Source organism: Emys orbicularis, chromosome 7 (assembly GCF_028017835.1).
Source record: "Emys orbicularis isolate rEmyOrb1 chromosome 7, rEmyOrb1.hap1, whole genome shotgun sequence".
NCBI classification, from domain to species: Eukaryota; Metazoa; Chordata; order Testudines; family Emydidae; genus Emys; species Emys orbicularis.
In genome coordinates, this window is record NC_088689.1 from 45,402,414 (window position 1) to 45,514,084 (window position 111,671).

The 111,671-nt window shown below is 45.0% G+C and overlaps 2 protein-coding genes across 2 annotated transcripts; both read right to left on the bottom strand.

The window, feature by feature from the left end:
- Positions 1–9,526: 9,526 nt before the first annotated feature.
- LOC135881199 (nucleolar RNA helicase 2-like) lies at positions 9,527–52,094 on the bottom strand. The gene is made up of 15 exons (XM_065407752.1): positions 51,969–52,094; positions 50,459–50,728; positions 48,467–48,542; positions 42,140–42,318; positions 39,897–40,014; positions 38,556–38,741; positions 33,535–33,680; positions 32,254–32,403; positions 24,973–25,134; positions 24,009–24,128; positions 21,729–21,802; positions 21,340–21,499; positions 14,087–14,221; positions 10,981–11,025; positions 9,527–9,703 (listed from the first exon to the last, which is right to left on the bottom strand). Exons 1-15 carry the CDS (start codon positions 52,068–52,070, stop codon positions 9,527–9,529), a joined length of 2,100 nt encoding a protein of 699 aa, XP_065263824.1. The 5' UTR covers positions 52,071–52,094.
- Positions 52,095–61,229: 9,135 nt separating this feature from the next.
- On the bottom strand, positions 61,230–108,402 carry STOX1 (storkhead box 1). Its single transcript, XM_065408588.1, has 4 exons — positions 108,087–108,402; positions 81,628–81,780; positions 62,523–64,899; positions 61,230–61,389 (listed from the first exon to the last, which is right to left on the bottom strand). Exons 1-4 carry the CDS (start codon positions 108,400–108,402, stop codon positions 61,230–61,232), a joined length of 3,006 nt encoding a protein of 1,001 aa, XP_065264660.1.
- Positions 108,403–111,671: the final 3,269 nt, after the last annotated feature.

Consider the following 111,671-nt stretch of genomic DNA (forward strand, 5'->3'; position numbering starts at 1 on the left):
CTGGCAGAGCTTCCACGAGGCGCTGGTGGACATTTCAGCGGCGTTTTCTGCCCCACCGAAGGTACCTGACTAATTTCCTGATGGATCTGCAGGAAGAGGAGGAGGAAGAGGAGGCAGAAGAGGAAGAGTACCCTGGCATCACAGACTCTCAGTGGCAGATGTTGCTCAGTATAATTGGCATAACCGCTGATGTCCCCTGTGTAAACCGCCGCATTTGGTGCAGGGTCACAAGCACAGACTGGTGGGACCACATTGTCATGCAGACTTGGGATGACCAGCACTGGGTCCAGTACTTTCACATGAAGAAAGCCACATTTCTGGAGCTTTGTGAGCAGCTTACCCCCATCCTCCAGCGTAAAGAGACACACATGAGGTCACCCTTGCCAGTCCAGAAGCGGGTTGCTATAACTGTGTGGAAGCTGGCTACCCCAGACTGCTACAGGTCTGTTGCCAAACAGTTTGGGGTTGGAAAGTCAACTGTGGGTAAAGTGGTGGCAGAGGTAACTGAGGCAATCAGGCGTGTGGTTTACCCCGAAGTGGCGGGCCTTAAAGATATTCCTGAAGTAATTGCTGGCTTTGAGAGAATGGGGTTTCCTAACTGCGCCGGGGCCATTGATGGGAGTCATGTGCCCATAGCTTGCCCTCCACAAGGAGCACATGAGTACCTAAATCGCAAAGGGTACTACTCCATTGTTATGCAGGCACTAATGGATCACAGAGGCAGATTTATGAATGTCAATGTGGGCTGTACAGGAAAAGTTCACAATGCCAGAGTTTTTCGCCACTCTGGAGTCTACATCCATGGACAGGCTAGGACACTATTCCCACCCAATGACATTGACATAAATGGTGTTACTGTCCCCACAGTTATTCTGGGGAACCCTGCATACCCTCTTTTGCCTTGGTTAATGAAACCATACCCTGATGTCAAAGACCCTGGCCAAAAAAGGTTTAATTACACTGTAAGCAGGTGTAGAATGGTTGTTGAATGCGCTTTTGGCAGATTAAAATCACGTTGGAGGTGTTTACAAACCCGTTTGGATGTCAGTGTCATCAATGCAGTCCGCATTACTGTGGCTTGCTGTGCTCTTCACAACCTTTGTGAAGCCAGAGGTGAGCCATTTCCCCCTGAATGGACCTCTGACAGCAAGGGAACACAGAATTGGTACCCTCAGCCAGAAAGTGCAGCTGTCAATGCAGGAGCTGATTGCACCCAAGCAGCAAATGTAAGGGATGCTTTGTGTGCTCACATTATGGACTTGCATGGCCCAGTGGAAGAGGGGGAATAGCACCTGTACAAATGTGCTGGGTGGGAAAACTGGCTCATTCTTGGGAGGGAGATGGTCTTGATCATCATGCTTGATCAACATGAAAAATAAATTTGTGTTGGGGGGGAGGGCAGCAAATAGAGGAATACTGTTTGTTTTATCATGCTTAATTGCTCCATAACATGTTTTTACCTTCATCGCAAATCCTGACTGTATGATGTGATGCACTGATAGCAATAAACTTTCTTGAAAGCATATTCTTTATTTGTTAACAGGTATGTAAACAGTACATAAGAACGGCCATACTGGGTCAGACCAAAGGTCCATCAAGCCCATTATGCTGTCTTCTGACAGTGGCCAATGACGGGTGCCCCAAAGGGAATGAACAGACAGGTTATCATCAAGTAATCCCTGCCCTGTCACCCAATCCCACTCACACAATTTTGGGCAGGCCAACTGCCATTACAAAACCAACCCCCCCTCCTCCCCAAAATGGGCAGGAAATAGTTTACTCAACACAATCCCCCTATCACTGCATGTCTCCTGGCCCCCAAGTTCTCCTTTCCCTTCTTTACAGGTTTAGCCCTCACTTTGTGGTGGGGGAGAAGGAGGTTTTCACCAGAGAGAGTTGTAAGAAGGAAAACTGCACAGGGGTTAGTTGCCCTGCCCAGTCCTCTTGCAGCCATTACAGACAGGAGTTGCTGGAACAGTTCTCTCTGTTGGGCTCTGTATTCCTCCCTTCTTTTACTGCTGTGCAAGTGCCTGCTCCTTCAACTTACAACATAAACACTAACCCAGGAAGCTATCCTTGCAACAAAGCCTGATGCCAGCTCTGTCCACATATCTATTCAAGTGACACCATCATAGAACCTAACCACATCAGCCACAACATCAGGGGCTGGTTCATCTGCACATCTACCAACGTGATATATGCCATCATGTGACAGCAATGCCCCTCTGCCATGTACATTGGCCAAACCGGACAATCTCTACGCAAAAGAATAAATGGACACAAATCTGACATCAGGAATCATAACATTCAAAAACCAGTGGGAGAACACTTTAACCTCTCTAACCACTCAGTGACAGACTTGAAGGTGACAATTTTGCAACAAAAAAACTTCAAAAACCGACTCCAAAGAGAGACTGCTGAACTCGAATTAATATGCAAATTAGATACAATTAACTTAGGTTTAAACAGAGACTGGGAATGGTTGGATCATTACACTAATTGAATCTTTTCCCCCATGTTAAGTTCTCCTCACACCTTCTATGGGTCATCTCGATTATCACTTCAAAGGTTTTTTTTCTTCTGCTGCTGATAGCTCATTTCAATTGATTGGCCTCTTACAGTTGGTATGCGTACTTCCACCTTTTCATGTTCTCTGTATGTATAAATATCTTCTGTGTGTGAGTTCCATTCTATGCATCCGAAGAAGTGAGCTGTAGCCCACGAAAGCTTATGCTGAAATAAATTTGTTAGTCTCTAAGGTACCACAAGTACTCCTGTTCTTTTTGCTCCTTCACTGAAACACTCGCCTCCAGCTGGGCTTCAGCCTCTCTGCCTGCCTGTCAGCATACTGTTTTTCCAGTCTTTCATCCCTCTTCTTCTGGGTCCTTGAACAGCTGGTCTGCCCTGCAAGAACATCAATCATGAGTTCTTCAAGGAAACGCCTCCTTTTGGAATGGTCTATGAGGGTATGTTGGCCCAAGGATGGAGTTCCTGAAGAATACAGGCAGTGTAGGTTGAGGATCCTGAAACAGGACAAGAAACAGAGAGGATTTGTTTAAAGTAGGTCTGTGGAGGAGCACAGAATTAATAACTGTAGAATGTCAAGTACATACAACATAACAGTTCTAAAGTGAACCTACACATATTCTGAAGGGGATGCTTCAGTCCTCACACTGTCTCTGGTGGACGCAGACTTATTAATTGTAGTTACAGAAGTGCAGAGGCAATGGTAAATTTAAAATTAAAACCTTTACTCAGCTTCATAAAAATGTGCTAATTGCCATGTGGGTGGGTGGATGGGTGGGGAGGGTTATATAAACAGCAAAATGTTTTCTGTCATTTCAGTCCTTTCATATTTTGGAAGACATGACAGGTCTTGTGGTGCTGTAGTAAGAGGAGGCCCTGAAACATAAACCCTTATCAGAGGCCCAGTATGAGGCCTGAGGCCTGAACTAAAGTAATGGTCAGGACTTTGCTAACATAAAGCAAAGTTAAGCTGTGAGCCAGAGGCAGGCCCTGCTCACAGAAGTTGGCAAGGAAAGGGCTGATGCTGCAAAAAGATACATACCTAAAAGGTACTGAACACTAGATATCAGAACACTCCAATACTTGTACATTCCACACATAACAAGGAACAAGCTGACCCATCCCAATGACAGGGCCAAAGGGGGAATATGATGGATAGAGTTGTTTTGTTCGAACCAACATGTACAAGGTGAGAGGCGGCACCTTACTACGTAGAGGGGTTGCACCTCAATATGTCAGGAGTGATGTGTAACTTGTTTGTACCTGTGTATAAGAATGCATCCCTGAGTGGATGTCTTTGTCCAGCCTAGGGGGCAGTGGAAAGTCCCGCCACTGACTGAGCTGAGTCCATTGCCAGGGGGCACATATTCGTAGTATGTCCTCTAGAGTAAAGTCTAGAGGGAACTATTACTGTGCTTCGTTTGACAATAAACCTGGTACCTTACTAGAGTCTGTGGTCATTGGGAGCAGGGCCGGCTTTAGGCCAATTCCACCAATTCCCCCGAATCGGGCCCCGCGCCTAAGAGGGCCCCGCGCCCAGTGGCAGGGCTATGGGGGTGGGGGCAAGTGGCCAAGAATCCCTTCCCTGGCTAGAGGCTCCTTTTTAATTTTTACTCACCCGGCGATGCTCCGGGTCTTTGGCGGCACTTCGGCGGCGGGTCCTTCACTCACTCCGGGTCTTCGGCAGCACTTCGGCAGCAGGTCCTTCAGTGCCGCCGAAGACCCAGAGCGAGTGAAGGACCCACCGCCGAAGACTAGGAGCGCCGCCCGGTGAGTACAAGCCCCACGTGTTTTTTTACGTGGTTTTTTTTTTTTAGTCATCCCTGCCGGGGCCCCGTCGAAACTGTTCGAATTGGGCCCCGCACTTCCTAAAGCCGGCCCTGATTGGGGGTTCTCTTGGGGTCTGCTGTGTCAGCTATCTGCGCAGAGCTGGGGCAGCACACAGAGGGAACATACACATGCAGCTGATTGATATCAACATTGAATAGAGCAGAGCACCACACCAGGAGCATCTGACAACAGGTGCCCTAGTAGCAGAGAGAGGTTATTTCAGGCTGCTGGAGGGAAACTTGCAATGTATGCAGCAGAAGTATTCAAATTAATAGTGATTGAACAGCACATTCGTGAGTGGAGTGGACTAATCAGCTATATGGGGAGCCTGGAAAATACACTCTTCTCCACAATGTGACAAACCATCTGGAGTTCCTGTTTCAGGGAAAATTTGCAGCTATCAACAGTCAGGATTGGGTCCTAATCCATGATGGAATCAACGTGATGCTCTATTAGAGCACCCATGGCTTACCCTGATATTGCTGCACAGAAAACTCTCTGAAAGCTGCAGCTTTAATCCTCCCCTGCATGCATTACCTCTAACTGAAATGGATAGATTTGGAAACAGAATATTGTTTCCCCAACACACACACTTAGTTCACTGTTCACAGGCAGCTGCATAGACCCAGGAAGAGTGATTGCAGAGTGGCATATTTCCAAATACTCAAAGGAAAACAAGAATGACCATAGCAAACCTCTATGACTTAACAGTTAAAATAACCTTTACAGCTCTGTATGGAAGTTTGAAATTCCAGTTCACCATTTTGAACTCCACTTGGTGGGAGGCAGGGGAGGGGGGGGATGCCTGGATGCTGTGATACAATCTGCTATTACTGGTCAACCACTAATAGTTGGGGCTTCGTGTTTTTTCATTACATCTTAAAAGTAGAAATCCCTCCTCTTATTGTACTAATTTTTTAATTTGAATCATACACTTTACTGGGCTCTGGGGCAGCTTCTGTCTCCAGCAGGTTCACAACAGGGTCCACGGCAGGTTCTTCCTGGGGGGGGGAGGGGGTCGAGGGATCAGACAGCTTTTCCAAGTTGGAACTGAGATTCTGTTGCTGCTCTGGGACTGGTTTCATTAAGAGAGTCACTTTATGAGCCTGGTTGGGAGCCTGCTGCTGGCTGCACTCAATCCTCAAGCTGGATTCAGGGGCCAGCAGGACATTATCCTGGCTCACCAGGTCATCATGAAGCATAGATTCACCAATATGTGACTGTGCTCCTGTGCCCAGGAAGCAGCTCACTTTTCAAAAGGCTTTATCAGATCAGTCTCCACTGAAAACCCTACAGGCTCTCTGACAGTGTGCTTGCAAATCAGAGTTCAGAAGACAAAGAGTTAATGCAGACCTCAAAGGGAGGTGTGGCTTCCATTTACAATAGAGCACATTGCAGATTGTCAGCATAGAGGACTAAGAAAGTTGCCCCAAGGAACTGTGGGATACATCCAGACGACTTCCAGGACCCAGGGGCTGTATGTACACAGGAAAGCAATAGAGCTTGGATCCTAAGTCCCAGCTTAACATGGGCTCAGACCCTCCAGACCCTGAGTCCAAGCCCAATTGCAATGTGGACATGGGGGAGGGTTGGCTTGAGCCCGGGCTCAGACCCATGTTTAAATTGCTATGTAGATATACCCTTACTGGCCAGAGAAAGACTTACTCCCTGTCTGTAGTTAGGATCCCACCATCCTTCTCACACTTCCCTGGATTCTAGCATAGAGCAACTCTGAAGGGTTGAGGGAAGCGGAATGCTACAGTGTGAAGCCTAGATCCACAAAGTCATTAGGGCTCCTAACTTTCACTGATTTCAGTGGCCATTAGGAGCCTAAATACCATTGTGGCACTGAGACTTTGTCAAATACTATGCTAAACAAAATCATCTCTCAATTATTTTTATTGCAGCTGCACTCCATCAAGAAAAGTGGAGCTGTACTGTGCTAGGCATGGTGCATGTATGAAATCAAGCTCTTTGCCAGACAGCAAACTAATACATCTAGTTCTATAAAATTAAATGCTCAAAAACTTCATTAAATTGAGGCTGCAGAGTGGTGCCATGTGTCATTCCAAAACACAGAGAGAGGCTATACTTAACCCTTTGAGAAGCTGGCAATACAGTGATAAGGTACCCCCCCCCCAACACCACAATCCCTTAACTCTGCCCTCTGAAGAGGACAGGAGCCAGTGGGAGTGGTAAATCATAATAAGTAGACTGAGTTAGGTCTAAGAGAATGTGCCATTATTTGTGTTTGGTCCCCAGCAAGGGTGTGATAATGTCAGATCAGTCAAGAACATTGCTCTGGTACCAAAGATCCTTGGCACAGCAGCACGTAGCACACAGGGTTGCAACACCACTGAAACTTGGCCCCTTGCCCCATCCTAATGCCAGATGGATGGGCAGCTAGGCTAAATTTCAGTAGTATTGTGACCCTCTGTGCCAGGTCACACCACCAATCAAGTCTGGCCCACTCACCAATGCTTGCTTTACACCAAGTGCACATGATGACACAGCAGGAACTACGTCACAAGACTGAGACCCAGATCCAGCTCGGCACCCCTACTGGCACCCACTGCTGCTCCTCTGAATCACAGGAAGCCTTCAGCTAAGAGGTATGGAGAGGAGCAGTGTGGGGGAGGTATGGGCTCCTGCTAGAAGGGAGCACAGGTAGGCCCTGCTCTGCCTGCCAGAACCTGGGGCAGCTCCTCTCAGCACTGGTGACAGGTGGGAAGCCACAAGCCAGCAGGGAAGGGTAAGGAAGGCAGGGGCCAGGAATGAGGCTGTCCATGGTGCCACCCTGGAGTACATAAAGCCGGCTGTGGAGAGGCTGGTCCCTGGTACTGGCAGCAGCATCCAGAGTCTGTGGTGCAATGAGCCCTCAGCAGCCTGGCAAGGTGCTGTGGCACACTGGGTAGAAAGCCTATGCCATGAGTGGGGCAGGGGTGCATGGCCCATGCATTCCTGCCTACACCAGGCTGTAATGGCAATTCCCTCCCAGGGACCTGGAGTGTGAGGGGGAGGAATAGGGCTGGATGTGAGAGACAGAGAGGAAAGAATAAGGAGTGGACCAGCTATAGAGATTCAGTGCTTGATGCCCCATTGCATTACTCCCTTTTTACTGTATTCCCAAGGCATCAACCTCTATAGCAGGGTTTGATCCAGAGATTGACAATCATTCCTGTAAAGTAGTAGATAAAGTTCCTGCCCCCCCAAAAAACCCTCTCTTAATGTAAGTATTCCAGTAGTACACAGGAAGCACCAATCAGGATTGAGCCACTACTGGCTCAGTTGCTGTACAGATAGTTGGCAAATTTTTCAAGGTTGTCTTATACTCTAAGACTAGCTACAAATGGCTGTAACAAACAATTAGAAGGGACGGGGAGGGAGGAAAACTAACAAAAATGTACATTGATATAAGCCAGCTATACATGCAGATACATGGTTCCAAGTTGGTCCATTTACTTTATTATAAAAATACAAAAAAATATAAGATAGGTAAAACTCATCTACCTAGTCATTAGTATTTGGCGGTTTCCCATAAGTATCACAAGATAACCAGATCTTGAAGAAGGATTTGAAGAACAGGGTCTTGGGTTTACTGACAAGTTCAGAAAGGGTGTTCCACGTAAAAGGAAGTCATTTGGAAAAAGCAGACAAGTAACGATTGGAGAACAGCATTATTGGCAGAGCAGACTGAAAGTAGAAAAGAAGGGCTGGACTGAGTTAGAAAGGGCCTTACAGGTATGGACCAGACACTTATATTTGATGTGATAAAGAAGTGGAAGCTAGTGGAGGGATTTAAGGAAGGGGGTAATATGGTCAGGATGACAGGGCAGAAACTATTCTGTTCTAAACCCTACTCACTAGATGTGAGGGAAATGAGATGAGCATCAAGAAGGCTACCACAGAGGCTACCACCTGAGGCCTATGACTAGGGATAAAATTTCTCCACTGTCCATGCACAGGTACATACACACCTACAGTTAACTAGGCATATGCAAGAACTCAAAAAATATTCCTTTCTTCATGGGCATTTCTATAGTGCTCATATAGTATCAAAGTACTTCACAAACAATTAATTTGTTCTTCACAACACATCTGTGAAAGCAGGTGATGGTATTTACCACCATTTTACAGATGGGAAACTGAGGAGAGAATAAGGCCAAAATTATCAAGTGCCCACTAAGTTTGGGTGGCTAACTTAAGATAGCAGGGCCTGATTTTTTCATAGTTCTTAGCACTTTTACAACACTAATTGACTTTAGTTACAGCTGTGAGCTCTCAGCACTTCTGCAAATCTGGCCCCATGCCTCTCATCAAAACCCAGAACACGAGGAACACAATCAGTGACCAGCTGTGAAAATGTAAACGACTTGCCCATCATAGATGAATTCTATAGCAGAGAATAAAATACAGTTAGCCAGAGCAGCATTCAACTGTCTCAATCATGAGACACTCCTCTTTTCCTGCAATCCCTTGCTTCATTTACTATGTATATTTTGACTTCTGCCATAAATGAGGCAAGAGGCCTACAGACAACAGCTTCACTCACTACATAACCCTGATTCATGTCCAGTGGAGCAACAATTTTTTATACTGATTGAGACAGGGGCCCTGTGGAAAAAAATAGTATTTAGTTACATGATTGCATTCTATCATAGTGCATGTGTACGGGAACTGAATCAAGGTTACATCCCACACTCTCTCCAACTGAAGCAACATATACCATTCATCCAACAATCACTTCACTATGTACAAATGACCATGTAGAAATAGTATTTTAATTATTTTGGAAAATGGACAGGTTTCAGTCTCCACTGGAGACCAATTCAAATGGAGATTTTGATATATACGGTGTAGTAAGCCCAAGCCAGATTTCTGATTGCAAAAGACTCATCCTGAAACAAGGCTCTGTGGAGGTGGCTGATGAATATTCTTTAGACGTAGCTGTGGAGAAGATAATAAGGCATATTTTTTTATACATTAAACTGTTGTTCTCTGAATTGGTCCTGTATACAGCCATCCCTAGCAATACTGGAAAAACAAATTTTGAATGACAGATTTTGTAAGTGGCACAAACATATAATGAACATGACATTTTTTTAATGTGGATAAAAATATTTTAGTCCCATTTCTGCAAATTTTATTGTTAGAGCTAGCAATCAAATGCTCAGTCAAAACTTCGTTTCTGGTCTCTATTTCTGAATCGGTTTCTATTAAAGCTGCCACCTCGCCTCCCATTCCTGGAGTCGTAGAAGCCTCTGCCTCCTTCTCGCTGGGTTTCTGCCAACTCAGGTAATTGAGTTGCCACAGTCAGATGCCAGTGTTTTGAATCCTGCCATTTTCCCTGGTAAAAACAAAATTAAATACTGTATGTATTTGAACTTTATACATGTAAGAACTTGACATGCAGACAAAACTTGCAAGAAAGCAAACACAGTACATTTTACAGCTTTATAAAATTGTGCAACTGCAAAATTGAGCACAAACAAGGAAAAACTACTTATTTTTAAATACTAGTTTGTATTTGCTACTAACTAAAAAGTTTGGACTGGAATTAAAAATAAAATATGAAGCATAGGAAACATCTGATTCCAGATTTTGTGAAAACAAACAGTTCTGAGTTAAACAAATCACAAACCTCTAGGTCTCAATTATAGAAATGAAAGTGTACATAAAGACAACCACTTAATGTACACATGAAATAAATAGTACAAGTACATGGCATCAAGGAACCCTTGGGGTCCTACAAAGTAGAGGTTCCCATTTTGAGGACTCTGGACCACTACTAGTCAGGCACTGGAGAAACCGGAGATAGTTCTATTGCCTTGAGTGTAGATCCAGCCAGGAATGGATGCCTCAGCATGAAGTGGGAGCTGCTAGTAAGGAGTTATAGAGCAGCCTCAAAAGTAGAGGCGGCATCTCTTCCCCCTCTCCTGAAACAGGAGTGAAGCTATAAAAGGAGCTGGAAGAGCCACCAACACCCTCAAGACCCACCTCTGGACCAGGACCTGCCACCACTTTAGGACTCTAGTCTGAGTCAATGCTGGGGTTGGGAGTAGGAAAGCACTGGGGGCGCAATCCTGAATGAAGGTAGGAAGACTGGGGGACCTCTGCATGGGGCAAGAAATGGCTGGAGTGGGAACCCTAAAAATTGGAAAACCAGGCCCCCAAAGGAGCAATAATTACAGTAGATTTGATTGTCAGGAATTTGTTTTTGGAGAAGAGCAAGAAAAACCTGAGTTGCAATTAGGGAAAATTGTCTAAGTTGTTGATCTGGAAGGATTGAGAGAATTCCATTTTAGTTTGTGAAAAACATTGTGGGGCAATAGGTAGAAGTGGGAAGGAAATGAATATAAGTTCAAGTGATGAGAACCAATTCTGACAAAAGGAAAACTGGATTTAGAAATCATTTGTGGAGGAAATCCATTTTGATTTGGGGCAAAATGAAGTTATGACAGGGAACTGCTTTTGATGTAATGGTGAGAACTGGTTCTGGCTACGGAGTTCAGTCCGCCAGCAGTGACAGGGAGGGTGGGGAGGGGATCCACAAGATGGTCCACACTATGAAAATGTTTGGGAACCCCTACCATAAATTAAGAATTACTGAAATAAAGAGAATACCTGTATTTGTCTAAGATCCACTGCAGGAATATCAAAACACACACCCTAAAAAAAAAAAAAGTTTCAAGTGGATACCAGAAAATCTAGACCTTGTAATCCATAGTTTCAGGTAACACTGAAGTATTTGTTAAGGTACACAACCTTTAGGGAATAGAGACAGTTTAATGAAAGGGATCTGTGAACTTTTACTTTCTGAAGTCAAGTTTAACTTGCTTAATATTTGGGAGCTAAAGCAATTTTACCGTTGGAAAAAACCTGACACATGGAGCAGCACAATGTTTTGCACACCTACAGTGCCTTTCATACAAGATCTCAAACTATTTCACAGGCATTAAGCAGTTCAGCACACCTGCTTTTACATCATGTTCTTCACCAATTCTTCCCTAGATAACATTTTCTCTTTCCTGCAGAGCCACTTCTTTCCATACATATTTTCTTACTTCTCACCAATATTATTCTTCCTTTCCTAAATTGTTGTCCACTGTCTCTTGTGGCTCAGATTGTCAATTCTTTTCAACAAGGAACATTTGATCTAAGCAGACAGATGTATACGTTTACTGTGGATTTAAATAATCAAATATAGAATGTAAACTTCATTAAATGTTTATTTCAGTCAGGGAAGAAAGGATCCTAAAACAGTAGGTCACAAGATCAGTGAAGGCAACACCACAAATACTATCACAAAAATTCACACTTTACAAAGACAAAGAACTAGAGCAGAGGTCCCCAAACTGTGGGGTGCGCCCCCCGTAGGGGGGGCACATGGAGAACTGTTGGGTGGGGGCATGGCTGGGGCACAGGCCAGCCCCCACGCAGGGCAGGGAGGGAGCACCACCCAGCTCTGCTCCCGGCCGCGCCCTCACCTGTGGCCCCAGTATCCTTACCCATCAGCATCCGTCCCATTCCCCCCCCCCTTTCCCCAGAGTCGCAGCTCCACTCTTGCCCTGGCTTGGGGGGGGGGGGGGAGAGGGAGGGGGAACGGATGAAGTAAGGGGGGGTGACCCTGAAAAGTTTGGGGACACTGAACTAGAGCAATCCAGTTTAGAATTGACAGTAGAAAGGTCTAGTGCCATAAGTGTCCTGAAAAGGGATTTTAGAACTGGAAATTACTTACCAAGAAAAAATAGTTGGTGAACTACGTATGAAATTCTGACAATATTCAGAAGCCCTGCCTTCTGAAAGTTAATATTTCCTTCAAAATATGACTCCATACTTATCTCAGGAGTCAGTAGGAGAGGATTTTTCTTTAAAAACAGTTTCTAAATGCCAATGCATTATCATACAACTGTATTCTAAAGGCTGAATGGAAAGGTGAAGTTAAGCCAAGAAAGACTTATGAAAATGAAAAAAATATAGTGATTTGGTCTATAATTTTATTCTTCCTTGAAGTCAATCTTTATAAATGGATCAGCCTACAAAAAGTTGGTTCTATACCTACTGTGACAAAGTTCCTCCTCTACCTTGGTGGGTCCTGCGCTTATTGGCGGATTTGCTCGCTTCACAGATTCACCCTGTGGGTCAGGAAACAGTCCAGAGACCTTCCCCTCTGATAGAAGCTACAGTCCAGGTCAATTCCTCTGTGTTTGATCAGGAGTTGGGAGGTTTGGGGGGGAACCCGGGCCCGCCTCTACTCCGGGTTCCAGCCCAGGGCCCTGTGTACTGCAGCTGTCTAGAGTGCCTCCTGGTACAGTTGCACAACAGCTACAACTCCCTGGGCTATTTCCCCATGGCCTCCTCCCAACACCTTCTTTGTCCTCACCACTGGACCTTCCTCCTGATGTCTGATAATGCTGGTACTTCTCAGTCCTCCAGCAGTACGCCTACTCACTCTCAGCTTCTTGCACACCTCTTGCTCCCAGTTCCTCACACACACTTCCTCTCCTCTGGCTCCTCCTGGCTTGACTGGAGTGAGCCCTTTTATAGCATCAGAGAGGCCTTAATTAGAGTCAGGTGCTTAACTGCCTCACCTGACTCTTAGCAGGTTAATTGGAGTCAGGTGGTCTATTAGCCTGGAGCAGCCCCTGCTCTGGTCACTCAGGGAACAGAAAACTGCTTATCCAGTGGCCAGTATATCTCCCTTCTACTACTCTGCTGTTCCCAACTGGTCTGGGTCTATCACACTACCCAAGTCGTCCTCACAATTTGTGGCTTTACAATATTTTCCTTTCAAAAAAGTGCTTCTCCCCTATTGCTGTGTGACCCATACACATAGGGAAAATTGTTTATAAAGATGAAATGGTAAAAATGCCTACTTGCTCTACAGCGTTATCAAGCACACAAAGTAAACCTGAAGAGATTAAAAAAAGTTTCTCTAGTCTTTCAATTTTAGGTGTTACTTTTAATAAAAGATTGACAGAAGCGTGATATCAAAATTGACAGCATCCCTTCAATAAAAGCCATTTATCTGACATTTACTATGAGCACTAAGCACAATGCCAGTGTCCATAGGCACTGACTTCCTCTCTACCTGGGGGGTTCTTTATCCTGCCCTCTGCCCAAGCCCACCCCACCCCTTCCTCCAAGCCCCCACCCCAGGCTCCACCCCCACTCTGCCCTTCCCCATCTCTTCCCCCGAGCACGCCCCATCCCTGCTCCTCTGCCTCCCTCCTGTGCCTCCTGCATTCCCCGGAACAGCTACTCTGTGGAGTACAGGAGGCGCTTGGAGGGAGGAGTTGATCAGCGGGGCTGCCGGTGGACAGGAGGCGCGGAGCTTGGCTACCTGTGCGTGCTAAGCACGCGCTAATTTTTTTCCATGGGTGCTCCAGCCCTGAAGCACCCATGGAGTCTGCACCTATGCCAGTGTCCACTACATTTAGTGGTTTACCTGTTTGGATATTTACATTAAAAAATAAATTAAGCCCCTCCCTCAACATTTCAGTTCAACAGAGTATCTTGTTCCACTATAGTGACCCCACTGACCATAAACTGCTGCATTATTAGATCAAAGATTACTATGTCCAGCCCCTCCTCAACCAGAGAAAGGGTGACTTGACAATCAGGCCTCGAACTGTAGAGGGAATAAGTCTCTCCTGCCTTTTAAGAAGACACATCTACAAACTTAAGACTATAATAAGCAAAACTATAAAGACTGATCGTTGCATCTTACCATTTTTCCCTTGAGAAGACACATTCTGTTCACTTTCCTATCAATTTCATCACCCAGCTGTTCTCTTAGTCCTCGCCAGGCATAGCTTATGTTGTTTATCTCTTCTGAGCATTGCAATGTCATTGTTACAAATCCCTGAAGGATAAAAAGGCAGTACATGCTCACAGTAAAAAAGAATAACCTCAATACATTCCCTGAATACTGATCAGCATGCATCCAATGAATTTGCATATTTAGAATTTATAAAAGGTTATTAGATGGCAAATATGTAGATTTGAAGACAAACAGACAGTGGATAGACATGACATTTTGGCGCATTAATACATATGTAATACTTCCAGCTTCACTATCACGTCTGTAAAGTTTGTATTGCCAGAAGCAATGCAAAGAGGCTGTTGAATGTAAGGAAAGTGAAAGATTATGTATAAAAAAACCTGCAATGGTAATATCTTTTGTATATTTTATACTGAAATAAAAAAAAAAACACCACCACACACTCAATGAGCAGCTCAAGGCACCTCTGACAGAATTAAATACACAGTCCAATTAAAATGGCAGATGATCCACACCTTAACAGAGTCAATACAACCCCACTAAACATCCCCTTCTCACAAAGCCTTAGGGTATGTCTACACTACGAGGGTATTTCGATTTCACTTAAATCGAATATGTGGAATCGATATTGCAAAGTCGAACTTGTGTGTCCACACTAAGGACAGTAATTCGACTTTGTGAGTCCACACTAACGGGGAAAGCGTCGACATTGGAAGCGGTGCACTGTGGGCAGCTATCCCACAGTTCCCGCAGTCCCCGCTGCCCATTGGAATTCTGGGTCGAGCCGCCAATGCCTTCTGGGTAAAAAAAAGGGTCGAGGGTGCTTTTGGGTAATTGTCGTCATCCGTCTGTCACTACCGCCCTCCCTCTCTCCCTGAAAGCGCCGGCGGGAAATCAGTTCGCGCACTTTTCGGGTCAGTGACAGCGCGGACGCCACAGCACTGCGAGCATGGATCCCGCTGCGACCATCGCTGCAGTTGTGGCACTTGTCAACGCCTCGCAGGTTATCATCCACCTTTCCCAGAGGCAGATGCAGATGAACCAGGCGAGGAGGCTACGGCACCGCGGTGAGGGCCTGAACTCTGAGAGGGGCACAGACCTCTCACAAAGCACGGGACCCAGCTCCGAGGACATCACGGTGACAATGGGCCATCTGGATGTTGTGGAACGGCGATTCTGGGCACGGGAAACAAGCACTGACTGGTGGGACCGCATAGTGCTGCAGGTCTGGGACGAATCCCAGTGGCTGCGAAACTTTCGCATGCGGAAGGGGACTTTCATGGAACTTTGTGAGTTGCTGTCCCCTGCCCTGAAGCGCAAGGACACCCGGATGCGAGCAGCCCTGACTGTCCAGAAGCGAGTGGCCATAGCCCTCTGGAAGCTTGCAACGCCGGACAGCTACCGGTCTGTCGCGAACCAGTTTGGCGTGGGCAAATCTACCGTGGGGGTTGTTGTGATGCAAGTAGCCAACGCAATCGTCAAGGTACTGCTCTCAAAGGTAGTGACCCTGGGAAACGTGGAGGTCATCATAGATGGCTTCGCCGCGATGGGATTCCCAAACTGCGGTGGGGCTATAGATGGAACTCACATCCCTATCCTGGGACCGGACCACCAGGCCAGCCAGTACATCAACCGAAAGGGCTACTTTTCAATGGTGCTGCAAGCACTGGTGGGCCACAGGGGACGTTTTACCAACATCAACGTTGGATGGCCGGGCAAGGTTCATGACGCTCGCGTCTTCAGGAACTCTGGTCTGTTTAGACGGCTGCAGGAAGGTATTTACTTCCCGGACCACAAAGTAACTCTTGGGGATGTGGAGATGCCTACAGTGATCCTTGGGGACCCAGCCTACCAGCTAATGCCCTGGCTCATGAAGCCCTACACTGGCGCCCTGGACTCTGAAAAAGAACTCTTCAACTACCGTCTGAGCAAGTGCAGAATGGTGGTGGAGTGTGCTTTTGGACGTCTCAAGGGGAGATGGAGAAGCTTACTCACTCGCTGTGATCTCAGCGAAACCAATATCCCCATTGTTATAGCTGCTTGCTGTGTGCTCCACAATCTGTGTGAGAGCAAGGGGGAGACCTTTATGGCGGGGTGGGAGGTTGAGGCAAATAGCCTGGCATCTGATTACGCCCAGCCAGACAGCCGGGTGATTAGAAGAGCCCAGCGGGACGCCCTGTGCATCCGGGAGGCTTTGAAAGCCAGGTTCCACAGTGAGCAGGGTAACCAGTGACTTAAGTTTCTGTACAGAGAAGCTGAACCTGCCCCCGTTTCTTTACCCAGTTAAGGATGACTATCCTCTCCAGTTACAGACCCCCTCCACCCCCTTCCAAAAAAATAAAATCAGTTTTACTTTTGTTATTGAACACCGTTGTCTTTAGTACTGTTTTCGCGGGAATCTTTGAAACCGGGGACGCAGACTGTGGTGGGGAGCGGGTGTAGTGTACTGATGCAAATGATCCTTCTAAACTCCAGGAATGACAGGATTCACAGTGGCGGACTGGTTGTTTCAACGGAGCCTGCCAGCCCTCCTGAGTGGGACTGCGTATATGTGGGGGCTATGTGACTTTATGGCAGGGGGAGGAGGGTTACAGATCCCCTGCTGCGTGGCTCTGTGATCCAGGACAAGGACCGCTGCATACGATCTGTAACTGCCCTCTCCCGCCACAAAGTCACAGAGCAACTAACCCCCCCCGCCCCCCACAGAACATGAAAACCACCTCCCAGACTGACCAGGGTAACTAGTCACTGCACTGTGTATGTGCCCTGCTGCTGGACCTGCCCCCGCCTCTGTAGCCTGCTAAAGGTGACTGTCCTGTCCAATTACCAAGCCCCTTCCCCCCCTTCAGACAGACTCTCCCTCAAAACAGCCTGACTGAAACAGTAATGAACAGAAACGTATTTTTTATTAACAACCACACATGAAACTGGGGGGTGAAACTTGGACGGGGGCTTGGGTGAGGTGGCCAGGAAAGGACTTTTCAAATTTTGGGGAATGACAGCCTTCTGGTGCTTGAGCAGTCTGCAGGGGTGGAGTGAGAGTTTTCACGGACTCTTCCGCCCCTCCTTCTTTGGACTTTGGGCGAGGGGGATATGGGACTTGGTGGCGGGGGAGTACGGTTACTCATAGACTGCAGCGGGGCTCTGTCCTCCTGCCTCCGTTCCTGCAGAACATCAACAAGGCGCCGGAGCGTGTCCGTTTGCTCCCTCAGAAGTCCAAGCAGCGTTTGAGTCGCCTGCTGGTCTTCCTGCCGCCACCTCTCCTCCCGTTCCATGTGTGTCCGGTGCATTTGGGACAAATTCTCCCTCCACTGGTTCTGCTGTGCTGCCTGGGCTCGGGAGCAGCCCATTAGTTCTGAGAACATGTCCTCTCGCGTCTTCTTCTTCCTCCGCCTAATGTGCGCTAGCCTCTGGGAGTGTGATTCCAGGCTGGGTTGGGAGACAGTTGCAGATGTGGCTGTGGGAATGAGGAAAAGGCAGTGAATTCCTCCGAAAGATAAATGTAGTTGTGAATCAAGAACCTTGATTCACAAGAACATAGACTTTCTCCGTGAACAAGACCATGAACCACACCTATCACATGCGCACTGAGGACAAGGTCGAATTTTCAAACCTCGCCTTCAGTGCCTGGGCTTTTGCACTGCCGAACTGGGAACCGGGGCAGGACACGGTACTCTCTGTAGCAGGCAAACATGGTAAGCCGTAGACTTGTGGCAAATTAAAACTTTAGGAGTACCACTGGCCTCCTTTCACATTGAAAGCACTGCCAGTCTGTGCTGCCAGCAATCGGCCAAGCAGGAACTCTGGCCCTGTCCCACCCCCTCGCGGATGTGCCAGGGAAAGATCCCTGGATGCTGGCCCTCTCCTGCCCCCACCGCGTGGCTGTAAACCAGCGGTCACAGTTCTGTAAAGGAACTTGTTGCAAGCAGTCCCAATACTAACAGTCCCCTACCTAATTCAAAGCAGGTTGTCATGAGCGACATTACTCTCATGAGGATCCCGGAGACCGAGATCCAAAGGATGCTTCGAGAAAGCCTGCAGAGACCGGGGCCCTATGCCGCCATGCTGTGCAAGGCACTGATACCAGAGTACCTGCTTGTCTCCTGGCGCGGGAACGTCTCGTACTTCGGAGGACCAAGTAAAGCCGCTCTCCCCAGGAACCTGATGAACAGGCTATCCCATTACTTGCAGGAGAGCTTTGTGGAGATGTCCGTGGAGGACTACTGCTCTATCCCCGGACATATAGACAGGATTTTCATCTAGCTGCAGTAGCAGGGACTAAAGAGTGGAGCAGCTTGGGCAGCACAATCATGCACAACCGGACACTGTTTGATTTTTTTTAAATAGTTGTTACTGATTACTTAAGCGCCCAGGGGGAAGAAATCATGAATCACAGATTGTTATTAGTCTTAATATTCAAGTTTTGTAAAAAATAAAGGTTTATATGTTTAAAGCACTTACCGCTTGATCCTTCCCCTGAATCTGTGTCCGGGTTACATGCTGGGGAGGGTTGGTAGGGGATCTCTGTAAGGGTGATGAAGAGCTCCTGGCTGTCGGGGAAATCAGCTTGGTAAGCGCTGTCGACTGCCTCGTCCTCCTCATCTCCTTCCTCATCTTCCCCGTCCGCTAACATGTCCGAGGAACCGGCCGTGGACAATATCCCATCCTCAGAGTCCACGGTCAGTGGTGGGGTAGTGGTGGCGGCCGCACCAAGGATGGAATGCAGTGCCTCGTAGAAACGGGATGTGGGGGGCTGGGATCCGGAGCGTCCGTTTGCCTCTTTGGTCTTCTGGTAGCCTTGTCTCAGCTCCTTGATTTTCACGCGGCACTGCGTTGCATCCCGGCTGTATCCTCTCTCTGCCATGGCTTTAGAGATCTTCTCATAGATCTTTGCGTTCCGTCTTTTGGAGCGCAGCTCGGAAAGCACGGACTCATCGCCCCACACAGCGATGAGATCCAAGACTTCCCGATCAGTCCATGCTGGGGCCCTCTTTCTATTCTGGGATTGCACGGCCATCTTGGCTGGAGAGCTCTGCATCGTTGCCACTGCTGCTGAGCTCGCCACGCTGTCCAAACAGGAAATGAGATTCAAACTGGCCAGACAGGAAAAGGAATTCAAATTTTCCCGGGCCTTTTCCTGTGTGGCTGGTCAGAGCATCCGAGCTCGGACTGTTGTCCAGAGCGTCAACAGAGTGGTGCACTGTGGGATAGCTCCCGGAGCTATTAGCGTCGATTTCCATCCACACCAAGCCTAATTCGATATGGCCATGTCGAATTTAGCGCTACTCCCCTCGTTGGGGAGGCGTACAGAAGTCGAATTTAAGAGCCCTCTATGTCGAACTAAATAGCCTCGTGGTGTGGACGGGTGCAGGGTTAATTCGATTTAACGGTGCTAAATTCGACAAACTCCTAGTGTAGACCAGGCCTTAATTTCCCCAAATAATTCCACACTTGAATCAAGCAAGCCTCAAATGTCCACTCAAGTCAGTTTTGTAGCATGTCCCCAAAGATATAGCATGTGCTATTTTGGGCCAAAGAGGGATGTGAACTCCAAAGTCAAGGGACAGTCAGCAGCTACCAGGAGCTGACTCAAATGCCAGGATAGCTCAATTAGGTGATGGCAATTGTGGTAGTATTGCATAGGGAGATAGATGGTTCCCAAGTAGGCAGATGAGGTATTTAGGGCTTTATAGTCACAACCAATATCTGAAATTCCAGCTGGACACTAAGTCAGCCAATGCAGATTCCAGAGCATTAGAACTATGTGCTCACAGCAAGACACTCACTTAAGTGTGTGGCTGCCTTTTACCCCAGTTTCAGGCTATGTTTATACTAGCAGCGCTTTATTGGAATGCTATACCAATCAAGCACTCCTAATGCGGACACAGCTATACTGGCAAACTTGTGTTTTGTACCATAGCTTTTCTGGTAAAAGTCCAGCTTTGCAAGTATAGCTGCATTTACACTAGGGACTTCTGATGGCACAGCTATGTCTGTCAGGGATCACACCTATTCACACCCCTGACCAACACAGCTATGCCAGCAGAAGTCTGTAGTATAGACATAGCCTTAGTTTGAGTTGTTTAAGGTGTAGCCCTACAAAGCACAGTGCTGCAGTATCATCAGTAGTAAGATGTGCATCCGAGTAAAAGCATCAACCTCCCGATTAGACCCAGATGGTCCCAGCCACTGCTATTGTAGGCTCATGTAATAGCAGCTGGAAGTGTAAGACGACCTTCATAGCAAACTTGATTTGCCAATCAATATAATCTGCACCATAACCCCTGGTTACTTCCCCCAACCTCGGATTACCTCAAATTTCGGATTACCACTTTCATCCAGGCCCTAATCACTACTATATATATAAAAAAAAAACCTAACTGCACCCCTTGGGTTAGATGACAGAGTGAGAAAGAGCACACATGTGTGCTGAAAGCACTTACATCCAGGCCCCCTTCCATGACCTTTTAACACCAATAAACAGGAAGGTAGTAAGATGGGATCTCTGCAGCAGAAGTTACAGGAAACTATGCTGGGATCTATGAAGAAAGAATGAAGCCACCTCATGGCAGCCCTGTGTCTGCAATCAAGTCTACACCTCAATTAAAATATCTAATGCAGCTGATCTAGTAAGTCAGCAGATACCTGATCTTTGTCCATGGCTAGGAGGAACACCACCACTGAAATTTCAACGCTATGACCAAGTTCAAAACCAGGACAATGACAAGAATCCAGAAGATCTAAGCTATCTAGATTCAGAGTTCTCACCAAAGTATTTTCCATAATAAAAGTTTAGAAAAGGGATTGTAATTGGGTCAGATAGTTACCATTAAATAATGGTTGGAACAAAGCTTGTGCACATAATGTGAGTGTTCAGCATTCTACCTTTCTTAGAGGAAATTACAGTCTCTACTGACAAAGGACCCCAAACTTCCTCTATATGTAAACTACCTGTACTAATCAGCTATTTCTATTCCATGAATGGGGAATTACAAGCAGTTCATGCTAGTGTCAAAAGTCAGACTTACTATGGGAGAACAAGCTTGTCTATAACCACCAAATGTGTTCATGAAATTATATTTCTTCTAGTTAGACTGTAGCTTCATGTAAATTGAGAGACATGTAAATTATACCAAACATGCTCACATTCAGATATTTGAAATCCAAGATTTCGACAAAAATAAACTAAATATTCTTACCACATCTGAGTTGAGCAAGGAACGCTGTTCAATGGAAGTAGCCCCAGAAATATGGGCTAGTGCTGCAGCCAGAGCTTCAACTGCCCCCTTTTCCTCTATTAGCCGCTGAGCTGATTGTTTGAAATAGTCAATGGCAGTTTGAGGAACAGAATCCAAACACCTAAGTATTTAAAAGCAAGAACGTTACTTGGCAAAAGGCAAATTTAGACACTGGAATCTGGGAGCTATGGGATAGATGAGAAATTGCAAGAGACCCAAACTTGATCAACTGATATCCGTGAACAATTTATTTCATGGTCATCTGAGACAAATGGATGGCAGGAGACAATCCAAAGAGTTATTATAAATGAGAATGATGTGATGACAAGATCAAGGGTCACTGAACATACCTGATGGCATCTTTGCTGGAAGCCTTTATTATATCTGTTGCAGTAGGAACACCTACACGCTTAAATGTAATTCCCTGCAATTAAGAGAAAATGGAAGAGTAGGAAGTTTACAGACTGTTCAGAACTGTATTATAGCCAACTAATGCTGGAATTCAGTTCAATAAGCATTTACCCTTAAATTTCCTTTGCCTATAGTTGAAAAAACTATATATTGCGCACATTTTCTATAAAGCACTCTGACACAGAGGTTAGCCTGGCCTTAAGTTTCCTATGTGAATTCCTTGGACTAAACATGCTTAGAACCTAATTGAGGAGACACTTGGGTTAAAATTCATATTTAGAGAGACAGGATGTCCTACTGTACTAGTAACAATTTAGATTGCCAAAATGAGTATTTTAATTATTTGTCACTATTTCTATAGCTTCCCCTCCCCCCATTTCACTCAGCTTACCCACGAAAATTGGCTAGTCTATTTCACTTTTTTTCCAGTCAATTTAATTTATTTCACTCATTTTCAAGGATGCTGCAATGTTTGGTTAGCGTGACTATAGGGAAATGATGTTCCTTGAAAAGAAGGAAACTATTTCCCCTGGAAGCTTTTTAAAAACGTGTGTTTCTGTTGAATCTAAACTGAGCAGGCACCCTCCTTTGAACATAATTTCATCTAGTGGCACTGACATACAAAAATTCTCAAGTCCATCACTATTAGGGTGATTTAATCAAATGTTCTCTTTACTTAAACACGGTTAAAGGAAAAATGGTATTCAAGAGCTGGGTTTTTATTTTTAAAAGGGCAAATAGAATAGTTATTAACACCATATTCTAGCTTTATTTTAAAAAGTTTGTCTTAACTACATATCTCAGGTTCTGTTAGCTGTTTAAGGAAGGTAATCACCTCACATTGTCAGTATGCAAGAACTAAAAGCAATGCCAAGTGTTTCTTGCATGAGCACACAAATATAAATTTCTTTACCAGTCAATAAAGACTGATTTTGATATCAAAATCACCTATTTCATCTCTAACTACTCGCTTTGTCTATTTTGAAATCCTCATAAAAAGATTCCCCATGAACAAAAACAGAAGTTCTAAACAAAATTGTAAATTAAAATAAGTCAAACTTAAAATTTACTTTAGTGAAGTATATGCTATTACACAGCCTTTATGTCAAGGAGTTTCACCCTTAACTCAGCAGATATGTCTGCACTGAAGAAAAAAAAAAAAAAAGTCAGTTCTTCACTTAGAAGCCAACTTAGGTTAGCCAAACCTGGGTTTAAATTTCAGTGAAGACACAACAGGATGGCATTTAACTTGGGTTGGCAGCTTGAGTTCAATCCCAGGCTCTCATATTGTCTTGAACCCAAGCTGCTACCTCAATTAAAAGCCAAGTTGTTGTGTTTTCACTACAATTTAAACTCAAGTTAGCTAATTCGGGCCAGATAACCTGAATTAAGAACACATGTTTTTTGCAATGTAGACGTAAACTAAGTGCTCAGAATCTTGTGAAACTTGAAACAAAAGCATAACATTTACCGTATATACTCGTTCATTAGTCCGTTCATTTATAAGCCAACCCTCCAAGATGGTTAGGTAAAAATAGCAAAAACGTATGACCCTTTCATAAGCTGACCCTATATTTCAGGGGTTGGCAAACTTTGGGTCCTGGCCCGTTAGGGTAAGCCGCTAGTGGGCCTGGACGTTTTGTTTACCTGGAGCATTCACAGGCACGGAGCCCCTCAGCTCCCAGTGTCAGCGGTTTGCCGTTCCCAGCCAATGGGAGCTGCGGGAAGTGGTGCGCCACTTCCCGCAGCTCCCATTGGCTGGGAACGGCGAACCGCGGACACAGGGAGCTGAGGGGCTCCGTGCCTGCAGACGCTCCAGGTAAACAAAACGACAATGTATTAGATATTCAATTCAATGATTCCATAGAGTTTAAAATCATCAAATTTTGGTGTAGACACGTTTATAAGCCGACCCCCGCTCTTTGATCCATCACTTTTTTACCAAAAATATTCGGCTTATGAACGAGTATATACGGTAAATATTTATCATCAAAGAGAAAGATACCATGTGGAACAGCATATACCAATTACACATGTGGGTGACAAGTGATTATCCAGTAAGAGGAAAAAGGGGAAACCAGCTAAACTTCAGTTAGAGGGTAGTGCTCACTGTATGCTTCATAACAATCTGATTATCAAATAGTGTATGGATTGCAGGATTTTGAGCTATCCTAACACACTACATACATAAAGTGTACATGACTAAAATGATACTGTACTGCTTTTTGTTCCACATGTCTTAGCTGACTTTCTTCCTTTCGCTGATAAAAACAGATACACATCCCAGTCTGTCCAGCTCGGCCTGTGCGTCCAGAACGATGAATATACGACTCCACATCCTTCAAGAAAAATACCTTTATTACTTTTGTAGTCAGTCAATTTAGTGTACACACAAAGGTCCATGGAAGCTATTACATTAGTGTTTGGAGATATATTATAATAAATTGTATCTGAGAAATTAATTTTTTTTTTAATGAATTAAGTCAAACTAGGTAAAAAAGATCCCCATAAACCTAGGTTAAATATTGCTCAGAGCTTAAGTTACAAGCCCGGGCCAACTATGTGCCACTATGCTTCTATCATCATAGGGAATTCAAGCAAAGGTTTCAATTTGCTCTTGTGCAATTCCACGTATAGCTAAATACCACACATATCACATTTACCACAGTGTACAGGATGAGAAGTCAGCATGTCCCCAGCTACGTTGAATAAACCTAGGTTTTGTCTGTATTCGCCTAACTTCATTCAGAGTTCTCTCTCTCCACTGGGCTCTTCTTCCCACCCAATTGTGTTGCTCTTGCTAGCCATTCTATTCTACTGCCTCTCCAAATTCTTTTCAAATTTTCAAAGCACCATACACTGCTTTGGAGGGCAGGATTTTAGTCAACTTTACTCAACAGTTAATACATTAAACAGAGCTAGAGCCTTGCCAGAGCTCATCAGAGGGCATTTTAAAAGGAAACACCCCTAAAGGTACCTTGGACTCTACAACTGATGCATCCTAAGTAGTATTCTGATCAGGAGACTACCTCTGGTTACTATAAGCTTCCTTACTGCAAAACTATAATAAGAATTGTGTGTGTGGTGAATACCACAATTCAATGCTACTTTATCAATCACATGAAAACAAATAGAGGACTACTGTATACATTACAAAAGACACACAACATACCCATTTCCTACCTTCGGTGGTGAACTTTGTACAACTAGGTCAACTTCAGGGATATCTAAACCACGGGCAGCTACATTAGTTGCAACCAGAACTTTAAACACTCCATTTCTAAAACCTTTCAATGTTATCTCCCTTTGTTTCTGAGGAATGTCACCATGCAGCGACTGGCAATCCTGTAAAACAAGATTATTATGACAGTGTATAAAAGGCACCACGCTATAGGAAGGATACTGAAAAACTGAAATATTTTAGTTTACATAGCAAAAAATTATGTCAATACTTAGCTTTTATACAGTGCTTTTTACCCTTATAGCCCAAAGTGCTTTACAAAAGGTAGGAAAGCATTATTCCCATTTTACAGATTAGGAAATGGAAGCAACAGGTATCTTGCCACAACCACACAGAGTCAGTGTCAGAGCTAGATCTAGAACTCTGTCCCAGCTTCCAATCCAGTGCCCTAGCCAACAGACTTTGTTGACGTCCCAAAATAAAACATAAGAGCTACCTCTAATGCAGTTCTATTCACACTATTGTGCCACTATATCATCAATGTCATTTAGCTGTCTTTAGCTAGAAAGACACACAACCTATGCTCCCTTCAAAAGCAGCAAGGGCAAAAGTACCAGTAATTCTTAAAATATAAAAATGATTTTTAAAAAAATGAGTAAAAAAAGAGTTTAAAAATAATCATCTTTTAGACACCCACACATCTGCCTGAAAGTTTCTTTACCTATTATTACAAACACCCAAAATTAACATAACTGAAAGATTAGAGACTATTGTTTCTTTATTTTGTGCACTTGACAGCATTTTATGTATAGTCAGGGCTGGTCTACACCAGAAAGTTACACTGATCCAGCTACATCACTCAGGGGTGTGAAAAATCCACACTGCTGAGCAACAGTCAACTAAGTCCCCACACAGACAGCACTAGGTCAATGGAAGAATCTTCCACCAAACTAGCTACCACCTCTTAGGGGGACAGATTTACTACGTTGACTGAAGAACCCTCTCATCACTGTAGTAAGTTATCTACACTGAAGCACGACAGTGACACAGCTGCAATGCTGTGCTGCTTCCATGTTTTTAAGTGTAGACGTAGCCTCAGTTTTCTTTTTGTCTTCCACACAGGAACAGAGAAGGATTATAAACCACAAATTGGATAAGGACTTAGGGGCCGCTATAGGACCTAAATTCTTTTAAAATGATTACATTTCAGATTAATGCTGCTTTGTAGAGGGTATGGGTATGTATTCCTCCAGCAAGCTGATATATTAAGATACTAAAACAAAAACAGCTGGAAATATTTTTTTCTCTTACCTGCCAAGATCAGAGTTCTGCATTTCCCATGCAACAGGTGATATCACTAACACCAACAGAATGCAGGAAAAGGCTCCATGCTCAGGTTTAGCTGTTAGTGAGATCATCTAATAGTGCAGGAGAAAAACACTCCTGAACACAGGTGTGGCAGGTAAAAGCTTCTCAGTTCCCCCCAAAAAGTAGAATGCCATACTACTTTCTATTCATGCTGTAATGGATCTGATTGCATGGTATTGATTTTAATAATTGATTCAGATTGGAGTTGTACTAGGATGATATTTACCACCAAGGGATTTACTGCAATACCAGCACTCATCACTAATGTCAGGGTGATTTGCTGATGCACCAGTATCTCAAATGCTAGTATTAGCACTAAAATCAACTATCTTCATTTCTCTGCAGACTTAGCAAGTGCTGTGGCTTGAGTCTCAGAAATAAGAACTGAAGACCTCTATTCTGTGACGCTAGAAAGTCTGAGAACCCCCCTTTTTTCATGCCCCAATACAGATTTAAATTAAGTTTATTTCAAATTCCTCATGAAACAGTTAATAAATAATGAATGTAATAAAACAAATTAACCCCTAGTAATTAATAACTAAAGTAACAAAACAGAAGTAACCCCTAGTAACTGACACTTCTTACAAGAGGTGCATCCCAGTCAGTCACTGAAACCAGTATTCTGTGCTAGGGTCATAGTACGTTAACCACACTACGAACTGCCGTCAGAGTAACTCCCATGACTACAAATCACCTTCCAAAAGATGCATCAGAACCTTCACTGTTGTCATAAAAGAGGTTACTCATCTTCTTCAAAATGTGTTGCAGATGTACGTATGTGCATGGCCTGTGCACCGGTGTCAGAGTTTTCCTTACTGGTATGCATAGTGGCAGCCCCATCCACTGCCAAGTTCCTCATACCCTGACTTCAGAGCATAACCTGCAGAACTCCTCTTTCAGCTTCTTCACACTAGAAGCCATTGGTAGACTCCAATGCAGGGAAGAATATAATGTATAATGAATATATGTGACATCTCGAACAACAGTTACAAGGTGAGTAACTGTTTTTAATTCAAGTACTTGCATATGTCCATTACACTGTAGGTGACTCCCAAGTGTTATCCCAGGCAGTGGAGCTCGGAGTCTAATTGAAAAAGCGACTTGACTGCAGGACCACTGTCCCTACAGTTGCATCTTCTCTCAATGTGGCAGACAGCACATAATATCTGATGAATATATGAACAGAAGACCACTTTGCCACCCTACGTATGCCTATAATCAGGACATGTGCCACAATTGCTGCCAAGGCCAAAATGTGCTCTGGTTGAGCATGCCATGAGTTCACCAGGAGGCTCCCTCTAAAAGCATAATACTGAGATGCAGCTGGTTGAGAGTCTGAATAGTGACTGATTGAACTTTCATACACTGCATAAGAAACTCAAAAGGGCTTTGTCCTATCCAAGTGAAAAGCCAGATCTCAATGAACATCCAGGGGGGTGAAGCCGTCACTAATCCTTGTGAGTATGTGGCTTTGGGAAGAAAACTGGCAGCTATACAGTCTGCTTCAGATGGAAATTAGATACTACTTTCAAGAGAAATTTAGATGTGGTCTAAGTTGAACATTGTCCTTGTAGAAGGTGAGTATGGCAGATCAGTGACCAATGCACTCAGTTATCCCACTCTCCTAGTAGAAACAATGGCTACTAAGAAAACTACCTACCAGGTGTAGAAGCGTGCACGATGCTAAAGGTTCAAAAGGAGTGTCCAACCGAGCAGATAATGCTAAACTGTAATCTCAAGAAGGAGTTAGGTTCCTGGCAGGTAGAAACAATCTATCTAGACCTTTCAGAAATCTGGTTGTGATAGTAAGACTAATTTCACTCACTCTGTCTATGCGAGGCTGGATCGCTCAAATAGCCACCAGATGCACTCACTGACTCAAGGACCTCTTGATGCCAGCTGGGAGAGGGTACAGGGATGCATAATGGTTAGAGGGGCCCCTGGGTCTGGTATTTACATTCTAGTTCACCAAGGACTGTCACATGAGGTTTGTACTGAAAGTCTATGTCACACTGGTCATCATAATCTTTGAAAAACGTACGCACAGATAATATATAAAGACATATGCACATATACACTGGAAATTATGCATATAAGGCAGGGATGGGCAAACTTTTGGGCCTGAAGGTCACATCAGCATTGTGAAACTGTATGGAGGGCTGGGTAGGGAAGGCTGTGCCTCCCCAAACAGCCTGGCTCCTGCCCCCTATCCGCCCCTTCCCACTTCCCCCCCGATCCATCCAACCCCCCCTGCTCCTTGTCCCCTGACCGCCCCCTCCTGGGACCCCACCCCCTATTCAACCCCTTCTCCCTGTCCCCTGACTGCCCCCACCCCTGAACCTCCGCCCCATTCAACCGCCCCCTGCTCGCTGATGCCCCGGGGACCTCCTGCCCCTTATCTAACCCCCCACCCTTACCATGCTGCTCAGAGCAGCAAAAGCTTGCAGCCCCGCTGTAGCCAGCCATGCTGCCCAGGAGGAGCAGCGGGCCAGAGCGCTGGCGGCGAGGTGAGGCGGCGGGGGAGGGGGGAAGCGGAGGAGGGGCCGGGGGCTAGCTTCTGCGGGCCGTAGTTTGCCCACCTCTGGTATAAAGCCTTGTAGTTAAAGGCAGGTCACCCAGTGGAGACAGACTCCTTCAGACAGGAGATGGGAGACACCTATCTCCCTAGGTTACCACTGTGTATCTTACAATAGAAGTCTATTAGCATACTAGTCAAATGCTAATGAAGGAAAATTAACAGGAATGAGATAAACAGCAGGGTAACTGGCAATACAGAGTTGCACACTTGCCATAGGATAAGTTTTTCCTACCAGAAAGGATGAGCTTTTTGGCACCTGTGTTTTCGGGGGGGGGGGTAGCCTTAGCCCAGCTCTACTGGCTCCTCTCATTCATCATGGCCACAACTAAAGAGCCACATGTAGGATGTAAATAAAAAACCATTCAAACTGCTGGGATGAAACCTGGCATTTATGTTCCATTTGTTTGGCCACAAATAGAATGGAGAAATGGGTTTGCCAGAATGTTTCAGCTGCCTGTAAAATGGCTTCATTGACAGGCGGGGCTGCCTTTCCTGCCACAGTTAATAGAGAATGTTGATCAGCTCGTACGTGTTCTCCTCCACTAGCTCAGCTTGGATGCCCAGGGAAGCTGCTGCTCTCCTGGGAAGCTCCTGATGTCAAAGTCACAGCAGGGATGATGCCTCTGGTACCAGAGCCTCTTCAGATGAGGAGGAGGATGCCTAAAGGGGAGACAATGGAGATTGCTCCCAAGGTTGATCCTGTAGTACTGGGGCAGGCTCCAGCTCTGAAGCAAGGTGAGGAAAGTCCTGAGCTTGAACATACCAACCATGTCAGGGGTCTCAGTACCAGTACGAGAAGTGAGTGTGAGCGTGAGTGAAATCTAGAAGCTGGAAGCACCGGGCCCTAGGCATGACTGGCCCAAACGTCCCAATCTGTGGTTGAAGTCTTCTTGAACCCATGCCAGTGAGTGCAGGAATGAGATCAGGAAGAAAGATCTGAACTCTGTGTCAATACCCAGAAAGCCTACCTCAAAACTTGACGGAGAATCTGGGAATTCCAAAAGGCAGCATGGCATGGTACCGGGAAGGGTCTTCTGTGACCTCAATTTATATTTGCATCAGGGGCATGGTATCAGGTGAACCATGGATGGCTTCCTAGCTGCTGGTAATATGCGGTGTGGAGGATCTGGCACCAAACCAGGAGGAAAGAGCCAATACCAAAAACAGCGCATTCTAGTACAAAGGGTCTTGACAACTGCACTAGTCCTCAACAGGGAACTTTGCCCTGAAGCAACAGTGACTGCAGTACCGACAGGCATAAGAAGTCCCTGGCTGTGGCACATAGGCGCCGACTCCGTGGGTGCTCTGGGGCTGGAGCACCCACAGGGAAAAATTAGTGGGTGCTCTGCACCCACCAGCAGCCTAGCTGCCTACCTCCCAGCGCTTCCTGCTTAGGACTTTCCAGGAGGAAGGGGGGGAGGAGTGGGGATGCGGCACGCTCAGGGGAGGAGGCGAAGAAAAGGTGGGGCAGGGACTTGGGGGAAGGGGGTGGGATGGGGGCAGGGCGATGGTGGGGCCAGGGGGTGCCGAGCACCCACTGGGAACAGTGTAAGTCAGCACCTATGCAACGGCATTAACCTCTGGTTTAGTCAGTAGGGACATAGGCTGCTGTCCCACTGCGAACAGGAACGACTGCTCTGTTGCAACCAAGGGAGCCAGTCTCGATGGTCTCTGGGAGGGCACCAGAGTAGATGGCTCAAGTCTCTCTGTATGAGCCAGTATTGGGCAGTAGGGAGCCAAAGGGCACACTCCACCATTGGTACCAGAACATAGTCTGTAGAGAAGTCCCAGGCACCGGACTTTGAAGAGCCCGACGCCAACTTTTTCTTGCGTTTCTGGAGACCAGGAAGTCTTGGGCCTCAAAGACGACAGCACCACAGACAGGTATCTCCTAGGGCTCCTGTCTGTAGGACAAACCAAGGAAGCACTGCAAGAGAGAGTAGAAGAACTTCACTTGACGATCAATAGGGTTCCAATACCGGTCTAAGGCCAGCCACCTTCATAATGTAATGGAGATACCCAACCATTAGTTTCTTTGTCCTGATCTTGAAACCACAATGAATAGAGCACCTATCGCTAATGTGAGTCTCACCTAAGCACTTGAGACTGCACAAATAAAGGTCACTGACAAGCACAAGCTTTCTGCAACCTGAGCAAGTTTTAAAATCTGGGAACCTTGGCATATGCTCCCTCAGTACCAGGCGGGGCATGGATGCCCTGCTGACTGGAAAAAAAGGTTAAGAACTAAAAAATTTTATTTAAAATACAACAAAGCCAAATAAAGATTTTAAGCATCAAGTGACAAAAAGGAGTGCCACTAGGTACAAAAGTTTTTGTTGACAAGGAACACAAATGCTCTGACCTCAGAGGTTAAGAAGGAACCAAAGGAGGGTTCTTCCCTTTATACTCTCACTTTGGAGCTCAGCTGTGGATGGTGCCACCCCTACGGAACCTCTAAGGAAGACTCTTCAGCACCATAGGGGAATCCAACATTTAAGTCTACAATGCTGTAGACTAGGGGTGGGTAAACTTTTTGGCCCGAGGGCCACATTGGGGACTAGAAATTGTATGGCGGGCCATGAATGCTCACAAAATTGGGGTTGGGGTGCAGGCTCTCGGGTAAGGCTGGGGATGAGGAGTCTGGGGTGTAGGAGGGTGCTCTGGGCTGGGACCGAGGGGTTTGGAGAGGATCAGGGCTGGGGCAGGAGTGCGGGAAGGGGTGCAGATGGGTTCAGGCTCTGGGGTGGGGCTGAGGATGAGGAGTTTGGGGTGCAGGAGGGTGCCCCAGGCTGGGATCAAGGGGCTTGGAGAGCGGGGGGGGGAGATCAGGGCTGGGGCAAGGGTGCGGGGAGAGGCTCAGGGGTGCAGGCTCCAAGCGGCGCTTACTTCAAGCGGCTCCCAGAAACAGTGGCACGTCCCTTCTCCAGCTCCTACATGAAGTCGTGGCCAGGCGGCTCTGCACGCAGCACCACACCATTGGAGTGCCGGAACAGGGGCGAGCTGCATGGTGTGGCCTCCAACCCAGCACCCTGGCCGGAGCGGGGTGGGGCGGCCTCCAATCCAGCGCCCCGGCTGAAGCGCCAGAGCGGGGCTGAGCCGCTAGTGCGGCCCCCGACCCACGGGGCCATAGTTTGCCCACCCCTGCTGTAGACTCTGGGCTGATCTTGTTATATCAAAATTCTGAAACCACGTGATAGTTCAGTTACCTCCTGCCCAAGTTTGCCTTGTCCCCATAGAAAGAACGTTACACTCTTGCAGATTTAGTTAGCGTGGGTCTGATGCCAGCCCCATGTTGATAAACAACAGACTATCTTGCAAAATAACTAAGCTGTCATACCTGTTTAAAAGAAGTATTCAGGGCCAGTTCATTTGCCTCCTTTTTGGTCTCACAAAAGACTATGGTCCGTCCATGACTGCCACTGTAAACCTGAATGACATCTCCAATAACTGCTGCTTTTTGAGACCAGTGACACTCTATAGCCAAATGCTGTTGAAGAAATATTCTACCATTTAGCTGGCATAAAAAAACTTAAATAAAGTCAGGTTTTAAAAATATTTAGTATATATTTGAAAATGTAGACTCCAATATAAGTACAAAGATGTTATCCTTTGAGGAATGTGTTCAGATTAGACAGAATTAGATTAGACATACTATTAAAATATGTCAAAGCAATCAAATATATGGATTTTTTTGCCCACTATGATTAGACTAAAACGGAATAAAAAGGTGTGGTTGTAGGATGAAAAATTAGATATGTTGCAAACAAGTTTCCCCACATAGAGAGAAACCAACAATGAGCTGATCTTCCACAAAGTAGAGTCAGGTATACATAATTCCACCCCCTCGCCCATATTTTATTTAGATATAGATATTTACTAGAGCTTTATGGAAAATTACATAAAAACAATCCATATTTTGAAGATAATGGTTTAATTAAAGTCAATTCTTTGTGACAATGGATTTTGGCATTTTTCAGTCCTACTGAAGCAACCATATTGTGCCGTACTGACCAGTCAAAAATAAGTTTTAGGATAAACTGTTTAAATGGAAGTGTCTACTTCGTCAGGTAAAGAACATTTTAACTAGTTTGTGTTTTTAATATTTAAGTGTTTATACTGTGTCCAGCACTGTAGTAACTGAATGCATATCAAAGAGTGTCTTCAATAGGGTGGCACACCTTGCAGTGTTTGAAGTGGCACTGTGAAAGCAGATACTTCCAGCCAGAAGACTAGGTGATTTCTAATTAAATAAAAAGCCTACTGCTTCAAAGGGGAAGGAGGGGGGAGGTTAAAAGTAAAGGAACATGCTAAGACCAGAAATAGCCAATGTAACAACAGAGAATGATGTTCAATAACTAACTTTGCTTTAGTCATGAGTAAGATCACCAGCTATTTCAGGAGAAAATATAGACATTCCACTTTTACAACAAATAGTTTGAGTAGTTGTAACAAGTTCTGTACCAAAAGAGTATTACATTTCAAACTATATTTCCAAGTTACACCAATAAGAAAGATATATTTGTGATGTATTTTCAAATTCATACCATAATAAAGTATACATAACATGGAAAAAAGGAAAAGGGAACTAAAAATATGCCACACTAGCCAAGTTACTTACTTCTACAGTCACAGCAGCTTTTTGAGTCCTCTTCCCGATGAGGTCAACCTGTTCGTATCTCGATTTCATGTATTTCTTAGCCACATCATATACCCAATGTGGGCAAGTTGCAGAAAACAACAATGTCTGGGGATTGTCTTCAGAATCTTAAAAACACAATGATCTGTTTTATGATCTTGGTATCTAAAATCCTAAAGTGGCATGTTGATTCAGGCCAAATTTGCCCCACGTACTCTTGTGATAGCTTCAGATATATAAAATATGGACAACATTCTATTCGTGTTGTTTTCATGATGAGAAGTACTCTAAACTGCTGTACTCTTTTCCAACCATTCTGGGAAAGTGCTCACTTTTGAGCCAACTTCCAGATGAGTAGAGTTAAACGTACCTCCCTTGGGTATTAACACTGATCCATGTCAGTAAAGTAGAAGAAGGTTTTTCTTTTGAGCAACATAAGATGTTTTTGCCTCCACCCTCATAGTAAGTGTGCAGCCATCCTGTTCAAGAAGGGAGGTAAAAACTCCATGTATTTATGCAGACTATAGCTTACCAGGCCATCATACCAACCCATAAAACATCATTAGCACCACTTTTTCTTTTAAGTTAAAAAACAAAACCCAAACCTACTTTAGCAAGATCCAACTACTAGTACCATTCAGAAAGCTGCTGTGACACCCACACAAGACAAAAGTAACGTTTGTGACACTGGCAGACTAGGTGCCTGCTCATGCCAAGGAGTCACTGAACACTGACAAATGCGTAACTGGAAATCAGTCTGGCTCACCTGTGTGCTAGCATTGTTAAAATAGATGTTAAGTTGATAAGAACGTGTTTGGACTTTATGAAATGCTCGTGAGTTGTTGCATGCATTAATCTCACTTATATTATCTGTTACTGTTTTATAAGACGGGGTGGCCAAACTTACTGACCCTCCAAGCTGCATATGACAATTTTCAGAAGTTCAAGAGCCGAGGCACACTTGCCAGGGCTCGGGGCTTCGGCTCTGCAGGAAGCACCTGACAGAGCTCAGGGCTTTAGCCCCACTCCTGCTGAAGCCCCAAGCCACAACAGGTCCACCCCATGGGGCTGAAGCCCCAAGACCCTCCTCCCCACTGGGCAGAAACCCCTATCTCACCACCCCACTGCAAGGCAGAGGTCCTGAGCTCTCCCACCCAATCTGGTAGATGGAGAAAAGGGGAGGAGTGGGAAGCTCTGTGAGCCACACTTTAATGGTAAAAGAACCACATGTAGCTCACGAGCCAGTTTGGCCATCCCTGTTATAAGGTAATATTTAAGTGTTTGCTTTGTAACTATAAAAGTGTTTGCTATGAAACTAGAAACCCCCTATCCCACTCAGTCAGGAGAGAAGCATTACCAAGCGTGAAATACTAGTTTACCACAAGAGGTGTCATCATCTGCCCAACAAAAGGCCTACTGAGACTAGACAAACCATTGTGGAACATCAGTGGACAAAAGATTTTGTTGATTGCTCCCCCCCACACCCATGAAGGGGGGATGTGCACAAACCCTCTGTGACCCTACAGCCCATATTCTTTATAGAGATATTATATGAATATAGCATAAGATATATTTGTGACACACTGTGCCTCGAGGGAACACCCTGCACCCCCATATTCATCCTTCTAATATGATTTTGTGGCATCCAATGCAAAGTTTGTCATGTCGGGTGTCTTCGGAAGGCTCATGATGCACTGAACATTGTTGTTACAGTAATGTTATAGGTTATAATTTCATGTATATAGTTATGAGGCTGAAAATGTATCCTCATGGCTTAAAGCAAGCCCAGACAAAAATTCTCCAAGAGCAGAGCGGCAGTTCACACCTCATCAGGGCAGGTATGGGACAAACTCAGCCTCACAGGAACAAAGGGCGCTGGCCTAGGCAGTAACAAAAGGATCTGTTAGACTCTGGAGGGAGTCACCCCCATTCCTTTGGTCAGTTTGGGACTGCAACGAGGTAATGCTCACCTGACTCTGAAGGTGGGGGGGCAAAGCCAAGGGGGAAGAAAGAATATGATAAAAGGGAGAGACATTTGCCATGCTCTCTCTCTCTTCCACCTGCATCTACAGACACCACACCAAGCAACTGAAGCGCTGATCAAAGGGGAGAGCCTGGCTGAAGAGCAACCAGCCAGCCTGTAGTAAGAAGCATCTAAGTTTGTAAGGACATTGAAAGTGTTAAGATCAGCTTAGAATGCGTTATGCTTTTATTTCATTTGACCAAATCTGACTTGTTATGTTTTGACTTATAAGCACTAAAATTTATCTTTGTAGTTAATAAATCTGTTTAGTCTACTTGAAGCAGTGCATTTGGTCTGAAGCGTGTCAGAGGCTCCCCTTGGGATAACAAGCCTGGTACATATCAATTTCTTTGTTAAATTGACAAATTCATATAAGCTTGCAGCATCCAGCAGGCATAACTGGACACTGCAAGACTGAGGTTCCTAGGGTTACGTCTGGGACTGGAGGTATTGGCTAGTGTCATTCGGTTGCACAATCCAAGGAGCAGCTTACATGCCAGAGGCTGTGCGTGAACAGCCGAGGAGTGGGGGTTCTCACAGCAGAGCAGGGTAAGGCTGGCTCCCAGAGTCAAAGATTGGAGTGACCTAGCAGATCACCGGTCCAGATAACACCAGAGGGAAACGTCACAATGTTTTATGCAAGACGCATCATGTTAGGTATCAGTGGAAAGGTTATGATTTACTGAATATGATTATCCTATTTGTATGCATGTATAACTTCTGTATCTGAAGTTAGGAATATTAACTATGTAACAATTACAACAGTGTTTACACTTGGAGAACGCCCACCAGACAGTATGCAATCAGCCCAGATGGGCCATTAGGAAGGATAATAGGACTTTGAAGATGCTAATCTCCCTCCTTCCTGAGAAGTTTCCTGGGATGCTGCTTTGACACTGCAAGGTCATGTGATGTCACCTGGTACTGGACACCATCTTGGACTGCTGGTATTTTTCCATTAGCGGGGGTGGGAGTCAAACTGGGAAACAAAGGATTCCTGCCATATGCAAATCCTATTTAAGGCTGGGGAGTAAGTTCATCTAGGTTCTTCTCCACTGCCTCCCTACCCAAGAAGGAAGACTGCTGAAAACACCTGAAGAAACAAAGTAACTAAGCTGGAGGGGGCTGGGAGAGAAACAGGGGCTGAGCCTAGGCAAGAAAGTCTAGCCTGTGAAAGGAATACCTGGAGTTTTAGCTGAAAGCAGTGCAGTTTACCTTGAAGAAACTCTGCAACCAGCATAACACAACATTTAGAGTCAGAATTTGCTACTATTAACCAGTTAGTTTAGTGTATTAAGTTTAGGTTGCATGTTTTGTTTTATTTGCTCAGTAATCTGCTTTGATTTGTTTGCTATCCCTTGTAATCACTTAATCTTTTGTCGTTAAACTTGTTTTTTGTTTATTCTAAAACACAGTTTGTGCAATTCATAACTGGGGGGGCAGGAGGAAAGCTGTGCATATCTTCCTCCACATTGAGGGAGGGAGCGAATTTCATGAGCTTATGCTGTATAGATCTTTATACAGCACAAAACAATACAATTTTGGGTTTACTTTCCAGAAGGGGTGTGCACTTGAGTGCTGGACAATTCCCTACCTGAAAGACTTCCCATGCAGCACTGATTTCAGTATTGGTGTCATTCTGCAGCTGGGTGTGTCCCTATCTGTGTGTGTGCGTGCAGCAGGACAGGGTGAGGGAGCCCAGGCTGGTGGAATGGGTGGGCCCAGTGAAACCCCAGTACATCAGGTGGCACCCTGGAAGGGGGGGAGGGGTCCAACCCGTCACACATTCCTCCCATCACAGTTTGAACTCTGGGGGTATCGGACTAAAAATCCCTGACCAGAAGGAACTGTATCATTATGCTGCTTTGAATTTGGAGAGGGAAATATTTTAAGTATAAGCAAGAGATCCCCAAGCTACTTAGCTTGGGTTAGCCCTAAAAGACATGTAGAGGCAGTACATTACAGCAGCTTCTATTACTTTTTGTAACCTAAAGCTTTAACTAATTTGTATGTATATTTACCTGCTTTAATCTTATAAATAACTAAGAAAAATTAGTAAGTTAATAAATCTTTAGTTAGTTTATTACAAGATTGGCTACAAGTGTCATCTTTTTTGTGAGATCTAAGGTAAAATTGATCTAGGGTAAGTAAGTGACTGCTAATGCTGTTATATGGCGCTTAAAGAGTTCACATTTGACACTTGGTTGGTGAAATCTAATTATAGAACACACAACCAGTTTATGCCCTGGTTTGTAAGTCTGCCTTGACGTTGGCACCCATGTTCGTGAGCCACTCCAGATGGCTTGACAGTCCTAATCCCAGATCAGTTACAGATACAGGGAGAAAAAAACTGAATCAAAAAGAAGAAGGGTTTATCTTCGAGATTAACTACACCTCTACCCAGATATAACGCTGTCCTCGGGAGCCAAAAAAATCTTACCGCGTTATAGGTGAAACCACGTTATATCGAACTTGTTTTGATCCGCCGGAGTGCGCAGCCCCATCCCCCCAGAGCACTGCTTTACCGCGTTATATCCGAATTTGTGTTATATCGGGTCACATTATATCGGGGTAGAGGTGTACTAGCCTGATGAGAGGTCAGACCCCATTAACATGCTGAAAAGGGTAAGCATAGGGAGCCTCCACTGACACTGCTTAGGAGCGCCAACTTTCCATTTCAGCCTATGGATAAGTGCCAGGGAAAGTTATCTACCTGCCATTGGCAGATGGACTTGGGCCATGCCTGGAGAGTGACATCTTATAGGTTCTGAAGATTCTATGAATGATTTCCAGATCCATAGTACACTACCTAGAGACATCCCCAGCAGGTTTCCATAGCACTCATTCGTTTTCACTGCCACTAATCTTGTCACAAGACAGTTGATTTATATGGTGTTATAACACCATATGCAACCACCTGGGTTTTAATGGTCTAATTACTAATGATATTCCTTACTATTCACTTAAATACGGAATTTACCCTTCTTGTACGCAACTCGTAAAATGTCCTCCACTTGTTCAGCAAAGCCCATGTCCAACATCTGGTCAACTTCATCCAGGACAACATGCTTGAGTTTGGAAAGATCCAGCTTGCCATTCTGAAGGTGGTCTTTGATTCGACCTGGGGTCCCAACCAAGATGTCAATACCACTTCGAATTAGATCAACTAAAAGAAAAATTAGTAAAGATACGCGTAAGAGCGGAAGAATTTAGAAAATGGCAGCAGCTTACAAGTACAGGATCACTTTCACTATATTGGCAATACTGCACTGATAAATGTTCTAGTTGAACAGAGATCAGAAAATTTATACAGCTGAGAAATACTGAAGCCACAGCTTGTGAAGTCTTATGTCAGAGTTCATTTCCCAAATAAAAGGAGAAGGGGAATGAAAAAAAATGATAAAAGGACAGACAGGAACCACAATGGTCTCAGCATTGTGAAATATTTTTTCTAATAAGAATGAGAAGGGCAATGAGAGTTTAGTGGTGAGTTAACAAGTTATTTTTTTAAGCAGTTAAGAAACAGTTGGCTCTTTCCAAATTATTTATTTTAATCAAACTGAAATGACGCTTGGGAAAACTAAACTATAATGCTGTTAGTTTACCAAAGCTCATTAGTTCAAACTGGGACAAAAAAGTTGAATTAAAAAATGTTAAAGTGTTGCCTCTGAAAATTTCTTCATGCTGCTGTCAATGTCACTTAACCACCCCGTTTCCTGAAATCCTACAGAAAAATAGGATTCCTTCTCCATCTCTGCCAAACCCAATAGCTATGCCCATGATGCATAATCCATTAACAATTAAGTGTCTTCTTCCCAGCCTAGTTATGCATTCACAACCATCCAGATATAACTAATAACATTACCGTAATATAGAATGTTTCCTCCACCCTCTTGGATGTAAGGATCCTCTCCATAAGAGATCCAGCTACTCGCACAGATGCCATCTCCATCGACAGCTTTAAGACTTAACATCTTCCACTTTTAGATTTACTTTGCTGATGTTTGTAAGACAAAGGTTATTTACAAGAAACAGGACCAAATACAATGTTTTCATATACACACAGCAGGAAATGTCCTCCTTTCTCTCAAACACCCAAGTCAATGTGGAAGAGGTCCAAGACCCCTGGAATAAGGAAGGCAGCTGTGTGTTTTACTAAGGATCCTCTTGTTTTCCTAGCACAGATGGACAGAGTAGGCTACTTAGTTTCTTTAAGAGTCTTCACTTTCTGATTAAAATTATTTATTTGGAGAGAGACAACAGTGTTTCAAATGTTACCAATCAATCTGCAGGTCAATCATTAGACAGAAGTCTTACTTACTTTGTCCATTGTATGCAGTTCCTCCATAAAAACAAGCCACTGAGAGTGTCTTTGTGATGTCTTTGAAGTCTTTGGCTACCTGGTTTGCCAACTCTCTAGTGGGAGTAAGAGCTAACACCTACACAGAAGGAAGAAAGAGTTAAAAATAGATGTTCCTTCACTTGGAGTCTGCCAAGAAGCCACATAGGTTTTCCATTTAGGTCGGTATATTTACACCTCTATTGTAATTGTTGCAGGTTTAAAGAAATGGCATTTAAGCATAGTTCAAGGTTCCTATGGCCTCATCAAATCACAAAGTCATCATTTTACATGCTTGTAAAAGACACTACTATCTCACAGAACATGACAACCTGTGTTAAGACCTAAACTTAATACAATCTACTAAAATATTTTAAATTAAAAATATTCAAGCAGTACATATTTGCTGCTGAATTTCTAAAGAAAGTCAAACCACTGAACTGGTGGAAGTCACAGGCTAAGTACGTGGAATTGCAATTTGTTAAAGCACTAAACCAGCTTTTGACAGCAGTATTCACTTCTGCAGGTGTAAAGAGAATATTTTCTTCATTTCAGTTCATTCAGCTAGTTTCATTCAAAATTAAGACACCAACTGGGAGCAGAAAGAATGGGAAAGCTAGTCTTCCTCTCCTTGGAACTCCTATGATTCTTCTTGCGCAGCAGAGAGGATGAGCGGTGCCAGGACTCTGCCAACATCGGACGTGCACTTCTCAGAGAAGCCCAAGTGTTGAACACCCTCTCCAACCGCAAAGGCTCTGAAGGTGGTCTCCCTCAAAAGAAACTTTAGCCTGACCTCTCTAACTTTCTTGGTCCTCAGCTTGAAGTCATTACAAATCTCACACCAATCACTAATGTGAGACTCACCCAGACACCTTTAAACTAGAATGTGGGTCGCGCACGGGCATCAGTTTAGATGAAATATAGGGCTTGAAGCCCAGGCACTAAGGCATTCCTCAATACTGACAAATGGAACCCCGAAATTGGGGACCCAAGAAACTAATTTTAATAAACAAAACGTTATTACTAACTAAGACTGGGAATCTTATATACAACTAGATGCTGAAAGAACTTGCTGAAGCAAGACAAATTCCAACAACTGTCAAGGGCAGTAAGAAGGAACTCAGGGGAATCAGGGGCAGCTTCACCCTTTATACCTGCACATGGTGGCACGTGGCAGCGGAGAGTGCTCGTGCTGCGCTGATAGGCACTACTAAGGGAAACATTCTGACAACAGTGCTCGAAGTAAAAACTGTGACCCAAAATTGGGCCAGCTAGTAAGCTTAGGGAGGACTAATGACCCACCAGAGTTTGGCAGAAAGCAGCACGTTTATTATACTGATAGCTAAGCTCAAAAGAAGGGGGGTGGTCACATTCACACTCGCATACTCACGCTCCCAGGACAGGCACGGCACTGGAGATGTCAGGATTCTTTAAGGTAAGTATCCCACAGCGCAGCGATAGACGGTGTGATGAAGGTAAGTCTTCCCAAGGCACGATGAAATGCAACGCCGCGAACCCCTGGCCAGGCGGTCCGGGCAAAGGGCCTTCATGGGAGGTACAAGCTTATGAGTGCACTCCTGAGCACATGGCCCCTTCCCCTTTTAAGGACCTGCTCCTCATGGCCTGCGACTAGAGATGACTTGGCTGCGTCTGGTTGGTCACACTCCACCTCAGCCAGTGTCCATGCATTGGGTGTGTGAGTGCTGCCTAATTAGAGTCCCAGACATCTTGTCTATCTAGGAGCTCTTCTGATCTTCCAGCTGTTTAAGCAGCCCATTCATCCCACAAGCATTCCAGGAGGGAGGGGTGGGGGAAAGCCACTTCACAGGTATTCAAAGGGGGGGGGGAGGAGGAGGAGGAGAGAAGTGTAACAGACCTTTTGAGCATACATGTTATACAGAGCATACAGATCACTGCTGCTCCTACAACAAAAACATACACCAAGCGTAAAATGCCCATGTGCAATCACTTGAAGAACCGAAGGATGTTTGCAGCCACTCCACCCTTTACCCCCTCACACTTGAGCATGAGGTAGCATGTGTGGCCCCAACTGACACTGCTATTCAAGAGACAGGACCTCAGGCACATACATACCTACAGCAGAATCTACATGGGCACATACTTTAAGAATCCTTTTTCACAGACGACTTAAAACCTGAACCACCATGACAAAAATACAGTAAATGTGACATCAGAATTTGTTCGCTATCGAGTAATTTAGTTACCTTTGGTGTGCGGCCTCTTTTCCTCTCCTGCATTTCTCCCTGAAGCTTTTCAATCAAGGGAATGGCAAAAGAGAATGTTTTTCCAGTTCCAGTTCGAGCTTGAGCTACAACATCTTTGCCATCATATATGTGCTTGAAGGTCTTTACTTGCACAGGAAACAGGTATGTTACACCTCGAGCTGTGAGACAGTCGAATAGGGTTTTGTTAAAAGGTCCAATGAGCTGATAAGTACATTATATTTGGTGCTTGACGTGTGTAAACTTGAACACAGCAGAACATCACAAGCAGACTAGTCACTATCCCCAGAAAAAGCAGGACTATATCACCTTCTCTAGTTTACTTAGGCCTGTTCTACACTAGGAGGTTATGTCGAATTTAACAGCGTTAAATCGAATTAACCCTGCACCCGTCCACACAACGAAGCTATTTAGTTCGACATAGAGCTCTCTTAAATTCGACTTCTGTACTCCTCCCCAACGAGGGGAGTAGCGCTAAATTCGACATGGCCATGTCGAATTAGGCTAGGTGTGGATGGAAATCGACGGTAATAGCTCCGGGAGCTATCCCACAGTGCACCACTCTGTTGACGCTCTGGATAGCAGTCCGAGCTCGGATGTTCTGACCAGCCACACAGGAAAAGCCCCGGGAAAATTTGAATTCCTTTTCCTGTCTGGGCAGTTTGAATCTCATTTCCTGTTTGGACATTGTGGCGAGCTCAGCAGCACTGGCAACGATGCAGAGCTCTCCAGCAGAGATGGCCATGCAATCTCAGAATAGAAAGAGGGCCCCAGCATGGACTGATCAGGAAGTCTTGGATCTGATCGCTGTGTGGGGCGATGAGTCCGTGCTTTCCGAGCTGCGATCGAAAAGACGGAATGCAAAAATCTACGAGAAGATCTCAAAAGCCATGACAGAGAGGATACAGCCGGGATGCAACGCAGTGCCGCGTGAAAATCAAGGAGCTGAGACACGGGTACCAGAAGACCAAAGAGGCAAACGGACGCTCCGGATCCCAGCCCCAGACATCCCGTTTCTACGAGGCACTGCATTCCATCCTAGGTGCGGCCGCCACCACTACCCCACCACTGACCGTGGACTCTGACGATGGGATATTGTCGACGTCCACTTCCTCGGAGATGTTAGCGGACGGGGAAGATGAGGAAGGAGATGAGGAGGACGAGGCAGTCGACAGCGCTTACAACGCTGATTTCCCAGACAGCCAGGATCTCTTCATCACCCTCACAGAGATCCCCTACCAACCGTCCCCAGGCGTTAACCCTGACCCAGAATCAGGGGAAGGATCAGTCGGTAAGTGTTTTAAACATGTAAACATTTATTTTGAACAGAACATTCATATTAACAGTGGATTTTTCATGATTTGTTTGCCCTAGGCGCTTAACGTTTCAGTCCTTGGCAGTGCAACTACTGCAAAAAAATCTAACAATGTCCGGTTTATCATGATTGGTTTGCCCTAGGCGCTCTACTGTTTAGTCCTTGCCAGTGCAGCTACAGTAAAATTCGGTCTATATGTCCGGGGATAGAGCTGAAATCCTCATGGGACATCTCCATGAAGCTCTCCTGGAGGTAATTGGAAAGCCTTTGCATGAGGTTCCTTGGGAGAGCGGCCTTATTGTGTCCTCCGTAGTAGGAAACGTTTCTGCGCCAGGAGATCATCAAGTACTCCGGGATCATTGCCTTGGAGAGCAGGGCGGCATACGGCCCTGGTCTTTGCAGGCTTTCCCGAAGCATCCGTTCTTTCTCCGTCTCTGAAATCCTCATCAGAGTGATGTCGCTCATGGTGACCTGCTTTGAATTAGGTAGGGGAATGTTAGTATTGGGACTGCTTGCCTGTTCCTTTACAGAACTGTAACCGGCGGTTTACAGCCACACGGTGGAGGCGGGAGAGGGGCAGCATACAGGGATCTTTCCCTGGGACAGCCGCGAGGGGGTGGAACAGGGGCAGAGTTCATGTTTGCCGGATTGCTGGCAGCAGGAACTGGCCAACGCTAGAAGCATTGCTTTGACCGTGAAAGGAGGCCAGTGCTATTATTAAAGTTTTAAGCAGCCACAAGTCTATGGCTTACCATGTCAGCCTGCTACCCAAATTCCGCTGTCCTGCCCCGCTTCTCTGATCTGCACTGCAAGACCCCAGGCACTGAATGCGAAGGCCGATAATTCGACCTTGTCCTGAGTGCGCATGTGATAGGTGCTGTGCATGGTCTTGTTCACAGAGAAAGACTATGTTCTTTGTTCACAACAAAATTTATCTTTCTGAGAAATTCACTCCCTTTTTCCCACCCCACAGCTGCGACTGTCTCCCGACCTACCCTGGCATCACACTCCCAGAGGCTGGCGCAGATTAGGCGTAGAAAGAAAAGGACACGGGACGACATGTTCTCAGAACTTATGGGCTGCTCCCGAGCCGAGGCAGCCCAGCAGACCCAGTGGAAGGAGAACTTGTCCCAAATCCACCGATCACACATGGAACGGGAGGAGAGGTAGCGGCAGGAAGACCAGCAGGCGACTCAAATGCTGCTTGGACTAATGAGGGAGCAAACGGACACGCTCCGGCGCCTTGTGGATGTTCTGCAGGACCGGAGGCAGGAGGACAGAGCCCCGCTGCAGTCTATCTGTAACCGCCCTCCCCCGCCACAAAGTCCCATACCCCCCTCACCAAAAGTACCAAGAAGGAGGGGCGGCAGAGTCTGTGAAAACTCTCACTCCACCCCTGCAGACTGCTCAAGGAGCAGAAGGCTGTCATTCCCCAAAATTTGATAAGTCCTTTCCTTCCCGCCTCACCCAAGCCCCCGTCCCAGTTTCATCCCCTAACTGTGTAGTTGCTAATAAAAAATACGTTCCTGTTAATTACTGTTTCCATCATGTTCTTTTTGAGGAGAGTCTGTTTGAAGGGGGGAAGGGGGTTGGTAATTGGACAGGACAGTCACCTTTACCAGGGTACAGACACGGGGGCAGGTTCAGCAGCAGGTCACACACACATTGCAGTCACTAGGCACCCTGGTCAGTCTGGGAGGTGGTTTTCATGTTCTGTGGGGGGGGGGGGGGGCTATGTGACTTTGTGGTGGGGGAGGGCGGTTAGAGATCTTATGCAGCGGTCCTTATCCTGGATCACAGAGCCACGCAGCAGGGGATCTGTAACCGTCCTCCCCCGCCACAAAGTCACATAGCCCCCTCACCAAAAGTACCAAGAAGGAGGGGCGGCAGAGTCTGTGAAAACTCTCACTCCACCCCTGCAGACTGCTCAAGGAGCAGAAGGCTGTCATTCCCCAAAATTTGATAAGTCCTTTCCTTCCCGCCTCACCCAAGCCCCCGTCCCAGTTTCATCCCCTAACTGTGTAGTTGCTAATAAAAAATACGTTCCTGTTAATTACTGTTTCCATCATGTTCTTTTTGAGGAGAGTCTGTTTGAAGGGGGGAAGGGGGTTGGTAATTGGACAGGACAGTCACCTTTACCAGGGTACAGACACGGGGGCAGGTTCAGCAGCAGGTCACACACACATTGCAGTCACTAGGCACCCTGGTCAGTCTGGGAGGTGGTTTTCATGTTCTGTGTGGGGGGGGGCTATGTGACTTTGTGGCGGGGGAGGGCGGTTAGAGATCTTATGCAGCGGTCCTTATCCTGGATCACAGAGCCACGCAGCAGGGGATCTGTAACCGTCCTCCCCCGCCACAAAGTCACATAGCCCCCACATACACGCAGTCCCACTCAGGAGGGCTGGCAGGCTCCGTTGAAACAACCAGTCCACCAGTGCGGAGCCTGTCATTCCTGGAGTTTAGAAGCGTCCTTTGCATCACTACACTACACCCGCTCCCCACCACAGTCTGCGTCCCAGTTTCAACACTTTACCGCGAAAACAGTAATAAAGACAACTGTGTTCATTAACAAATTTCAAGTGATTTTATTTTTAAACATGTGTTGGAAGGGGGGGAACGGGGTATGTAACTGGAGAGGATAGTGAACATTCACTGGGTAAAGAAACGGGGGCAGGTTCAGCTTCTCTGTAAACAAATTTAATAGTCACAGGTTACCCTGCTCACTCTGGAACCTAGCTTTCAAAGCCTCCCGGATGCACAGCGCGTCCCGCTGGGCTCTTCTAATCGCCCGGCTGTCTGGCTGGGCGTAATCAGCAGCCAGGCTATTTGCCTCAACCTCACACCCCGCCATAAAGGTCTCCCCCTTGCTCTCACACAGATTGTGGAGCACACAGCAAGCTGCAATAACAATGGGGATATTGGTTTCGCTGAGATCAGAGCGAGTCAGTAAGCTTCTCCATCTCCCCTTGAGACGTCCAAAAGCACACTCCACCACCATTCTGCACTTGCTCAGACGGTAGTTGAAGAGTTCTTTTTCACTGTCCAGGGCGCCTGTATAGGGCTTCATGAGCCAGGGCATTAGCGGGTAGGCTGGGCGCCTGTATAGGGCTTCATGAGCCAGGGCATTAGCGGGTAGACTGGGTCCCCGAGGATGACTATAGGCATCTCCACATCCCCAACAGTTATTTTGTGGTCCGGGAAGTAAATACCTTCCTGCAGCCGTCTAAACAGACCAGAGTTCCTGAAAACACGAGCGTCATGAACCTTGCCCGGCCATCCGACGTTGATGTTTGTAAAACGTCCCCTATGGTCCACCAGTGCTTGCAGCACCATTGAAAAGTAGCCCTTTCGGTTAATGTACTGGCTGGCCTGGAGGTCCGGTCCCAGGATAGGGATGTGAGTTCCATCTATAGCCCCACCGCAGTTTGGGAATCCCATCGCGGCGAAGCCATCTAGGATGACCTCCACGTTTCCCAGGGTCACTACCTTTGACAGCAGTACCTCAACGATTGCGTTGGCTACTTGCATCACAACAACCCCCACGGTAGATTTGCCCACGCCAAAGTGGTTCGCGACTGACCGGTAGCTGTCCGGCGTTGCAAGCTTCCAGAGGGCTATGGCCACTCGCTTCTGGACAGTCAGGGCTGCTCGCATCCGGGTGTCCTTGCGCTTCAGGGCAGGGGACAGCAACTCACAAAGTTCAAGGAAAGTTCCCTTACGCATCCGAAAGTTTCGCAGCCACTGTGATTCATCCCAGACCTGCAGCACTATGCGGTCCCACCAGTCCGTGCTTGTTTCCTGGGCCCAGAATCGCCGTTCCACAACATCAACATGACCCATTGCCACCGTGATGTCCTCGGCGCGGGGTCCCGTGCTTTGTGACAGGTCTGTGCCACTCTCAGACTTCAGGTCCTCACCGCGCTGCCGTAGCCTCCTCACCCGATTTCTCAGCATCTGCCTCTGGGAAAGGTGGATGATAAGCTGCGAGGTGTTGACAACGGCCATAACTGCAGCGATGGTCGCAGCGGGCTCCATGCTCGCAGTGCTGTGGCGTTCGGGCTGTCACTGACCAGAAAAGTGCGCGAACTGATTTCCCGCCGGCGCTTTCAGGGAGGGAGGGCGGTGGTGACGGTTGGATGACGACAGTTACCCAAAACCACCCTCGACACATTTTTTTCCCCAGAAGGCATTGGGGGCTCGACACAGAATTCCAATGGGCAGCGGGGACTGCGGGAACTGTGGGATAGCTGCCCACACTGCACCGCTTCCAATGTCGACGCTTGCCCCGTTAGTGTGGACTCACAAAGTCGAATTACTGTCCTTAGTGTGGACACACACGTTCGACTTTGTAATATCGATTCCACATATTCGATTTAAGTAAAATCGAACTACTCTCGTAGTGTAGACATACCCTTAGTCTCAGAATCCAGTTCAATAAGGCTCTTGGACTCACTTCACCCAATTTGCTAACATTGCATTGCCAGAGATACTGATTACTCTGTTCCTACCCAGCAACTTTCCCTCAAAAGAAGAATTATGCTGCCCTATTTATGCAGTAATCTCCACCCATTTCTTCAATCTCTTGAGTAGTTTGATTTAAAACAGTCGTTTATGAATTACTTGATCCTGTTATAATATTACATACAAATATTGTGTTATAAATTTGTTCATTAGTATTTTTGTAGAACTTTTAGCTCAATTTCAGTGGAATTAATTCTTATTCTGTAAATGGAATAAAGTAATTTTAAGCCACAGTATCTTGATATTGGGTTTATGTTAGTTAAAGTCCTAGCATAAAGGCTGGGCTGACTAGGACGACATATGTGGATACCATGCCATTTGGGTTCCACCAGAAGTGTGACAACAGTGTTTGCGTACACAAGGGTAGGGGACACATCTTATTACTACTTTTCCCTCACAATCAACACGAACAGAATTAAAGATGCTTCTGTTCTGTCAGTTTTACTATTAAATTATTATGCCAAGAAAGTTACCTCGAAGAAGCTCAATAGTCCCTTTGGAAATACAAAAATTGGAAAAAGCACCTTCCTTCTGCTCTACAGTCAGTTCCTGTTAGGTAAAAATAATACTTTGCACATAAGTATTGAGCATTTCAGAGGTAAGAAAATTAAGGCAGAAAGGGTTAAATGACTTATCCCAAGGTCAGCTTTTCAGTAGCAGGATCAGGACCACAACACAAGGTCCTGAAATCCAATCTCTTGTTCTAACTACTAAACACCACTGTCTTGTGTGACCTCCATGCAACGGATTTAAAACTTACATTAGGAAGTCACATTTTTTGTATCTAATGCATGTGAAATAGCAAGGTTAGTGCTCATTAGTCCTCTTGTGGAGAGAGACTGAACAGAGTCAGAAAAGTAGGCTTGTTATGTTTTACTTGATGACCTCCACAGATCCCTCAGGTCCCCCATTCTAGCTTTCTTTCCTCAGAATTCTGTGTTGTAGCCACTACAAATTCAATGGATACAAGTTACACATAACTAGGGCTTCCAGTACTCGTTCAGTTTAATTCAAGGATGTTTATTTTTAAAACAGTTACTGGTGGCCCAGTGATAGTGATTTGTACTGCAATAAGCAAAAGTCAGGTTTGATTCCAAGCCATTTCTTACTCCCTGGATTAGCCTACACTGGTGCACTGCTATGGCAACAGTTTCAAACCTTAAGCACGTGAACCACATTTCACTAATATCAATGCCTTCCACAGATTATGATGCAGTTTTAATACAGTTTTGATGATATGGTGGCTCCAACACAGAATTCTGAGGAAAGAAAGCTAGGATGGGGGACTTCAGGGCTCTGAGGGGCACCAAGTAAAACTTTACAAGCCTATTTTTCTGTGAAGGTTCAGTCTCTCTCCACAAGAGGACTAATGAGCACTAACCTTATTGCTACTTCACATCAAATGGGACTCAAGCAAGGAAAAAACTATAAAGAAATAACAGAAAAGAATATGGGAGTTACTGCTTCTCTCCATGTTTCCAAAAGAAGGTTTTCAGCAATAAGCACATTACATTTAGAAACACAAACTCTTGTTATGATTGGGTATATTTGGGGAACTAATCTGCAGTAAAGATTTTTCATTTTTAAAATCAGTCTAGTTCTTCTCATGGGATTTTGGAGGACTAAGTCAAGCACAAACATTTAGAGCAGAGCATATACATATATGCAGTAGTTTTCAACTAGAATCAACTCAAGTTTACTTTACTGTAAAAGTTAATTATATTCAAGATAGACCAATTAAAATAGACTCCTGGAAACTGCATCCATATCGAATCTTAAAGGACTACCTGGCTGCAGTTATTACCCACAGCATTGAACTGCCTCAGTCAGGAAGCCGTGTTAGTGGGTCATTAACATTAAATTAAATCCTGCTATATTCCACGCAGCATATTTAACATGTTATTACTATGTACTTTTAAACCAATATATTTCCTGTGAGGTATGACGATGCAATACAAAACTTGAACATTCAGACTTTTCAAGTTTTGCAGCTGCCCATGTTGTAATTTAAGTAAAAGCTAAATACCCTTTACATTGGTTACACAAAAACAAATGTTGACAAGTAAATCTATTAGAGAGAATTTCTTCCAAACTCAATCATGTTGTAATAGAGCAGGGGTAGGCAACTTATGGCACACGTGTCAAAGGCGGCACGCGAGCTGATTTTCAGTGGCACTCACACTGCCCGGGTCCTGGCCACCACTCCATGGGGCTCTGCATTTTAATTTAATTTTTATATGAAGCTTCTTAAACATTTTTAAAACCTTATTTACTTTACATACAACAATAGTTTAGTTATATATTATAATATTTTTAGAAGGTCTCTTTCTATAAAAATGTATTACTGGCACGCGAAACCTTAAATTAGAGTGAATAAATGAAGACTCAGCACACCACTTCTGAAAGGCTGCCGACCCCTGTAATAGAGGAACCCAACTGTAGCAAAACCCAGCGTCTAGTTGCACCTGCTCTTGTTCGCTGTCACACTCTCCACTTGATGCTTCACTGAAATTACATTGTGTTTTTTTGGGGGTGACTTCATTACTTAGGGAGGAGGATTTCTTCTTGTGCTCTAGACTTCCTTCCCCAGTATCTCCATTCACTCTCTCTCTCCCCTTCATCTTTTTGAGTTTGGGAGGTTCAAGGTCATCTTCAGACAGCCCATTTTCCTCTGTTTGGGATTTCCTCTTCTTGGATTTATCATGGTGTTTAGACTCTCTCTCTTTTTTATCTTTCTATTAAGTAATAAACAAAGAAACCACAATTAAAATAAAACTGCAGATTTTCATACCATCCCAAGGCTTTGTGAAATTGTAAAAACATGTAATTGTTCCAAGAATGAAAGGAACTGGCTGCTCTCTATCCATCTGTAAATACTTGTTTTCATATTAGTTAAAATCTGAGACAGCTTTTGCATAAGGGCATGTATGAAAACAGACTCATTCAGGTTAGGGGGGGAAATCCCATCATGCATTTTTCTGATTTTATTTGCAAAGAATTTATATTTTCCATTCATTTGGAACTCAAACCATAATACACGTGATTTTTTTACAAAGTAGTTTACAACCCATTAAGGAATTTCCAAGAGATCAATATCATGGTTTAATCCTAAAATTTTACCCTCTTTTTTAGATTACTTGTAACAGATACTATAAAATACTTCATCCTTTTTAAAAAGGTGACCATATACTTTGGTGTGAAGTAGAAACATAGGGTTACCATATCACACCTGACTTGAGTTTGGTATACTGTTTCTGGCAGTAAACAGTACCAAAATATGAGAAGTAAAAAATCTTAAGAGAGTCTGTCATAAAACAGACTACAGGATTCATACCAAAGCACAGGTTTTTGAGCTGAGAGTACGAAATGAATGGACAAAATGTGATTTTTATCCCAAATCCGGCTCTACTGTCCTAGTACTTCTAGTGATCGCTGTGCAATGCAAGCCCCGATTCCTGCACAACAATACCACCAACACACAAAAACACTGCCTGGGTATAACACTAAAAGCACTCGGGACAGCTAACGGGCTTACATACCAACATTGCTAAGGGAAAGTTACATGGGTAAGGGCAAAAGACACAAGAAGAAAAGAGTGAGCATGGGAAAGGCAAAGCCTCTCCCGTCAGCGGCAGCCAGGGACCAGCGCCGGAGGGGCCCGGGAGGGGCTGGTCAGCTGGGGCACGACCACCGGGTAACAGAAACAAGCGGGCTGTGGAGGGAACGCTGCCCAACGCCCAGCCGACGCCCCAGGGATCCCCCAGGCAAGAGGCGCCGCCACCCCACTGGGCGAGTGCGAGGCTGGGGATCCCGTGCAGGGACAGCACTGGCCGCCCCGCTCCCACACAATCTGGCCACGCTGCGCCCCACGAGTCCGGCCCGACGGCAGGCTGGCAGCCCCGGGGAAGCTGGTTCTCGCCAGAGGCAGCCGGGACCCTGCCGCACACAGCCTGACAGCGCAAAAGGCACCGGTACCTTGTGCCTCCTCCGCCTGCTGCTCTCCAGGGCGGTCCCGCTCTCCATGGGGCTCTCGGCCTCGTCCCCGCTGCTGGCTTCAAGACGGGTGGCTTCGGGCATTTCCCCCAGCTGCTCCGCGCGGACGCCGGGAGCGAACTTGCCGCAAGGAGCCAGGACGGGCGTGAGAAGAACAAACTCCGCCCCGGCACTCTCTCGCCGGCCTGCAACCAGTGAGGCGCGGGCAGGGACCGGCTTAACCGCTCATCACTGGCCTGCACGAGGGCCGGCCCTCCAGCGGCTCGCGCCACGCCCACTACCCTCGCCGGCAACCAGCAGCGTCACATAGAGCAGAACGCAGCGCCATGGGGACTACGAGGACCGGCATGCACCTGGGCTCAATGAGACTACAGGGCCCAACATGCACCGGGGCTACAGCGACCATAAGGTTCCAAACGCAGTGGGCAGCGCGTTGGGCGTGTGCTGACGCCGTTACTTTCCCAGAGCGGAGTGAGTGCGGCTCCCTCGCGAGCCTCCTACGTCTCTGGGCGCTGCCCGCACCCTACGCAGCGAACAGGCCTGGCCCACTTGTCCCGCGTCACAAGCACTGCGCCCCTCCCCGAGGCACCGTCTCCTTCCCAGCGGTGCTGCTCGACGTGCACCCCAGGCCAGAGGTGCTGGGCAGGGCTGCATTAACCTTTTGTGGGCCCCCATGGAGGCAAGGGAGCATGGCGCAGAGAAGTCAATACCCAGACTGGGGCCAGCCAGCGTCAAGGGGCGGGACATGGTATGGCGGGGTGGCCCCGCTCTACCAGCCCAGTGCAAGGGCACTATTTACAAACCAGCAGTTGCCAGATGCACAGTGGCCAGTGGCTCTGTGCCATGCCACACACCCCATAACTCCACCCAACTCCTCCATGTGGCCAGAGCCCCCCCCCAGACCCACTATGTCCAGTGTTCTCCCAGACCTCCCCCACAAATGCACAGCACCCTGCACAAAACCACCCCTACCCACAGCCCCACCACAACTGCCCAGCACCCCACACAGAACCCCCACTCCCTAGTGCCACAACACACACATCTTCCCTGCCCCCTCACAGCCCAACACCCCACCCAGACACCTCCTCTCCCATGCCCTGCCTCCTGGCCACACTCACCAGAGTCGATGGGCTGAGCCGGCAGCGTAGCCAGGGCTGGTCCCTGTGCTGGGAATTACTCCAGCCTCTTGGGAGCGGCGTGATCAGCCAGGCCAGGGCCTGCCCCGGCCAGGATCCCTCAAGACACAGTTGCCTGAAGGGGCCCAGCCACGCCCCACTGTCGTCCCCCCGGCTGAGATTGGTCAGGCTTCTACACCAGTCCCAGGCGGCTCAGCTCTGGGGAGACAGGCAGGGCCCCACAGGTGGTGGGAAGCAGAGGTGCACTGGGGTCTGGCCAGGGGGGCAGAGATGAGCAGGGGTGTGGGCCGGGGGTGGAGAGGAACCCTTGGTTGGCCAGCAGGCAGGCTGAGAGGAGAAAGTGGTGGGTGGGGGGAGCCAGCTGGGTCTCGGGGCACAGTGTAAGCAGAGCAGGCTGGGGCCCCTTCTGAGCATAGGCCCGGCTCTATGGATCCACTGGTGCCATTGTAAACCCGGCACTGGTGCTGGGGTGCGTGAGCCCCCCCCCCATTTGAAGTCCTTTCCATCATTTACAGGGTTTATAGTTTTGTGTAATGGCTTTCAGCACTAATGCCCTGGGCCCCGCTGCAGTCAGAGCAGTGCGCTCAGTGTTGGGCTGCCACCTCGCTGGGCTTTCCTAGGATGGGCCTGTTTGAGACAGCTGTCCTGGACTAGCTGTAAGGGTCCCCAGGGCACACAGCCATCTGTCCGAAGATACAGGATTTATTTAAGTATAACCTGTTCTGATTACCTCCCCTTCCTTCCCATATTATTTCTTTTTTAGAGAAGCCGTCTGACCACAATAAGTGAGAGTCTCATCACGAGGATGTAACAGCCATGAAAATAGACAAATCTTCACCACTGTGCATCCGAAGAAGTGAGGTTTTTACCCACGAAAGCTTATGCCCAAATAAATCTGTTAGTCTTTGGTGCCACCAGACTCCTTATTGTCTTCACCACTAGAGGTCATCATTACTGCTCCGTGAATGCAATCTGAACAGCTTTAGTTTAAAACCTTGATTTAAATAATCAGTTTTAATCTTGTTTTATACTTGTATTTTTCAGTTATTTTCCTTAAAAAAGTTGATTCTCATTGGTTGGTAATCTCTAAAATATGTCAAGGCTGAAGCTGGTTCCTTATTGGTGGTATCTGCTCCTTATTTAAAGGGTCAAACTATTTAAAAATACATCAATGTGTATTATCTGGATTCTTCAGAGTTTGAGAAGAATGGCAGCATCTCAGTTCTCTTCCAAATACTTCAGAGCCTTGTAAACAAACACAATCTCAGATCCTTATAGCTGGTTAGGCAAGTTGATTTTATAATATTACACATTTGTGGACACGTAGCTAAAGTAAAAGTTTCCACCGATGTCAAGAAGTTTTTCTTGTATTCTTGTACACGATTGCAAAATGGGAAAACACATGAATGTAGTAAAATGATTAACAGACTCAGCAAGATTTTTCAGTACAGCACATTTAACCAGACAGTGCAGGGACTTAATAAGAGAGGTAAGACAACCTGTATGGAAACAACAGATATCCGTCACTGAAGACATTCTTAGATTTGACCAGAAAATGGTGACTGAGAATAAACAAAGAGCAATTTTCAGAAATCACCTTTTATTAAACTGATTCCACCACACACATCTGGAAAAAGATGATCTAGAGAATGTAAATTCTCCTCCAAACGTATATTAACAGTACTGAACTGTGGGAAGTCCTATTCGAGTATGTCCCAATATTACTGTACTATTATGGAGTTGCATTATGCTACAAGCAATACAATGGCCATTAACCAGGGACAATACCACCATTGTCGAAAACTAGTTCAGAATTGTGAAAAATGACATATTCCATTGTAGAGCTTCAGAGTTTGTGGAAATTATGAAGTTCACAATTAAAGCTAAACTATGGGGCAACTGCAATAGGCATCTTGCATGTCAGTAACAGGAAACAGGAGTCTAAGAATATAGTAGCTGACAAGGTTGCTGATTTAGATATTCCAGAGCCTCCCACTCAAGGTAAGACTTGGAATAAAAATCCACATTCAACACCCAAGAAAAAAGGCAAATATTTTCAGGCGCCTCAAGAGCAACTCCAAAAACCCAAACCGTACTTTCTTCATCTTACTTCCATTGTGTAACAAGCAAAAGAAAGTCACTAATAACAAATGTATTTCTATTTCTAACACAATTAAAATTTGATAAAGCCTTTTTTCTGTTCTAAAGTTGTCTAAGAACAAACAAGCATTCTTACAGGCTTCCTAATTTGTAGCTTCTATACAATTTGTGAAAACATTACAGATGGATTTACAAATATTGAATATTGCTGTGTTGATTTTTACATGTCTTTTGCATGTTTACCAACTGAAATATACAATATAGAAGAAGAGGTACAATATCAGTTAGCACTTACCTCAGAAAAGCCATACCCAAAATTGCATGTCACAGCTCCTTCAGAATAGTCGAATGGTGGCAGATGCATTTTTTCCACAAACAGCCAGATAAAACCAAGTTCCTTATTCAAGCAACATTTACACTATGGAAGTGGGATAGGGGTATGACACGTGGCAGTACATAGCTCAAGAATAAAGCTTCAGGTTGAAGAGTAGCATATCCCAGTACCTTCAGTGCAGTTTGATGATTGCAGGGATGTGTCACCTGGGGGGCGGGAGGGACGGGACAACTCAAGACTTATTTTGTCATCTACAGTCAGTCAAAACACAACTCCTTACTCAAGCCCTCTGCATGATATGGAAGAGGGGTGGGAATGTGAACTTTTGCAGCATATTGTTCAGGAGCAAAGCTTGGGGCCAACGAGTGGCATGTGCTAGGTCCTTTGGAACACAGTCTGTCATATGCAGGGACATGTCACTTGAGGTGAACCAACACACAGTTTGGCATGTAGAGTCAGTCAAATCGCAACTCCCTATTCAAGCCCTAAGTATAATATGGAAGAGGGGTAGGGATGTAACATGGCAACATGCTGTTCAAGTACGAAGCTTCAGGTCAGGGAGTGGCATGTCCCAGCTCCTTCAAAAGAGTGTAACTTATAGGGACATTTCACTTGGGGTGACTTGAGACACATTTTGTCATGTACAGTCTGACAAAACCCAGCTCCTTATTCAATCACTATTCACAAAATGGAAGTGAGATGGTATCGTGACACATGACAGCAGACTGTGCAGGAATGAAACTTTGGGGCGGCGAGTGGCATGTCCCAGCTCCTTCAGAACAGTCCCACAGTCGTGGGGACATGTCATTCAGGGGGACCTGAAGCACATTTTGCATTGTATAGCCAGTCAAAACCCAGCTCCTTACTTGATTATTTAATAATTAGTAATTTAAATTTTAATCAATCATTAATTTGATGAAATTTCTAAACAATTAATCTTACATTGATGTATTTTAAAATAATTTTGGCCTTTGAATAAGGATCAGGGAACCACGAATAAAAACCTGGTGCTGAGAATAAAGATCTGGGAATAAGGAACCAACTTCAGCCTGGCAAAACATGTTGATTTGCAACTAAATATGGCCTTTTCACCAAGTGCCGTGCTTTTGCTAATGAGGGGGATATAAGGTATCTATATGCATTTACCTAAACAAATTACATATCTAAACATACATTTATTCAGATTCTTAATTTTTCTGACATATTATAAAAATGTAAAATGGTAAATGATTTATTTCTTATTTAGTAGATTAATTTTTACTTCTGATTTGTGTCAGGCTGCATTTGGATGAAAATTGGAATTCAATTAAAAAGTTAAAAAAACCCAACATTTTAAAATGGTATTTTTATTAGTTAAATAAAACTACCTTAAATGTGTTGGACACATAACAGTGGGGGGAGGGGTATCAAAACGTTTTGCATTTAAAACTGATTTATTAAACAAAGGAAGTACTATCTGTAGTTAGTGTACTGAACTGATTGTTTCTTGTCACCATATCCAAGTTTTTAAGAACTAGTCTCTCTCATCCTCTCACCTCACTTTTATACACAGTGGAAGAAGAAACAAACTGTCTTGCTTTTACAACTCTGAATCAATTTGAATAAACTAGTAATTGAACTGAATAAACCTGCAGAAGAGGCTACTGCTGTCAAAAGCTGGTTTAGTACTTCAACAGATTATGGTTCCAAATGCTTAGCCAGTGACTTCCACCAGATCAGTGCTCTGACTTCCTTTAAAACTTTGGCAGCAAATATATACTGCTTGAATTTTTTTAGATAATGTAGACTATATTAATAGATTGTAGTAAGTTTAGGCCTTAATATAGGTTGTCAATTTCAAATTTAATTTTAAATAGGTTTATTTTACATAAATCTGTATTTAATTTAAATTTAAAAATCCAATTTTTTAAAAAGTCATTGATTTTTATCCACTTTAGAATTAGGAGATTAAGTCACCACCATTCTAGCACTTAGAGAGGAAAAGGTCCTCTTTCGGAGAGTCTAATTTAACATTCAATAAGGTTTGGCCTAAGTGAAATTTTTTAGTTAGTAGCACTAATATAGTCTATATAAGGGGTCGGCAACGTTTGGCACGGCCAGCACATCCCTTGCCCGCGCCGCTTCCCGCCGCCCCCATTGGCCCGGGACGGCGAACCGCGGCCGGTGGGGGCCGCGATCGGCCGAACCTGCCGCGTCAGCAGGTAAATAAACTGGCCCGGCCCGCCAGGGTGCTTACCCTGGTGAGCCGCGTGCCAAACGTTGCCGACCCCTGGTCTATATTCTCCTGTGCATCCTATATCAGTAATATATTGTCTTTACAGTAACTCCTCATCTAACGTTGTCCCACTTAACGTTGTTTCAGTGTTACGTCCTTGCTCAATTAGGGAACATGCTTGTTTAAAGTTGTCCAATGCTCCCTTATAACGTTATTTGGCTGCCTGCTTGTAAGATTCTGTGGAAGAGCAGGGACTTTACAAGGGAGCATTGCACAAGTTCCACTTCTCTGCCTCCTCCCCCTCCCTCCCAGCGCTTCCCCCTTCCCCCCAGCGCTTGGGACTTTCGGGGGAAGGGGGGAAGGAGCGGAGACGCAGGGCTTCCCCGCTCCTGCCCCTTCCTCCCAGAAAGTCCTAAGCGTGAAGTGCTTGGAAGGAGGGGGAGGAGCAGGGAAGCCCCGCATCTCCACTCCTTCCCCTCCCTCCCAGAAAATCCTAAACACCACTAAACAGCTGTTTGGCAGCACTTAGGACTTTCTGGGAGGGAGGGGCAGGAGTGGGGAAGCCCTGTGTCTCCGCTCCTCCCCCTCCCACCTGGGGGGGGTGGAGGGGCGGGATGTGGCGTGCTCCAGAGAGGAGGTGGAGTGGGGGTGGGAAGAGGTGGGCCTGGAGTAGAGCGGGGACAGGAGGAGGCGGGCCTGGAGCATTCCCGGCAAAATCCGAGCCTGTTCTCCTGGGAAGCTGCCGCTGCTGCTGCAAAGGTGCTTCCTAGTGTCCTTGCCTGCAGCGGGCTGTGCCTGTGTGGGGTAAGCCAGGGGCCCTTCCCAACCACAGTACAGTACAGTATACAGTATAATGCCTTTTGTCTGCCCCCAAAAAATTTGCTTGGAACCTAACCCCCCGCATTTACATTAAATCTTATGGGACAATTGGATTCGTTTAACATTGTTTCAATTAAAGTTGCATTTTTCAGGAACATAACTACAACGTTAAGTGAGGAGTTACTGTACTTGTATTTATAAATGCTAACTCCTGTGTGCCTTATACGAGTAGGTCCACTGGCTTTAGTCAGCAGAGTATTATTAGTGTTCGTTCTCATCTAGCAATAGCAAGTTTTCAGTCTCAAGTGGCTTTTTTAGGGTGAGGCAGGATGTTAAGTCTTTTTTCCTACTTATTTCTTTTGTGTATGCTGGTATCTAGTGGGTTCTGTTGGCCCAGTGGTGCACACAGGAAGTAGGTTTAGGAAGTGCAACTTGTATCAACTTATTGTAGTTGTATGGTTCCTACTGGAGCTCCACCTACAATCATGTCAGGCTAGTAATTTGACCTGAATGAAGTACACTCTTAGTCCATAGTTTTGCTTTACACATTTTTATTACAAACATGGTCACATAGCTATAACAAAAGTAACTCTCTTATTATTAAAATGTTAATTAAAAGTCAAGAATCCAAAGTGAAATGTTCAAACTAGGGCTGTTGATTAATCGCAGTTAACTCATGATTAACTCAAAAAAATTAATCACGATTAATCGCACTTTTAAACAATAGAATACCAATTGAAATGTATTAAATATTTTTGGATGTTTTTCAAATATACTGATTTCTATTACAACACACAATACAAAGTGTGCAGTGCTCACTTTATATAATTTTTATTACAAATATTTGCACTGTAAAAATGATAAAAGAAATAGTATTTTTCAAATCACCTAATACAAGTACAGGTCTGTCGCATCTTAGGCGCATTTAACATGTGCGATTTCAGCTTTACGCGGTCGGCAAAAAAAAAGAAAAAGAAAAAGAACAATTTAAATACTGTTTCTGTAGTGTGGGCGATTCCTCCCGCCATTACACTCAATGTAATTTTGACTATATGCGATTTTCGCTTTAGGCGCTGACTGTGGAACGTAACCCCAGCGTAAGATGAGACAGACCTGTACAGTAGTGCAATCTCTTTCTCGTGCAAGTGTAACTTACAAATGTAGATTTTTGTTTTTGTTTCATAACTGCACTCAAAAACAAAACAATGTAAAACTTTAGAGCATATAAATCCACTCAGTCCTACTTCTTGTTCAGTCAATTGCTAAGACAAACAAGTTTGTTTACATTTAAGGGAGATAATGCTGCCTGCTTCTTCTTTACAATGTCACCTGAAAGTGAGAACAGGCGTTCGCATGGCACTGTTGTAGCTGGCGTCGCAAGATATTTACATGCCAGATGCGCTAATGATTCATATGTCCCTTCATCTTCAACCACCATTCCATAGACATGCATCCATGCTGATGACGGGTTCTCTCGATAACGATCCAAAGCAGAGCAGACCGATGCATGTTCTTTTTCATCATCTGAGTCAAATGCCACCAGCAAAGGGTTGATTTTCTTTTTTTGGTGGTTCGGGTTCTGTAGTTTTCGCATTAGTGTGTTTCTCTTTTAAGACTGCTGAAAGCATGCTCCACACCTCATCCCTCTCAGATTTTGGAAGGCACTTCAGATTCTTAAACCTTGGGTCGAGTGCTGCAGCTATTTTTAGAAATCTCACAATGGTCCCTTCTTTGAGTTTTGTCAAATCTGCAGTGAAAGTATTCTTAAAATGAACATGTGCTGGGTCATCATCCGAGATGGCTATCACATGAAATATATGGCAGAATGTGGGTAAAACAGAACAGGAGACATACAATTCTCCCCCAAGGACTTCAATCACAAATCTAATTAACACATTATTTTTTTAACCAGCATCATCAGCATGGAAGCATGTCCTCTGGAATGGTGGCTGACGCATGAAGGGGCATACAAATGTTTAGCATATCTGGCATGTAAATACCTTGTAATGCCGGCTACAAAAGTGCACTGCGAACGCCTGTTCTCACTTACAAGTGACATTGTAAACAAGAAGCAGGCAGCATTATCTCCCTTAAATGTAAACAAACTTGTTTGTCTTAGCAATTGACTGAACAAGAAGTAGGACTGAGTGGATTTATATGCTCTAAAGTTTTACATTGTTTTGTTTTTGAGTGCAGTTATGAAACAAAAACAAAAATCTACATTTGTAAGTTACACTTGCACGAGAAAGAGATTGCACTACAGTATTTGTATGAGGTGAACTGAAAAATACTATTTCTTCTGTTTTTAACAATGCAAATATTTGTAATCAAAAATAAATATAAAGTGAGCACTGTACACTTTGTATTCTGTGTTGTAACTGAAATCAATATATTTGAAAATGTAGAAAACATCCAAAAATATTTAAATAAATGGTATTCTATTATTGTTTAACACCACGATCGCGCAATTAATCGCGATTAATTTTCTTAATCACTTGACAGCCCTAGTTCAAACAAGTTTAAAGTATAGACATGGATTTAGATGCATCTTTATTTATCTGATTGTTTAAAAAATTTACACTAATGCTATTTACATTATACAAAAGAAAGAATTCACAAAGCTCTGTAAGAGAAGAAACTTAAACATTCATGACTGGAGTTAACTGCAGCAATGTATTTTCTGTAAGCATCCTTCCACTCCTTGCACTGTTATTTATGCCTTCAAAGTTCTGCAGGAAACTTCGTCTTCTTTTCAACCCATCCAAAATGGCTGAATTATTAGATTTAAGACTTTGTGTTCTAAAAATAAAACAGTTTATTTAATTTTTAGTGCCACATAGTGGGTACTCTGATAACCCAGATATATTTAAGAATTAAAACTATCAATACTCAGCAAATAAGTCACAAATATGCCAAAAGAACACAGGGCCAAATGCTATAGTCTCTACTCAGGCAAAACACATGCTGATTTAATTAGGAATTTTGCCTAAATAAGAACTGTAGGATTTGGTCCTTAGTGTGTAATAGCTTTTCAAAATGATAGTGGATATGAAGGGGGCGGGGGGGGGGGGGAAGTCTTCTCTACATTCAAGTGCTATCATGTCAAGAGTCATATGACACCTTGATGTTACTAACAGAAATTCCACCCCGCTCTTTCTCAAAAATTTCAACTAGTGTTTTGCCACTTACTTAGTTTCCTCCAATTTCAAACTTCCCAAAATTTCAAATTTTTGTGAAAATTTGGACACCTGATCTTTTTTTTTTGCAGGCAAACATGTGAAACTCAAGATTGTTTCACACAAGACCTTTTCTGATTAGGTGAATTTGCAAAAAAATTATGAAAAGCGAGGATAGTCTCTTAAAGCTTACAGATGCCTCGATAAAGGAACAAGCACAGGGCCAAGAGCCCAGAACATGTAAAATCTATTTGCAACTCCGACTAGCCTGAATAATATTTTGCACATTTAATTAGACCTCAAAACACCTATTTTAAGTAAGTAACTATTATCCCTAGTTTTCAGATGAGTAACTGTGGCACGCAGAGGTTAAGCGACATACCTAACATCACATAGCAAGGTCAATGTCAAAACCCAAGCCTCCAGATTACCAGGCCCATGCTTTAACCACTAAGCCACAGTGTCTCCTACCAAAGTGCTTAACCTCTCTGTGTCTTGGTTCCCCCATCTGTAACACAGAATTAATGATATTTTTCTGCCTCAGAGAAACATAATTGTTACATATTATATTAGTTAAGTGTATGAAAGTTTTATACCAGAGACGCTTTAGCACGATCTTGTTGGAGGTATTTCTGTAGTGCATTTTAGCAATGGAGTTCTTCATAACAATACAATTGTTATCTATTCCAGCAATTCTTCCTAAATCATCATATTATTATTATTAAAAAATAACATAATTGACATTTGTGTTCTTACCTTGGAGAATCAATTCCGCTGTCTCCTGTAATGCTCTGATTTTCTGTTCCTTCTAAGTTATTTGGTTCTTTTTGGACATTTGGCCCTGAAATTGTAGTATGTGTACTATTAAAAAGCTGTTGCTTTTTTCCAATTTTTTTTCTCATTTCCATGGTCTGCAGTCCCAGTGTCCAGCATGCTGATTTCTCTCTCATTTCATTGGGAGTGTTTGGCAAAGTTTCAGCATCTGAGTCACCCTCATTTGTTTTGCAGAAATCAAATATATTGACACCAATATCTGAAGCCTGAACATGTTCAGCAAGGTCAACTTTCTCTTCATGATGTGTGTAAGCCAACTGAGATAGCCGATCACGGAAACAATTCTCTCCTGCAAGATGCATTTTCTGGCACTCTTGTGAGCTATCCATTGACCCAGTATGACTATAACATTCATTTCCTTCATGCCCACAAGAATCTAATTGATTTATATTAGTATTGCACTCAGCTGGATGAATATTAAGACCCCAGTTTCTGAGAGACAGTTCAGTTCCTATTTGTTGTATTCCCTTACTCCAGTCTCCTGTTTCTGAAATGGTGTGGCTGAGTTGCTGTTGATATGATTTAGCGTAATCATCCTCCTCAAGATATAATGAACTGCAAGCATCATCATCATCTATTTTTTGATACAAAGTCTGATCATCAGTAAATCCTTTTTTTTCTGGGTTAACCGACTCAGGCCAGTTAGTAGTAGTATTGTTAAACATTAGTTCATTCTTTTTGTCAGTACTTAGTCTTTGAGTTGCACCATTTTCAGATTGTTTAAACTGGTTAGTGTCAGCAGGATCATTAGAAAGACTGAAATTCTGAAACTGATTTGATGTTTGATCTAGTAGTTCACATATGATGGCAGGTTTGTCACACTGATGGGTATGTTTTGAACTCAGTGGATACTTTATTTCTTCCTTAAACTCAAACATATCTTCAATGTAAGAGAAACAAGTTTTTGGAACATCTTCAATAACTTTTTTGTTTGCCCCTCTATAGACATAGTCAGAAAGGCTACTCTCTCTGGAATAATGACATTTATCATCTATTTGTAAAGTACTGCATTGTGGATAATTAGAGCATTCACTGAAATGGCCTTTGATAGATTGGAGGGAAGAATTGTTAATGTGGGATGATTTGTTTTGCTTGGCTTTGTCACTGCGTTTTTCAGCATTTGATTGTATGGCTTCATGGTCAAAGGTTTTTGAGGAATCCAAAGACCCTGACCTATGAAAATTCCATTCTTGCTTTTGAATCCTGGACTTAAATTGACTGTTTTTCTGACCTTTGTGCCCTTTTGTAGAAAGTTTCTCTCTACATGGTAGAGCTTGAAAAGGATTCTTAATTTGCTTTTTATATATAAAATGGGATTTAACAACTGTTGCGTCCTCATATAGTTGTTCATGAGCTATGACTTCATTTGTAACATGTGATAGACGCTCTGCATGTTTTTCCTGTTTGTCATTTTCTGACATTACCTCATTGACTTGAGATTTTCTCTGGGTTTTTCTTATTTGCTTTTCTTTGTTGGATTGAACTTTCCTGTGATGCTTTGCTGTTTTACTTTGCTTTTTAAGAACACACCCTTTTGAGATATGCTTTTGCTTAATTGTCAACATTTCGGTTGAGGTGCCTTTACTAATATATTTTTTCTGTTCCTCAAATTTCTTCATTAGTACTGTGTGTTTAACTAAGTTATCTACTGTCAGCACAGGGTTAATACGCTTGATGATTTCATGTTCAATGTCACGTGGAATGTTATCTAAATTATCTTCATCCCTGACTGGCCATTCTTCAGGAGGAAATTGGGCAGAAAAAGAAGAATACTTTTTTTTAGGTTTTTCTTTTTTAGATGTGCTATGCCAGAAAAGGCTAAGGCCAAACTTTTTACATTTTTCTTTTTCTTTCATTGAAGTTAAGGACTTGGTTGTGTCACATGACTGAGTCTCAACTGATTTAGAGAGAGGCTGATTCTGAACTGAGGGCTTCAACTCACCAGAGCCTTTCTGACCTCTTCCATTAGGTTCATGGTTAATTAATTGCTGATGTCTTTGTTCACTGAATATAGCCTGAGCAGGGAAACAATGGCAGGATCTGCAATGAGACACCATAGGAACATTTTCGTTTGTTAGATCTGCAGAGCTCTCCATGCTTACAAGGTAAGAGGTGGACGGCAGTAGAGGGCAATTATCCTCTAAGAGGAACTTCTTACTGTCTTTCATGACATTATCTGTGATAAAGTAGGTGTGAGGGGTCACTATGAAGTAGCCTTCTCCAGTGTGATATATCTTCCTTTCTCTAATTAGAGTTCCAAGCACACTATATAGAATTTCTTGTGAGGGAGTTGCTATACCTATAATAAAGATACAGTATATAAATATTTCAATCAGAAATAAGTTAATACATAAAATCATGAAAAGTTAGACGTGAACAGTAATTTACTGAAATGTAACAAATTTGGAAGTGACTAAGACATACAAGAAGCATACTGATTAAGTATGAAGGGTTTACAAAAGAGTCTAAGGCCTGGTCTACACTAGGAGTTTATGTCGAATTTAGCACCGTTATATCGAATTAACTCTGCACCCGTCCACACCACGAAGCTATTTAGTTTGACATAGAGGTCTCTTAAATTCGACTTCTGTACTCCTCCCCAACGAGGGGAGTAGCGCTAAATTCGACATGGCCATGTCGAATTAGGCTAGGTGTGGATGGAAATCGACGGTAATAGCTCCGGGAGCTATCCCACAGTGCACCACTCTGTTGACGCTCTGGACAGCAGTCCGAGCTCGGATGCTCTGACCAGCCACACAGGAAAAGCCCCGGGAAAATTTGAATTCCTTTTCCTGTCTGGGCAGTTTGAATCTCATTTCCTGTTTGGACATTGTGGCGAGCTCAGCAGCACTGGCAACGATGCAGAGCTCTCCAGCAGAGATGGCCATGCAATCTCAGAATAGAAAGAGGGCCCCAGCATGGACTGATCAGGAAGTCTTGGATCTGATCGCTGTGTGGGGCGATGAGTCCGTGCTTTCCGAGCTGCGATCGAAAAGACGGAACGCAAAGATCTATGAGAAGATCTCTAAAGCCATGGCAGAGAGAGGATACAGCCGGGATGCAACGCAGTGCCGCGTGCAAATCAAGGAGCTGAGACAAGGCTACCAGAAGACCAAAGAGGCAAACGGACGCTCCGGATCCCAGTCCCAGACATCCCGTTTCTATGAGGCACTGCATTCCATCCTAGGTGTGGCCGCCACCACTACCCCACCACTGACCGTGGACTTTGAGGATGGGATATTGTCGACGGCCGGTTCCTCGGACATGTTAGCGGACGGGGAAGATGAGGAAGGAGATGAGGAGGACGAGGCAGTCGACAGCGCTTACAACGCTGATTTCCCCGACAGCCAGGATCTCTTCATCACTCTTACAGAGATCCCCTACCAACCGTCCCCAGGCGTTAACCCGGACACAGAATCAGGGGAAGGATCAGTCAGTAAGTGTTTTAAACATGTAAACATTTATTTTTAACAGAACAGGAATATTAACAATATTAACAATGGGTTTTTCATGATTACTTTGCCCTAGGCGCTTCACGTTTCAGTCCTTGGCAGTGCAACTACTGAAAAAAAATCTAACAATGTCCGGTTTAGCATGATTGTTTTGCCCTAGGCGCTCTACTGTTTAGTCCCTGCCAGTGCAGCTACAGTAAAATCCGGTCTATATGTCCGGGGATAGAGCAGAAATCCTCCTGGGACATCTCCACGAAGCTCTCCTGGAGGTAATTGGAAAGCCTTTGCATCAGGTTCCTGGGGAGAGCGGCCTTATTGGGTCCTCCGTGGTAGGAAACGTTTCCGCGCCAGGAGACAAGCAAGTACTCGGGGATCATAGCCTTGCAGAGCATGGCGGCATACGGCCCTGGTCTTTGCAGGCTTTCCCGAAGCATCCGTTCTTTCTCCGTCTCTGAAATCCTCATCAGAGTGATGTCGCTCATGGTGACCTGCTTTGAATTAGGTAGGGGAATGTTAGTATTGGGACTGCTTGCCTGTTCCTTTACAGAACTGTAACTGGCTGTTTAGAGCCACGCGGTGGAGGCGGGAGAGGAGCAGCATACAGGGATCTTTCCCTGGGACAGCCGCGAGGGGGTGGGACAGGGGCAGAGTTCATGCTTCCCGGATTGCTGGCAGCAGGGACTGGCATTGCTTTGAACGTGAAAGGAGGCCAGTGCTATTATTAAAGTTTTAAGCAGCCACAAGTCTACAGCTTACCATGTCAGCCTGTTACCCAAATTCCGCTGTCCTGTCCCGCTTGTCTGATCTGCACTGCAAGACCCCAGGCACTGAATGCGAAGGCCGAAAATTCGACCTTGTCCTGAGTGGCATGTGATAGGTGCTGTGCATGGTCTTGTTCACAGAGAAAGACTATGTTCTTTGTTCACAACAAAATTTATCTTTCTGAGGAATTCACTCCCTTTTTCCCATCCCACAGCTGCGACTGTCTCCCGAAATACCCTGGCATCACAGTCCCAGAGGCTAGCGCAGATTAGGCGTAGGAAGAAGAGGACACGGGAGAACATGTTCTCGGAACTTATGGGCTGCTCCCGAGCCCAGGCAGCCCAGCAGACCCAGTGGAGGGAGAACTTGTCCCAAATGCACCGATCACACATGGAACGGGAGGAGAGGTGGCGGCAGGAAGACCAGCAGGTGACTCAAACGCTGCTTGGACTAATGAGGGAGCAAACGGACACGCTCCGGCGCCTTGTGGATGTTCTGCAGGACCGGAGGCAGGAGGACAGAGCCCCGCTGCAGTAACCGCCCTCCCCCGCCACAAAGTCCCATACCCCCCTCACCCAAAGTCCCAAGAAGGAGGGGCAGCAGAGTCCGTGAAAACTCTCACTCCACCCCTGCAGACTGCTCAAGTACCAGAAGGCTCTCATTCCCCAAAATTTGATAAGTCCTTTCCTTCCCGCCTCACCCAAGCCCCCGTCCCAGTTTCATCCCCCAGTTTCATGTGTAGTTGCTAATAAAAAATACGTTTCTGTTAATTACTGTTTCCATCATGTTCTTTTAGAGGAGAGTCTGTTTGAAGGGGGGGGAAGGGGGTTGGTAATTGGACAGGACAGTCACCTTTACCAGGGTACAGACGCGGGGGCAGGTTCAGCAGCAGGGCACACACACATTGCATTCACTAGTTACCCTGGTCAGTCTGGGAGGTGGTTTTCATGTTCTGTGGGGGGTGGGGGGGGGAGGGCGGTTAGAGATCTTATGCAGCGGTCCTTATCCTGGATCACAGAGCCACGCAGCAGGGGATCTGTAACCGTCCTCCCCCTGCCACAAAGTCACATAGCCCCCACACACACAGTCCCGAACAGGAGGGGTGGCAGGCTCCGTTGAAACAACCAGTCCACCAGTGCGGAGCCTGTCATTCCTGGAGTTTAGAAGCGTCCTTTGCATCACTACACTACACCCGCTCCCCACCACAGTCTGCGTCCCAGGTTCAACACTTTCCCGCGAAAACAGTAATAAAGAAAACGGTGTTCATTAACAAATTTCAAGTGATTTTATTTTTAAACGTGTGTTGGAAGGGGGGGAACGGGGTGAACGGGGTATGTAACTGGAGAGGATAGTGAACATTCACTGGGTAAAGAAACGGGGGCAGGTTCAGCTTCTCTGTAAACAAACTTAATAGTCACAGGTTACCCTGCTCACTCAGGAACCTAGCTTTCAAAGCCTCCCGGATGCACAGCACGTGCCGCTGGGCTCTTCTAATCGCCCGGCTGTCTGGCTGGGCGTAATCAGCAGCCAGGCTATTTGCCTCAACCTCACACCCCGCCATAAAGGTCTCCCCCTTGCTCTCACACAGATTGTGGAGCACACAGCAAGCTGCAATAACAATGGGGATATTGGTTTCGCTGAGATCAGAGCGAGTCAGTAAGCTTCTCCATCTCCCCTTGAGACGTCCAAAAGCACACTCCACCACCATTCTGCACTTGCTCAGCCGGTAGTTGAAGAGTTCTTTTTCACTGTCCAGGGCGCCTGTATAGGGCTTCATGAGCCACGGCATTAGCGGGTAGGCTGGGTCCCCAAGGATGACTATAGGCATCTCCACATCCCCAAGAGTTATTTTGTGGTCCGGGAAGTAAATACCTTCCTGCAGCCGTCTAAACAGACCTGAGTTCCTGAAAACACGAGCGTCATGAACCTTGCCCGGCCATCCGACGTTGATGTTTGTAAAACGTCCCCTATGGTCCACCAGTGCTTGCAGCACCATTGAAAAGTAGCCCTTTCGGTTAATGTACTGGCTGGCCTGGAGGTCCGGTCCCAGGATAGGGATGTGAGTTCCATCTATAGCCCCACCGCAGTTTGGGAATCCCATTGCGGCGAAGCCATCTATGATGACCTCCACGTTTCCCAGGGTCACTACCTTTGAGAGCAGTAGCTCAATGATTGCGTTGGCTACTTGCATCACAACAACCCCCACGGTAGATTTGCCCACGCCAAAGTAGTTCGCGACTGACCAGTAGCTGTCCGGCGTTGCAAGCTTCCAGAGGGCTATGGCCACTCGCTTCTGGACAGTCAGGGCTGCTCGCATCCGGGTGTCCTTGCGCTTCAGGGCAGGGGAGAGCAACTCACAAAGTTCAAGGAAAGTTCCCTTCCGCATGCGAAAGTTTCGCAGCCACTGTGATTCATCCCAGACCTGCAGCACTATGCGGTCCCACCAGTCCATGCTTGTTTCCCGGGCCCAGAATCGCCGTTCCACAACATCAACATGACCCATTGCCACCGTGATGTCCTCGGCGCGGGGTCCCGTGCTTTGTGACAGGTCTGTGCCACTCTCAGACTTCAGGTCCTCACCGCGCTGCCATAGCCTCCTCACCCGATTTCTCAGCATCTGCCTCTGGGAAAGGTGGATGATAAGCTGCGAGGTTTTGACAACGGCCATAACTGCAGCGATGGTCGCAGCGGGCTCCATGCTCGCAGTGCTGTGGCGTTCGGGCTGTCACTGACCAGAAAAGTGCGCGAACTGATTTCCCGCCGGCGCTTTCAGGGAGGGAAGGCGGTGGTGACGGTTGGATGACGACAGTTACCCAAAACCACCCTCGACACATTTTTTTCCCCAGAAGGCATTGGGGGCTCGACCCAGAATTCCAATGGGCAGCGGGGACTGCGGGAACTGTGGGATAGCTGCCCACACTGCACCGCTTCCAATGTCGACGCTTGCCCCGTTAGTGTGGACTCACAAAGTCGAATTACTGTCCTTAGTGTGGACACACACGTTCGACTTTGTAATATCGATTCCACATATTCGATTTAAGTAAAATCGAACTACTCTCGTAGTGTAGACATACCCTAAGACCACTCACATACTAAGAATTTGAGTAGTACAAAATCAATCTTATCAATAAAAACTCCTACAGTTTCTATCATGTGATGCCATTCTTAACCAGATGGTTTAAAGACACATCACCGTGTTCAGCTTTAAGAGCCAGAATTAAAAACAACAACAACACACAGTCAGTTGTCCAACAGCAAAAAATACCCTAAACGAAACCCTGTAGCAGCATACAGGACAGAGATGTCACGACTGTGAGCTAAACTTCACAGATGCAGAATTATGAACAGAACTCAGTACCTGGTGCTTCGTAAATACACAGTTTATGCTTAGAACTAACAGAAATCCTCTTGTGGTGGGCATTAGATTCATCAGTATGTTCAGATGCTCATACTCTTCAGAGCTTGCGTGCATGCCTGTTTGTTTATTGTGTGTATCTTGTAGACTAATACGTAGCCTTACTTCAACAGGCAGCTTTGCATGTACACAGACTAATGTATTATCATGATATATCTCATGCAATGTACTGTATTTTCCTAATAAAACAAGTTATTTTTTATATATTTGAATGATAAAAAAGGTAGGGTGAAAATCAGAAAAAAATGAATAATACCTTTAGTAAAACCTGGGAATTTTTTTGGTAAAAACTGCTTCAAACTGAAAATGAAGGGGCTTATTTATAGGCGATCCAGTAAAGGACAGCAATTATGAATTCTCTCCAATAGAGGGCAGTGAAAAAGATACACTAGCCAGTCTTTTCAATTCACCACCAACAGATGCAAGGGGCAGACAACAGTTCATCTTCATCAACCCCAACTCCTGAGTAGTGAGATAAGCCAACTTTTGAAAAGGAGGAAGGAAAGGGGCCAGCCACACCTTGGTTGGATTTGTTCCAGTATTTAGTAGGAACACATGGGGGGCCACTGATGATGTGGAACTTTTAAAGTGTTAGGAACAGCAACATTTGACCCCTCAAGCTATGCTCATGGAAATCAGTATTGTATTGGGATTCTAGATCCTACCTACATTATTTAGCACATTTTGCTGTTGTTGTTTTTAAAGGATTAAACATTTGTGTAGGTAACTGAGGATATTCTCATTACATTAAATAGGATAAAATATTTATAAGAGATACAAACTGTGCAGTCACCCAATAATTGACAGCAATTACGAAGAGTTCCCTATGGACACATTATTACACAATGGTACATTATAGGAACTGTTTCATCTTCCTCTGACGAATGTAGTACTGGCTACTGTTGGAGACAGGATGCTCAACTAAATCCGAGATAGCAATTCTCTTCTTTAATTCATCAAATACAAATAAACCCAAGTTTTCAACTGCCACTGGGATTTACCTTGCTGATTACCATTTCTATCAATGTTTTTCAATCATGGGTTACAGTCCCTGACAATCTACTGAAAACTGGGGGGCCGTCCTAGGTTTTTCATAAATTCCATGCCCCTGCAGTCCTACTTAGTGTGAATGACAGTTTCTAGTAAAACGGTACCATCTATGGCAGTCTGCAGAGTGAGATATCCCTTCATTTATTACAAGTATTTAGAGTGTCAACTCCACCAGAGAGGTCCTTTGGGGCCATCTGCCTGTCCCAAGTCAGGATAAAGGAGGAGGGTTGGGCGTGGGGCTAGCAACTCCACCCCGTAAAAAATCAACTTGCTACAGAAACGCCAACAATAGAGATAACAGAGACTTTTAGCCTGGAAAAAGAAGGGTCCTCAACTCGAAGACGCATGACGCTGGGTGGTGAAAGTCGTGAGGAAGCCACTAAGCTGATTACCCTTCTTGCAACCAGGAGGATTACCATCGGTACATGGAACGTGAGGACCATGTACGAGTCAAAAAAGACTGCGCAGGTCGCAGCAGAGATGAGGAGCAACAACCTGACCCTACTAGGCATTAGCGAGACAAGATGGACGCAAGCTGGACAGAGATGACTGTTGACAGGAGAGCTGTTGCTGTATTCCGGACATGAAGAGAGCGACGCACCCCACACACAGGGAGTAGGCTTCATGTTGTCCAAGCAGGCACAGAGAGCACTGATTGGTTGGGAGGCACATGGTTCCAGGATCATCACAGCATCCTTCAGAACTAAAATGAAGAGGATTAAGATGAATGTTGTACAGTGCTATGCTCCAACCAATGACAGTGAAGAGGGGGATAAAGACTATTTTTACAACAGACTTCAGAAAATATTAGAGATTCTCCCAGACAAAGACATTACCATCCTTATCCTTGTTGGACCTGACAACACAGGATATGAACAAATCATGGGGACTCACGCTCTGGGAGAGATGAGTGAGAATGGAGAGAGATTTGTGGATCTGTGTGCACTGAACAACCTGGTCATAGGAGGTAGCATCTTCCCTCACAAGCGGATCCACAAGAGTACCTGGGTATCGCCAGCAGGCACGACAGAAAACCAGATCGATCATGTCTGTATTAGTAAGAAGTTCAGAAGATCTTTGCAGGACGTTAGAGTTAGAAGAGGAGCAGACGTAGCCTCCGACCATCACTTAGTGGTGGCCAGATTGAAGCTGAAGCTGAAGAAGAACTGGATAGACGCGTTAGATAGAAGAGCGAAGTACAACGTCAGCCTTTTGAAGGATCATAAGATCAAGGAAGATTTTGGACTGACGCTGAAAAATAAGTTTTCAGTACTACAGGATCGGTCTGAGGAAGAGGAAGACAGTGTACCCAACAGATGGCAGAAAGTGAGAGAGACACTTAGGTCAGCATGTCAGGAAGTGCTTGGAATTAAGAAATACCAGCAGAAAGAGTGGATCACAGCAGAGACCTTGACTAAGATAGAAGATAGAAAGAAGAAGAAGGCAGTAGTTAAGAACAGCAGGACTAGAGCAGCAAAGGCTAAAGCGCAAAAAGAGTATGCTGAAGCCCATAGAGTAGTGAAGAGGAATATTAGGAAGGATAAGAGAGATTATGTGGATGGACTGGCAGCAGAAGCGGAGCAGGCAGCATACAATGGTAATATGAAACAGCTGTATGACATCACCAAGCGACTGTCTGGAAAGTTCAGCAAAGCCAGAGCGTCCCGTCAAAGACAAGCAGGGAAAGTCTATAACAGAAATAGAACAACAGATGAATAGATGGGTGGGGCACTTTGAGGAACTCCTGAATAGAACAGCACCATTAAATCCAGCAGACATTGACCCAGCCAACGAAGACCTTCCAATCAATTGTGACAGACCAACCAGAGATGAGATCAGAAAAGCCATCACTATGATGAAGAATAGGAAGGCGGCTGGACCTGACGATATTCCAGCAGAGGCCCTGAAAGTAGATCTGGATGTTTCAGTGGAAATGCTGTACCCCCTCTTTGAGAAGATATGGGAAGAAGAAGTGATTCCGGCGGATTGGAAAGAGGGATATCTTATTAAAATCCCCAAGAAAGGAGACCTCAGCAATTGTGCCAACTACAGAGGAATCACACTTCTGTCGGTGCCAGGGAAGGTCTTCAACCGAGTCCTCTTAGAGAGAATGAAGGATGCCGTCGATCCACAGCTACGAGATGAGCAAGCAGGTTTCCGGCAAAATAGATCATGCACGGACCAGATAGCAACGCTCCCCATCATAGTCGAGCAGTCTATGGAGTGGAACTCCTCGTTGTACATCAATTTTGTTGACTATGAGAAAGCATTCAATAGCGTGGATCGAGAGACTCTCTGAAAGCTCCTTTGGCACTATGGCATCCCAGCAAAGGTGGTCAACCTGATTAAGAACTTATATGATGGCATACACTGTAGAGTGATCCATGGAGGGCAGCTTACAAACAGCTTCCAGGTGCGAACCGGAGTCAGACAAGGATGCTTGTTGTCACCATTTCTCTTTCTCTTTGTCATTGATTGGATTATGAAGACATCCACTTATGAGCGTAGGAACGGAATCCAGTGGACGTTGTAGACCCAGCTTGATGACCTGGACTTTGCCGATGACCTTGCACTCCTTTCGCATACCAAACAGCAGATGCAAGAGAAGACCAACGTAGTGGCAGCCACGTCATCACAGGTTGGCCTCAACATCCACAAGGACAAGACCAAGATCCTCAAGATTAACTCCATCAGTAATGACCCAGCCACACTGAATGGAAGCCCTCTGGAAGAAATGCAGTCCTTCACCTACCTAGGCAGCAGCATCGACCAACAGGGTGGCACGGATGCAGACATCAAAGCAAGGATCGGTAAGGCAAGAGCAGCTTTCTTACAGCTCAAGAACATCTGGAGCTCTAGAGAGCTGTCTTTGGCAACAAAGATTAGACTGTTCTACTCCAACGTGAAATCAGTCTTACTGTATGGAGCTGAAACCTGGAGGATAACTAAAACAACCACCAGGAAGATCCAGACCTTCATAAATAGTTGCCTTAGAAGGATTCTCCAGATCCGCTGGCCAGACACCATCAGCAACATCTACCTCTTGGAGAGGACCCGTCAACTTCCAGCAGAGGAAGAAATTAGAAGGAGAAGGTGGGGTTGGATAGGACACACACTACGCAAGCAGCCAACCAACATCACTAGACAGGCATTGTGGTGGAACCCCCAAGGCAAGCGGAAAAGAGGCCGTCCAAGAAACACCTGGCGACGCGACCTTCAGGCTGATAGCTTAAAAATGGGCTATACCTGGAACCAGTTAGAGCAAATGGCCCAGGATAAAGGACTCTGGAGATCTGTGGTTGGCGGCCCATACCCCGATTGGGGTGACGGGCATGAGTGAGTGAGTGAGTGATTTAGAGTGTCATTTCCATCTGAGCTAAGGTCATATCTGGGGCTGTTGTGATGCAATTTAAAATTATTTCAAGTTCTTGGCAGGACTCTAGCCCAATCTGTGGTGACACACTAAAAGCCTATAGTTAGAAACCTCTAATTTCTGCATTACAAGCAAACAAGCAGGATGGATATCTGCTTACCAGAGTAGCCTGTACGCTAAGCAGGACTAGAGGAGCACTAAGGGTCAGGAGAGATGAGAAGTATCAGACCAAGCAACTTTCATGGAGTACCAGATGTAGGCCTGGCTGGACATGAGTGATCTTTCTTGGGGCTTGTCTACATTTACCAGGGGATTGACGCGTGGTGATCCATACATCGGTGGTCAATTTAGCGGGTCTTCGCTAGACCCGGTAAATCAACCGCAGATCGCTCTCCCGTCCACTCCTGTACTCCACCGGATCGAGATGAGTAAGGGGAGTTGACGGGAGAGCGTCGACGTCGCATAGTGTGAACCCCGCAGTAAGTAGGTCCAAGCTACATCGATTTGAGTTACGCCGTTCACGTAACTCAAATTGCGTAGCTTAGATCGACTTTCCCCTGTAGTGTAGGCAAGGCCTTGAAAGACAGGATTAGGGAAGTAACTAGATCAGCAGGCTGAAAATGGAATATTTAGGCTAACGTAAGTAAATGGGTCAGTAAGATAAAAAGACAAAATGTCTGAACTAGCTAATATAAGAGGGGGAACACCCAGGGAACCATTTACTGAGAACAAGATAACCATGGACAACAAAAGTCAGGAGTGTAAGGATAAGGTAAAGAATAAAGTCGAACATGGGCAGCAGGTGGACAGAACATGCCGTACAGGGATTAGTTCCACAAAGTGACCAAGACAATCCCAAAATGGGTGATGCAATGTATAATAAATGCAATGTAATGTGTAAATGTATATAAAGGAAGAGGTTTTCTGTGTAACTTTGGATGTGTGGTACACCCTATACCCACTTCCTATGCTTCAGTCTGATCAACTCAGCGTAGCTTTGCTGTATGCCAAATAAAGGAACCTGAGTGACAAGACTGGATTCAGACTGAACTCTTGGGGAACTGAGTGGAAAAGGTCTCAGGAGAAGCCCAACACCTGGGGCTTTAAAAAAAAAATTGTAATTAGGTGCTCCTGACCCTGGGAGCTCAGGGGAAATTGCTGCTCTCGTTAGACATACCCTAAATGAGCATTGCAGGATAAAAAGTATGTCTATACTACCCGCTGGATCGGCGGGCAGCGATCGATCCAGCGGGGGTCGATTTATCGCGTCTAGTCTAGACTCGATAAATCGACCCCCAAGTACTCTCCCGTCGACTCCGGTACTCCACCAGGGCGAGAGGCACAGGCAGAGTCGACTGGGGAGCGTCAGCAGTCGACTCACCGCAGTGAAGACACCGTGGTGAGTAGATCTAAGTACGTCGACTTCAGCTATGTTATTTGTGTAGCTGAAGTTGCGTAACTTAGGCCTGGTCTACACTAGGAGTTTATATCGAATTTAGCGCCGTTACATCGAATTAACCCTGCACCCGTCCACACCACGAAGCTATTTAGTTCGACATAGAGCTCTTTTAAATTCGACTTCTGTACTCCTCGAAAACGAGAGGAGTAGCGCTAAATTCGAAATGGCAATATCGAATTAGGCTAGGTGTGGATGGAAATCGACGGTAATAGCTCCGGGAGCTATCCCACAGTGCACCACTCTGTTGACGCTCTGGACAGCACTTCGAGCTCAGATGCTCTGACCAGCCACACAGGAAAAGCCCCGGGAAAATTTGAATTCCTTTTCCTGTCTGGCCAGTTTGAATCTCATTTTCTGTTTGGACAGCGTGGAGAGCTCAGCAGCACTGGCAACGATGCAGAGCTCTCCAGCAGAGAAGGCTGTGCAATCTCAGAATAGAAAGAGGGCCCCAGCATGGACTGATCGGGAAGTCTTGGATCTCATCGCTGTGTGGGGCGATGAGTCCGTGCTTTCAGAGCTGCGCTCCAAAAGAAGGAATGCAAAGATCTACGAGAAGATCTCTAAAGCCATGGCAGAGAGAGGATACAGCCGGGATGCAACGCAGTGCCGCGTGAAAATCAAGGAGCTGAGACAAGGCTACCAAAAAACCAAAGAGGGAAACCGACGCTCTGGATCCCAGCCCCACACATCACGTTTCTACGAGGCACTGCATTCCATCCTAGGTGCGGCCGCCACCACTACCCCACCAGTGACCGTGGACTCCGAGGATGGGATATTGTCCACGGCCGGTTCCTCGTCGGAAATGTTAGCTGACGGGGAAGATGAGGAAGGAGATGAGGAGGACGAGGCAGTCGACAGCGCTTGCACCGCTGATTTCCCCGACAGCCAGGAGCTCTTCATCACCCTTACCGAGATCCCCTACCAACCGTCCACAGCCCTTACCCCGGACACCGAATCAGGGGAAGGATCAAGCAGTGAGTGCTTTAAACATCTAAACATTTAATTTTAACATAACTGGAATATTTATATTGTTAAGAATGGGCTTTTCAGTCACTCATTTAAACATAGAAACTTTTATTTATAACAAAACAGGAATATTAACTATATTAGCAATTTGTTGTTCATGATTTAGTTGGCTTAGTCAACTATTTAGTCCTAACTATGTATAGAAAATCAAATAATGTCCGGATATTCATGATTAGTCCACCACAGGACGCTCCACTCTGTAGTCCCTTATGCTGCACTTAAATGAAAAGACGGTCAATGTGCCCGGGAATGGACAGAGAGTCCTCCTGGGATAGCTCGGCATAGCTCTCCTGGAGGTACCGCTCCAGCATGCGCATGAGGTTCCGCGGCAGGGCGATCTTGTTCGGTCCCCCGTGGTAACACACGTTCCCACGCCATGAGTCCATCAGGTAGTCCGGGATCATTGCACGGCACAGCATGGCGGCATACGGCCCTGGCCTCTGCATGGTCTCACGAAGCATCCTTCCCCTCTCAGTCTCCGAGATCCTCATCAGTGTAATGTCACACATGACGCCCTGCTTTAAATTAGGGAGGGGAATGTTAGTATTGGGACTGCTTTACAGCCACGCGGTGAAGGCGGCAGAGGGGCAGCATACAGGGAGCTTTCCCGGGGACAGCCGCGAGGTGGTGGGACAGGGGCAGAGCTCATGCTTCCCTGATTGCTGCCAGCAGAGAGTGGCCTTGCATTCAGTGCGAAAGGAGCCCAGTGCTACTATTACATTTTTAAGCTGCAACAAGTCTACGGCTTACCATGTTTTCCTGCAACAGAGGTAGAGGTGTCCTGCAACGCTTCTCTGATCGCAACTGCAGGACCCCAGGCAATGAAGGCGAGGGCAGAAAATTCGACCTTGTCCTGAGTGCGCATGTGAAAGGTCCAGTGCATGGTGTGGTTCACAGAGAAAGACTATGTTCTTTGTTAGCAACTTCATTTATCTGTCTCAGGAATTTACTCCCTTTTTCCCATTCCCACAGACACATCTGCGACTGTCTCCCAACCCAGCCTGGCATCACACTCCCAGAGGCTAGCGCAGATTAGGAGAAGGAAGAGAAAGACGCGGGAAGACATGTTTTATGAACTTATGGAGTGCTCACGAGAGCAGGCAGCCCAGACGACACAGTGGAGGGAGAACTTGTCACAAATGCACAGAGCAGTCATGGAACGGGAGGAGAGGTGGCGCCAGGAGGACCAGCAGGCTACTCAAACCCTGCTTGGACTAATGAGGGAGCAAACGGAGACGCTCCGGCGCCTAGTGGATGTTCTGCAAGACCGGAGGCAGGAGGACAGAGCCCTGCTGCTGTCTATCTCTAACCGCCCTCCCCCGCCACCAAGTCCAACACCCCCCTCACCAAAAGTCCAAAGAAGGAGGGGCGGAAAGGGCCGTTAAAACTTTCAGTCGGCCCCTGCACACTGCTGCAGCAATGGAAGGCTCTCGTTCCAAAGTTTGAAAAGTCCTTTCCTACCCATCTCACAATAGCCCACGTCCAAGTTTCCTCCCCCCCCTTTTCATGTGCGGTTCATAATAAAACATCTGTTTCTGTTAAGTACTGTTTCCGAGAGTGTCTTTTAGAGGGGATTCTGTCTGAAGGGGGGGAAGGGGTTTGTTACTTGGACAGGACAGTCACCTGTAGCAGGCTACAGAGGCGGGGGCAGGTCCAGCATCAGGACACATACACAGTACAGTCACCAGTTACCCTGGTCAGTCTGGGAGGCGTTTTTCATGTTCTGGGGTGCGAGGGGGTTGATCTGTGACTTTGTGGCGGGGGAGGGCAGTTAGAGATCTTATGCCGCGGTCCTTATCCTGGATCACAGAGCCACGCAGCAGGGGATCTGTTACCCTCCGCCCCCTGCCAGAAAGTCACTTGGCCGACACATACATGCAGTCCCGCCCAGGACTGCTGGCAGGCTGCGTTGAAACAACCAATCCAGCACTGCGGAGCCTGTCATTCCCGGAGTTTAGAAGCATCATTTGCATCAAAACACTAAACCCGCCCCCCGCCACAGTCTGCGTCCCCGGTTTAAAACATTCCCGAGAAAACAGTAAGAAAGAGATCCTTGTTCATTAACAAAACGGAACAGATTTTATTTGTTGGGAAGGTGGGGAAGGGGGTATGTAACTTGGAAGGACAGTCAACAGTAACTGGGTAAAGAAACGGGGGCAGGTTCAGCATCTGTGTCCACAAAGTAAACAGTCACTGGAGACCCTGCTCAGTCAGGAACCTGGCTTTCAAAGCCTCCCTGATGCACAGCGCGTCCCGCTGGGATCTTCTAATCGCCCGGCTGTCTGGCTGGACGTAATCAGAAGCCAGGCTATTTGCCTCAACCTCCCACCCCGCCATAAAGGTCTCCCCCTTGCTCTCACACAAATTGTGGAGCACACAGCAAGCAGCTATCACAATGGGGATATTGGTCTCGCTGAGATCACAGCGAGTGAGTAGGCTTCTCCATCTCCCCTTGAGACGGCCAAAAGCACACTCCACCACCATTCTGCACTTGCTGAGCCGGTAGTTGAATAGTTCTTTCCCTGAGTCCAGTGCGCCAGTGTAGGGCTTCATGAGCCAGGGCATTAGCGGGTATGCAGGGTCCCCGAGGATGACTGTAGGCATCTCCACATCCCCAACAGTTACTTTGTGGTCCGGGAAGTAAAGACCTTCCTGCAGCCGTCTAAACAGACCAGAGTTCCTGAACACCCTAGCGTCATGAACCTTGCCAGGCCATCCAACGTAGATATTGGTAAAACGTCCCCGATGGTCCACCAGTGCTTGCAGCACCATGGAAAAGTAGCCCTTTCGGTTGATGTACTGGCTGGCCTGGTGGTCCGGTCCCAGGATAGGGATGTGAGTCCCATCTATAGCCCCACCGCAGTTTGGGAATCCCATCTCGGCAAAGCCATCTCTGATGAGCTCCACGTTTCCCAGGGTCACTACCTTAGATAGCAGTAGCTTGACGATTGCCCTGGCTACTTGCATAACAGCAACCCCCACGGTAGACTTGCCCACGCCAAACTGGTTAGCGACGGACCGGTAGCTGTCTGGCGTTGCGAGCTTCCAGAGGGCTATGGCCACTCGCTTCTGGACAGTCAGGGCTGCCCGCATCCGGGTGTCCTTTCGCTTCAGGGCAGGGGACAGCAACTCACACAGTTCGAGGAAAGTCCCCTTCCGCATGCGAAAGTTGCGCAGCCACTGGGATTCATCCCAGACCTGCAGCACTATGCGGTCCCACCAGTCCGTGCTTGTTTCACGGGCCCAGAATCGCCGTTCAACAGTATCAACAAGACCCAGTGACAGCGAGATGTCCTGGGCGCTGGGTCTCATGTTCTCAGAGAGGTCGGAGCTAGTGTCCGACTTCATGCCGTCACGGTGGTGCCGTAGCCTCCTCTCATGATTGATCTGCAGCTGCCTCTGGTACAGGTGGAGGAGAAGCTGCGAGGCGTTGAGAACTGCCACAACTGCAGCGATGGTCGCAGCGGGATCCATGCTCGCACTGCTGTGGCGTCCGCGCTGTCAGTAATCAGAAAAGCGTGCGAACTGATTTCCCGCCGGCGCTTTCAGGGAGGGAGGGAGGGAGGGCTTGAGTGACGGACGGATGACGACAGGCGCCCAAAAGCGCCCTCGACACATTTTTTTACCCAGAAGGCATTTGGGGCTCGACCCAGAATTCCAATGGGCAGCGGGGACTGCGGGAACTGTGGGATAGCTGCCCACAGTGCACCGCTTCCAATGTCGATGCTTGCCCCGTTAGTGTGGACTCACAAAGTCTCACAAAGTCGAATTACTGTCCTTAGTGTGGACACACACGTTCGACTTAGTAATATCGATTCCACATAGTCGAATTAACTAAAATCGAAGTACTCTCGTAGTGTAGACAAGGCCTTAGATCGACACCCCTCCACCCCCACATGTAGACCAGGCCTTAGAGTGAGTGATGAATTTAGAATTTCCTTTTTGGGGCAAAGAAATATTTGGCCACCCAACCTGAAGTTGAGGCCAATCTTATCTGTGGCCACAGACCCTTAACATGGATTCTTCTTTGCCAATCCCACACTCCATCCGTAAGTCAAATATCACGTGTCCATCCATTCAAGAGGGTGACTAAAAGCTTTAGGATCTCCAGTTAGGAGCCCCACATTTTTACACGCCTCTACCTTTTGGCCTCTTTCAGTACCTCTTTCAATTTCATGTGCTCTCCCTCCTTAGCATACAGCCACAGATATACTTTCATAGCATTCTTATTTTCTTTCTATTTCTCAATGTAAAGTGATACTTTGTAAGAAGAATTCTATACAAAAATAAAATACATTTTACCAAACTGTATACAGATTTACAAAGATAGTGCGGGTGGGTGTATAAATTACTGTGTGATTACCTGTTCATTTATATTCTTCCATTTTGCCAGCTTCAGGCAAATTGTTAATGAATGTTTACATGCACTGTCAGCAATATACGAATTACAATCTATTAGCTTCTGAAGGGAAAAATTAGCAACATATTACCTGGATAATGTTTCACCAACTGATCCATTAATGTTTCCTGGGTAACAATAACATGAGCTGCATTCATATCAGATATAGCACAGCAAAGAATTTCTGCCAAAGGAACAAACTGGGATTGAGAAATGGGATTCATGTGAATTGGAGATACATCACCTAAAATGTAAAAAAAGAAAGAAAGTTGCTTATTTGGGATATTGTTTAGTTTACTATTATTCATGTGATAGCCACTTAAACATGAACTTAAGCTGCCACTACCTCCCCTTTATACTTCTGTTGTCGTCTCAGAGTTAGCCCCCTCATCCTCCGCTCTCCCCTTCCCTACTCTTTTATCAACTAATTAATAAGAATATTTTTCAAGGAATAAAAATATGACCCCGGGCAAGCTGATGGTAATGCACTGATGTTTGCAACAAGAGAAAAAAGGTTTTTAAGTAAAATGAGATTTACCATAGGTGTTTTTAATTCAATGTAAAGTTGTGTATAAGCTGAGTTAAGAAGGGAGTTAAAAATAGAGAAAAGGATGTTTGACTACTTCTGGCTTGCTTGAATGACAGCTTACATACACTAAAATGTAGAATCTATGTTTCTCTGAAGAGCTATGCAAAAAATAAAACACCCAGCAACTTCTCTGAATAGGTGAGTTGTATATCAAAGTTTTCACAAAATTGGGATGGAAGAGAAAAGAGACATACCAAAAGAGAACACCTTTGCTCTCACAAATTTTAAGACCAGTTCATCTGAACCACTGCTAGAACTGGTAGAAAAATATTGGTAAGTTTCCCATGTATAGACAAAGCCCAAAAAACAGGGTTATCTAGTTGACTGAGCATAAAGCAGGGAGCCAGAAAACTTCTCAGTCCTGTTATCATCTCTGCCACTGTCCGGTTGCAACAATAATTTTGTACTTATACAGCATTGCATAATTTACGCTATTCCTCAAAACACACCCTATAGTGTAGGTAAATATTATCCCCATTTTATAAACAGAAAACGGAGGCTCAGGGAGGCAAAGTGACATGTCGAAGGTCACACAGGAAGTCTGGGTCAAGACCCAGGTATCCAGACTCTCAGGCCCATCCCTATCAAGTGGATCACAGTTCTTGTTCAGAAAAAGGTACTTAACCTTTCTGTTTTTATTTCTCTTTATATATTGTTTATCATCAGCAAAAAACATATATACAGCATCATCAAATTACTCAGCCCTTTACAAGATATTCCATGACCCAAAGAGCTTTACAGTCATGATTCCACCTTAAAAGTTTCTGGGCTCTCAAAATTCTGGAAATAAGTCAGAGGACATCACAGCATTCAGTAAAATGGCATTAAAAGCCACAAAAAGGATTTTCTTTTGCCATTTTGTACAGCCCGGCTAAGCACCTACGTGGAGGTTTAGGCCCTAGTACTGCAAACACTTATGTACATGCTTCACACATGAGTAGTCCCAATTAATTAAACTGCTTTAGGGTTGAATTAAATGGCACTACTCATATATGCGTCATGCATGTGCATCAGTATTTACAGGATTGCAGCCCAAGGAACGATGATCTTGTAGGCAAGACCTTGGGCTGTGAACCAGGAGATTTGGGTCCTATTCATGGTTCTATATGGGTCAAGTCAAACTAGTTAGCCTCAGTTTCCCTATCGTAAATTGGGGATGATAATCCTTTCCCCCTTCCCTGACAGGGATAAGGCCAAACACATTAACATTTGTCAGAAGTTCTGATACTATAGTGATAAGTGGGATATAAAAGCCTATAAACAACAACTACCACCACAATCAATCCCTAAACAAACACAGACTATCCTATACTTACATCACTGTGATAAGTAGCCACAAGACTATACAGCGGTGGTTTGCACGCATGGTAAGATTAACAGCGCATTATTTCCCTGAGTAAAACTGTATGTTTTTGATTAGATAAATTATTCTCTTCTGTCATCTGTTGGTATTTCTGTATATTGCACATACACCCCATAGTACCATCAACTGCCAAGGCATGCATAATGTAACAGCAAATCCCCATTGGGTACTTTATGAGGTAGAGAGCTGATTCCAGAGCCAAAGAGGTTAATTTTCTTTTATAGAGGAAGAAGTGTGACTTTACATGCTAAGTTTGTGTAGATCAGGTTAAGCAATAATTCAGGTTTAATTTAACTAAACCGGATAGATAGTTGGATGACTATGTAATCTGACCCTTATCATACTGTAGCCAGAAAAACACTCAGCATTGAATATGTCTCTTACGTAAATGGAATAAGGAGCAGCACTTTGAAGAACTTTTATTAAATTGCTCTGGACCTTTGTTTTACAACTTATGATTATGTTAAACCAAAAGTGTTTAGAAAAAGCTGAGCATTATTTCCTCAGTGATGTTGCTAAGATACTACTTGCAGGTGCATAAATCATTGTAAGCTTTCTTTGTGTAGGAAAGGAAAATAAACCTTCAATAACAGCCTTTTAGAATAGCTGGCCATTTCAGTTCTTTAGTGTAGGTAAGCCCTCTGGTTACAAGATTCTTTTTGCAACTTATTTCTATGTTGGAGTTTTCTGTTTTGCTTTTGTCCGTTTACAATTTTTTTCCATGAAGAATCAGGTTGCCATGCAAGAGGCAGGCAACATAGCAAAACACATGTAATGTGGTGATTGCCTTCTGATAACTATTTTCATGTGCATTACTGCCTCAATCCACATATGCCCATGAGAGAACACCCCACTCTAACTGATGTAAATTTACATATTCAAACTGCTTGAAACAGCTGCAGAATTTTTAGCACATTTATAATGCAATTCACAGATACTATCAGAAAACACACACATTTTAATTCAGTGTAGATCATAGTGCTTCTCTACCACTGAATTAAAAACATTATTTAAAATACTAAGAAAAACAAAATACTTTTAAAGCAAGCATGGAGGAGATCATGGATAACAATATAAAAATACTGATCTACTTCTCATTAAACTGACCCCCCACTTGGAAAGGCAACTCCCATCTTTTCATGTGCTGTTATATATATATGCACTGCTTTTTCACTCCATGCATCTGATGAAGTGGGTTTTAGCCCACGAAAGCTTATGCCCAAATAAATTTGTTAGTCTCTAAGGCTATGTCTACACCCAGCCGCTAGTTCGGCGACTGGCAATCGAAGTTCTGGGTTCAACTTATCGCGTCTTGTCTGGACGCGATAAGTCGAACCAGGAAGTGCTCGCCGTCGACTGCGGTACTCCAGCTAGACGAGAGGAGTACCGCGGAGTCGACGGGGGAGCCTGCCTGCCGCGTGTGGACCGAGGTAAGTTCGAACTAAGGTACTTCGAACTTTGAAGTTGCGTACCTTAGTTCGATTTGGGGGTTTAGTGTAGACCAAGCCTAAGGTGCCACAAGGACTCCTCGTTGTTTTTGCTGATACAGACTAACACGGCTACCACTCTGAAACATGTTGCACAGATTAACTTTGACATAAGCATGTTTACTGATTCCAAACTAGGCAGTTTGCCAGAAAGTCATGTATTGACCTTCAAGTGGTTTTACCAGTTTACTCAAACTCAGCTAATTACCTGGATACATGAAACCTGAGAGTACCTTTTTGGAGTACGTACTGACTCACAATGTGGGAAAGTCATCTGTAATACAAGCCTTAGATAACAGTACTCAGTGAACAGAAAAGCCTCCAGATACTCTTGACCAATGTAAAAGGATTTTTTGTTCCATCTCTGTAACTTGGGAGGTTTACTGGGTTTTAATAGTACATAACAAGTGGGAGCTTTTCTGCCTGTTTAGGCATTAAAAATAAATACTTATGTCCACTTTTAGTTCTGGTGTAAGCCAGCATAATTCCAGTGAAGTTAATGAAGTTGTATCTACTTACACCAGAGCTCAATTTAGCACTTAGATTTCAAAAACCTGGTGTATTAGGATAACGAGTAATTCATTCTGAAGAGAACCAAAAAACATAACTAAGTTATCCACATTTCTGAATATACTGATATCTGTTATATGACACAGAATGGATGTTGTAAGCCAAGTGAAATGCAAGATCAACATTTCAATTATCCTTAGTCAAAAGTAACCATGCAGAGTTAAACAAACTGACCATGCTAAACATTTCATGAATCCCATAAACATTTGCATGATAACCCTACTACTGTCGATGTTCTCTGTTTGCTGCATCTTTATATAAAGGACTAAGTTTAGCCCTAGCATAAACAGGCACAACACCATTAACGTGCAAGTTTTGTGCCTTTCTGTAGACATGTGGTTCTCAATCTATTTACCCTTGTGGGCCACATATGCACCTCTCTGTGTGTTATGTGGTCCGCATCCATATTATATATACACACACACATATACACACACACACACACACACTCTAACTGTATGGCCCTGAGGATTCACATGGGCCACTGCTGTGTGCTGATTGGGCCGTAAGCGGCCTGCAGACCGAGAAACACTGTATACTGTAATGTAACATGTCAGCAAAGAGACATGCCTTTATGCACAATCAAGGAGTAACAATATTTACAGGTAAAAGTATTAGGAAACTTTTTAAGAGGAAAAAAGTGTTGGTGAAAAATGAACATAGAAAGTTGTGCAAAATGTAACCAAAAAAATCACTGATTTGAAAGATTTTAAAAGATGCATTGAAGTATAGAAGTTCTATCTATTTCAGAGACAGGACGAGCATCACGTGAAAGTGGTTGTAATGATAAATTTAATTATTCAATGAATGTGCTTAAGTATATTTGTCATATAAAATAAATACCATATGTGCCACACCCGGTTTAAGAAATGTCCAAGTTTTTGTTGATATAAACAGTAATAGTTTAGTCTTGTATAAGAAGTTCTTTTATGTATTGCTGCATTAAAGAATTCGTATTCCTGATGACTGGTGGAAAAAAAGATCCATTTGCATACAAAGAATTTTGAGCATACGAGCTTTGAGAACAAAAAATACAAATACATTTCAGCATTTTAGCACTGAAATTACATTTGTGTGGAATACCTAAAAGTTTAAAAACTTCTTGTTGACGTGGCAACTCAGCACATCTGACTGACTTCTGGGGACATATTTATTAATCTGTCCTAAAACAGAGGATTGCATATTAAATATAAACATTATATTTCAACTACTGATTATTACAAGAATAAATATTCCCAACTTGTGACACAATATGCAAAACAATAGCCCCTTTTAGGTTAATCTGTTATGTAAAGATTTTAAAACCAGTGACCTAGTGCTATACTTTTTGGGCCAGATTTTTCAGAAGTTCTCAGCATCAGCAGTTCCTGAAAGTCTGATCCCAACTGCAGGTGCTGAGAACTTTTGAAAATCTAGTCCTTAAAGTTACCTTCTAACGCATGTAGCCAGTTACCATGGAATTCTTACTCTAATGTTAGCGCATAATAGCAACCTCAGCCTGCTTAGTTTCATTACAAACATCTGGAATGCATAGACACATATGGTGAAAATGAAGCAAGGTATCAATACAGCATCTAAAGGGCATGATCAAGGAAATCAACTGGAGTCTTTCCAATGGGCTTGGATCAGGCTCCAAAAGAGGAACGCAAGTGATGTGAGAAATACAAATGGATTTGTATGGCATGGCTGTCAAAGTGCAAAAAGAGGAGAAGAACTATGTCATGCTGAAACACATTTCTGGCTTTCAGAGCATGAGTGTGTTAAATATGTTCTAAGGACCACATATGGCAATGGGCAACAATTAAATACTTTAAAAATTATCACAAAGCTGGTTTCAAGTGCCTAAATCTTTAACAGAACACTTGATAGACTTCCAAATACAGATAAGGACATTATAAAAGGAAATGAAGCTTTTTTTGTTTGCGTGTTTACCTACTAAGACAGAGGCTCAAGGTTCTGTGTTCCACCTACAATAGCTGACAAGATAATTAGTATGCAAAATAGCATAAAGAATTCTGCTTCTAATTCCACAAGGTCTGCATACCTCAGCAAAGGAGCTAAACCCCAAACCTTTTCAACAATCACACTGGTAAAAACCTAATTTGGGTGACATCTGTTTTTTCACATTTACAGAAAATTATATTATATATAAATAAAAATAAAAGCATGTGACAGTGAGGGTCTAATGTTCTTAATAGAAAGCATCAGGAAGAGTGTACAAGGGATCCAAATGGAGGAAAAGAGAAGGGACAATGCTGTCACTTTCAATATAAGAAGATTTATCTTTCCCAGTAAATTGACTACCAAGGTTGTTTAGTGTCCATAGATAACCTAGGTTCTAGATCCTTTAATATATCTAATATACAGTAGAGAATCTAAGGGTTAGAAGTATTTCCAACTATTTCACCCTTTTTTTTTGGATGTAGATAAATATCACCCTTCTTTCACTGCGTATATAAGTATTAACTATTTCCATCATCTTCACACCATTAAACTGGAGTAATTATAGAATTGGCATTTGTGCTGCAAAGTTTATGGGATACATTTTCCAATAAGCTGGCCTCCTCTTTGTGGGTGACAAGTGAGCCACAATCAAATGCAGATGTAGATTTGAGTTCTTAAAGGGGCAAGTATCCAGCCAACAGAAGGGTTAAAATTTTCATCTCATCTACACTTTGTTTCAACAACTGAGCCTTCACCAGCTTTGGCCGAAGGGGGTTTTGGCCCTGCAGTGACATAATGGGCTCATGTACCACCTCTCATATTGGCTACTCTGTCCAACAAAACCTGCCAGGCTTTGCTGGCAGTACACACCTTTTCCCAAATGGAACTGATTCATCTCCCTCTCCAATCTCAGCTTGGCTAGGGGTTGACAGCTCCCCTTTTTGGGCCCAGGAAGCACAGTCTACCTAGTAAAAACCCCACCAGGAAGGGAACAGTTCTAAGTTGGCATCTTACCACTGGTCAGGAACATACAGAAGCGACCTCTTCATTTACCTGTTGCTGAACCTGCCAGTGGGTCCACATTTGAATACAAAGATACTCTAGGGGTTTAAACCTCTAAACACTGAGGTGGTTTATAAACTGCATAATCTAGAGTGTTTTTAAAGTACAGCTAGTCAACGTGGACAGAAGCAAACTGGTTAAAAAAGGATAATTAAGGTAAACCTTGGTGTTTAAAAACACATCAGGTCACATGGTGTAGGACCCAGCATAGATGGGGCCTCTGAGGACCTAGTAGTCTATTTTTGAAACTCAAAGTTCTAGTCTTTGGCTAGAAAGCACTACTGAAAGACCACGGCATGAGTGACAGGCAGCATCATAACCACCACACAAAAGTTCATTGAGGAATTATTTTGACATCACAACCTACAGACTTAGAACCCTTAGTTTAGACTGTAGAATCCTAGGTGAGATTTTCTTGTCTCTTCCTCCTTCCACCTATTAGTCTCCTATTCCACAGCTGTACACAGTGTAGTTGTAGCCATGTTGATCCCAGGATATTAGAGAGACAAGATGGTTGAGGTTATATCATTTACAGGACCAACTGCAGTTGGTGAGAGACAAGCTGTCGAGCCACACAGAGCTCTTCTTCAGGTCGGAAGAAAGCTTGTCTCCCTCACCAACAGATATTGGTCCAATAAAAAAATATGACCTCACCCATCTTCTCTCTCCTATTCCGCAGGGCAGTTTCAGTTTACTTATTTTAGCCAGAAGGACATAACATTTCCTGCTGTTTGGTTGGTGGGTGTGTAAAATGGGAAAATGGTGTGACAAGTTCTCCACTAAATTTTGGGGGACTCAGTAAACATCTTTGCAACAACCAGTCTATTAGAGCTTGTGATACAGAGTTATAGGTCTGCAGAATCTCTCAGTTTTAGGTGACACCTTCAGCAGAATTGGCCAGTTTTTGCATATGTCGTGGTAGCTTTGTAGTATATCAGAAAGATCAACTACACTACACGGTAAATGGTGGTACCTACCAAATGTTCTGCAGGGTCAGCTAAATTTACTGCACTGTTCTCCTGGTAATAACTAAAGAATTTTGTGATTTAATGGAATTTTAATATGCTTGTCCATAATATAGCAAAAGTAAGTCTGAGAAGGAGAAGTCCAGTACTAGAATACAAATGCTGCAGATAAAGACCAGATATTGCAAAAGAAATACAACTTTGCAAAGCAAAACTAGCAAATGGTTTTATTTGGTGTTGTAATGATTTTAAAATGGGGGTGAACTTGTTGAATTACAACAATTTCTATTTCATATGCCTTTTTCCCTAACCTTCTGCTCCAGAGTCCGATACATATCCTGATGCTTACAGCTAACTACATACTCTACATGCACTGTAATCTATACTCCAAATAATAGATCAATATACGAGAAGCCAAATTAGAATAAAATAAATTCTGTTTTATTCATCATTATCTACTCCAAAACATTTCAACAGACTTTCATCACTGCTGAATAATTTTCTGAATCTTGGCTGTTAGTAAGCTTTGCTCTTGCATTAGTAATACTCTAAATCTAAGAAAGCATTGCATCGCCTACATTAAATAACTGCACACAGTATTCAGACAGTTTCCCCATGACAAGTTCTATGAAAATTATTGAGGGTTTGGTGCAAGTCATCCCTAAGTGTGCTCTGTCTTGATCATACAGATGGCAAACATTATTCTAACATGACTGTTCTTGAAAAAAAGATATAGAAAAATCTCTCTTTAAAAACCATCTGACATATTTATCCAGATTAAGGTAATGACTTCCAGCTTCTTCGTAGTTGTCACAGTTCATCTTCTCTGTAAATTTTTAGCTGGTGGATTATACAACCCATAGAACCACCACAGCTCCCTCAGACCAAAATAGCTGGCAAAATTATTTTAATAAGGCCACTCACTCACCAGCAGTCTAACATATTTGCTAATTTTACCTTGAGCTTTATTTAGTGGTTTTGCAAGGTTAAATATTTCCAAATGAACCATCACATACAATGTAATAAGGGAGTGTCAGAGTAAAAATGTGAACTGAGCAAAGAGGCCTACATTATGAACTCAGGTTAGACTTCTGGTCTGAGAATTATCTTCTCTTTAATTGTAAGTACTTTTATGTACTGTAGAGTCTGAGCAGCTGTTACATCAATGATGGTAAAACTCCAGTTCAGTGCCAGATTATTCAAACAAATTAAATAATCAAATCCCACAGCCTAATGACAGCACAATCAGTTTTACTGGTCTGTGTGTACCATTTGTCTATTCTAGTCTATACTGAAGTAGGAAAGTGAAGCTTCTCCAACATCTCCAGTTACAATATTAGTGACGAAAACTGATAAAAAGATGTACATTTACACAATTAATTCTACCTTTTTACATCCAAGGTATTATATTCAGTCACTTTATTTCAATAGATTAGAATGGCTTTCTCCTGTTTTAAAGGGAAGCCTGTCAAAAGGAGCAAATAAATCAGTATCATCCATTAACATCAGTATAGGATTAACACAGGATTTAAAAAAGCAGATAATAACTAAAGCCAGTTTCATTTTAAAATTAATTCCCCACTCTTTGTTGGGGATTCAACTTCATTCTCAAATGGGTTTGAATCTCTTGGTAATTCATATTCTGCGGCCCAATACCTATTAAAAATAACCTGATTTAACTGAAAACTGATCATCAGATGGGCTTGAGAGAACATGTTCTATAAAAACCATTTATCTTAAGTATAATTTTTTCTTCTATTATGTTCAAGGGCCAAGTAATAGCTGTTAATTACTTTAATCAGGGCACGCTGATTGTAATTTAATTTTGCACACTAAGGACACAATCCATTAAATGGATTACATGTGAGCAAAAGTTTAATTTAAACATCACATTGCACACTGCAAGGGGTATTTTTGCATTTAGTTTCCCTTTGTAAAAAAAAATTCAAATCTCAGATGTTGAATTTCATGGATTGAGGTATGAGAGTGGCACAGTTTCCCAACTTTGCTGCTCCTGTTGGTTAATAATTGGAGATAATTTTCTGTTGCACTCAGTTAATCAGACAGCAGCACATTTGTTAACATTCCCAACAGAAACAGAGTGTATTTTTCTTTTATAAATGAAAGATAAAAATTTGAAGAGGATCTCTTCAAAAAGAAAACAAATTACAGAGCAGTTTTGTGCCTCCAATCTTCTTCTGTTCTGATATAAATGTCATTTCAAGAAGGATTTTGTTGTATACCTGTATCAGTCTCCAAAACTGTAAGCTGTCCCCAAAGTGGTCCCCGTTCTGGCCTGAACCTACCTGATCAAACCAATTGGAGAACATGCGTGTTGTGATGTCAAAGGGAACAGGGCTTCATTTGGTTCTGGTAAAAATTTCAGGGGTCCACTGAACATGCTCAAGAGTTGTTCTATTTTTTTTTAACTCCCTCTTCTCGCTTTCCAGAAAGGTGATTTCTCTGGAGATGTTACAACCTGAGTGAATTTACCTAATCACCCTCTGCTAGTCTCCTCTTTACCCTTCCCATAAAAATACATACAATTCCACAACAACACATACACAATTGCATTTTTAACACAATGTACCCCAAAAGTATTAATCCTAATTCAAGAAGGCTTAATTTAATTCAGTAAAGTTAATTCCATACGTTTTCTTCAGGATACTGTCAGTGTGTCACATCCACAATAAAATAAAATAAAATACAGTTTAAAAAAAACAGGGTTAACAAAAAATCGTGCCTGTCTGTGTAGATGACACTGCTTTAGGAACACTGGTTTTGCTTGTGTCTTCATAAACCAAATCTGTTAGAAATATAGTACACCAACCCTAATGTTAGCTTCTGAAGTGTCTAAGATTGCCTGTTGATCTTGTTAGATATTTTTACATATCAAGGCAATGCAGGCAATCGTATTTCTAGCTATGACTACCCTGCTTTGCACAACTCCAACCATGACCACACCACCTCTGACCTATGTTAGCTGTGAAGTTCCCTTGGATTACACCAATTTAAAAAAGAAAGGGTATGGTTACATTTACACCATGTTGTTAATGAGGCCATGCAAAACAACAGCCATCTGGAAAAGCTATTGGATTTCCCATGGGCCTTCAACAAACATTCACAATTTTCACAACTGAAATGCATCTGTACATATTGGTCATGAAAGTCAGCATCCTCCAGTATAACGAGAGACAGACATGTTAAGACTAGCTAAATAAATGTTGAAATGAGATGTTGTGATTTAGGAATCTGTTGATAGTTAAAGTTTAAAGTAACACTAGTTAATGCAATCATCGCTTCCTTATTTACACAAGATAATGGAAATATGTACTTTTTAAAAATCAGTATTCTGCAGCTCACATACTATAGTCTTATTTGCATGCCAGGAAATGAAACAGACCTGCACAAAATAAAGTTTGAGTACAAACTGTAGCTTTTATTCTGAATTGGGGGTTAATACTGCTAAAGTCTGAATCAGGAACTTCTGAATGGCAACGTAAAAGAACTCAAAAGACCAAGAACAAAATTCAAGCAATATTTCATTTTCTTTTTAAAAATCAGAAGAATCTTTAAACGAAGGAAACATTTTCTAGGTGCTAGATGTTTCCAGCAAAAGAAAGAGACTGACATGCACTTTAATTTTTCCATACCCAATCATTTTTGTAGAACGGTTTGTTTTAATTTCAAGACAAATTAAATTGAATCACTATAGTACATATCAAGCACAAGTGTTTATGAACAGGGATAATTACTTATTTGTTAGACAATCTTTGCTATGGGCCATCTACTGCATATGGTAACATTTCTATTGGTTTGGTTTGTGTTTTTAAATGAAGAGCCGGATTTTCAAATGTGCTGAGCATTGGAGCTGCCACTGACTTCAAATGGAATTGTGAGTGCTTCGAGCTACTGGGTCTTTGAAATCAAAAACAGGCTCTCATAGTCATTGTATTAGGAGCATCAGATGAGTAAGTAACAAACAACAGATAAGTTTTCAAAGCCATCTTGCTTCAGGATAAGTCATCTTTCAAAGAACGCAAGACATTCTTCCTGAGATTTAGCAGTATAGGATTTACAGAAATAACTATAATAATCACAGAGATCAAATAATAATAGAACACACAAGTTGACAGTTTCAGACTCAGAGTACTACTGGAAATAGCGCTAGAGCTAATAAATTTGGGCGTAACAGTTTAAAAATTTGAGATTATTTAGAAAATATTCTTTATATTCTGATTACCTATATACAGTTGTATAAAATACAACATGTTTCTTAGGCCACCAAAACTTTTCAAGTCAGCACACAGAGAGAAAAAACACAGTAACTGATTTGGTTACAAAACTAATCAACCTTGATTTTTAAACCTGTAACCTTGTTTACCAGAGCAGATCAAAGTCTAGAACAGACATGAAAGAAGTGCACAGTAAGGAAATCCAAGAGAAAGGAATCCAAGAAGCACATAAACAATCTCCTGCTGAGTTGCTATCCTCATTAAGTTTGTGTGTTCCCATGTGTAACCTTACAGAGCAACTCAGCAAATGGAAGGTCTCGAGAATCATGAGCTTTCCAAAAAGTCTCAAAATATTAGTGTTTGCTGCTCAAAAAGCAATAATTTCACCTAGGCTTTCCTTGATGATATGTTCTAATATTATGATGCTAATATTGATATTAATTACTGTACACATAGTTTACGTTATTTAGAAGCTCTCTTCCGTTTTTCAGTTTATTTATGATGCTTTGAAAAAATATAGAATTTGTTCTCAACAAATATTTAAATGTGTAAAATGTAAATGAGTTTTAAAAGATTAAAGTTTACTTTGAGTAGAAATTTGTATAGTTACACAAATTAAATTTCAACATTAATAATACAAATATAAGCAACTGGTACAGAAATGTTAGGTAGTCAAACACCCATGTTACTGGGTTGCTAGTATTTGTAGAATTGTTTGTCAATACTATCATGCATGAGTTGTACAGCCAATATAACAATGCCAATTCTCAAATATTAGCAATTCTGTTTAGGCCAGGTCTACACTAGAGACTTTTGTCAGAATAGCTATGTCAGTCAGGGTATGAAGACCAACACAGCTGTGACAGCAGAAGCCCCTAGTGTAGACACAGCTACACAGGCAAAACTGTACTTTGACCCACACGGCTCACTCAAGGCGAGGAGGGCCAGGACTTTACTATATCAGTACAAAGCACAGCTTTGCCAGTATAAGCTGTGTCCACACTAGGGGTATGTCTACACTACGAAATTAGGTCGAATTTATAGAAGCCGGTTTTATAGAAATCGGTTGTATACAGCCGATTGTGTGTGTCCCCACATAAAATGCTCTAAGTGCTCTAGTCAGCGGACCGCGTCCACAGTACCGAGGCTAGCATCGACTTCCGGAGCATTGCACTATGGGTAGCTATCCCACAGTTCCCGCAGTCTCCGCCGCCCATTGGAATTCTGGGTTGAGATCCCAATGCCTGAATGATGCAAAACAGTGTCGCGGGGGGTTCTGGGTACATGTCGTCAGGCCCCTCCCCCTCCGTCAGAGCAACGGCAGACAATAGATTCGCGCCTTTTTACCTGGGTTACCTGTGCAGACAACATACCACGGCAAGCATGGAGCCCGCTCAGCTCAGCTCACCGTCACCATATGTCATCTGGGTGCCGGCAGACGTGGGACTGCATTGCTACACAGCAGCAGCAGCTAACTGCCTTTTGGCGGTAGACGGTGCAGCATGACTGGTAGCCTTCATCGCCGATCTGGGTGCTGGCAGCCGTGGGGCTGGCAGCCGTAGGGCTGCATTGCACCAGCCCCTTGCCTTTTGCCTTTTGGCAGTAGATGGTGTATTACGACTGGTAACCGTCGTCGTCGTACAGCAGTGGCTGGAACTCCGTATGTCCCCCCATCCCCCCAGTCATATTCTGCTGCCTTCACAATGACGATGATGGCTATCAGTTGTAGTATGCCATTTTCTGCCAAGCGCCCAGTATTTTCTGCTAAGCACCCAGAAGAGGCCGAGGGCGATCTGGGTGCTGGCAGACGTGGGGCTGGCAGACGTGGGGCTGCATTGCTACAAAGCAGCAGCCCCTTGCCTTTTGGTAGAAGATGGTATATTACGATTGGTAGCCATCGTCATCGTATTGCAGTGGCTGTCAATCATGGGCACCTGGGCAGATATGCTCAGTCCTAGCGAACAGTCTTGACGATGATGATGGCTATCAATCGTAGTATGCTATTTTCTGCCAAGCGCCCAGTATTTTCTGCCAAGCACCCAGAAGATGCCGAGGGCTATCAGTCATGCTGCACCGTCGTCTGCCAGCTTAAGATGTAAAAAATAGATTTGTTCTGTATTCATTTGCTTCCCCCTCCCTCCGTGAAATCAACGGCCTGCTAAACCCAGGGTTTTGAGTTCAATCTTTGGGGGGCCATTCTGTGTGACAGTTGTTTGTGTTCCTCCCTGATGCACAGCCACCTTTGTTGATTTTAATTCCCTGTACCTGTACGCCATGTCGTCACTCGCCCCTCCCTCCCTCCGTCAGATACTAGTTTCGCACCTTTTTTCAGACCAGACGCCATAGCTAGCACTGGGATCATGGAGCCCGCTCAGATCACCGCGGCAATTATGAGCACTATGAACACCACGCGCATTGTCCTGGAGTATATGCAGAACCAGGACATGCCAAAGCAAAACCAGGACCAGCCGAGGAGGCGATTGCAGCGCGGCGACGAGAGTGATGAGGAAATTGACATGGACATAGACCTCTCGCAAGGCACAGACCCCAGCAATGTGGAAATCATGGTGTTACTGGGGCAGGTTCATGCCGTGGAACGCCGATTCTGGGCCCGGGAAACAAGCACAGACTGGTGGGACCGCATCGTGCTGCAAGTGTGGGACGATTCCCAGTGGCTGCGAAACTTTCGCATGCGTAAGGGCACTTTCATGGAACTTTGTGACTTGCTTTCCCCTGCCCTGAAGCGCCAGAATACCAGGATGAGAGCAGCCCTCACAGTTGAGAAGCGAGTGGCGATAGCCCTGTGGAAGCTTGCAACGCCAGACAGCTACCGGTCAGTCGGGAATCAATTTGGAGTGGGCAAATCTACTGTGGGGGCTGCTGTGATCCAAGTTGCCAGGGCAATGAAAGACCTGGTGATATCAAGGGTAGTGACTCTGGGAAACGTGCAGGACATAGTGGATGGCTTTGCTGCAATGGGATTCCCAAACTGTGGTGGGGCGATAGACGGAACCCATATCCCTATCTTGGCACCGGAGCACCAAGCCACCGAGTACATAAACCACAAGGGATACTTTTCAATGCTGCTGCAAGCCCTGGTGGATCACAAGGGACGTTTCACCAACATCAACGTGGGATGGCCGGGAAAGGTACACGATGCTCGCGTCTTCAGGCACTCTGGTCTGTTTCGAAAGCTGGAGGAAGGGACTTTCTTCCCGGACCAGAAAATAACCGTTGGGGATGTTGAAATGCCTATCGTGATCCTTGGGGACCCAGCCTACCCCTTAATGCCATGGCTCATGAAGCCGTACACAGGCAGCCTGGACAGTAGTCAGGACCTGTTCAACTACAGGCTGAGCAAGTGCCGAATGGTGGTGGAATGTGCATTTGGACGTTTAAAAGCGCGCTGGCGCAGCTTACTGACTCGCTCAGACCTCAGTGAAAAGAATATCCCCATTGTTATTGCTGCTTGCTGTGCGCTCCACAATATCTGTGAGAGTAAGGGGGAGACATTTATGGCGGGGTGGGAGGTTGAGGCAAATCGCCAGGCCGCTGATTACGTGCAGCCAGACACCAGGGCGGTTAGAAGAGCACAGCAGGGCGCGGTGCGCATCAGAGAAGCTTTGAAAACGAGTTTTGTGACTGGCCAGGCCACGGTGTGAAACTTCTGTTTGTTTCTCCTTGATGAACCCTCCACCCTCCCCCCCCACCCGGTTCACTCTACTTCCCTGTAAACCAACCACCCCACCCCACCCTCCCCTCCCCCCTTCGAGCACCGCTTGCAGAGGCAATAAAGTCATTGTTACTTCACATTCATGCATTCTTTATTAATTCATCACACAACTAGGGGGATAATTGCCAAGGTAGCCCGGGATGGGTGGAGGAGGAGGGAAGGAAAAGGACACACTGCAGTTTAAAACTTTAACTCTTATTGAAGGCCAGCCTTCTGATGCTCGGGCAATCATCTGGGGTGGAGTGGCTGGGTGGCCGGAGGCCCCCCCACCGTGTTCTTGGGCGTCTGGGTGAGGAGGCTATGGAACTTGGGGAGGAGGGCTGTTGGTTACACAGGGGCTGTAGCGGCGGTCTCTGCTCCTGCTGCCTTTCCTGCAGCTCAACCATACACTGGAGCATATCAGTTTGATGCTCCAGCAGCCGGAGCATCGACACCAAGCTGACACCACCTATCCTCTTCAGCCCGCCACTTGCTCTGTTCATCCCGCGATTCAGCCCGCCACCTCTCCTCTCGTTCATACTGTGCTTTTCTGTAGTCTGACATTGACTGCCTCCACGCATTCTGTTGTGCTCTGTCAGCGTGGGAGGACATCTGGAGCTCCGTGAACATATCATCCCGCGTCCGCCGTTTTCTCCTTCTAATCTTCACTAGCCTCTGTGAAGCCTACACTCACGCAGTGCCAGGCAACAGATTTCGGCTTGCAGGCAGCCATGGTAAGCCAGTCTTTTGGCTTTTTTAACCTTCTTAACATGTGGGAATGGTTTCAAACAGCAGCGCCCTCATTTCCCATATCAAGCAACCATTGGGTTGGCCATTTAAAATGGGTTTGCAATGTAAAAGGAGGGGCTGCGGTTTCCGGGTTAACATGCAGCACAAACCCAACTGACCCCCCTCCCCCCCCACACCCAATTCTCGGGGATGATCACTTCACCCCTCCCCCACATCGCGTGGCTAACAGCGGGGAACATTTCTGTTCAGCAGAGCAGGAAGGGGCACCTCTGAATAAAATGTCCCCTTAATAAAATCGCCCCATTTCAACCAGATGACCGTGAATGATATCACTCTCCTGAGGATAACAAAGAGCGATAAGGAATGGATGTTGTCTGCATGCCAGCAAACACCGGGACCATACGCTGCCATGCTTTGTTATGCAATGATTCCAGACTACGTGCTACTGGCCTGGCGTGGTAAAGTGTCCTACCATGGCGGACGGGATAAGGCAGCCCTCCCCAGAAACCTTTTGCAAAGGCTTTGGGAGTATATGAAGGAGAGCTTTCTGGAGATGTCCCTGGAGGACTTCCGCTCCATCCCCATACACGTTAACAGATTTTTCCAGTAGCTGTACTGGCCGCGATTGCCAGGGCAAATTAATGATTAATCATTAAACACGCTTGCTTTTAAACCATGTGTAATATTTACAAAGGTACACTCACCAGAGGTCCCCTGTGTGCCCTCAGGGTCTGGGAGCACACCTTGGGTGAGTTCGGGGGTTACTGGTTCCAGGTCCAGGGTGATAAACATATCCTGGCTGTTGGGGAAAACGGTTTCTCCGCTTCCTTGCTGCTGTGAGCTAGCTACATTATCTCCATCCTCATCTTCCTCGTACCCCGAACCCGCTTCCCTGTGTGTTACTCCAGTGACGGAGTCATAGCACATGGTTGGGGTAGTGGTGGCTGCACCCCCTAGAATGGCATGCAACTCCGCGTAGAAGCGGCATGTTTGCGGCTCTGCCCCGGACCTTCCGTTTGCTTCTCTGGCTTTGTGGTAGGCTTGCCTTAGCTCCTTAATTTTCACGCGGCACTGCTGTGCGTCCCTGTTATGGCCTCTGTCCTTCATGGCCTTGGAGACCTTTTCTAATATTTTGCCATTTCGTTTACTGCTACGGAGTTCAGCTAGCACTGATTCATCTCCCCATATGGCGAGCAGATCCCGTACCTCCCGTTCGGTCCAGGATGGAGCTCTTTTGCGATCCTGGGACTCCATCACGGTTACCTGTGCTGATGAGCTCTGCGTGGTCACCTGTGCTCTCCACGCTGAGCAAACAGGAAATGAAATTCAAACGTTCGCGGGGCTTTTCCTGTCTACCTGGTCAGTGCATCTGAGTTGAGAGTGCTGTCCAGAGCGGTCACAATGAAGCACTGTGGGATAGCTCCCGGAGGCCAATAACGTCGAATTCCGTCCACACTACCCCAATTCCAACCCGCTAAGGCCGATTTTATCGCTAATCCCCTCGTCGGAGGTGGAGTAAAGAAACCGGTTTAAAGGGCCCTATAGGTCGAAAGAAAGGGCTTCGTCGTGTGGACGTGTCCAGGCTTAATTCGATTTAACCCTGCTAAAGTCGACCTAAACTCGTAGTGTAGACCAGGCCTAGGAGTGCTTTGCTGGTATAGTATACCAGTGTTCCTATGCCTGTAAAGTGACCTTGTGTAGACATATTAAATAATTACATTTATCCTATGGGATATAGTTCAGGTGGGATGAACTTCTTACATTCAGCTGGTGTTCCAACCAGGCCTCGGGTCAAATCAAGGCCCCAATTCTGCAAGTGGATGGACCCATGCGCCTATGTGGAGTCCCACTGGCTTCAGTAAGAGTCCACCTGTGTGAATCTGATTGCAAGATCAGGGTCTAAATAAAGAGTGCAGGGCATTTTTACTAGATGTTCTAAATGGGCTGCTTGGGAAGAATTTCAACATTTCAGGTCCACGGCTGTATAGTTAGCAGGTTCTCTAATTCAAGTATTCAAATGCTCCTAACCTCCACCCTCTAGTAAAAATAAGGCTACATTTTCTCTCAAATTGGAAGGAAGTGCTTTCTCACCATGTACCTGACACACCAGGTAAGAAGTTAGGGTATCAAATTGATAGTACAAAAGAAGCATAAAAACTGTTCATTCTCCTTGTTTTCCACATTACTGAATTGCTTTCTGAAGGAACTTTCAAATAACCCATCTTATTCTCGTTAGAAAGTGATATCCTATGTTGACAAAATATATTGTTTTAAAATTCTGCATTTTTTTTAAAAAAAGGATATAAGACAGACAAACTAATCTTGGTCTTTAAAAAAGCCACTTTTTAAAACTTCTGTTTTGTCTGCAGCTTTCCAACTTTACTTCCTTCCTGACAGGAAGTTGCTGCTATCATTGGAAGGACTGCTTGTAATTCCCTGGATCTACCATTGCAGATGGCAAGGAACAAGCAAGAGGAGTTGACAAAGGCTTTCCATCATCCTCTTCCATCTGAGATTAGCAATCAAGAGGGGGCTGACTTTTGGCATCTAGAAGACACTTTCAACAAACTATATTTGGATAGGATGATCAGAGGAGAGACAACAGGCTGGGATGATGTGGAAGCAACCTCTAATTAATAGCCAGAGAAGACGGACAACGGGCTACCAAAATAATCACTGTAGCAGAACAACAGCATTGGCAACCTATTTCTGGATGGCCCACTCGTTGAAGAGATCTATGCAATTTCAGATAAGAGCTGGCAAGAACCACTGAATTTTCTCCCCTTCATTTATTAAAAATACTCTCAATATACACCTCTACCCCGATATAACGCGACCTGATATAACACGAAATCGGATATAACGCGGTGCTCCGGGGGGGCAGGGCTGCGCACTCTGGCGGATCAAAGCAAGTTCGATATAACGCGGTTTCACCTATAACGCGGTAAGATTTTTTGGCTCCCGAGGACAGCATTATATCAGGGTAGAGGTGTAGTTGTTTCTTCAAGAGGGACTGAATGTCTACTTTTACTTCTGTGTCCTTCACCAAGATGCTTTCCCTACCTCTACAATTCACAGTTCCCACGCAGTGACTAAAATGAACTTATAATTAATTCAACTCTTCCCTTGGAGACTATTTTCCTCATCTATCTCAATGGAAGCATGACAGAGTTACAAAATTGCAACCAACGCCCTCTGTCATCAAAAAATGCCAGTGGCAACATTTCAATTATTTTTCCAACTTTATTTTGAAATGAGAAAAAATAGTCAACACTGATCCTTTCCTATGTACCGTTTCAGTTTTGATGAAAAAACATTTTGTCACAAAAATTTGCAACTGGCTCTACTATTCTATAAATCCTATACAGAGTTGGAATTTAAAAAATTAGGTTGCCTCAACCAAAGTATAAAATATATTTTTAAACATTAAACGTATTATAAAATCAGATATTTTATGGTTGTGCAAGTCAATGTATAAGAACTATGTAACAACATTCAATATTTCTTTTAGTACATCATTGGACTGGAAAGATGTACTACAGAAAAATAGATTTTAAGTGAAACCACTTTACTCAAACCATACTGAATATACGCAATAAATTGTAAATTAAGGACAAAGAAACAAAATGATATAAATAGGGCCCTACCAAATTCATGTTCATTTTGGTCTATTTCACAGTCATAGGATTTTAAAAATCAAAAATTTCATGATTTCAGCTATTTAAATCTGAAATTTCATGGTGTTGTAATTGTAGGGGTCCTGACCCAAAAAGGAGCTGTGAGGCAGGGGGTGTCGCAAGGTTATTGTAGGAGAGATTGGGGTACTGCTACCCTTGCTTCTGCGTTGTTGCTGGCGGCGGCACTGCCTTCAGAGCTAGGCAGATGGAGAGAAGTGCCTGCTGCCCAGGATCCCAGCTCTGAAGGCAGAGCCACGCCAGCAGTAGCACAGAAGTAAGCATGCCGTGGTATGATATTGCCACCCTTACTTCTGTGGTGCTGCCTGCAGAGCTGGGCCCTCAGTCAGCAGCCGCCACTCTCCGGCCGCCCAGCTCTGAAGGCAGCGCAGAAGTAAGGGTGGCAATACTGCAACCCTCCTAAAATAACCTTGCAACTCCCCTGCAACTCCTTTTTGGGTCAGGATCCCCCAATTTGAGAAACGCTGGTCTCCCCTGTGAAATCTGTATAGTATAGGATAAAAGCACATAAAAGACCAGATTTCATGGTCCATGATGCGTTTTTCATGGCTGTGAATTTGGTAGGGCCCTAGATATAAATTACAGGAAACTAGACATTTTTATGGAGCAAGAGAGAATTGAACGAAAGTCGGGAGGTAGATTAACATCTAATAATAGATTTAACGAAAGAGAATACATTTACTAGGCCAAATGGCTTTTTCCTCTGTAGCACTTTTATATGCTCTTACCATTAAGCTTGTGCATTTCCAGTCCAGCATGTTTACAAAGAAATGTCCAAGTTAAAAGTGCAGTTTCTCCACAACAGAGCCCAGATTGAACTGGGGCCATTAGGGGATACTGCAATACAAATTAATACTAATAGTCTTGCATCATCAAAAAGCCATCTTCCTTGTCCTTTGTTTAGATCACATAATTCCCTTTTTGAATACTCCCCTGACTCCCCTTCCACTATGCATCAAACTCAAGCATGTTTCCTTCTTCAAGGTTCTAGACCAGGGGTTCTCAAACTTTTTCTTTCTGAGGCTCTCCCCAACATGCTATAAAAATTCCACGGCCCTCCTGTGTCACAATAATGGGTTTTCTGCATATAAAATTGAAGGCCAGCATTAGGGGGTAGCAACAGGGCAATTGCTTGGGGCCTCATGCCACAGGACCCCCACAAAGCTACATTGCTCGGGCTTCGGCTTCAGCCTCGGGTGGCGGGGCTCAGGGCCCGGGCTTCAACCCTATGTGGCAGGGCTTCAGCTTTCTGCCCTGGGCCCCAGTAAGTCTAATGCTGGCCCTGCTTGGTGGCCCCCCTGAAACCTGCTTGTGGCCCCCAAGGGGGCCTCAGACGCCTGGTTGAGAACCACTGTTCTAGACAACTCTGCCCCTTCCTACCTAATCAACTGTGTCACTTTGTATCAACCCTTCCCCTCTGCTCTGACAATGGTTCCCAGCCTTGACGTCTTTTCACAAACAACTCTGTGCTTTCTTTCATACTGCTCCCCTGTGCAATTTAAATGAGGACAGTCCATGTGGATGAGTTCGACCTTTCCCTTTAAAAACCTATGTCTGCCACAACCTCAATAGCAAACCAAATTTACATGCATAATCTACACAAACCACAAACAGCTACATGCTTTCTCCCATGCTGCCCCTCAGTCTTGGAACTCTCCATAAATACCCCTCTTCTCTCAACATAGCTGAGTGTATACCGGGGCTTTTGTCTGCATTGTATGTCAGACATAGCTATGCCAACATATTTTTTAAGTACAAGCCAAGCCTTACTTTACTCCCTGAAGTAAGGTTTTACTACTGTTGGCACTACAGTACTAACACAGATCTGGGACAGTTAATTTGATTTTATTCTGGTTCAATAATCAACTGCCAAAATTCCCCTGGCTCCAAACTGGGTACCTGATCCATTGGGTTTATAGGAGTCAAAGGCAGTCAGATGTGATACTGGCCACATCGATCCTTTGTGTACTGTTGGCTATCATCAACACATCTGATATTTAAAAGAAGCCACTGAATTTGCAGGGCTGATTATATAACAATTTTACTCATACGAACACATTTAATCTGAGATCAGAAAAATTTCAAACACCCATCTCACAATGCAATTTTTACAGTCACTTTCAAGTAGAACTTCACTTTAAATACTTATACTAATGATAGAAAGCCAGGGATATTAGCAAGAGCAAAAAAGTTTAGCTTACAGAAACCATTCAGTCTACCTGCAGAGAGTAACCCACTCGATGAATTTTTCCCTCAATAACAAAACTAAGAACCTAATTTCTTAGAATATAAAGTACCTTTTTTCTATCAATGCTAATGAAATCACATGTTTAATTGAATAAGGTCCTATTTATACTGGTCAGGAAATCTGTTAACAGATCTCTAGCCAACTTTGCTTACACACAAAGTCCCTGTGAGAAAGGTGCCAAACTGATTATCTTGGTAAACGTAGACTTAAGAAAATTATTCCCCACCTCCCCCCATGTGTGTTAAAACAGATAATAGGACAGCTAAGGGAAGCAGGACCGAGGATAGTTTACCAAAGTGAAAAACCAAATAAATTTACTAGGTCCTTTAAAATCATGTGGGTTTTTTTTAAAACTAGGAATTGGCATGTTGAGCTCATTTTTCTATTAATAACAGTTCTTGTATGGATACATATAAAATGCAGACATTAGGTTAAATGCAAATAACTCAGATTAAAAGATTAAACAAGTAAACACGTAGATTTTGACACAGAGCAAAGACTACACTAAAGTGTATCTCACTTATCACATACTTGGATATTTATATATTCATTTTGCAAATTTGCTGCTGTCTATAAGAACACACACAGAGCCAAAAATTATCCTAATTAACCATCTCAAAAATGACCTAAAGAACTCCACAACCTACCTAAAAAATAAATAAATAAATAAAAAATAACAAAAAGCAACAGCGTTGGTATCCTTTCCCCACAACTAAGGAAAAGCCTAACAGATAGGCCTTGTAACATGTTCTGTAGGTCAAACAAACTTTAGGTTCTATTAAGGGTGAAGCAAATTCTAGAACTGATGGCACCCCCCCTGAGAATATCCTGCCTTCCGACTATAGATATACAAATGTAGGGATTAGCACCTCCATCGTCCCAGTTTCTCTCTATTGTCAGGTTAAAGCACAAATAACTTTTTGAAATACACAGGATGCAAACCATAAAGGGCTTCATTGACGAAAACTAACACCTTGATTCAACCTGAAAAACCATGAGCCAGTGCAGTCTCTGGAGCATAAGTGTAATATGTTCCGTGTGTGAACCACAACTAAACAAGTGGGCTGCCATATTCTGCATTTGCTCAGGTTTCTGAGTGGTCTTCAATGAAAAAGAGTACTTCCATAATCAGGCTACAATACTTTTATGCATAATAATCATGATTGCAATCTGGCCTCATTAGATTGCATGGGCCACTAGTTTAATTAATTGGATATCAACTAATTGCATAAGTCAAATGGTATTGAGGTCTACATGCTGCTCTTTATAATGCAATCTGATTAGAATATTCAATGGTTTCTGTCCATTTTTTAAAAAAGCTGGGAGCTCCAGTCATGGCCTAGGAGGACTGCATTGTGCAAGATGCTGTACAAATACAGAACAACAGACAGTCCTTGCCCATAGAGTTTACGATCTAAGTAGATGTTTACTATTATCCAATAATGAAAACAAGTTCACCCTCAATTTGCTGAGTTCACCTCCCCCATTGGACTATCACTCTCTCCCAAAACACACTATAAACAAACAAACAGCTCCTCCAGAATCCTTCTTCACCCAAACTAAAATACAAAATCTTGTGTCCATTTGATAGCCTTTAAGTCTGTCCTAAATCTTGGATATCTTTGTTTAAATTGTAATTAATAGTGTCCACAATGTTTTACTTAAAGCCAAACCAGTGCTGCATACAATAGACACATCACCTTTGATGTATATGTAGTTCCCCTAGTTCAGGGGTGGGCAAACTACGGCCCGGGGGCCACATCCAGACCTCCAGGCATTTTAATCTGTTAAATCTGTTTAATCCTCGAGTTCCTGCCAGGAAGCGGGGTCCGGGGCTTGCCCCGCTCTGGCGCTCCAGCTGGGGAGTGGGGTCAGGGTCTTGCCCCACTCCGCACGGCTCCCGGAAGCAGCTGCATGTTCCCCCTCCAGCTCCTATGTGTAGGGGCAGCCAGGGGGCTCCACACTCTGCCCCCGCAGCTCCCATTGGCCGGGAACCACAGCAAATGGGAGCTGCAGGGGTGGCGCCTGCGGACAAGGCAGAGTGCAGAGACACCTGGCTGCACCTCCACATAGGAGCCAGAGGGGGGACATGCTGCTGTTTCTGGGAGCTGCTTGAGGTAAGCAGGTATGGAGGTAAGCCCGTCATACAATTTCCATACCCAGATGTGGCCCTTGGGCCAAAAAGTTTGCCCACCCCTGCCCTAGTTTATACAGATGGGGTGAAATCCTGGCTTCACTGAAGTCAATAGCAAAGTTCCCATTGATTTCATGCTTGACACTATATTCTTTCCTTGCTTATTTATACCCACTCTAGCGGTGTCAGTACTAGGTCCCAGAAGTCAAAAATTCTAATCACAAACTATAAAATGGTTTAACTGAGCACAGCGGAAAGGGCTGGGGTGAGAGAGGATCTGAATTTGTTATTTAAATTTGTTGATGTTCTTCACAGCATTTTACTATGCTCTTTTGAAAAAGCCACTGGCTTCATTAAATAGAGAGAAAATGTCACTTTTCAGCTAATTTAGTTATTCCTTTAAAAATATAGCAAATATGTGCAACAAAATAGAAGTGAAAGCAAATAAAGCCACCAAGCAAAAAAACAAAAACAAAAACCCAACCCCCCTATTTAAACTAAGAGGACTACACCAGTGGGGAAAAAAGTAGGGTAGCTTTCAATTATTTAAACTAATATTTTCAGGTCAATTTCATTGGCATGAAGATATGACTACTCTCAGACCTCCAAGTCATTTTCTTTTTGATGGCTTCCCACCACATTGGCGAACAGATTGCTCAGGGTATCTTTAAATAATTTCCCCACCAACTAACACTTCAGTAGTTAACTTCAATGGGGCTCTCCACAGGTGCAGGAGTCTACCCACATAGATCCAAGTGAAGGATCAGGATTATAGTATTTTCATTTAAAACTTGCAGCAAATATTGGTACTTTAGTACTGTAAAAGTTTCCTTTATGTTAAACCTAGTTGTATCCATTAGTATCATATATGGAACTAAAAGTACTACACAAAAAAGTCATACCTTTTCCACTCAGTGAAGACCAAACAACCAAATAGCCAGTTTTCTTTATTCATAGAAATTAATGCCCATATGTACTGGTTTGTACAGGCATCACAGAATCTGTAGAAACCCCCGATCCTGCAAACTCCTATGCTGATGAACAACAATGACTCTCACTTTGGGGCTACACACATGCATATTAACCGGATCAAGAGTCCACACTGGAAATTACTTAAGTAAAGGAAACTTGTAAGGGGAGCTTTACTGCATCTACAGATTACTAGCCCAGAAAGGGTCAGTCCATCAATGTCACCTGCATGAAAATTATTTTAAACAACTGCAAATTATTCTCCAGGAGTCTGAGAACATTTTGCTGCTCCCTGTGACGTACCCCCCTCCCCTCGCAGCCCCAGCTTCATTTCAATAAAAAAGCACCAGCATCCCTCAGACCTCTTTGATACCTGCCTGCTTTTTTCCAGCAACACAGGCACGTCATGCCTCACACCAGACGTCTTCTACCCAGGGAGATTGATTCATTTTAACTTACAATATTTTGGTTTGTGTCGCAATTACGAATTTAGCACTTAGACTGTGCTGCCAGGCCAGCAGCCTCTGGCCACAAAGAAGGGTGCGCAGAAAGCCCCAGAAAGAGACGACAAGGGAGGAAGAAATATTCTTCACACACACACACACAAGTAGGATTATGCCACAGGTCAGGCATCCTCCTCCCAGCCTCGCTGCTTTCTCTCCAGGTGCCCTTTACGGGGTTTGCTTGGTGAGCAGCCACACTCCCCCCTCAACGTGCGATGGGGACAGCCCCCTTCCTGCCCCTTTGGGGTCACCTCCTAACAGAGCAGCCCGGCCTGGGGACACACCTCCCCTCCGAGAAGTACCCAGCGCTCCCCTCAGACTCACCCACTGCCCGGATGAGAAACCCCTGGGGCGGCCGCAGCGCCCTGCGGAGCCAGGCGTCCCGCAGCAGCTGCAGATGGGCGGCGGGGCCCTGCAGGAGCAGCACGCCGCCCCGCAGCCAGCCCTGCAGCGAGACGCGGGAGACGGCGCGCGCCAGCCCGGCGTTCCAGTGGCACCTGGCGTTGGCCCGGCGAAAGGCCCGGAACAGCGCCGCGCCGCTCGGCTCTCGCTCCCGCTCCCCGGCCGCCTCCCGCCGCCGGCGCAGCACCAGGGCCAGCGAGCCGGGCGCCAGCTGCACCGCGCGGCGCGGCCGCGGCATGCTCAGGCGGGCTCCAGCTACGCATTGTCCGGCTGCAGCTGAGCTGCCGAGGGAGCCGGCCTGCGGGCAGGGGGCGGGGACAGCGCCGCGGGGGCAGGGCCAGCCGGCAAGGCACCTGCAGGAGCCCCGGCCTCGTCCCGTGCCTGAGGCTGGCTCTGCCCCGGCGCTGGGGCGGGTCTGTGCGCTCATGAGTGCGGGGTGTCCGCGACCCAGAGCCGCCAGGCGGTCAGCACCTCGCTTGTCCCACGGGAGCGTCGGAGGCACCCCAAATCCTTCCCCGAGGCAAGGTCCTGCTGGGCCCCCTGGGAAAAGAGGTGGCTCCGACCCCGCTGATAACGCTTTGCAGGGGGCGAGCGGGGCTTCACCTGCCCAGCCAGCCTCAGAGTTAGATCACTCCCTGAGCACTAGGGTGACCAGACATCCTGATATTTGGGGCGTTGTCTTATATATGCAACTGTATCCTCTTCCTCGCTGTCCCCTGAAAAGTGTCCCAATTGTTCCACTTGCTAACAGCTCACCCTACAGACCAGTCCTGGCTATCCAGGGAAACGTGCAGTGAAGGCTAACAGGCTTCTTTCTTGGGCGGGCACGTTGTTGTATGTTCCCCCCATCACAGAAAGTTTTGTTCATTATGGAGTCTGCTTAACTCGAGCCCCATCAGCCGGTCCTTGATAAAGACAGTAGGAGGGAGGCTTGCAACACACAGCCTGAATCAAAGCTTTGCTTGCAGAGCTTTCCAGAAAGCCGTTGACAAGGTCCCTCACCAAAGGCTCTTACGTTAATTAAGTTGTCATGGGATAAGAGGGAAGAGCCTTTCATGGATTGAGATCTGGTTAAAAGACAGGGGACAAAGGGTAGGAATAAATGGTAAATTTTCAGAATGGAGAGGGGTAACTAGTGGTGCTCCCCAGGGGTAAGTCCTAGGACCAATCTGATTCAACTTATTCATAAATGATCTGGAGAAAGGGGTAAACAGTGAGGTGGCAAAGTTTGCAGATGATACTAAACTGCTCAAGATAGTTAAGACCAAAGCAGACTGTGAAGAACTTCAAAAACTCACAAAACTAAGTGATTGGGCAACAAAATGGCAAATGAAATTTAATGTGGATAAATGTAAAGTAATGCACGTTGGAAAAAATAACCCCAACTATACATACAATATGATGGGGGCTAATTTAGCTACAAGTCAGGAAAAAGATCTTGGAGTCATCGTGGATAGTTCTCTGAAGACGTCCACACAGTGTGCAGTGTCAGTCAAAAAAGCAATCAGGATGTTAGGAATCATTCAAAAAGGGATAGAGAATAAGATGGAGAATATCTTATTGCTCTTCTATAAATCCATGGTACGCCCACTTCTTGAATACTGCATACAGATGTGGTCTCCTCATCTCAAAAAAGATATACTGGATTTATAAAAGGTTCAGAGAAGGGCAACTAAAATGATTAGGGGTTTGGAACAGGTCCCATATGAGGAGAGATTAAAGAGGCTAGGACTTTTCAGCTTGGAAAAGAGGAGACGAAGGGGGGATATGATAGAGGTATATAAAATCATGAGTGGTGTGGAGAAAGTGAATAAGGAAAAGTTATTTACTTGTTCTTATAATATAAGAACTAGGGGCCACCAAATGAAATTAATGGGCAGGGCCGGCTCCAGGCACCAGCCAACCAAGCACGTGCTCGGGGCAGCACCTTAGAAGGGGCGGCTAATGTTGAGGTGGCGGGGGGCACTCACGGTGTTTGGTTTTCTTTGTTGTTCAGCGGGGCAGCGCTCGAGGGATTGTTTTTTGTTTGTTTGTTTTGGCCGGGCAGCGCGGGGGGTGTTTCGGTGGCGCGGCGCTGGGGGGGGGGGGCGGGGGATTCGGCAGCGCGGCCCGGCGCTCCGGGGGTTTGGGCGGCGCGGGGGTTTGGGCAGTGTGGCGCGGCACTCGGGGGGGGGGGGGTTCAGCGGCCCGGCGCTCTGGGGGTTTGGGTGGCCCGGCGAGGCACGGTGCGGCGCTTGGCCGGCCCGGCAAGGCACTTGGGGGGGTTTGGCTGGCCCGGTGAGGCGCGGCGCTCGGGGGTTTGAGCGGCCCGGCGCTCGGGGGGGGGCGGGGGTTTGGGCAGCCCGGCGAGGCGCTGGGGGGGGGGGTTAAGCGGCCCGGCGAGGCGCTCCGGGGGTTTGGGCGGGGGTTTGGCCGACGCGGCGCTCCGGGGGTTTGGGCGGCCCGGCCGGCGCTGGGGGGGGGGGGGGGGGTTGGGAGGCGTGGCGTTCTGGGGGTTTGGGCAGCCCGGCGAGGTGCTCGGCGGCCCGGCACAGCGCTCGGGGGGGGGTTCGGCGGCCCGGTGCGGCGCTCGGGGGGTGGGGGGTTGAGCGGCCTGGCGCGGCCCAGCGCTGGGGGTGATGGTGTTATGGCGGGGCGGCGCTCTTCTTTTGTGCCTGGGGCGGCAAAAAAGTTAGAGCTGGCCCTGTTAATGGGCAGCAGGTTTAAAACAAATAAAAGGAAGTTCTTCTTCACACAGTGCACAGTCAACCTGTGGAACTCCTTGCCTGAGGCGGTTGTGAAGGCTAGGACTATAATAGGGTTTAAGAGAGAACTAGATAAATTCATGGAGGTTAAGTCTATTAATGGCTATTAGCCAGGATGGGTAAGGAATGGTGGCCCTAGCCTCTGTTTGTCAGAGGGTGGAGATGGATGGCAGGAGAGAGATCACTTGATCATTACCTGTTAGGTTCACTCCCTCTGGGACACGTGGCATTGGTCACTGTCGGTAGACAGGATACTGAGCTGGATGGTCTGACCCAGTATGGCCATTCTTATGTTCCTAGCTTTTGTGAAACAAATCACTTGTGAAGTTGCAATTTCCCACGCTGTGTGTCTATCCCAAAACAAATATTTTGGAAAGTCTGAGCAGAAAATCGTTCAGCCATTTTTGAAACTGGTACAGTATTCTAGCTGCACTTTTAAAAGCACTGCCTGAATGGTCCAACTGGGCATCCACCTAGCCCTCATTGAGGAGCAGTGCATGGGAAACTGGTTCAGGTCAGGGCTGAATCTAATCCTTAAATGACTTCAGAAGAATTTGGTTTGATGTATTGAATCTAAAGTGTAATAAAATGGGTTAAACATGAAGGGGCCAAGAAATAGTGAAGAGCAACCTCCCTTACTGAGATTACTATTCTGGGAGAGCTGGCCCTTTGTGGTATTTTGAGGTTCCTTTTATTTGTGAAGAAATGGAAGAAAATGCAGTTTTGGGAGAGAGGAGTGCTTGTGGCTATGGATGGGACTGAG

Coding starts and splice junctions, on each gene's coding strand:
- STOX1 (XM_065408588.1), bottom strand. CDS start 108,402: ATGCCGCGGCCGCGCCGCGCGGTGCAGCTGGCGCCCGGCTCGCTGGCC. Junction 81,781..108,086: donor GTTTCTCATCCGGGCAGTGG/GTGAGTCTGAGG, acceptor TTTACATTTTAG/GTGATGTATCTCCAATTCAC. Junction 61,390..62,522: donor AGCGGAATTGATTCTCCAAG/GTAAGAACACAA, acceptor TTTTATTTTTAG/AACACAAAGTCTTAAATCTA.
- LOC135881199 (XM_065407752.1), bottom strand. CDS start 52,070: ATGCCCGAAGCCACCCGTCTTGAAGCCAGCAGCGGGGACGAGGCCGAG. Junction 40,015..42,139: donor AAAGAGGCCGCACACCAAAG/GTAACTAAATTA, acceptor CCTTCTGTGTAG/GTGTTAGCTCTTACTCCCAC. Junction 21,803..24,008: donor GACATGTGGAACAAAAAGCA/GTACAGTATCAT, acceptor TCTTAATTGCAG/GGAATTACATTTAAGCGTGT.